The sequence below is a fragment of the Topomyia yanbarensis genome, chromosome 3 (assembly GCF_030247195.1).
Source record: "Topomyia yanbarensis strain Yona2022 chromosome 3, ASM3024719v1, whole genome shotgun sequence".
NCBI classification, from domain to species: Eukaryota; Metazoa; Arthropoda; class Insecta; order Diptera; family Culicidae; genus Topomyia; species Topomyia yanbarensis.
Genome location: NC_080672.1, coordinates 108519214 through 108648260, shown reverse-complemented (window position 1 = coordinate 108648260; position 129047 = coordinate 108519214). Strand labels below are relative to the sequence as shown.

The following is a 129047-nucleotide window of genomic DNA, read 5'->3' as shown; positions in this document are numbered from 1 at the left end:
GAATAATGTTGGATTTTTATAAGAAATGTTTTTAAATGGAGAATTTTGGTTTGAGTGTAAGAGCATTAACTTCAAAACGTAATTGTTTGATTTTAAGAAATCTCTACGGTGAGTCAGATTTTTTCTGTAGTTTCGCGAAAGAAATGGATATTATAAATTGGTTCAAGTCCCAAGCACTGTCAAGCGTATTTAAAGGGGCAACCTTAAAAATTTTACCGAGGCACGGAGGGCCTTAACTCATATACCAATCGACTCAATTCGACGAATTGGGACAATGTATAATATACATTGTATGTATGCGTGTGCATATGTATGTATGTCCACTAATGACACGTAATTATCTCAGTCATGACAGAACCGGTTTTAACGAAATTAGTTTCAAATGGGAACCCTAATATGGCCATTTTGCGTTATCATTTTGTTTTGGAGTATGGTTTGTAGTTTCTGAAATATGGATGATTTTATCAAAACACATACTTTTTGGTGATATAATATTCAAACAATGCAACTTTAGACTTCCGATATCGTTGTATGAAAACATAGCTGCGTAGCTCAGAGGAATTTGCATGAATAATTTGTGAATTTACCTTATACAAGTTTTGAGACATACTGAAGTCTTTTTGCGCAGTTTTTTACGCGGTTTTCTTTATACGAATTAACGCGGTTTTCAAATATCCCATACAAAAGCGCGTTGACCCAAAAATCCGCGCAAAACCGCACTAATTTAAAAATCCGCGCAAAAACTTTTGTCTTGTCTTTGCAATATTTAGGTTATACTGGGCTAGGCAAACAATTATTAGTTGCATGAATTGTTCTCTTAGTTTATAAAAGCAAAGTATACACCATTCGACTATGTTCGATAGCTTGTAAGCAATCGGGAATGTACAAGTAGGTATGTGCAGGGTACGGCCCGAATATTACAGGATGTAGGACCGTTTACATACTTCACAATGCCAAAAGCATAGCGTTCGAATAATAACTATAAGCTCTTTGGACAAGTTATGATTAAATATTTCTTCCAGAACCACAACGATCCACAATATTGAAAAAACGGTCTTTAATGTTCTCAAGAATCATCAAAGTACAGTGGGCAGCTTTTAAACGTACAAAGAACCTCCCTATAAATAAAATAATCCTTTACAAAATATAGTTAAATCGACTGAATTAAACTTTTACTGTCTCAAACAAACTTGTTTTCAGCACTTTAATGCTCCAGAAGTTGAAACAATATAAAAATTTTACAACAAACGTTTGCGGTTGAACTGAATATATAAATTATCTATTTCAAACAATCACTTTATTGAACCAATCAACGCATTTATTTCAATAAATCATTATTTTTACTTCAATTAAAAATTACTTTTGCACTATGCTATATTCCTCCCTAAGGAAGAAAAATTGGGTAAACGCCAAATTTGTTCCACAGGGGGAAAATTTTCGGTGAAACCACTCTTTGTAAGTAAAGGGCACAAATCCTAACTCAACCCATTCATGCTCATGTTGTTTGTGGACAACAACGTTTTTTAACACCTATAACTTTTGATTGAGACAAGATTTGCTCACAAAAACAAGTAAGGCTAATAAATGTGACTATTGGCTTTCATTTGAGTATTAACAGTTACAAGGATCAGCTCTAGAACTGAAGTTATTGCAATTAATCTGATGGAACTCCGATGGAGCAGTGCTGCCAGGGACCGTTTACGCTGACGACGGAAAATAACTTTTTCATATAACTTCGTTATGTTGTAATATTAGTGAAAACTGATACAACTTATCAATTCAGATTTTTGGGTACGTTTTCCACGCCGTTGGACTATTGTAAATATTCTAGAAAAAATGTAGTGAGCATTGGAAGGTAAAAATTGAGCAGCTTCTAGCACTGCAAGGAAAGCACCTACCTTTTTTGAGTTTCTTGACTCCACCGTTTTAACGGAAAAATAGTTTTGGAACCCTACATGCACTAGAAAAAAGTTGGGCATGAAAGGGTTAACAAAGTCATGGGTTCGCTTCGGCTTTGTCTCATCAGACATCACGTCGTTCGATTGAAATACAAAGTGTGTTTCCGTTTTAGGTATTTAGCGTCAAGCCGGCGCTAATCTATTCCGACAATAATTTTGTGTCGGTTTCTGATGAGGCGAAATCGAAACGCATCCATGTCTTTGTTAATTTTTTTTAAGATATCAAGAATGTTAAACTGATAAGCAAACTTGTTGTTGTTTAGCTCATACATAACATGAAAAAAATTTGCAATGAAATAAGAATTGTTAGCTGTACAACGTTTGTTTCTATACGTGTACTGTTATCTCTCCCTATATCTCCCTTTCTTTCTCTCCCTCTTTTCTCTCTGTTTTCTTTTCTCTTTTCCCTCTTCTTTTTCTCTCCCTTTCTTTCTCTCCCCCTCTTCCTGTTGTTGGTAACTGCAAGGTTCATACCTATTTTGCTATCTTAATTTGTTATAATATCTTCCATTAATCTACAATATTTCAATATCCCATCTAATTTGATGTGAGCTCCGTAATGAAACTTTTGTCTTAAACTATTTCCGTAAAATAATTTGGGCTTCGAAGCATAGGGCATAGGCGTTTGTGGAGACAAATTTAACATTCTCGCCAAATATCCATCATCGAAAAACAATCTTTTGATTCTAAACCAGATAGACGTTCCAGTTTTCTACTTTAATTCATTAACTTGATTTTATTAATTTGATTCACATTACTCATTTACCTATTAATATTCTTCATTTTTGCCTTTCTCAATAGAAAGGTATTGCAATTGCTCTGAAAACCGACTTTTTAACGGAGGCCCGGAGGGCCCAGTGACATATACCATTCGATTCAGTTCGTCGAGTTCGGCAAATGTCTGTGTGTGTAGTCTCTTTGGTCACATTGGCCACCATCATCGGTTCCGGAAGCCTCGGCGGAAGTATCCAAACTCAGAATAACAGTCACATCGGTTTCTAGGAGATGGCTAGAGCGAATCAACCAAACTTAGTCTCAAATGAAAGATGTTGCGTTCCCGTAAATGGTTATTAAATTTTATACCGAACCGACTTTTATTAATCGAGATTTTATGTTTCCTCGAAAATTTTTTTTTTAAGATCGACTTTTTGGGACCTTGTCGATTTCGCATTTTTTTTCAGTTCAATATTACCGTTGTTTTTTCTTTTACAAAGTTTTAGAACTCAAATAATGATTTCTTTTCTTGTATATTTGTCATTGCATGTATAATAATAAAATGTAATATTTGCATTTGAAAGCTTTTAATGAATATAAACAACGCAGACATTCTCGTGTTCATGATTGAGAAAGGCACAATTGCACCGCTAGGTGGATTAAAACAGTTTTTTTCGTTTGAATACTATCTTTGTCATTCATTCGGTTATTCGTTTTGTGCATTACATTAAATTTACTCGTTTGATTTATTTCATTTATTTAAATTACTTAAGAATTTTTCGAATTTTTTCTTTGCTTCAATCGTTAGAATTATTATCTGAGAACATGTTTTCGAAGCTTCAGGGTAAAGCTGATTAACTCACATGCCTGCAAGATTTCTTTAATTGGTATTTTTTTCATTCCAACATCTTTAAAGCCCATTTTATGAAAATCATCTTTTTCACAACTCCGTGCACGATTTCAAAAAAATCTATAAAGCTATGTATACAAATAATATACTGTTCATTGGAAAATTTATTTATACATAGACTAACTTAAAAATGTATTAAAAATCTAATTTTACAGTGCTTATATCGCACTTCCTATGAAAAAAATGCCGAAAAATCGAACACTTTTTTTTTTTTAAATGACTAAAATACCAGATATATTTTAACTTACAATCTATTGTGTGTAGTCTATCCAGTGCAGAAAAGTGTTCCGAATAAGGAAGTAATCCATTGTTTTGTTTGAGGTCAAAATTATGGGTTGAATCGCACACGGAGCCGCGGCGAGCGGCTGCAAGAGATGGTTTATAAATCCCCCTTTTTATTTGTTTTAACATTCAAAAAACTTTTTATGGTTGTAATATGTCCAAAAATACGCAATAGATAATTTGTTTCTTTTTGTTGTTCTCGGGTTCACAAAAAATCCTAAAAATCACCTCTTAAGGAGGAATAGGCATAGGGAAGTTACAATAGAAAAAATAGATGAAATGCGGTACCATGGATGGCGCTCGTACGTTTATGAACGAAATAGTGGGGTTTGAACAAAACAATTTTTTTTCTTTCAAGAATCATAAATAAAATACTTACAATTAAAATTTTCCAAAAAAGATGGATCAAAGACTAGATCAATTAAGAAGCTTTTAAACGAATAAAATGTAAGATGATTGCTTGAGCGGCTCTTGAGATAACCATGGTACCGACTTTGACGACATGGTTTCAAGATACTCACGATTAAATTATTCACGAGAGTTTAATCCAAAATTCAATTATTTCTTTAACTTCATGAGGGAGGTCTAGTTAAAGCAGGTTAAAAATGTGTTCCTAATATGTACATAAAAAAATCAAATTTCAAAATGTAAAAAAGATTCGATTTTTTTAGGAAAAGAAAACTCCTATTCCTCCTTAATATTTTTTTGGATATGAGGAGTTTCAATATTTTTTTTTCGTAGAATTCAAACTAATCGTTTCATGCATTCTTTGATATTTATTGATTTTCTTAATTTGATTTAATTAATTAATTCTATTAATTGATTCATCCATTGAGCACGGATTTTTTTTAATAACGCTGAGTAACGATTCAATATTTTATTCATTTAACTTATTTGATTATTGAATTTTATTCTTTTTGTTTTCATTTTATTTGTTAGTCATTTTATTCTGTTAATAAATTGGAATTATTTTATTACTTTTATTCGCATTTTAATGTTTCAATTCTTTCATCAGAATATTTTAATTTCTTATTATAATTTTATTAATTCTGTTCATTTTTTTTCTTTTATTTTTATATTTGATATATTGATTTTATTAGTTTGGTTTATAGTAAATTTTCTGCTGATTCCCAAAATATGATTTTTTTTTCTTTTCGCATGTATTCGCAATATGTATTTTAGTACATGCTGTGTAGAACCCACTTCAAATATATTGGATGTGTAAATCGGATATAAATATCATGCGTTATAATCGTACTGAGATCCTTCAGCATAAGAATCGGTTAAAAAATTCTCACCCGAAAAAGTTGGCAAAGATGAACCTCCAGTATAAAAATCGGTTATAGATAGATAATTCGTTCACATGAAAATTCAAGATTAAAAATCGGTTGAAGTAAAGTACTTTGTAAGAACCAGATATATTCTTTTGCGGTTTCTTTAAAAATCTCTTACATCGAAGAGCTTTCACCCGATTTTTATACTTGAAGTTTATGTCCAAATTTTACATTCTAGTATTTTTGGAGCATATTCTGTTCTTGCGATTTTTGGTTTCGGTCGCTAAGTTTATTTCCTGAATTTCATCTATTCTAAAGATTTTTTTTTCTAATTTATTAATTTTATTCAAGGTTTTATTTATGCAGTACTCGAAACTGCGTTCACTCCAACTCTAATGAGCAACCAGCTATATGTATAAGAAATGTATCATCTCACTGCCAGGGTTGGTTAATTCCACATTCGCAGCATTTCCGTAATGTCACAGATTAATTTAAGAGCCAGTTTTTCTAAATTTTGTCACTGGCCGTCACTGATGGCAGTGCATAATGGTTCAAAATCGCGTTTGGAGTCAAAACTGTCCATAGCGATTTCACATATTCTACAATGTTAGTATGTATAAAAACGCCATCTTTTGGCAATATTTTTTTTCAAATTGTTCATAGTAAACAACAGAAAATTTTACTTTTAAACGGAAAGAGATAGCGCTTGGCCGTCTTCGACAAAGTTGTAGAGGAGAGTATTTTTTATAATTTTTTTTTTTTTTTTTGATTTTCTAACGAGTGAAGTACAATTTTATCTCGGTCCGTTTTATCGCATGAATGTTAGCTTCAAAACAAAGAAGATGCTGCATAAAATTGCTGCATTCAGCACAGTATGAAATATTTGAAAATATTCTGCGGGTTAATGCAGTAATTATATGGAAAATGTGTATCTTTTCCTTCTTTTTTGATATCCTGAAACTAAAATTCATACAATAAACCAGACCGAGAAGAAATTGTACATCACCCGTTAGAAAATATTTAAATATCGATATTATCCTTCCGGCAAGCGCTCTAGTACACAGAGTGCGCACCACTCAGAAAATCAAGCGAAAGCGTCTTTGAACACCATCGCCTACTCGTCCAGTAAGCCATTCACACGACTTCAGGAGGGCCAGACATAGAACTTTCAACAGTGTATAACTACTGAACGGGCGCTTATGGACAAACAATTTAATTGATAGTATAATTACAAATTTTGCCGATAGTGAAGTTACACGGGTTCGAAAACTGGCCAAAATAAAATCAAAACCAGCCTTTATACAGCATTCACAGCTATTTGGTCTCAGATTTTCCACAAAATGTGTGACTATATTACATCAAATTGGGACAAAATTGTCTGAAAAGCTGCAAATGAATGTTGAATGAAAAATTGGTTGAAAAGAAACCCCGAGTAAAAATATAATTTTGAAAAAAAGAAGATTCTGAAACAGAACATCTCGTGAATATTAAGACACCCCAGAAAGTTATTACCACGAGCTTATAGTACCAAGTTTATTCTAAAATTTATCCTAACAAACCTACGCTGAATTAGGTTGTTGCAAAGAGCTATAATGTTCATAATATTGGTACTTTTTAAGGTAAAATATGAATGCTTTCCAATGTATCGATTACAAATCGAAAAAGTATCCTATTTTCAACTCTGCCTAAGGCCCTTTCACAAAATAAACAGCATTAGATTTTTTCAAGTTCAACCAGAGTTAGAGAGAATTTAAGATTTTGACTTATTTCTTTGGACAAATTTTCAATGCCCGTTTTACCCCGCTTCCTGTCAAAGTAGAAATCTAATATTTGATAGAAGTCCTTAATATGTATGCAAAAAGAAACGCTGCAATTCTCATCAAAATTGGAGCACAACAATAAGACTTCTTGTACAAAGGGGTGTCACCTTTTGAAAAGCTAGCTTTAAACAATTTTTGGTGAAGATTCTTTTTCACCGATTTGTGGCATGTTTAAGAAAATTTCACAGAATTCACAGACGATTTTTCAAAAGCTATTTAACTTGTCTTTCTGGGTACATTTACCAAACGTAAAACTGGTTTCAAATTTAGAATTGTTTGAAAGTAGTAGCTAGTGAGTGCAATGAAACAAAAAACTCATTTTGGTATAAAGTGGCCCCGACAGTATCCATTGACGACAACGCAGAATAACAAAATCAATCAGAAACTAAAGTTTTACAACCCTTATCTGAAAGATACTAGCTACTAGCCACTAAGTTTTTAGTGAGCTATACTAAGATGTACTAAATTTATATCTGCTTATTTCCATTTCGTCCAATAAAAAATTTGATTCGTGCTGTAGAAATTCTTGATGTTTTAGTATCATATCTGCAAACTAGCGTTTTGTATCACCACAGCCCATTACCGACAATATAAAATAATACCAACGTCGGTACAATACATCGTTCTATTACGAATAATACCGCGGTACCTAGTTCCTGTAGTACAATTCCGCATTAAACCATCAATGCCACTGCTAGCAGATCTCGCTCACCTAGTTTTTGTCTCTTATTTCCTATTCACCGGAAAATCGCTCGTCTCGTCTGGGCTGAGTTCATATTGCAAGCGACCTAGTTCATAATAGCAGTAGTAGCAGTATAAGTAGTACTCGACTGCGAAGCCACGCCCCCGATACGCTTGCGCTTACGCCTGCTGTGGGCCAGGCTATCGATTTCCATCTATTTACACGTGTACATAACAGCTGTGCCATTCGATGGCGCGAGAGAGCAAACGAACAGGAGAGATGCAGCGCACTCTCTCGCTCCGAGAAATCACCAACCAGCATGCAGCAGCAAACAAACGACATAGCGTAAGAGAGTACAGTTCAAATATGAACTCCACCGAACTGGTTTCTATCTACAGTGAACTTGTTCTCGTTGTCCACTGACACCAGACCCAGCCCTTATTTGCCATTGCGTTGTGCCTGCGGCGTTGGTCTCTCGCTCGCACCAACCTGCGCCCTGGCGTACTTGGTATCACCTTTCGAGGATTGATACCTTGCATCTGCGTTACAGCCTCAGTACATCTCAGGTGTCAGTAGCGGAAGGAAGTGATTGTCGTTTTTGCTTTCGTCGCCGCAGCCACCCGCCGTCGCGAGTTAGTTAATTGTGACGACACGACAACGAAAACGGTTCGTAGTATTTTTTTTCACCGCGAGTGTTGCTTCGAAACTACCCCGCCCCTTAACCACCCACCGTAAACCCCGTGCAACGATAGTAACTCCCATCAGTTGACCAGTTCGGGGTGTGAGTGAGTTTAGTGAACATTTTAAATGACTACCTTCGGAAAAGGTCCAGTGGACTGCCGAGTAGTGACTAGCATTAGATTTAGTTGCAGTACACACGCGAGCTAGTGATATCCCCAGGGATCTGTGGGAAGTGTGAGACCACCGTATCGAGTGAGAGTGTGTGATCTTTGACTAAGTGATCGCGGTGCAAAATTAGTCGAGCTTATAAGTGCTACCGTTTTAAGTCAATTATTAGATTTTTTCTGTGTTTTGAAAACTCAAATAAGTGCTAAAATAGTCGCGAAACTTGCATGATCGATTGTATAGTGACAAATAGTAGTGACGTTATGATAATTGTTGATCAACGTTGATGACACTGTGTACAGTTGTTCGTTTTAATTGTTAGTATTGTGCGGGGCGTAACTGACGGATTCATGCCATGGATAATCCTAGCTATGGAACATCTCATATGTCGTCGCCAGCACTAGTAGTGTTTTCCCAGGCCGCAAACGGATTAAGTGACGCACTGCGTATACAGCGGCCATTCCAAACACAAGTATGTTGCGCAGCAGCCGTGTCCATAGACTGCAGCGACGTTGAATGGTGCAAACGGGAGCGTATGGAGTGGTCTAAATAGAATTTTGATGAATGATAAAATTTACCCTTTATTGTTACCATCATCGGGGGTAACACTGTGTTATGGGGGTAACATTATGCCAAAATTGAATAATGTTGATTTTGTTTCTAGTTCAAATTTCTCGCTTTTTCATTATGCAAATGATGTGAATTTGTTGGTTAGTTTAGTTCGAATTCTCAAGCAGGCCGGTGGATGACATGGGTAGTACCCATTTGAAAATATCCGAGAGGGTATTTGTCCACTACAAATTTTAAAACAAACCTAAAATATATGAAGCATGTGTTTAACGCACACAATGCTCGCATATAAAATCATCGATGTACCCCGATTTCATTTGCACCGCGAGTGATTTTGTGTAGTAGTAATTCAAGTATGTGTATTGCGAAAATATGGCAAATCTCTAATAATAGACTCCTCACCCTATGCTTATCCCACTACCCACTCGGGCTAAAATTTTGACGCCAGTCCTGTTCTCAAGTCGAAAGCAAGATCTTAAAAATGAATATAAACAATCTTATGAGGTGATAAACCCGAGACTTATTATATGTGCGTTTCAATAATTAAATTATTCCGAAGAAGAGTGATACATTTTCTGAGCACCAGGAAATATAAAATATATAAAATTTAAATCATAGTTTATCTTCAAGTATCGTACCACACAATGATGGGAAGAGTTCATTGCCGCACCACTTATTTGACAATAATGAAAAGAATAGAAAATTTACTATCAAAAGTTGTTTTCTATTTCATATGAAAAACTTAAGATTCAGCGGGTCCACTGAGAGAATATACTCTACGTTTCCTACACTCTCGAAAAATAAAGGAAATTTTTCGAACATATGGTGAATCATTCGTAGTTCTACGGAAACGTTTACATTTTCATTGCGAGTTTTTCGTAAAAACCTCGAAACGACTTTCGTAAGGCTCATGCGAATCTGTTTCATTAATCAAACGACTTGTTTGATAAAATACACGAGAGTCTTTATAATATTTACGAGAATCTTTCGTAATGTGAACGATTTTTTCCGAAGAATCCCCAAGATAACTGCACAAAAAAATTGATATCGCTGAACGAATTTATTCGTAAATCTGCTAAAAGTAGCTTAGATCCTTTCATTTCGTGACTTGACTTGACAAACGAAAATTTTCATGATTTTAAAAACGAAAAATAGTTTCGTTTTGAACGATGAATTTCGTACAATGTACACTAAATATTTAAAATCACCAATATTTTCGTTCGTCAAGTCGCCATGTTTTTAGATCGTGAAATGAAATTAGTTACAATGCACGAAACTGCTTCGTTGCAGAAAACGACGGATGGATTCATGCATTGTATAATAATATTCGTTCTATTTACGAATTTATTTTATCAGTGTGCTTCCATACTAATTAGAGCGGAAATCGGTTGCGTAGCAAAAAATCCGTTTGTGAGGGGGAGGGGGGCGTTTGATGAAAATTGTAGATTTAAAAAAATGCTTATATTCAATGTAAGTTTGATAAATTAACAAAAGTTTAGAAACTTAAGCAGTCTAACAAAAGCCATTCCCGTCCACAAACAAAAGAAATCAATGCAGAACTGCTTTCAAACCTCTATAGATTATTTTCTTTTGTAATATGTTAATGAAGTCCAGGAATGTACACTTTTAAAGTAGAATAAATGTTCAAAAGCTTTTCTTACAATCAAGATCAGAAAATTTCGAAGGTTTAACAACTTCTAAGAAGTTTTCTAACATAAAGCAGCTCATATTTAGATATAATAATTTTAGTGATTATTTCTCCTAGAAGTAATTATTTATTTACTTATTTATGTATTCTTTTTTTTATCTGACCTGTTCTACATGAAACGCTGTAGAGTGGGAAAACCCCATTTCAGGATATACTTCAGAAGCAATCTTCAAATGGTCGCAAAAACCATAATCTCTTCTAATTTTTCACAATTGATTACAATGGTTTTACACTACTATTAAACATAATCCCATAATACACAAATTAAAGTATCAAATATTACAAAAATTGAGTCTAAAAATCTAAGTCAACCTTCTTAAACGACGGCACCGGTGGTTGAGTGGTAAGCGTGACCGCCACGCACCCTAGTTGGTTTAGGTTCAATCCCAACTGACGTTGTTGATATTTTTCTGAGGTGAAAAAAATCTGTGGTCACGCCTTCCTTCGGAAGGGAAGAAAAACCTTTGGTCCCCGGTCCATAAATTGATGAATCGATATCTAGTCCAGATGGTGGGAGTCACCTCTCTGGTGTCGGTGTTTGGCCTCGTAGCGGAGATAGGCTGTCGAAAAACAACTAGAACTAGAAGAACCTTCTTAGTCTATTTTTGAAAACATCAAAGGATACAGAAAAGTCAAAATGGTCGTAAACACTATTCAAAACAATACAACATTGTCCTAATGGGTTCGTTCTGACCATACTCGGTGTGCTGAAACTCGAGTCTTACCAAGATATACGATCTAAGATTTTTCGGGGGCACATTGATATCTATTTGTGGGAGCATACCCTAATAAACATCTTATCATTCAAGAGTCTAACGACCTGTTCAGGGTATCATCCAAACAATCGTTAGACTATATGGGTTAAAGCTCGTGTATAATATGTTTTATTGGGGTATCTTGTGCATTAATTTAGCCAGTTAACATCTTCCTAACAAATACTGCTCTGAATGTGTTTCACCTTTTGGTTAGGGTTTCCATACCGAGCCAATGACAGCGATCAACGTACGGTGGTAGCTCTGCTGGGTTACGCCACGGCAGAGTTCTAAGAGCAAATCGGAGAAATCTTGCCTGCACTGCTTCTATTCTGTTGATCCAAATGCTTGTGTAAAGACACCAAATGGGTGCTAAAGCTTCCGGGACAGATCAAACAAGTGAAAACTGAAGTGTCCGCAAAAAATATTGATCAGTGAACTGTTTGACGATTCAAACAAAGTCTCAAAGTTCTTATATAGGAAGCCAAGAAAAGACATGACAATAAGGAGGTTGTTTTTGTTCCAATTTTTCGTCAGCATGTTCCAGCTCATGATTGGTAGATTGTAACTTTTTGCACCGTACGCAATGTTACTGCAGAGGTAGCAAAATGTTTGGCATTGTTGCTATAATTATAGGAAAATATTGTCATTACTTTTGACAAATAAAATTATTATCGTTAAGAGTAAAATTTAATTAATTAAAATTGAACAGAAATTGTGCGCAAAGTAGAACAAGGATTTACCACACACGTGCCGTATACGTGATTGATTAACTTTAACAAAAATAAGACAGCAACCAAATCATATTCTAAAATTTTTCAGAAAATAGCTTCATCAAACCTTACTAAACACCCATGACATGGAAAACCCTTCATCAATATAGTGGATTCTAGATACAAAATGTTGCAGACTTATTGAATAAATAAACAAGAATCAATTTTCATTAATAAAAATAGCAACACTGTTCGGAAGAACTTGACAGGGTGAAAATGTGCGAAAAGAAGCATATCAAAGGAAAAATAAGCAGCCGTTCGTCACGTCTTCTCAGATAGGAAGGTCCTAGCGTGCATCAAAATAAAAATTCCTTCTGTACTCGTATGTGTGACAGTTTCTAAAGACGAATGGTAGCGTCTTACAACATTTTATAGATCAATACAACATTTTATAGAGTAGCTATAAGCTATAAGTGTTAGTTATATAATCAGTGGCTTTTTCCTCCACCTGTCACTATGTTCTGAAACAACTCGAAACTTGCTTTTCCGTCGATTATTTATTGTATGGAGCTTGAGTAACTAGTATTGTATGTCTCCGGAATGAGTTTTATAGCGGCACATCGTATTTCAACACAATTATAAATACTATAGGCCAGCTATTTCAAATATTAAATTGACCGACAGTTTTGCATATGACAGCTGGAGAAAAATAAACTCCCAAGTAGTGTGTGTGTGAAATAATTTGCCTAGAACTCCATAGGCTGTCTCTGTTCACTACCACCAATAGTTTGACACATGCTAGGACTTTGTTTAGATGGACTTTGGCACAATCTTTAAATTCGATCAGCAAAGTAATCCATGGTGGGATTCGTTGAAACTATTAGTTTATTAAATAATAGTTTCCGCTAAATGTCAGGCATTCATACATTGTATTGATATTGAGTACTCTTTTCATATACAGTCTTGGAAAAAAATCATATAAAAAATTAAATCTACTAGGATACACATAAAGGGAGCGGCCCGACAATGAAACCTCAATATAATACTTTACTTGAGATGATGTTAAAAAAACCTCTTTTAATCCACCTAGCGGTCCAATTGAGCCTTTCTCATTTCTTCAAACTATGACTCTATGACCATTCCATGTTCAATACAATTGTGGAAATGTCTATTACATTCTTAACACACTTTGCACCTACACACGCTCTTCTACCACGGACCTGGTGAGCTACGTGTGGGGGTCCTCCTTACTTCCATAGCTACGCTCCTGTAAAATCCATAAACCCTATGTCTGTCGAAAGAAAATTAGGTTGACGATTTTCAGAGTGATTTCATAACCTTTCTATATCAGAAAGGCGAAGGCAAAAATTCTCCAAAAATCCAAAAAAATTAATTTTTGACAATTTTTTTTCGAGATTTCATCACATTTCGACGTTTTATGCATTTTAAAGACATTTGGCATCAAAAATATAAATTGGATTTTTAAATTCTCTTGTTCAGTTACTACTTCCACGAACTCAGGAGCCGTCGTAGGTGCACACCAAAAAAATGTGAATTTTATCGTTGATGTAATTGCAAGCATGACAGAATTTAGCAAACCGTAATTCATGAAATGACGAAATATAACCGTGCTCCGTTTAATTTTACATGAAACATATATATTACATGCGCAATGACATAACATTACACTTACTGCCGCTATATATGGAGTAAAATTACGTGATTTGCGAAATTCAACGTCATGTAAAATTAAAATCAAACTTAAAAGTAAGTCATTTTGATGCTCGTATATGTCAGGGTCAGGAGACGTAAATTTACACGATTTTTTCTATGTGTGGCCAAAATCAAAGCGACTTTGTGATGTCATTAGTGTCTAGACTGTTGTGGTCTAGTGTGTGGTCGCACTCTTAACCCTCAAAGAGGCAAGCTATAATTGTGACATCAAGAAGCATCACTCCTAAGACCCAACGAAATCGTTAGCCTCTTTTTTGTCGTTTTATCAGTGAGAGAATCGAAGTCCCGAAAACATTCGATCATTTGTATTTCAAATTACAAGTTCATTGAAACTAGAGAACAGTAACTAGCCGGGCCTTTGAGATCCATTGCCTTTTTGAGGGTTAAACCCGAAACTCCGAAAACGGATTCAGATCGACATAAAATTCAATAGCATCCGAAATTCGTGGTTTTTGGGGCAATTGCATAACCTTTCTATATGAGAAAGGCAAAAATGACACAAATTTACGCTTCGAGATGTTGTCCTTGTAAATATAATGTTATATAATACCCGTTGCATTCTTTCATCGGAAAATTATCCAGAATGCATTGTACGGATTACACAACCCAGTTAATTCCAATTTGCACATCCCATGAAAACATCATCACCATGGTCCAAGATCCTAATTAAAATCCATATTTTGGTCTATTTATGGGTTTTTGAAACCAATTGTTGGTATTTTGATGGATGTTAAGTTTGGCACGGATCATATTCTTGGTATTTTTACAGGATTGTATGATGTTTGAACCCAATAGAATTTGTTCGGGTAGCGAAAGGCTTTCTGGTTCTACATTGAAGAAGCAAAAAAATCAACTTTGATTTGAATAGTACTGCATACTAAAGATTATTTAAAAATAATAACACAAATAATAAATGCAATCCATTGACGTTATTCAGGAAAGAGCATTTCGGAGCATTTTTCGGATTCCGATCATGTTTTTGACAGTAAAAATGTCTTACTCCACTATCTGCGATTAGATGTCATTCTAAAATTTAAAATATCCCTATGTAACAAAACTATGTAAGGTTTACACACTTATAACTCCGCTATTACTAGATGGATTTTTATCATTTATACACCAACGTATTCAGGAAGGCCTAACTTTAATATTGGTAATAATTTAATATCTTTGCAATAAAAGTAGTCTTTTGAAAATCGGTAAAATTGAAAAGTTCGCGGAAAAGGGTAAAATTGCCATTCCTAAGGCAGATTTCTCATCACAGTTTGCATCACTGTGGCACGGTTGAACTGGCTTTGCGCCTACTGAAAGACGAATGTTAGTTGGAAATTTTGGTGGGCGTGGTGATTGATTTTTGTTTCAAAAAGTTGCGAAGCTAATCTATAGCGATTCTTGGCAATTAATACAAAAGTAATGCCGTCTGATCAGAATAAAGCACGAATCGGTTTTTATTGTTCTGAAAGATTTTCAAGCATAAGTATTGTTCATCAATCAAATTCTTTAGGATATATTCAGCAGCGTTGTGTTTAATATAGAAGTTTAAAAGTGGAATTGTAACAGAAGCAATCATATCCCCAGCGGAGGATTTTGATTTATTATTACAAACAGTTTTGCTTCGATCTGTTGTACGCTGCCGTTGTCTTTGTTGCTTTCGAGTCAAGTAATAACCTGAGAACACGTTCCGGTGTGGGTCAATTTTAGATTCACAATTTTTTTACTGTTCTATTACATAAATAATCTATAATATAGAAGTGAAAGCTAGGATTTATTCTCCCCAGCAGTAGCCTGAGCGGGTTTTCTTTTAAGTTTTAAATTCATGCCGCGACATGTATGAAGCGTTACTGGATTCAAAACTATTTTTCTCCAGTTTATCCAGTCTGAGTATCTGCATATTTATCACAAAGTTACTAATTATAATAGAATTATGCCAAGAGGAAGAGATAATCGATTAATTGAAACAAGCGATTAGTTTAAAAGTATAGCATAACTCATGGTGAATAACACCGGTGGTTTTAGAGTTTTATTACAAAGAAAATTGTAACATATGGGAGCAGCAGAGGAAACTAAAACGTGTCGTTATATGTTTCAAGTAATTATTATATAGTCTCCAACCAGCCCTGAAATAAGTCGATAGTTTAGATGGATTGAAATTCATTCGGGAACTATATTGCACACTAGAGTGCCCAGAAAAATAAAGAATTTTTGAAAACTCGCTCGGCCCACCACTGAGTCAATTCCTAGTCCCACCAGGAGCACTAGCTCCAAATTTGAAGCAAATCGGACAAGTCTAGCTACCGGACCAACGTGCCTGAAGTTTGTATGGGATTTTTCGACAATTTACATGGAGAAAACCCACTAGCATTTTCACCGCTAGGTGGCACTGTATGCATCGTATTATCACTGTAAGTGAAAATAAGAAAGATAATTTAATTGTCTAGTCAATCCGGCTTTGTTGAAAGAAGTTATTAAGCTTTTAGCGAAGTGATGTCTGAGTCAGTTTTGCATGGGGCGTAGCAGTACATGGTAGTGTATCTGTACTAGGTTCTAACAAACTAAACATTTTTGTGGAATAATGGTTAGATTTAGCTGAATAGTATGTTCGGAAGAATTGCAGTACATAATACAAATTATGTTTTGGTTAGAAAATTTAGTTTATATTTTTAATGTCACCGTGCTCGTGTTTTTTGATTATCTACTTCAACACCACCTTAAATTATTTATTGTTAGCTCACACGAAACATCTGACGCGCTTTCCTTTCACACGAGCACGTAATGTTTCGAACGGAACCTTGAATTGTTTAGAGGCTGATCGAATACTGGCGCCATCTTTAACAGATGCAATTGCGTTCTTTATGTCTTCTTCGCTTAGTTTTGTTGTTTCTTGCACGAATTAATGTACTATTTTCCTGTCAAAATGTAGATGTAGATGTAGATGTAGATAGGGAATCCCATAGAACATGAGACTGACTTGCGATTATGGGCAGTATATTGCCCAAAACAGCATAAGAGTCCCATATGGATTTTTGTCGAAATTGAGTTATCTGTTGTATTGTTTTCTGTACCACCACTGAATCACAATGCACAAATAAGATTACCAGGTTATCAAAAAAATACCAAAACATGGTTGTCCCATTCATAAGACTCAATGAAAATGTAAATCTCGAACAGCGTTTTTCTCGGCTTTCTGTTGTCCAATATGGGACTCTTATGCTTTTATGGGCAGTATAGCGTCCCCAAACGGCTGACCTATCGTATGTATGCGTATGTTTCATATTGATGTATGTATTACTCAAAAACAAAAATATCGAAAAACCAACACAACACTCGTATCCAGCATTAATTTTTATGTTACAATGCCGTAACTAACACGGTAACAACCAAAACGACAGGCAGATAATGCCCTATACCTATTGCACCCCCATACCTATTTGACCCTATTCTTGTATATTATGGAAAAATACGGAGGAAAAATATATTACAGTAGGAATACGTTTTTGGCAACAATAGTTACGAAAACTGGAACCATGCCCAAAATTGAACCCTATTTGTAAAGTTTTTATTTTCAACTAGCTAATACCCATCGCGCGTTGCTGCGACACTCTGCGAAATAGGAGGAAAACACAATTTGTTCCAAAGCGCCATCTGGCGGGCAGATAATCTCCAACTAATAGCACACAAACACACCCCATACCAAATACCTACTGTGTGCAAATTTTTACGGAAATCGGTTAAGCCGTTTGGGAGTCTATAAATCATATACATACAAACTTTGACTTTTATATATATAGATAGATAGATTTGTGTCTTCAAAAATATTACAAGGTTTTTTATTATACAAGAATTTGTGAAATGGAATGAAATGATAGAAACAAATCAGCAAATTCAATTTTATTCCAGTTTTATTCAGGGCAGACAGCGTTTGTGGTAAATCGATTTCCTTGTACGCAGCTCACCTTGGTTCGAATCCCAACCCCGCACATAGAGATAGAGATTTTTCTAATCCGAAAAAGACGCGAATAACCATGAAGTTAAAACCGCTATAATCGAAATAAGAAGAAATTTTTATCAAATTTACTCGTAGTCCAGTTCAATTGGTGGTGTGAAATATCATTTAATTCGAATCGGTTTTGTTTGGCCCATTGAACAGCAAAACTGAAACAATTCACTGAATAGTGGTGTTTATTTCGCTCATAAGATTGTTCGATTTGCCATTTTAAAAGTTATGAACAATTTTGGTTAAAAAACAAAAATCTTTAAAAAAAATAAATCATTAAAAAAAACAAATAAATCGTTGATCTTTCAATTAGAATTGATAGATTGAAAATCGAATTTTAAGCCTTGAAGATATTTAGGTTTGAAGAAACCAATTTTTGTTGCGAAAATTATTTGCAGCTGTCCAAAAAAAGAGATTACGCATCGGGAAAAACGTGTGCAAATAAAAAATCCAAAAATTTGAAGAATGATGCATTTGCGAGAAATTAACACATGAAAAGATATTATAAGACAACCGATTATTCAGGAGCCATCTTTGAGAAATCATAACAAATGACCATTATAGATAGCCTTGTTTATTCAGCAAAGTGATTTCAAATTAATTATCTCAGAACATTGTAGAACATTGCGCAGGAAACATCACACATCTAAACATCTAATCTAAACTACAATAACCACTCTAATTCCATTCTTTCGAAAAAAAAACGCCAACAAAATACTAACAAAGTTTTCCAACGACATCGTACAGCTTAAACAAACTAATTGGGCGCCAGTAGTTTTGTATGCCTAAATACGGCATTGGGACCATAGTGAGCCGGCTTTGATATTTACTGGAAAATCAGTGCAAAGTTTCATACTGACGTCGTAATAATCGAAAGAGATGTTACCAACAATTTGCCGCTTTTCTGCAACGTATTCTATTTTGCATAATCTAGCTAAATCAATGCGATAAAAAATGAAAACTGGAAACACTGCTAACTAGCCCTGGGGTCCCCTATAGTGAATATGACTCTCATGATTGGAAATAAATTCAAATGGTGTGTCAATTAGGGACCATTCATAAATTACTTAACGCAAAAATTGCCCAAGATTGACTCCCCCTCCTCCCATATAAGAAATTGTCACATATTTCTCTAACCCCTTCTCCATTATTGCGCGACAAATTCTTTAAAACAAAGGTTTTCTTCAGTAAAAACATGTTACGTAAAGTTATAGCTTACTTCCCCTCCCCAAATGTCACAACACGTCACAATTTGTAATACCTCCTCCTCCCATAAAAACGTAACGTTGTTTATGGATGGTCCCTTATGTAATAAAATATGCATTGCACATTTTTTAAAAAATCGTAATTACAACAGCAATGTTGCCAAAAACGGAACCCATTTGTTGTGCGGCTGTTCGCCCATCTAAATATGGAAGCTGTTCTTCAATGTCAGCTTCTTTCACCGAACAGCCTAGATAAGCCGTGTAGTGTCGGTAGTGGTTGTTTCAACCGGCTAAGAATTACACTACGGACTACCTGTTTCAGTGGTAAAAATCTACCAAACAGGGAACCCCAATTCCATAGTGTCATGCGACCCGTGCTATGGGTAAAATTGTTGAGGGGGTTTAAAACATTCTCAATGGCGAACGGAGCCTGGGAAGAGTTGGGCGAACTCCCCAGTATGCTGCATTACGCAGCGGAACGTTCACTCTACACACCGATTTTTTTTCACCGATAATCCACTTAATTTTGCCGAATTTTTGTTGGCTGCGGGTTTGCTGAGACTCTCGGCTGATGGTAGTTCGGTGAAGTTTTGTTGAGTTTCGATTATCAAATTTCGATGTGTACAGATGAACCTGCCCAGAGGCCGTGTGGTATCCGGCCTAGAATTGAGCCACTGGAGTCCTGCTCCCATGTCGTAGGAGGCGACTGAAAGTAGGAGACCCTAAGTCAAGGTGTAGTTCCGTGCCGAGGACTTAATGACTGGAGGGTCTAAAATATGCCAGTCGCGCACGGAGCATTTTGGGTTTTGCCCTTACTGTGTTATGCGAATCTCTGACACAGTGGACCATTATTTTCTTCGCAAATCGTGGGAATCAAATGATCATGTCCCATTTAAACCTGATATGGCTCGCTATATGCGTTAACATCCCAACTCGCTTGGTGTCCTCTACTGCCGTTCTACGCATAATTGTCCCTTGTATATAGGGAATCCCATAGAACATGGGAGAAATATACTTATAACGGCAGTCTAGTTGTTGTGCAATTTGTGTTGGAGATGAAATGTACAGTTCTCTAATCAACAATGGTTAGAATAGCACAAATCAATCTCCAACATAAACGTACAGCAACTATGAATTTATCTCGACTCATGCAGGAAGGTAAAGCTTCCATAGCATTGGTTCAAGAACCGTATTTCCATAAAAGAAACTTCTATTTTGGAAAGTTACTTAACACTGCCATCATTGCTTACAACAACACAGGCATGACTAACCCACGTGAAATGCCTCGTGCTTGCATTCTTGCAAATAAGGCTGTTGACGCGTGTCTCATATCGGAGCTCACAACTCGCGATATCTGTGTTGTCACAGTTACACTGACTGTCGGAAACGTGGACAAAAAACATATATATATTGTTCAGCGTTATATAAAATATATATATTGTTCAAAAGCGTTGTATCATATTGTAGCAGAAATGGGCTTCCGCTCATTATCGGCAGTGATGCGAATGCTCATCACATCATTTGGGGCAGCTCAGACATCAATGTGAGAGGCTCTGAACTGATGGAGTACATAAGTAGTACAAATCTCCATATTCTGAATGTGGGAAACCGACCAACTTTTGCGAGGTCTGGGAGGGAGGAGGTGTTAGACATAACACTTTGCTCTGATAGAATTTTGAATGAACTGGAAAATTGGCAGGTTCCAAATGAAACTGAACCGTCTCTATCCGATCATAAATATATATATTTTTCGATCATTTTGATGTCACCTTCAATGTGGTGACATATCGTAATCCTAAATCTACAAACTGGGACCTCTTTTTGGAAAACTTGGCGACTAAATTTCATGGATATTTTCCAACAATTAGTCAACTAAACGATTTAGATGACGTCGTGGATACGAGTAACTCATTCATATTAGCATCCTACGAAGAAGCTTGTCCACTTCGTACTGTTAAATCGACCCTTGGTGGAAGGCTGAGCTTGAAAGAATGAAGAAAGTTATGAGAAGAGCTTGGAACCGGCGTCAGCGTGATGACTTCAGGGCTTTCAGGTCAGCTCGTAGTGCATATAAGAAATGTCTTAGATCAGCAGAACGGGCTGGCTGGCAAAGCCTATGCACTAATGTCTCTAGTCTGAACGAGGCTAGCAGATTAAATAAAATTCTAAATTTGCTCCATACAAATCACCCGGAAAAGATGGAATACTTCCCGTGCTACTGCAAAAGGGATTTGATATTCTTAAACATGTCTTGAAAAAGATTTTGCTTTCCAGTCTTGCTACCGGGTATATCCCGAAAGCATGGCGAGAAATAACTATTAGATTTATTCCCAAAGGGGGGCGCTCAAGCTATGAAGAAGCCAAGAGTTTTAGGCCTATCAGCTTAAGATCTTTTCTTCTGAAAGCTTTGGAACGGATAATCGATCATCACATCAGGAACGTTAGTTTTGTTGAATATCCACTGCACAAAATGCAACATGCATATCAGTGTGGGAAATACACGATCACTCTGCTTCACGATGTTGTTCACAACATTGAGAAAGCCTTCTCGCTCAAGCAATCTAGCTTGGGTGTATTCCTAGATATTGAGAGTGCTTTTGACAATGTGTCCTTCCAGTCTATTCTGGAAGCGACGCGCGGTCATGGGATACCTGCATGTATCTCAGGTTGGATAAACGCAATGCTTAGTAACCGCATACTTGGCTCGTCACTGCGACAGGCTGGGATACGGAAGTTGAGTATTTGCGGTTGTCCTCAGGGCGGCGTTCTGTCACCTTTGTTATGGAACTTAGTAGTTGACGGCTTGTTGAAGAAACTCAGTGAGCTTGGATTTCCAACCTACGGGTTTGCTGACGATTACCAAATACTAATTACTGGATTTTGCATCGGAACAATCTTTGACTTAATGCAACAGGCATTAAGAGCTGTCGAACAGTGGTGTCGACAAGTTAAACTATCAGTTAACCCAAGCAAAACTTCAATGGTTCTTTTCACGAAGAAGCGAATAACAACCGGGGTTCGTCCCTTGCAGTTCTTTGATTCAGAGCTACTGTGTGCAGATCAAGTCAAATACGTTGGAATCATATTGGATTCCAAACTGAATTGGTCTGCTCACATTGAGTTCAGAGTCAAGAAAGCGTGCATGGCCTTCGGGCAGTGCAGACGAGCTTTTGGAAAGACCTGGGGTCTCAAACCTAAATCCATCTATTGGATTTACACGACAATTGTACGTCCAATACTGTCATACGGATGCCTTGTGTGGTGGCAGAGGGGAGAGGTGGTGACAGTCCAGTCAAAGCTAAACCATCTGCAAAGAATGGCGCTCATGGCGTTGACTGGTGCTTTCACCACGACTCCGACTGCTGCTCTTGAGGCACTTCTAAATATCAAACCATTACACATACACTTAAAACAAAAAGCACTATCATGTGCATACAGACTGCAGGTTACTGGCCTTTGGAACAGTAATCATGTTGATCTTGCTACAGCCATACACGATTGTGGTCACAAATGGTTACATGGGGTGAAGATATTCTTGCTCCCAGCGATATTACACTCACTTGTAGTTTTCCTTACAGGACATTCCATGTGAAGATTCCCTCTCGAGAGGAGTGGTTGTCTGACTTTATGGAAAGACAACAACAAACGCAAGTGGTCTGTTACACTGACGATTCTCTGATGGAGGGACGTGCTGGTGTCTACTGTCGTGAAATGAGATTGGAACAATCTCACTCACTAGGTAGATACTGTACTGTATTCCAAGCAGAAATCTTTGCGATTATGTGCGGGGTGCAATCGGCCCTTCAACTGAGTTTGTCCGGCAGAGTTATAAACTTCTGCTCCGATAGTCAGGCTGCAATCAAGGCCCTTAGCTCAGACAAATCCCGGTCCAAGCTAGTGATCGCGTGCCGAACCCAAATCGAAGAACTAAGCATTGTCAACACTATCGGACATTGCGGTATTACTGGAAATGAATGGGCTGACGAATTGGCCAGGGCAGGTTCAGCGATTGACTTCGTTGGTCCTGAGCCCGCGCTGCCAATTTCGACAAGTTGGATAAGGGAAAAAATACGGTCCTGGGCTTCCTCCGAGCACCGTAATTATTGGAGAAATCTACAAACGTGTCGCCAAACAAAGGCGTTTCTAGAACAACCATGCCCAGTGGTTTCGAAAAATCTCTTACATTTTTCGAAGCTCCACTGCGGCATGCTGACCAGGGCTTTAACCGGCCACTGCAAACTCAATTATCACATGGCAACTATTCAGCGCGCTGAGTCTTTTTTATGTGATCTTTGTGAATCCGACTACGGAACCTCATATCATCTGATATGCAACTGTCCAGCGGTAGCGCAATTGCGATTTCGAGTCTTCAGCCGTCCTTATATAGACGAAACCATGTTTGGTCGACTGAAACTCAGAGACATACTAAAGTTTTTTATCAAATGTGGTAAAGAGCTTTAGGCTTATTCGCAGGCAAGTTGAACTACTTTTTTTTATTTTTTATTCATTTCGTTTATTTGATAGGCACAAATGCGTTAGCTTGGCGGTGTCAAATTCTTTTGTTTTTACATTTTGTATATTTTAAAACTAGGAGGTTACAATGTTGAAATATTTTTTTAAAAAAGAAAAATTTTACAGCTATCTTAAGACTAGAAATAAGATTCTATATACAAGAGAGGGGGCGAAAGATTTTTTTTATGAAAAAATTTTAAAACAAGGAATTCAATAGTAATAATTTTTAGGAAATATTTACACTTATCTTAAAACTAACAATATAGTTTGGTACACAAAAGGGGGAACAAATATTTATGAGAAAATTCGCATGTGTTTTAAGACTAGGGATACAATTCTATTTACAAGATGGGGGACAATAGTTTTAACAAAGAGGTAAAATTACAACTATCTTAAAACTAGGAATACAGAATACAAATTTGAACTTTTTTAGCGGAGACTTATGCTTGGTCAAGATATTCAGAGGGGGGCTGTAGAAGCAGTTGTATCAAGGACAGGGGAGAGAAAGCGTAGATGGTGACCGGGAGAGAAGAGCAAAACTTGCAACTTTCGCTCAAACGGGAGATCAGCGAAAGATTACCGCCTCAGTCTAGTAGGTCGGATTGGCGGATGGTATTCTTCGGACCCGCGGGGAGTCCTTCAAAAGTCATCGGACCTTGAGTCGCTCTCGCTTCAGTTTCCGTAGTGGTAAGTGCGACGGCGGTTACATAGTTGCAGTCTGGAGCTGATCGGTCCCACAAGGCAAGAGAAAGCTTCTAAAACGAGAAATAAAAAGAGAGGGGCTAAATTGGGATATTTGTCGTTTTTATGAAAGTATAAATAAGGGACATATAGGGGAAATCACGATCTACCTCGGGCCCGAAGGGAATCCTTTAACTGAGACCTGGCGTCCAAGTACCCGGCGCATACCCAGACAACGTGCTCGATGTCGTGATAGCCCTCGTCACAAGCGCACAGACTACTCTCCGCAAGCCCAATACGCCGCAGATGCGCATCCAAGGTGTAGTGGTTGGACATAAGTCGGGACATTACACGAATAAAATCCCGACCCACATCCATCCCCCTGAACCAAGGCTTCGTTGATACCTTTGGGATAATGGAATGTAGCCATCGTCCAAGTTCACCATTGCTCCACGAGGTTTGCCAACTGTTGAGTGTCCTCTGACGACAAATACTAAAAAATTCGTTGAAGCAGATTGGTCTTTCGTATATGTCACCATTTAATGCGCCCACCTTTGCTAATGAGTCGGCCTTTTCATTGCCCGGGATAGAACAATGAGAGGGGACCCAAACAAAGGTAATTTGATAAGATTTTTCAGATAACGTACACAAGGACTCCCGTATCTTCCCCAGGAAATATGGGAATTGCTTTTTGGGCTTCATCGCACGAAGAGCCTCGATGGAGCTGAGGCTGTCCGAAATGATGAAGTAGTGATCTGTGGGCAGAGTGTCGATGATCCCAAGGGTGTACTGAATTGCAGCTAACTCTGCGACGTAAACTGAAGCGGGATCATTGAGCTTGAATGAAGCGGTGATAGTATTGTTGAAGATACCGAAGCCAGTGGACCCATCGAGATTTGATCCGTCAGTGTAGAACATTTTGTCACAGTCGACTTCTCGGAATTTATTATAAAATATATTGGGGATCACTTGCGGGCGTATATGGTCCGGGATTCCACGAATCTCTTCCTTCATGGATGTGTCGAAGAATACAGTAGAATCAGAAGTATCTAGGAAACGAACACGGCTGGGAGTATATGAAGAAGGATTAATGCTCTGTGCCATGTAGTCGAAGTACAAGGCCATAAATCGGGTTTGAGAATTAAGCTCGACGAGCCTCTCGAAGTTTTCAATCACCAACGGGTTCAGAATGTCGCATCGGATGAGCAATCGATATGAGAGTTCCCAAAATCGATTTTTTAGCGGAAGAACGCCCGCCAGCACTTCGAGACTCATCGTATGGGTCGAGTGCATGCAACCCAAGGCAACGCGCAAGCAACGATACTGGATTCTCTCCAGTTTGATGAAGTGTATGTTCGCAGCGGAGCGGAAACAGAAACACCCGTACTCCATCACCGACAATATCGTTGTTTGGTATAACCTGATCAGGTCTCCTGGGTGAGCACCCCACCATGTTCCAGTTATTGTTCGGAGAAAATTGATCCTTTGTTGGCATTTCTGTTTCAGATACCTAATGTGACATCCCCAGGTACCTTTAGAGTCGAACCAGACCCCGAGATATTTAAATGTGAAAACCTGGTTGATCGTTGCACCCATTAATAGAAGCTGGAGTTGCGCCGGCTCACGCTTCCTAGAAAAAACAACCAACTCAGTTTTCTCCGTGGAGAACTCAATACCCAGCTGAAGAGCCCAAGCAGACAAATTGTCCAAGGTATTTTGTAATGGTCCTTGCAAGTCGGCAGCTTTGGGCCCTGTAACAGAGACCACCCCGTCGTCTGCAAGTTGCCTTAGCGTGCATGAATTGGCAAGACAATCGTCAATGTCATTCACGTAAAAATTGTAGAGCAGGGGACTTAGACATGAGCCCTGGGGAAGACCCATGTAGCTAAATCGCGATGTTGTTAAATCGCCATGCGAAAAGTGCATGTGCTTTTCAGACAACAGGTTTAGCAAAAAGTTATTTAAAATTGGCGAAAGACCATGCTGGTGCAGCTTCTCTGACAGAATGTTGATAGAAACTGAGTCAAAAGCCCCCTTAATATCCAAGAAGACTGATGCCATCTGCTCTTTGTTAGCATAGGCTATTTGGATTTCTGTAGAAAGCAACGCAAGGCAATCGTTCGTCCCTTTGCCTTTGCGGAAGCCAAATTGTGTATCTGACAGTAAGCCATTTGCTTCAACCCAATTGTCGAGGCGAAACAAGATCATTTTCTCGAACAACTTCCGAATACAGGACAGCATTGCAATCGGCCGATATGAGTTGTGGTCGGAGGCTGGTTTTCCTGGTTTTTGGATGGCGATGACCTTCACTTGCCTCCAGTCATGAGGGACAATGTTACCCTCAAGAAACTTGTTAAATAAATTCAACAAGCGCCTTTTTGCAGTGTCAGGTAGATTCTTCAGCAAGTTGAATTTGATTCTGTCTAACCCTGGGGCGTTATTGTTGCATGATAAGAGAGCAAGTGAAAACTCCACCATCGAAAACGGTGTTTCGTTCGCGGTATCGTGAGGAGACGCGGCGCGGTACGTTTTCTGTACCGGGACAGAGTCCGGACAGATCTTCTTGGCGAAAGCAAATATCCAACGGTTTGAATATTCCACGTTCTCGTTGGTACTATTACGGTTACGCATACGTCGAGCCGTACCCCAAAGAGTGCTCATCGCTGTTTCTCTCGTTAACCCGTCGACGAACCGGCGCCAATAACTACGTTTTTTGGCTTTCATTAGACTCTTCATTCGCCTTTCTAACGACGCGTACTGTAGATAGCTAGCGGGTAACCCGTCTTCCCGGAAGGCCTTATATGCAGTGGACTTTTCCGCGTACAGCTCTGAGCACTCTTTATCCCACCACAGGGTGGAAGACCGTCCATGGGTATTCGCGCTGGGTACTGGTTTAGTCTGAGCTTGATTCGCACTGTCGAGAATCAAGCCAGCCAAAAACCTGTACTCTTCCTCCGGAGGAAGTTCTTGAGTGGATTCGATTTTAACGGATATCGCGGTCGCGTAACTCTTCCAATCAATGTTCCGTGTGAGGTCATACGATACATTGATTGTTTCCGATGGTCTTGAACCGTTAGCAATTGAAATCACGATAGGCAAATGGTCGCTACCGTGGGGATCAGGGATCACCTTCCACATGCAATCTAACTGTAGCGAAGTCGAGCATAGAGATAAATCCAACGCGCTTGCGCGTGCTGGTGGTGTAGGAATCCGCGTCATTTCTCCCGTGTTTAAGATGGTCATGTTGAAATTATCGCAAAGATCTTGGATTAATGTTGATCTATTATCATCATGAAGGCAGCCCCATACCGTACCGTGCGAGTTAAAGTCTCCCAGAACTAGCCGCGGTGCCGGTAAGGATTCCGTGATATTACAAAGCGTTCGGTGCCCTATCGAGGCTCTAGGAGGAATGTAGATGGAAGCAATGCAAAGGTCTTTACCTTTGATTAAAACTTGACAAGCGACAATTTCAATGCCTGGTGTCGAAGGGAGGTTAATTCGGTTGAAAGAATAGCACTTTTTGATCCCCAAAAGTACTCCTCCATAAGGGTTTTCTCGATCCAGACGAATTATATTAAAGTCGTGGAAGTTGAGATTTATATCGGAAGTTAACCAAGTTTCACATAATGCGAAAGCATCACATTTTAAACTATTTAGTAAAAATTTAAAGGAATCGATTTTCGGGAGGATACTTCTGCTGTTCCACTGTAGAACAGTGATCGAATCGGTGACCTCGTTCGATGACTTAGCCATCGAAGGATACGATCGCTGCAAGGAGGGGCCATTTAGTAGTCAACTGCTTCAAAAATGTTTGCACTATAGGGAGAAAACGTATCAGAAGGCTTTTAAGAGGATCAGTAACATTGAAAGCTGTGAAAATTAAGTCCACTATGTCAGAAAATTTCATTAGTCCGCTACTGGACTGAGTATCTGTTTGAAAAAAGGGGACACTTGGGGTTTTTGGTGTCCCTGGAAGTGGTGGGTACTCCTTGTTAGAATTAATATTTCCAAGTCCTGGAGCAAATTGCTTCGGCTTTTGTGCATCACTTCCGTTGGATTTATTGATTGCGGTTGGCGCACTCTGAGTGGACGACACCTTGGCACCCTTACGAGGCAATGTAGGGGAGGCTGGATTTCTCCTCTTCCTGGATTCCCCTGGGTTAACCAATGATGTTCCCTCTTGTGGGTCGTCAGATTCTTGCTCAACGCCAGCCAAAAGAGCAAAGGAATTTTCGGAAGCGACAGATGGCGAAGCATTCTTTAGCATTTCTGCATAAGAGTGCCTCGAGCGATCCTTAAGGGAGCGCTTAATTTTATCCCCGCGCTGCTTGTACGCCGGGCATGACTTAAGAGCATGCGGAGGGCCCCCGCAGTAAATACACTTCTCAGTTTCTCCACCGCAAGCGTCATCCTCATGCTCTCCCTCGCATTTGCCGCACCGTTTTTTATTGCCACAATAAGTGGCTGTGTGGCCCAGTTGCTTGCAATTGCTGCAGTTCATTACCCGCGGTACAAATAGGCGAACAGGTAGGCGAACCTTATCCAGGAGGACATAGTTGGGAAGAGCAGATCCGGAGAAAGTCACCCGAATCGAGTCTGACGGAGAATAAGTTGTCTTATCATCTTCAGTTTTTGCGGAATACAATTGCTTGCATTCCAGAATTTTCACCTTTTGAAGTGAAGGGTCCTTAAAGCAGCCAACCCCGTACTTCAACAGGTCTTCGCACTTTAGACCCGGTTCGGCGACGACCCCATCGATCTCCACAACTCTACAAGGCACATACACTTTGAATTGCTTCGTAAAACGCTCGCTGCGAGCAATCTGGTTTGCCTGGTCGAGGTCATTTACTATAACGCGTATCTTATTAGCTCGAACACGTGTTATCTGAGCCACGGACGGGTAGTTGGCAGTCAGCTCCCGTGAGATTTCTAGAATATTGGGCGATTTCGTGTTGGGCCGGAAATACACCACCCAGGGTCCAGTCGAACTGGCTGGGTATGTTTTAATACGGGGAGGACTGGGGGAATCAGGGGAGGGAGTAATTTCGGGTTTATCCGGTATATCCATGGGAATATCATTCCCATCCAATGTTACTTCGCCCTCGGCCATTTAGGCACGAGGATAACACGTGGTGTAAACGAGAGATGAAACTTATATTCAGGGGAAAGGGCAGAAGTAGAGACCGATCGGGGAAAGGGAAATGAAAGAAAAAAAAATACTTAGCTTATATAGCGGCGATTCCGGCTATTCTGGTATTCACTTCACCAGCCTGGGCACCGGCGAACAAAGACTGCCTCGAACAATGGTTGACCTTCACTGACAATTTATTCTTGTTCACTTTATGCACAGCACCAGAAAACGAACTGCTTCGATCGAGAGCTCGGAGAGTTATGAAGTTGAACTACTTGTCAGTTTAACTTACCTGTTGTTTATTTTTGTTTTGTACTGTTATTTTTCCCACCCTTCCAATTCTACTTCCCCACACCTCCTTGTCCTTTCCTTCCGCTCAGGAAATGATGAAAACACACGACAAGGCACAAATCCCCGACTATGTACGGGGAACGTGCCATTTGAGCCAATATATTCTGATTCCTGATTACCTGCCTAACTCGAAGTGTGCCAAAAAACGGACTCCTACTGTACACTATGTTGTTGTACTATGTATGTTTTCATTTGCCGCAAAGCTTAACTATACCGATTTTGTTAACTATTTACGGTAAATTTAAGATTAATAGAAACGAAAGCTGTGCAATTGAAAGACGGATAGGTATTCTAAAGCAAATCGATTGTAAATTTGAAACAGAAAACTATAAATAGAATACCCGACCAACAGAAGGCAAAAGATCCATCATGATTTCGTTACTCTTAATTTTATATTTGCCAAAAAATTGCCAACAAAATCCATACAACATAACTTTGCGCGTAATTAAGGTTCAACTGAGAAAGCTTAGAAAAGCGGCCATCTTTGGAAACGAAAAAAGCTGTTTTTTCTACACCGTTGGAAGAATCTCCATGAAAATCAATCAATATTACTCTACCAATGCCCTGAACGCATTGATTCGTTGTCATATAGATTTTTCAACCGGTGTGAGAAAAAACTGCGTTCTCAGTTGAACCTTAAATTATAGTGAGAGCCAGACTTAGTGTCATTGGTAAATCAATTGCAGCTCACCTGAGTTCGATTCACAACCCCGCACATAGGGTTTAAGAATCTTCTAAAAGAAATTTTTCTAACCAGGGGCGAATAACCCTAAGGTTAAAACAGAGGCGAATGACCCTAAGATTAAAACATTTACAAACAAAATAAAAAATATAAAATAACATTAAATCTTACGGACTGTTTGTTTTGTTTTCTGCTGGTAGGAGTCAAGCTTATGTTTAATGACTTCAAAAGAAAAAACACAATGTCGCAAAACAATGAAAAATGTTTTTAAAACCTTTTGAATTTAAAATCACATTGCTTAGATTTGCAGGCCTCACTTTCTGATTTGACCTAGTTTACTGATGGCCTGAAAAATTTCATTGCTTTGTAACATTTCCTTCAACTGTAACTTCAATTACACCCCCAGATGAACTGAAACAGGTTTTTTTATGTAAATTGGAATTCAAAAAACGTTTTGTACAATATCCACTCATTCTCAAACTATTGCTAATTTAAACATAGTGATATCATTTTTATATCATTTCCTCCATACAACCTATCAGTTATTTGAATTAAAACAATAAACGACCACGATTCCATCGCTCCTTGTTGCACCGCAACAGCCACGACACTGCACGTTACTCACCCCAAATCGCCGATCTAACGAATCCATCATAACCCCTCCTTTAAGCTTCCGGACGCCAAAGACCTGCACCACCTTTCGCTTATGAGTGGCTACGGAGCCCATCTGCTGCACGGCTTCCAGCCCCATTTCCTCCACCCGCTGAATCCGGCCGTATCGACGGCCAGCGGGACCAGTCCCTTCGGCGGTGGGGGAGCTTTCGTGAAACCGTTTCCATCGAACCTGCCACTCCCGTCTGCCTTCACGCCGCCCAAATGTCTCGGATTTGGAATCGACCAAGTAAGAAGTTAAATAGATGATCCGACCTAGGGTGCAGATTGTGATAAGTGATGTTAGAATATCTTTTCAAAGGGACTTCTGTTCGGCGGTAGCAGCGGTTCGGAGTCCTTCCGGACGTCTGATTCTTCGAGTCCTGCCTGTACCTCACTGTCCCCACCCGCGAAAGATGAATCCATGGAGGGACACACAAGCGAAGAGGGAGATCGAGATCGAATATGCAGCCCGGAACGAAGTCCGGAGACACCTGGCTTCAGACGTGAGTACCGCTTTGCTTCCTTCAATTAGCTAAACACATTTACCGATCGATTAGGCCACAAACGGCGTGTGGGACTTGGTTCTAATGAGTCGGCATAAATCGCTTTAATGTTCTGGTTATCGGCGCAAAACAACGTCGCGTTGTATAGTGGGAAAAGAAAGTGATAATTAATTTTTATTACTATTGCCGAAGCGTGCCACATTTCACTGGAAATCTGTTAGCACCATTTTTCATCCGGTAGATTCCGAAAAGGTCACCGTCGTATGTGACGGTCTCATGTCGGCAATACTAGCGGAACACATTTCAGCACTTACCGGAAAAAATTCTCATGCTCTCTGACCTTCCACGCTGATGACGTTGGCGTTAGCTCATAATTCCCTGAGCGGCGTAAAAGAACCAATCTCGGGATAAGTTACGATTTTGGGTTCGAATTTCATGCCACCGGGGATCGAAAGAAGAATGGAGTACGAAGAATTTCCAAAAAGGGTTCCCCGCTACGGGTTGAGTTGTGGAATGGCAAATGGTTGAGCAGGTCGTAAATTTTGACCGGAGATGGATCTATTAGAACAGAGAACAACGGAAAATGAAATCGCGGCATTTAGTATGTTGGTTTGAAACTAAATTTTTAACCTACGCTATTACACCCATAGTTGGAAATATGACTTCAAGTGAAACTGAAACCTACCTTGAAATGTTCATCTAATATTAACGCTGTATTTTAACGTAGAAATACGTTTCTTTTTGAATCACTTTGAATAATAAAAGTCGTTAGGTTTTGAACGCTTATAATTCAGCCATTTTACTATAAGTTTTCCATATTTTTGCTCAGAAATACTTCTAAAAACAGTTTCCAATAGATAAAAAATTGATTTTTGATAGTATTTTCAAAAATCTAAAGCATTATCAAAATACTAAGCATTTCCACAGAGAAGCTTGCGCTTCGCTAGTCTGGAACCACAGTTTTGGTCACCCAGCACGCTACGCTTGTATGAATGACGGCATCCCCGACTATTTAAAGCAAACACTGGATGTTCTCAAATGTGGAAAGTGTTCGAGTGTTTTCAGCTTTGGTAAAAACTTTGAAACTTGCACGCGTATCTTAGCGACTGGTTTTACTCCCACTTGCTATGTGTAAAAGTAAATCACACCTGTTTGATTTGTACGTATCAAAAATATTAAGCTATAGTGAGCTCGATCCTTATCATAACCCTAACGAATTGACGCTGTTGTTTAAAATGGTCTGTGCTGTTTATGTTAATCGAAACATCAGAACGCTTTTGTTGAGCATTAAAATAAGCGCGCAAATATGGGGGAAACAAACAACTGGATTGTAGGCTGTATGAATAAATCTTTATAACTCTCATATACGTTCAACAACAAAAAATTGCCATTTGAAAATATTGACAAGAACGATGTAAAAGTGTTTGAAGGATTTCCAAAATATTTTTCATCCATTTCATATAGTCTGACTCTTGTGTGGTTGTGTTAGTGCGACGGTTATACACTAAACTGTTTATGACGGTTATACACTAAACTGTTTAAACGGAGACATGGATAAAATCGGGATATATATTTTTCTTTCTTTTTGAAAAACCGAAGCTCTTAAAATATTCTTCTTTAGTCCCTAGATATAGCCTCATAACCTTTCCTGATTATTTACTTAAATTTCCCTCATGGGAAATTTGCATATTTCGTATCTCAAAAATAAGAAAAATATGCTCAAGAAAGGATTTACTCGAATCAAACTAACAATTTCGGGTCAAAAAGCTGATAAAATCGGGGTAGGTAAAATCGGGTGCTGATAAAATCAGGTTATCACTGTATTACCACAATAGATCTAAATACTGGTCACAGCGGTTCGTCTCCAACAAAAAAAATACATGCAAATATATTAAAAGTTAATTATTGTTATAATCAAAATATTCTGTATTCTATAGTTCTACGTCAACAGTTCAACAGAAAAATTCTCTCCATCAAAGTTCTAAATGAGCTGTAATTATTTTTCACGAAGATATTAAGTTTGTCGTTGTTAAGGTTTTCGGGAGACCCCCATAAACACCTTTTCGACATAAGTACTCTTATGAAATTTTAAACGATTTCTGAAGTTTTAGAAAAATATTCAGTCTGCTGAAGTAGACAACTTCGTAGAATGCACTACCTTTCGATCGCTTGTATTTACGGTGTTTTGCAAATTTTTCGAAATAGTTCATTTTTCAATGTCAACAGCTCCTAAAGGATAAAAAATAGGCAGACCTTCCGGTAACAAACTGACAGTACAAGCAAAATGCTCTAAATGCAGTAAAAATCAAAGCGCACTAAGACCGAAACAAATACAGTAAAGATTGTCTGATTTCGCCAATAAAAGCACCCGAAAGCGTCCTTTTTCGGATTGAAAGAATATTAACATTCGGTTATGTATCAGCTACAACAGAAACGATTATAGACATATCAAACGTATGATTTAAAGGCCAATTTAGATGCAGTAGCTGATATTCTTATTGCTCAATAAATACAAACGATAGCAAAAGAGTGTCTTCAACAAACTTATCTATTTCAACAGTGTACAATGTAACTATAAAATGAGAAATCTCTTAAAACTTCATAAAGGAACTTATACCGAAAAAAACTGGTTTATGTGCCTTACACAAATTACACCATATATGTCGAAAACTATAACAATAACAAAGTTGATGTCTTCGTAAAAAATATTGGCAACAAGCTCCTCTACAACCTTATCGAAAAGAATTGAGATATCTGACGTTTAAAATACGCACACCGAGATCTCGCATTTTTATACTACCGCCCTCCCCTTAAGCCCACAAGCGGTTTGTTTTCCTCCCAATTCGCAGTGCAAATGATTTGTTTTCCTCCCAATTTAAACGTCAAAACGACACAATACTAACGCAGCTGAATAAGTCTATATAATTCTAACTAAATCAAAGGCTCGACGATACAAAAAAGGGAGGCCCTTTATAAGACAGTAATAACTATATTGCCACCTTTTCGTTTCGTTCATAACGCAGGAATATGAAGTGAGAAGTGTTCCAATCTTTTGAAATCTACTTGTTAGGAGTCTGGCAACCCTTCTTATTACTTTTTATTGATATACAGTGAAAAGTGTCAAATTGGTGGAGTTTTTGGGAAAATACCGCAATTTCCTTTTGAACAATAAAATTAGCTCGATTTTGAAAAAAATACTCTAGACCCTATAATTTTTTTCATTTCGAATATAGAGGTTTTAACCTTAAGGTCATTCGCCTGTTCGGGTTAGAAAAATATGTTATGAAAAATTTCCAACCCTATGTGCGGGGTCGGAACTCGAACCCAGGTGTGCTGCGTACAAGGCAATCGATTTACCAACTACGCTACGCCCACCTCAAACTAGACCCTATAAGTTGGTGATGCAATTTTGTAAAAACAACTATTTTTCATCGGAAAATTTGGTTTATGAGTAAAATGAATAAATGAACGTCTGTAATAATTTTTCAACTTATCCTCACAATCCAGGGGTTATTTACTTTTAATCAGGTAATAACCAGTAACCCACCTTAATTTCTTTCTGTATTTCTGATCCTGCTCGATTTGTCTTTATATTTGCTCCAATCTCGATGGAAATTACGAAGACTGACGTTTTCTGACGGGCGGTTGCAGGTATATTTGTAAATATATTCTAAACTAAATGAAAGAACCGTGTTCCTATTAATATAACATTCATTGATAGCCCCAAACTCTGGGCCTTATAAAGGGTTAAGTAAAGCCCAACAGAGAACAATTTTTCGCAAGTTTTAACGGACATTTATTTGTTTTAATAGGGACTGTCGCAGCATATGCGATGCCGCAGTCGCTGACATATGCGCAAATACACGGGGGATGGACCCCACGTCAAAAATTATTTTCGAACATGAGAGATTACGGCCCGTCAGTCTTGTTAATTACTCACACAATGTGCACAAAGAGCAAAATACACCGATGAAAAAAGGGCAGCACAAGAACACTGCGATGTGCAGATCACCCGAAAAAAGAGAAACTTGAAAACGAAAAAGAGAAAGAGCCGTGCACCAAGAGGTGCAGAATTTCGCCCAAAGAGGAGCTACTTTTTTGTGTCTCCTCTCACTAGCAAACAAGGGGGAAGGCGAATAAAACAACAATTCTAGAGAAAATTTTCAATAGGACGTAAGTAACAATGAAAGATTCTCTTTGAAGTCTTTCTCTTCTGTTCATTACTCGGCCATTTCAACATTTACTACTCTACTGTTTGCATAATATTGTAGTAAAAACCGTCGGCTTTCTATATGTACTGGAAAATTAGTACAAAGTGTTGTAATGACGTCGTAATAAACGAAAGAGAAAGTAAACAAAGAGAGGCTCTCAATGTTACTTACGTCCTATTGAAAATTTTCTCTAGAATTCAGATAGAGTTTGATCGGAAGAACGTTTTGGTTGCCTTCCCTGCTTCCGTGCGCGTAGGACCAAGATGCACACTAAAGAGCCTCTTTATTTATACTCTTTTTTGTGTGCAGCCTTGGAGTAGAATGCATACATGGGAGCAACACACATCGGAGGGAAGAGGTTTTTTTGTAAAAGAGAAGAGCGGTGACTCGCATGAAAAATGCAGAGAGCGTTTTTATTCTTCTCTTTATTTGCTCTGAGGCGCATTCTTTCACTGTGTCCCGCCCGTGTATAAAAAGTGCAGCTACTGTTTTGACAAAATGAGCCTAACGATATTGTTGAAGGAATCTCCTCATAGTGCTAATTTCTGTGCCTTGTGTGGCAGTATTCACTCATCCCTTCGTGTGGTAGGGCTTCTGTTGAAGAGTAAAAAGTGACTTACACAGAAAAATATATTGTAATTTTGAATTCATTTCCATGCACATATTTGGAGCATGAATATAAATGTAAAATTTAGTTCCGCCACAAATACACACAACTTGTCGTACTTTCTTCAACGAATTTTAATTACTTTTACACGTTGACTGAAAATTACAGCTTCATTGAACGGGATACCAATGCACTTAATTGTAATTTTACTGCAATATTGCTGTAAAATAAGTGACATGTAATATCACACGAACGAAAGTGTAAAATCATATGCTTTTTGATGCTCTCATTGAGTGCATCGAATTCAACTTAATTTTCAATCAAATTGTTGATTCAAGCTATGTATGTTTACATTCGTATTGATTTACATGTCGTTTAAATTTCATTATTTTGTTTGTGTAGTTTTGCGAAACCCCCATATTCAGCTGCACCATACAAAGATATCGTTCAAGGATTTGACAGAGGCACAACTTTGTCTTATGTGTAGCGTACAACACTACGTCGAGTTTAACAATATTTAGCCAGGATCCTATGGTATAGAGTTCTATGCAAATGATTTCACTCACACTGCTTGGGGGTTTGTTTTCCTCCAGCTGTCATATGTACAACTGTCAGTCAATTTAAAAGTTTGCAATCACTTGCCTAAAGTATTTACAGTTACAGATTGTCAAGTACTCTATATGTACGAAAACAATACCATTGTACATGATTGGGCATATTAGTTCAGTGGCTGAGACAAGAAGACTGAAAATGTTGATTTAAGCATTAAAATGGGTTAGCATTTGGTCACAATGTCACATAGAAATACCTCTTTTATCAAGCAATCTGTAAATGTGGTAATGGAAGCTCAATTTTAGTCACGCCATAAATATTGAAATTATCAAAATTAAATACATACAAAATGGCTTCAAACGTTTTTGGGCCAGCATAATGAAAAAACACCCCTACAAAAGCAGCCCCAAAAACATCCCCTACAAAAACGCCAAATACAACAGATTTAAGCGACTGAAAGTAGAAGTCGTAACATACTTCAAAAAACTCGCTTTAAATATATTAAAATGGAATTAAATTGGACACAAACTTAAAGCGTAAATATCGAACTGAGATCCTTAAGTATAAGAATAGCTTCAAAAGTTCTCACCAGAAAATGTCGGCTAGGATGAAACTCCAGTACAGAAATTAAAAATTCGTTCACAGCGGAAATCAGTATGTATATTGTAAAATTCAAGATTGAATGTTGGTCAAAGAACACTACTTTGGAAGAACAATGTATATTTTTTACAGTTTCGATACTGAAGGTTTTTAAGGCCAGGTTCCTCTTAAAAACGTGTTTTTTTAAAAACAATTCCATTTATTGTTCCAAAAATATTTCAAAATTAAACTTTTTGGAGATAAAAGAGCATATATTAAACTACTTTAAAACATTTTTTATTATGGCGTCTCTTAAAAAAGCTGCTCAAACTCGTTTGATTTGTTGGTGAGTGTCATCAGTTCGTGGAAACGAATCATTTGAAAGCAAAAAGCAAAACAGTTTCAAATTCTGTATCGAATTGGCTCTGGTCGTCACTAGAATGAAATATTACCACCGAGAAAAAACAAAATGATGAATTTTTATTTATTTGTTAAAGTTCAAAAAGGGGTCGAAAATTGGTCTTGCGAATGATTTTTCATGATCAATGTGACTAAAACATATTGATTTGCAAAAAATTAAAAATAATTCAAATACTTCTGATAGTTTTTCAGTAGATAGATTTCATGGCACTGGATTGTATAAGATTCAATGGTCCATATCTCCGGATTGGGAATTCTGAATAAAAGAATTCGCAAGTTCTAAGCATATCGACACTAAATTGGTCTGTGTTAAATCAGACCGGACGCTGCCAAGAAAAGAAGAACGGAACCAAAAAAGGTGAATACAGAAATCAAATGAAAAACTAAAGACTGCATTGTCTATTGATTAGCCATTGTTCAAATAATGGGATTTCCACAAACATTTCATAACTTTTTGAAACCATTGTTTCAAAATTATTCTTATATTCGTCTAATTTGCTTTAATAATTTTTTTTCATTTAAATTATTTTTGTCTGCAATTTCAATCCTTATACTTATTTTCTCAGATTATTAATTTTATGATTTTTAGTCGTTTTGTTGATTTTATGCGTTATTGAAATAATTTTAAGTATATCATCGTTTCATTTTAATCATTTATTTCATTCAGTATTCTTTTAATTCGTTTTGTTCGTTTGAGTTATTTTTTTTTTCATTTCATCTATTTTATTTGTTTTATTCTTTGGATCAGTTTATTTAATTAATACATTTAAATTTTTATTCAATTATTTTCCCCGTCGAACCTTTCGTTCATTTTCTTCAGTTTAGTATTCTTACTGTTTATGCATTAATTCATTTTAATCATTTAAAGCAAATTATTGATCTGACGCACTTCAATTTATTCTGATTCTTTTATCTTTTTATAAGAATTTTTCTATTCAATAATTCAATTCATTTCAATCTGTTTATTTCCTTTTTATTCATTTTATCATTTCTATTCATGTTATAATGTTTTTTTTTAAATTTGATTTATATTATTAATTATATTCATAATATTTATTTATTTCGTTTATTTTTTAAATCTTGTTTAATGTCATTCATTTAATTCATCTTATTCGTTTTATTCATATTGTTCGCTTTATTCGTTATATTCATCGTATTCATTTTATTCGGATTATTAATTTTATGGGGGGAGGGGGGCTAAGGGTTTTAGCGTGAAAAAAAGAACTTCTCCGCCGATTTTTTTAGAAATTTTGGGTGGAGTGAATTGATTAAAACTTTTGTACATTGTACATGTAATTTATCATTTCAATAACATTCTGTAATTTTGCTATGCAAAAATATTGACAAGCGACTCGGTGACGTAGTTTTTTGTAGAACGTCTCTGGAAAAACACGATTTGCGGTGTTAGCTTGCCATTCAAAAACTACTCAACCGATTTATTTCAAACTTTGCATACACATTCTTTGTAAAAAATACCTAACCCCTACGTTGCGTTTTCGAGATAATTTTTCAATTAAGGGTTTGCACGATTTATTACTTATTGTGCATACTCGAGAAAGAAAAAAAGAAAATTTAAACCTTTAGAAAGTATCTGGTCTACATATAGTTTTTAGTAGTAGTAAAAGATATCCCCACATGAGGATCGCCAGAGTCACAATCTTCTTGAGCCAAGAGAGCGTAATGATTTGTCGCTATAAGTGACGTGTTTCTTTTAGTATTTCTACAAAAAAGTGAGTAGAACGCGGTGCATATCACAATAGGAACATGATTTTCTGCGCATTTGTCACACCAAGTCTTATTATTACAATGGCCGATTTGCTCATATTTAGTGCAGTGCTGCAATACATGACGCGCGGTACAAAAAAAACCAAACAGGCTAATAATCCTTATCGAAGATAAGGATTAAATGAAGAAGCAGTTTCACCAAAGGTCACACAATATGAGTCTGAAGGGACACACAATTTTGTACCGTCCAGTGCGATTGCCATTCACCGAAGCAAGTGGTCCTTCAATAAGTCATCCCGTGTTTCGGTAGATCCACGCATGAAAAACTCTAATCGGGAACGACACCGTCGATCTCAACTTTACGAGTAGACATGCAGACGCGATAGTATTTCATAGAAGACTAGTCACCAGTGTTGCTTGCTGTAGACAGAATATCACAATTTGAAGCTTATCTGGACGAACTTTCGAGATATCACAGTTGTATATTTGTATCCAGTTATTTCAAAATCTTTAAAACACTTAGTTCAGAGATAAGATACGGCCCGATCGAGTTCAATGTGTTTGATTTGAAAAAGAAATCCATTTTATCATCTGCTGGATATTTACAGAAAAGTTTATTTTAGTTAAGTCCAGCGCAAGGTGAAAACATGCAGACTATGAAGACATAAATTACGGAAGATATAATAAATTCAATGACAAGTCCGAGCATAGTACAGCAAAAATGTGTTCACCTATCTTTACTCGATGTATGACTGGATGCATTCGATTTTCTCAGATATAGGCGCCGAAGCATGTGTAAAAACCTTTATCAATAACAGATCACAAAAGCGCATTTGTTTTAACTCGTATGTACGAGTGAATATACAATTCAAGATTTGCGGGTTGAATTTATATGTAATTTATAATAGCACTGAAACACGAACGAACTTCAGTTCAATCTTTTGGAAACCGGGGTTTTCCGTATTTTTACAAGTTTCATCGGAAATAAATATCACGGTTGACGAAAGGACCAATATGCAAATAAATTATTCGGATTGTTGTATGATAGAGGCGGGTTGAATTCCGTAATAAATTGTTAGTTCAGTGAACCGATATGCACGTAAGTTTACCGGAACAATCCTCCGTTCGTCGCATTTTAATACCTAGCCCAGCCAGAAATAGACTTCAAAAGTACGGTTTTCCGCGTCGCTTTCGGAAGATTTTCTCAAAATTTCAATTTTTCAATGAAAGTCATACGTGTACTGCAATTTAATGAAAATTGTTTAGAGTTTCTCAGACTCATTTTGAAATTCTGCTCAATTTTCCATCGGTGTATGTCACCCTCCATGCACATTGTTTGAGAATATAATAAGTCTAAGGATCTACCAAATGGAGTATTATTCAACAATTTAATTTCACCTGCGCAGAGGGGTAGCGTGCTGTTGGTCGAGTTGGATCTTGTCAAGAACGCCAGCCTTAGGAGAGTGTTGATAACAGGATAACAGTGTGTACATGCTAAATTATAATTCGAAAATCGAACTGCCAAAGAAAGTCAATATAAAAACCAAAAAGCGCAAAGCTGAGACTCCGCCAAAGACACCGGAACACCACGCAAGGGCCCCGAGTATATGCCTAATGAATGACATTTCCAATGAAAGCCGTTCGACTCTAGTCGGATTTTTCAGAGCTTAAGATTTAATATTTTAAACAAACCTCTTTTTAACCTGTTTACAAACATAAAAATATATTAAATTTTGAATTATTCAAAATAAAAGTTAAAAGTTTTGTCTAGCTCGGCGACGGGTATACCACAGAAAGTTCGAGATTTTATAGACAAAAGTATTACCATCGAAAGAACTTTCGCCATAATCTGAACATTGCACAAATAATTCAAACAAACTTTTCCCTGATGCATAGTTTTCCAATTTGATATGCTTTAGTTCAGTATTCTGGAAAGAAAAAAGCATATATCTGATCTGAAAATTATCCAAATTTGCTATATCGATCATTTTGGATGCATGAATCCAATAAATTGTAAAATAAATCATAATTTTGATTTTTTCTATATCTTTCTAGTGGCGGCATACCGTTTCTATCAATGCTTCACTAAACAAGGTAAACAATTTTTTCACCTGTATTTTAATATACAACTATTAAGCCTTCTCCTTATAAATATATGGATGTTCGATCATTACAAACACACTTTCTTTGTTACAAATCTACCAATGATGAACTGAAAGGCAAACATACCAACACAATACAGTTTGTTCTTTCTCCAAACGTTTTTCAAACAAACGCCCACCATATGGGACACCGTTTCCCATTTACTTCTGGCCTCGACAAAAGGGGTCCCGATGACTAGTATTGTTTAAATTAACATTCTCGACCTAATGGATTCTTAAGATTTTCCACCGCACATTTCAAAACAATTTCCATCCGGGTACGACACCACCAACGCTTCAAGCGGGTTTCGCCATGGTATTTTGGAAATCTCTGAGAGAAAAATTTACAACCTTACAAGGTGCCATATATCTTATTAGCTGTGTGTACACAGCATGCGTACAATGGCTTCAAAGTGGAAAAGTCTCGTCAAAGCAAAGAAAAGAAACTCGAGCAGGAGATCTATCATCGCGTGATCATCGAGATCGCACAGCCGACGAGCGGGAAGGCCATAAAGATTACTCAAATAGATCGCCTCGCCGGAAACCCCAGCTAAACTCTGGTCGATTATTTAAATAATTTTGTTAGACAAATGGTTGCATACCTCTTTCCTTTCGGCTGCTCACATTGCAAAGTGGTATCGTTTCCATCATGTTTCACACACCGATATGGACGGTGATGATGTTCAACTCAATCGGATTGGAAATTTCAAACAATCTAACCAAACCAAACAAGGTTGGCTGCTTTTATGCTATAGCAAAATGCTGGTCTGTGATCTTTGGCGGTTAAGCAAGCGGGGGAAAAGATGATGATTGTTACAAGACGGAGACCGCAAACAATAATAAAACTAAGCGGTTGACATAAATAGAAGATACACGTATGTTCAGCTCATTGTTGATACTTCTTACGATCGTGAATTTCTAAAAATAATCAGTTGAAAGAATCCCATCAAATACTTGTAATTAGAAATGATCGAGTTTGATCAGCTTAAATGAGTTGAGAGTTTCCCAAATTCATTGGGTTGAGTTATGGTTCTTCTATTTTGAAATTCTTGTGTTCGGGTCGGGTCGGGTCAGGTCGGTGGAGCAACGAATTTTCAAATTCGCGATCAAGACCAAATTAAACGAATATACGAATTGATAGAAAAATATCTGCTGAATTTAATTATGCTGACCAAAAATACTATTCACACCAAGACACACAAAAATCATTCCAGTTATTATTCCTGATTCGTCGCTTCAATTCTAATTGTGAAATGTTCGCAGACAGAAAGTCGAGCATCACTTCCATATATACACTATCCCGAACAAGCACTCTATGCCATAAATCAACCAATACAGCACTCATAAAATAATCGATGTCATCTTCTAACCCCTATGGTTATTACATTTTTACACATCCTACCCGACATCGGTTAGCAGCCGGCAGCCGACAAACCGGCACTCGCCAGCCCGTTGCCTGGAACAATTCTAGCAAACCCCCGAGGGAAAAATCAAAGAGACACTGTGTCCTTCCGAAATCACGCTGCTGCTCCGATGCTCGCTCAATTGCCATTGTACCGTATCGAGCCGTTTGATGACACCCAACGTACCTAGCAGTCGGTCGGATGAAAATTATTTATGAATTTGTTTTGTGCTAATTGAAATTGGAAAACCGCAGTCGCACGCTTGTTCATTTGTTATGTTGTGTGTACCGACGAAAGATCCATGGTTGAGTTGGACATGGGAAAACCTTTGCCGGCTATGGACTGACTCTCGCGTACATCGAAACAGTTTCCTACCCCTAGTAATTTGTCAATTAGACCATTGTTAAAAATCACTCCAAAATCAGTGCACACCGGTTGCGGCGCAGTGCAAAAAAAAACAAGGGGACAATCGACTCTTCAATAGCTGACTGCAAACGCAAAAGCGCAGCAACGGCAAGATCATAAAAACGGAAAATTGTCCTTTCATCTTCAACTCTCCCTCTCGTTGTCGTGCCAGGGAATCGAATAATGAATGACTTGTATTTTATTATATTTTTGTTGTTGATCAATTCATTCCGGTGAGCTCTCGTTTTTATTGCACTTATTATGTCGCTCGGGGACTGAAGTATCTTTACATCTTTGTACCCGTCTGTACTGTTGCCCCATGCACTGGTACATATACAAATACAGGATACATTGCAGGGCTCTTGAAAGTGAGAGTTAACACGCGTGCTACATTCAATGGGACAAATCCGAGTGTCTCGTTTTGAAAAGTTTTGAAAAGATCCTATGTCTGCCATTCAGCTAAACAATCAGAAAGGTAGCATCAAAGCAAAATCTCCATGTTTCCACTCTCTTCAACTGACTTCAACTTAATTTGTATGAAAAGACCATCACTAAAAGGAACTTTATTTACAGATTTGCTTAAAGCTCTTATTATGAAACAACATGTTTCAAACTTGTAGAACACTGTTAATCACTGGTATTAGCCACGTAAGGGAGATAGATATATTAAGATCGAAACTAATTCAAAAGTATGCCATAAATATTTATACACAATCCTCTAAAAGCTACTGAAATGAGCTGCTCATATATTTCGATAGTTTTTAGAGACATTCTGTTTTATAAATTACTGAAAAAATGGAAACATTCCGTTTTGGTAATTATACCATTAATTGTTCCTGTTATGACAAAAGTGCGTGGTAAAAAAATACGTTCATTAATTCATAAACAAAAAATCACGATCACGTGAACTGAGCGATTTACGAAAATTGTGACCAGGTTCCTGAAATTATGAATAATAATCCTCGTATTCATGAAACTATGTGCATTTTTAAAGAACTAGTTCGCGCAAAAAAGGTACATGGCAGCAAACTGCAATTTTTGGTTGGGTTACTGTAGTTGTTCCCTGGACATGTTTTGTTATTGTTATGATTCTCATTCATACTTTGGAGATACACTGGTTTGTAGTATATCAACTAAATCGATGGTCATGATTTCAGGAACCTAGTCGTGATTTTCGTAATTTGACATCACGCTACTGTGATATTTTATTCATGAGTTAAATATCAGATTTTTTCTGGCAGAGTTGCACGATTTACGTTCATGATGTCAGGATTTTAGTCACAATATCCGTAATTTATATTCACGCTTTCATGATATTTTATTATCGAGTTTCGCGTTGAATTGTTCTGGCAGAGTAGTGCGACTTATGTTCATGATTTCAGGATCACAGTCACAGAATCCGTAATTTCTATTTACTTTATCGTGATATTTTAGTCACACGTAGAGCGATTTGTGTTCATGATTTCAGGATTATAGTCACGATTTTTGATATTTTAATTATGAGTTATGAGCAATTCATGATATTAGAATCTAAGTCACGTTTGTCGTAATTCATATACACGTTATCGTGATATTTTATTCTTGAACTCACGTTCGAATTTGACCCGTGAATGATATTAGAATCTAAGTCACGTTTTTCGTAATTCATATGCACGTTATCGTGATATTTTATTCTTGAACTCACGTTCGAATTTGACCCGTGAAGTAATGTAACTACTGTTCATGTATAATTATTATCGGATTTTCAACTCGGAGTAACGTGACAATATTATTATGTTCATAAAATCGTAACTGATTCACAGATTCTTGTTGTGCGAACAACATCGCGAACAAGATTCGTTGCTCTATAATATATTATTGATGCTCAGCGCAGTTTTCGTTTTCTTTCCAGACATTACATTGAACCTTATCGAATGAATAATGATGTTCGATGTCCTAATAGTTTTCTTATATCTACTACTCGTACCTATTACTAATCGCTATAGGCTGTACATAACTATATGCTATTTCACAACAAACCCCAAATTTTGTGAAATAGTTCACATGAAAATTTCAAGACCATGGGCAGATCTGTATGAAACAGAAAATGATTACGGATGTCTACTAAACATCACAAGCACTCAAGATATATCGTGAATCAAGTACTACGAACCAGTTCACAAACAGGGATGCCATTATGTCAGATTTATCTGGCACAGCCAGAGTTTTTTGCAGCTTCCAGATAAAAAACCTCTCATTCTGCCAGATTTTTGAATTATAGAAGTGTTTGCACACACATTTTGGAAATTTGGGGCATATTTTCCCAAATTTATCAAAAATCGATTGATAAATTTCGATAACTTTGAGGTCGCTGTTAAGTGACAGATTTTGCCAGACATTTTTAGATGATCTGTCAGATATTCTTTTAAAAGTAGTGGCAACCTTGTTCACAAATCCACACAGATACAAAATTTCATGTAAAATTATGCTAACAGTATGCACATAAAAAGAACGCGACCAATAGTGAAAAATTATGCGTGTGATTAATATTACATTGGCCACAGATCGTGCTATAAATAACTTACGTATGTTTTGGTGACCATACTGGCATAAAAAAATTCCCGATGGATAAAACCAGGACTTGAACCGATAATCATTGACTCACCAAAGGCACCCCCATACTGACTGAGCTGAAGCGACACATAATAACATGATTGCAAATTGGCGCATAAAAGTTTCGCTTGAACGTGAACAATCCAACTGCATTGAACTGCGGCTCGTGCATGTATGCGTATAACAAAGTTAGTTTTTCTCAGCTCAAGACCGTTTCGTATAAAATCGTGTAAAAATAAGATATTTTGGCTGAAAGTTGAATGAATACCGCATAAGTCTCAAGCAGAATAATGTAAATTTGCATGATTTTCAGGGTTCATTTTATCTGCATGATATGTAGCGTAAATTTATTCGTGAAACATAATTACACGAATTGCTTTCCTGCTATATTATGAAATACGCTTTTGTTTATTTTTATATTTTTTGCTGTGCATGAATAATATTTTATGATTTTGTGAACTTTTTAATGAGCACGAATTGTTAGTCGTGAAAACTTCTAGAAATCATGAACTAGTTCACGAAGACATGAACGATATTTTTTTGATTTTGTGAACTATTTCACGGCCACACGGTCCTGTGTGACTATTATATTAGAAATCAGTTCGCGTTTCCATGAATAAGATTTCATGATTTTGTGAACTATTTCAAGAGCATGAATGGTCAGTCGCTGGGAATCATAAATTAGTTCACGAATACATGAACAATGTTTTTCGATTTTGTAAATTATTGCTCGAGCTTGAGCGGTAGGTCGTGACTAATCTACTAGGAATCATGAATATAGTTCACGAATATATAAAAATTATTTCATGTTTTTGTGAACTATATGAATCATGAATGGTGAGTTGTAACTAATTCTCTAGAAATCAGGAATCAGTTCACGTTTACATGAATAACATTGTGTGATTTTGTGAACTATTTCACGAGTACGTATATTAAATGATGACTATTATAGTTGGTTTACCACAATAGATCTAAATACTGGTCGCAGTGGTTCGTCTCCAACAAAAAATATATTTGGAATCATGAACTAGTTCACGATGATTGAAAGGGTCTATGAAAAATATTTCGGGTTTTGTGAAATAGTTCACGAGTAAATATGTTTTCCACAAGCTATGAACAAAATCACGAATTAACCTTTGGTTTTATGAATAAAGTTCATAAAGTTGTGAACTAACTCACGTGCAGAAAATCGATTTAGTAATGGTAGGGTGGAATCTGTGACTGAAGTTCACAAAATAAAAACAAGTATCACCACTAATAAAAACATTTTATAAGCGTTACTGGCTGAAAATAGAACATAATTAGAAAACACATGATTTTTGTTCATGGTTCGGTTTTTGTAACTTAAAATGTGATTATTCCAGAATTCAAGGCACTTTGACGAATTTCGCGCCAACTCGAACAAATGTTGGCTGCACCTTCTCAGATGTTATTGAAACTTTCTGTACATGACTTCCGACCCACCGCGGGTGGCAGATACAATAATTTTTCTCGAATTTTCACAAGCTTACAATGTTCCACGAATGTGTTCAGTAGAAGAATCCCTCTAGAAATATATAATGTTCTCATTAATTGAATAATGAGGTAATTTCTTAATATATTTTCAATGTTAACCGATTTTCCATACTTCCAACTTTGAAATTTTTGGAGGGTCCGTAGACACAATCGATCGGTACCAAAATTTGCACAATTACTAAGAGCCATAAAAGGAATTAGTAGAGTCTGGTCCAGTCTACTATGCACATACTCTGGGCAAACGCCCTCATGTCAATTCTGTAACCAGACGACACACTACGGTAAGCCATGGGCCAAAGCAAGAAAGGAAAATTTATTTAGTACAACCAACTCTAACAAACGACCTTCGATATCTTGTGATACACAAGAACTGACCAAAAAATAACTGCCGGAAAATCAATATTCCACGGAATCCCCAAAATCATAGCTAACATACGTAGTAAAGGTTGAAAAAATGCAGGAGATGGCTGTATGAGAGTCACTAGAAAACACAAAAATCATCGTCTAACAGTGATAAACAAAGCTGCTATCGCGACGACCACATGGCAAGGGGTCCCAGAGGCCCGGCTATTTATAATTCTCTAGTTGCAATGAATTAGTAATTTGAAATACAAATGAACGATCGTTTTCGGGCTCTCGATTCTCTCACTGATTAAACAACAAAAAAGAAGCTTTCATTAAGTCTTAGGAGCGATACTTCTTGAAGTCACATGTTTAGCTTGCATTTTTGAGGGTTAAACAACAAACAAAGCCGTGTGATTTTTACATATTTCCATTATGCAAACAGTAAAAATAATAAAACTAGTTTTAATGGTTGCTCGGCAGATTTTGCGCAAGCGCTTAGCCGTTGCACTTGGAAATCTGTTTACGAGGCGAGGAAATATTTTTCCTCGCCAACTGCGTCTTGGGGGTCGTTCACGTCTATCTTTCTATTGTACACTTCCGTGTCATCTTCGTGGTTGCTGCCTTTATGCTCGCGAACATCTGTTTTTCCCTGCTTTTTGCGCATGCGAGTGTGAACTTCCTCGATGATGGTAGTGGCTGTAGATGTTGAGGTGCTTGGCGCAGCTTCTGCCGCTGCCAATATTACCTTAGCGGCTTCTGAGCAAGGCAGTGATGTGCCGTTTTTTGACAGAACTGGCATGTTAGTTTGTGCTTGACATTTACAAAGAATTCTCTGTGTAACACTGCTATCGCATTATGTTTTGTACTGCAGTTCCAGGTAGAAGGAAATTGATCGGCCCAACGGCATTCGAACAACAAAAATACTCTTTTTTATTCAGTTCGTTTATTTAATAGGAACAAATGCGTTAGCTTGGCGGTGCCAAATTATTTTCTTTAACATTTTAAATATCTTAAAACTAAAAGGTTGCAATGCACAAATATTTTTTAATATAGAGAGGAACATTTTTGCAAAAATACTATTTGAATTACCTAGAAGTAGTTCATACATGTGTCCTTCGGAATCGATTCCATTTCTCTCTGTCATGAATCTTCAAGTAGTTTGTGTACGATCTTGTAGGCGAACATTGTTTTGAATTATTCAAAATAATTGGTTCCACTGGACCGCTTTGATGTACGCTATCAGCGCTGAATGCCTGACATGGTAGAACATCTAAAAAAGATGACTTTCGTAATTCTAACCTCCCTTTTCACCATCAGAGAAGATTCCACATCATAAACGCTCGGTCTAATGCGAGTCATCAATAATCACCGTATTTGGCCGGATCGCCACTTCTTGATTCTGCGATTCACTCATCTCGACAGATTACTAAACTAGAGTTATAGTAACAGTTTCTTTTGTTATTCAGACAAGATACATAATATAAATGCAACTATTTTTGTCGTTCGCTTCGGATTGGCTCGGGCAGAAGTATAAGCCACACTGAGTTTCGTGACCATTGACTTTCGTGGTCTTTTTCTCAATCATTTATTCAAATCATTCAAATTAAACGTTTTTATCGCGTATTACACGACTATTAAAAAATATCACGGTTGTCCGATTAACAGCGCTTTTAGTGCGGAACACATTTCTCACACAATAATGAAATAAAGTGTTAATACACCCTGAACAAATCTTCTGGAACGAAGATACATCCGTCTTTACGCTTTCGAATTGTCTCATTTTATGTAACCTCCACCCGCTAATCTTGAATTGAATGTTTGCGAAATCAGTTGTAGTATTGGGCGATTTCCCAATAATTATCAATACTATTGAACCAATATTTGAATAACTAACACATCGATACATTTGAAGCACCAGGTGTTTTATATCGACAAATTCCTTATTGATTTTAGAGGGGCGGAACCCAGGGCAGGGTCCTAGGGGTCCGGAATTTGAACCATTAATAAAAAAATCAACAAATTGGATCAAATCCTGTTCTCAAATCCTACTTCTCGTAACGCATGGTTATGAAGTATCAACTTTACCTATACTCAGCAAAACGATTGATCAGAAGATCTGAGAATACGTTGTCGATTCTGGTCCGCAAAGCAAAACTGTTGAAGTCAACAACCAACCTAATATTTGCAAATATATCTCCAATTGTGCGCTTTAGTGCGAGCACTGCTCCTAAGCTTGTTTATTGCTCCAAACCACAACGATAAAACTAATAAAACTTCAACCGACTGTAAATTGTTCCATCTAACCCTTTCAACCGGACTGCAGCAGGGCAGCAATCGTAATAGTTTGCATTATTGCGCCTCAATTAACGCTAATTAATTGCTTATTAAATTAGAAATTGCAGCACTGCTACGGTTCCTGTCCTAGGGTTTGAATATTAGCATTGCATCGAATTAGCCGCCATGTACAAAACGGCACTAACCTCACGTAGACCTAGTTGCGAGAGAAGCGATGTTTGGAATTGATATGCACACTTTCGCCAGGGCTCATTAGTGCTGAACGGTTGTAAAGTTTTATTGTTTGATTTGCAGACCGCTCTTCGGCTTTGCGGCGCGCAACTATCGGAAATTTCTCAACGGAAGGCATTTCGGAAGAGGTTCAAACAAAGGAAGAAATTAACTTCCACTTTGCTGTGGAAAAATATGAACCTTCGTCTAAAAATAAATCGCTTGTAGATATTCTTCCGAAATATATCTGAACCGCTTTGTTCGTAGATAGTATCGTTTAAATCAACAAAAATGTAAACACTTAGCATGAAACCATGCATTGCTTCGGACTTAGCTGCAATTTCCATTCCGAGAGCGTAAACAATGGTTGAATCTAAACAAATATCTCGTGGAATTCACAGCTGCAACCATATGGTGGTTGGCTATGGCGTTAATCGTTGTGTCATATTTATGTTTACGTGAGTACCGATTATAAGTGCAATCTAATTTACGAAGTTTTGTTCTTTCACCCGAAGTTATGGAATAGATCTATAGTTGAAATGGAGCGATGGAATGGGTATAAATAAGATATTAGCTTCCCTACCCTACCAGTTCAATAAACTGCTGCTGGACGAGTTTGTGTTGACTCATTGAATGGATTGAGATTTTTTGCAGCGTATTACAGACGGAGTTGAGCTACTGGTATTCCGAGAGTACCTCAATATCATATTTACTTTTTAAATGTGCTATATTATGCAATTCTATTTTGTATCATAATAAAGGACATTGCATACTAATTACAAATCGATGGCAATCGTGTTTAGAAACTATATAACGCTTTTGTTTCGGTACGTTATAACGATCAGAAAGACATAACAGAAAGCTATCAAATTTATATCTCATGTTGATATTTATTACTCACTGTGTTATCTTTGTGATATCTCAATCAGCAAGGCAAGAAAACATATATCAAGATTATATCTTCCGGTGATATCATTGGACTGCTAATATGATATTAATGTACGCATATAACGATGATGTTATAATAAGTTATACATATGTTCTTTCACAATTATCTTTGAACGCTAACGGTAAACTGTAAAGCGGGCAAATGACCATATGGTTAAAGCTCCAATAAACAAATCAAACAATCAACTGTGAATGATTATTACATTACACAAATAACCGTCATTTACTATTACGCTGAAGTCTCTTTTCATGCGTCGTTATTCAACTTTTTAAAGCAAATTGTCGAAGTTTTAGACGTAACTTGTCAGTAAGGTGTTTGACTTACTTGGTTGCATTTTGATTATAAGATTATGTACTTTCTGAGACACTCGTATGACACACAATTTCGAATATGGTTTCAATCCCCCTATTCAAATTTTTTTGGAATCGTAAAGTTATCAACAAGATATTTTAAAGTTTATAATTTTCATATAAAAGTTATTTTGAAAAAGATGCAGGAAGTATCAAGCACTCCAGATTAAATAATAAAACGCGAATTGAAATAAAAAAGCATTTTAAAACTATTTGTTATGATTTAGTCAAATGGTTATATGATTAATTTTCTTTTAATCGATTGTGCATATTACGAAAACGAATTTTCAGAGCTTAAAAACTTTCTGATGTATACTGATTTCTACAATATCGTTATGTATTTTGAGGATCTTCGAGGATCTTCAGTCCGATTTCTCCAATTTATGCGGGTTTTTCATGAACAATTAAAATTGGCCAGTTTGTGCGTTCTCCGAACTACCAAAGCGTTGCATTTTTTTTAAACTTCGCATAAAAATGTTTGAGTTACTTGTTATTGTGTTATTATTGATTGTTATATCTTTTCATTCCACGTAAGATAAGTTTGACATTTTACGGTTGAACTGACAATTACTTTGAATGCGCAATGTTCTAATGTTTCTGCTGTATTCGATGGTTTTCGTTCCTCTTAAAAAAATCATCGAGCTAGCAAATTTTCGTAATAGTCAAGATACTTGATTCATTTTGTAGAAAGTTAAAACAAAATAAGGCGACCTGTTCAAATTGTTGAAATATTAATATTTGTTAGTATGCTGCATAAAGCTGGCCTAGAAAGCTGGTATTATCGTTCGCTGTTACAATTTAAATGAATTTTAAATAATGCTTGAAGTAGCTTTAATGTAAAAATATTGAATAATTCCCCTTAAAATAAAATAAAATTTAGAATGGAAAATATATTTTAGAAAAACATGAAATATTCTAGAATTCGTCACACCGAAGAATCCTCAACAATTTCTCAAATTTTCTGATTATCTGTTATAATATCCGCAGTTGATAGATTGCATTTGTATTTCTAGGAATTATTAGGTTGCGATCTTCCCCATATTAAAAGTGCTAATAACAAAACCTCTTGAAATTTCAAAAAGCAATCCTCAAAACTATGGTATTTGTTTATTTGAATCTATTCGGAATCATAAATAACATTTGCCGTATTCTCCGTTAAATAATGTACGTAAATTATCCACTCAATGTTACCACATCGCATCGACATTATTACTAGAAATCGTGTAAAACATGTTAACGTACAAGAGAAGCGCCGATGTGCACTATTCAGAATCTAAAAATAGCCACTTTCCTAATCTGCAAAGATACCATAAAGCTATTCAGTCTATCGTAATATAGACAGCTGTAGTAGTGAGTAAAACTGCATGAAAACAAAGCGTATGACATAAGGAAAACAAACAGTCCTTAGGCTTTGGCAAAGTTCAATGTGTGCGTTCTGGAAACAAGATGCATCTATAATCGTTTTGGTCTTGACGGATGCGAGGAATATTATGCTAAAATTAAACATCAGTCGAAAGCAACGTCTTTGGTTCATGCAGGAAACATCCACATAAAACTCAGAATACCCAGGTTCAAATCGCTATAATCCACAAATAACCATCAGCGTGTCATATATTCGTAATAACCAATCAGCCAGCAGGTATGCAATCATTTGACCAAACTATAAAAAGCTTTTGCTACATGAAGCTTTTTGCTGCCAAACGAAAACGCCTTAATGTATGCTATATTTTTCTATTCTATTCTATTTTTAGATCTGCACGCTAAATTTGTTGATGCTATATAATAGGTAATACAAGCTATATTGGCCGTGGGAGAACCTAACAAAATTTGTTATAATTCTGATAGAAGACTATCACAGGTTGTCATATTTTTGATATATACTAGAAGAATTTCTGTTATGTTTTCTGTTATTTTACCAACTAACGAGACCAGAGTTATTACACAACTTGTTATCATAACAAAGTAACACAGTCTGTAATAATTTTGCTATTTCTTTCTGATCGGGTTGCTCCTGAAAAACGTTAAAATTTGTGTCGGTCGGTACTGTTATATGCTGGAAAATATAAACTACAATCATTGTAGTGAATAAAATCACCCATATGCTAATTATAAATCCTACAACCATGATGGTCCCGAAACAATGACAAAAACCCATAATGCCCACAAGCTCATGGTCCAAATTCACATAATGTTTTCATAGTTTTGAAAAGGGATCAACCTATAAAAACGTAATTATTGTGGTCCTGTTGATCCCACATAAAAACCATATTTAGGTGTATTCATGAGACCATTTGATCATGTTTTAATGGTTATGAAATTTGACACGAACACAATTCTTACGGCCTTTTTAAGTAGAATTCCAGTAGAATTAGCTCGGGTTTTCAGCTAGAAGCCAAGATAGCTAAATATGATCCAAGCCTCAGGTTCGGAGTCCGCAAAGAAACTAAAAGCGAAATACTTCCATTTTATTTATTTTAGTTTTTTTATACTACTCAATGCGTGAGGTTCACAGAGCCACGAGTCTTAAAGTTTTTATAATATCCAAAAAAATAAAAAAAAACGCTATAAAATTAATATATGTTCGAATCTAATTGAAGCCATTTCCTGCTGCGTATTGAGATTCATTTCCTGGCGGTGAAGTTTTAGCCACTTGGTCCACTGCAATTTAGAGGTCAATCAATATGCCGTTATTTTTGTTATTAAAGTGACAACATTGGAATAAAAACACAGGTGTATATTAGAGTGACAGAAAAAATTTACCCCCATCGGCCCGCCCCTGAGTCGATTCCTAGTCCCACCAGGAGTGTCTGCTCCGAATTTGAGCCAAATCGAACAAGTCTAGCTACCGGACCAACGTGCTTGAAGTTTGTATGGGATTTTTCGACAATTTACAAGGAGAAAACCCACTTGCGAACATTTTCACCGCTAGGGGGCACTGTATACATCAGATTATCACCAAAAGTGAAACTTAAGAAGATAATTCTATTATCTACAACTTTGTTGAAGACTGCAAAGCGATCTGACTCGAACAAGAAAAGTTATTAAACTTATAACGAAGTGATGTCTGAGTCAGTTTTGCATGGGGCCTAGCAGTGCATGGTAGTGTATCAGTATTAGGTTCTAACAAACTAAACATTTTTATGGAATAATTGTTAGATTTAGCTCAATAGTGTTTTCGGAAGAATTGTAGTACATAATACGAGTTATGTTTTGGTTAGAAAACTTTAGTTCCAGCTGTAACCGCATAGATGGCGCCAACACTAACTTTTCAACGGAGAGAGATAGAAATTAGGTGTCTTCTACAAAGTTGTAGAACAAGATTTTTTCAGTAATTTTGCCAAACATCTCGATATTCTATCTCTCTCCGTTAAAAAGTTAGTGTTGGCGCCATCTATGCGGTCACAGGTGGAACTAAAATTTTCTAACCAAAACATAACTCGTGTTATGTACTGCAATTCTTTCGAACATACTATTCAGCTAAATCTAACCGTTATTCCACAAAAATGTTTAGTTTGCTAGAACTTAGTACTGATATACTACCACGTACTGCTAGGCCCCATGCAAAACTGACTCAGACATCACTTCACTAAAAGTTTAATAACTTCTTTCAACAAAGCCGGATTGACTAGCAGTCTTCGGCAAAGTTGTAGACAATTAAATTATCTTTCTTATTTTCACTTACAGTGATAATACGATGCATACAGTGCCACCTAGCGGTGAAAATGCGAGCTAGTGGGTTTTCTCCATGTAAATCGTCGAAAAATCCCATACAAACTTCAGGCACCTTGGTCCGGTAGCTAGACTTGTCCGATTTGCTTCAAATTTGGAGCAAGTACTCCTGGTGGGACTAGGAATCGACTCAGGGGTGGGCCAAGTGAGTTTTCAAAAATTCATTATTTTTCTGGGCACTCTAGTGTATATGGATAATGATAGAATAGAGGTAAGACTACGGGCCCTATTCTCGCCGTCACCTCAGCGAGAAAAACGATCACCGTAGTCACTTAGGTGATTACAGTCACCCAAGATGACAGAAGTCACCTGACAAAGCGATTAAAAGAGTCATTTTCAGTGACGCAGGTCCCCTTGAGATGGTATAAAGTGACTAAATCCGCACCCAAAAAATGTAGGTGACTAGAACGAAAAAGCGTTGCGATTTTTTCTGGAATTTCTTTTTGAAATTTTCGGGCAACGTTTCCTTTTGGATAATGGCAATTGCGAAGTTTTTGAACGATGAAAATTGAAGATTGACGTCAGTTCGAAATCCAAGATGGCGGCTTCCGGTTACCACAAAACACTTAAAACTACCATCGATATGAATGTCATCTGAAAGTTTGTGATTAGTAGAAGATGAAAATTGATTATTAGCGCAATTTTGAAATCCAAAATGGCTGCTTCTGGTTAAAAAACACTGAAAACAACCGTCAATATGGGTGTCACTTGGAGGCTAGTGTTCAGTAGAAAACGAAAATTGGAGATCGGCGCCATTTTCATAACCAAGATGGCGCTTTCCGGTTATCACAAAACACTGAGAAACGCCATTAATATGGGTGTCATTTGAAATGTTGTGACTATTAGAAGACAACTAAACTGACTTTGCTACTATGCCTTAATTGCCGCAAAGTTCTACTATGTAAATTTAGTTGGCTATTTTCGACAAATTTAAGACTACAAGAAACGAAAGCAATGAAAGGGAAAGACGAATGGATATTGCAAAGTGACGTCGGCAATAAAACATGATGAGTTATGTTTTATAAACCAACATGCGGTAGACTTGAGTGCTACGCCTAACTCCCACCAGCACAAGGCAAAAGATTCTTCACATTTCCTTCGCTCATTTCCAATTGAGCTTGCCTAGTCCTAGTTTTCCATTCTAAGTTTTATAATTGATTCGCTCTAGACTACCTATCCCCCTTTAAATTTCATAGCTTTCGTTTCTTTTAGTTTTATTTTCCTAAAATAGCGAACAAAATCAATTCAGTAAACTCACTTTGTCACTTTGTCTAGATAGAGCTGTGTAAATGGGCGAGCTTGACAGAATATTTTCTAATAGAGCTCAGCGAATGGGCGCATAGAAACCCAATACAGTGGCAGATCCAGGGGAGGGTCCGGACCCCCTCCGAAATTTTTGAACTTGTTAGGAAATTTTAAATTAGTTTCTATCTTAAATACATTCTAAACTCAAAATTATTCAAAACCAAATTTAACCTCCAAAACTGATTTAATTAAATGAGGTTATTACATATAGCGTATTGTACAATTAGTAAATTTAAAAATCAAAATTTCAGACCCCCTCCGAAAAAATTTTCTGAATCCGCCCCTGACCCAATGCAAACAAAAAGGCCCGCATATCTTTTCTTCAAATTTCATGAAGTCATCGTAATTTTCGAATGTTTGTGTGCAACAACCACCGATTAGACAGGATCACAGTAGATCAGGCATTGCATTTATCGCTCATATGAGTAAATGCGCCTGGATAGTTTGCTACTGCGACAATAAAAACTCACATTTTCACACGAAAAGTTATTGGCACTCACACAACTTCTCCGGATAAATACAACGTGTTATTTCTCCGGATAAATAAAACAACCGATAAAATTGGACATCAGATAAGCTACTTCTGGCGTGAGTGAGAGAGAATTACAATCCCTGCAGTAGATATTATGTATCATTTATATAATAGAACTGTCATTTACAGAAATTTTTAAAGAATAATAACCATCTGCCCATTATGTTTCACTGTATTATTTTCTTTGATTATAAACCCAACTAAAATGCATTTCAACTAAGTCTATCTTATAGTATTTTAGTCACATAATGTCAAAATAACAAAAACTCAGTTTGTATACATTTTCTATTTAGGCTCTTATAAACGATATATCGTCGCTGTTGTGCTATCTTATGACAAACGCCATTTTGGGGTAAACTGAGTTAGATATGCCACATTACTTGTTTGAAAAATCTCTACAAAGTGGCGTTTTCAGAATTTTGAAATTCTGCTTGGTTACTTAGATATAGCTAGAAACATGATAAGAAATTGTGAGTTTTTTGCTTCAAATCACTATATCTAGGGATTGGCTCAAGTTATATTGAAGTTTTAGACGGTTTTATGTGTGAAAATGTCTGAGGAACACAATGGCATAAACATTTTTGAAAGAAAATTATACGAGTTGTGAGAAAAACACAGTTTTACTTTTGAACTGGAAATAAAATATATTTGGCAACACTGTAATCGAGAATAACCATTTTTTCTAGATTCCCTGACTCATTTCCTTTAAAATGCATTTCACCGAATGTTTATAGACCATATGAACCCAAAGATATGAATAAAAGTTAAAAAGTGATGATTTTTTTCTATGGAAAATTTTCCATGCACGATTATGACACGTCATACAAATTTTGTCATCAATACACGCCTATGACACGTGTGAGTGCGACTTTTGTTTACATTCATAGTAAAAACTCGCAACATAGTCAACCGATCTTCGTAATATTTGAGAGATTAATGCAGAACAGATTGAAGCATCAATTGTCTTCTTTGGATTGTTTATACCATTTATAAGTTTCAAGATATTCAATCTCAAACTTTAAAAATCGTTTTTCTCGAAATGTGCTAAATGGCGCTTGTCATAAGATAGCACAACAGCGACGATATGTCGAAATCTCTTTCAATCCTTCTCAAACGACAGCATTGACAGTTGACGCGTGATCCATTAGTATCACTCTGACAGATAAATGGCAAATAATAGACAATAGAGCCCGACTTCTCACTAGACTAATCCACGTGCAATTGTGTTAATGCAAGATTGAGGTTAAATCAGAGGGATTTTTTGACGAATGAGGCCAAATCAGGTGGGACAACTTGCGGGTAAGATGTTATGGAGAATGCATCACAATCTATAGCCAACTCATCTTAGGCAAACCAATCTAAAAACAAACTTCAATTCCACCACTTCAACCACAAACGCTTTCCAAATTTGAGGCAGTTGCTCAGGCTACAATGATGACTGAAAAAGCAGCATCCAGTACCTCAAAATCAATAGCCAGCGCCACCGACGAGGAAGCAAATATCAGGGACGGGACAGCCGATGTAGATTTTCTTTTTCTCCTTCTCGATGTTGTAGTTTTGTTTTGTGTAGTCATCCTTGCTTTTTCTGATTTGTTTCTATGTGGATCCATCGTTCATAGGAAAAAAGTGAAAAATAATTCGTTCTAAAGCACCTTGGATATAGCCAGCATATAACAAAACTACACACGCGAAAAGAGTTGTTCACATGCAATAGAATGCGAAGTACGCGAGATCCGACAGATAATCAATATCAATGGAAATGTCAATTATCCTACAACTTTCATTATAATGACGAATCATTCTATTGACGGCGCTATTTTAGCATAGTTTGTCCTAAAAAATTATTCTTAGAATAAATTACGAGTTCTTAGTTGACGACTAGGTACATGAAATTTTAGTTGCGAAATTAATGATGCGGATTGTACACGTTCAAAAATCATGTTGTTGATAAAACAAAGCATGGCAAATTCGCAGCGTTCTTTGAGTGTTTGTATATTATTGAGCATGCAACATGCTTTATACGATGGAAGAGGAAATGTCGTCCAGTTTAGTTTACGAAGTGCGTGCAAAAGAAATTATTTTTTTCGAATACGACAGTGTATGGGTTCCATACTACGCCACAACATTCCCAAATTAGACAGATGTATTGTATAATAATTTTATTGTATAAGGATCTTCAAAATTGTAGCTGAAACGTTTCATAAAGCCCATCATACTATTTGTATCATTTATTGTTGTATTGTAATGTTCCACAAATGTGAGATGGGAGTCTAAGATTACGTCTAAATCTTTTACAATTTCGCATTTTTCTACAAGTTGGTTGCCTAAGTGTATGTCTATGGGAATATTTGAAGTTTTTCTGCTGAAGGTTATTGATTTACATTTATTTACGTTAAGTTGGAGTAGACTGTTGCTACACCATGTGTGGAATAGATTGATTTTGTTTTGAAATACTTCAGCGTCTTTGATATTTCTTATTTCCATGAAAAGTTTCATGTCGTCTGCATATATAGCACTTTAAGAGGCTTGAGTATAAAGGTAGTGTCATTTATGTACAAAATAAAAACAAGAGGACCTAAGTGGGAACCCTGGGATCTGCCAGCGGCGACAGCAATTGGTTCCAAGAGTATATTCTGAACTGTTTGCTTACGTTTCGTTGAATATGATTGGAGCCATATCAAGAGTTTATTTTCTATGCCATATTTTTGCAGTTTGAAAAGTAATACGGTCGAATGCTTTACTAAAGTCTGTGTAGAGAGTTGGTTGCCGTTGTACATTGCATTTACAGTAAATGGTACAAATTCTAAAAGGATTGATACTGTTGAACGGCCTTTATAAAAACCATGCTGCTTACTTCTTATTTGATTTTTGATTTGCTGAAATATTTTGACATCTACTAGTTTTTCGAATAATTTTGGAATGCATGAGATAATGCCAATCTCGCAATAGTTTTGGATGTCCGATTTAGTACCTGAATTAAACATTAGCACTAAAAAGATTGTTTCCGTATTTCTGAGAATGTTCCATTTTTCAGTGTCATGTTAAAAATATGTAGTAATGGTAGAGTGAATTCTTCTGCTAGATTTTTTTTTAAATATTGGTGAAATTCCGTCAAGTCCAGGCCCTTTTGATGCATCTAGGTTTTTAATGCAGTGGAAATTTCGTGTTCATATGGTTCGAGGACGGAAACGTATCATTTCCTTAAAGGTAGCTTCGACGATTGACAAAAAATGCCTTCTTCAGCATAATCGAAATTTATTCGTCGGGGGTAATTTGATACCAACACCGGCCGGCGCTAGTACATCAGCCGGTGTGTAAAGGAAAGAGGAAAAGATTCTAGTGAGTAATTGTTTACATGGTTGCAATTTAGTACGCTGTCTTCTGAGCGGGCGAATGATCTGTTTACTTTGATTTGTGTTCGGTGAATGTACATACGGTACATAATTTTCACCAACCAAAGCATTCGTTTGTGATAAGTGGGTAAATTAAAGGCTGAAGTTGGCATTTTTTACATTTTCGAGAATAAGTGTACTGCGTAATCCATGTGGTACATTTTTTCTTGACATTCTCATTCAGAGCAAGCATAGAACCAAAATTATGTTTGCAACTGACATAAAATGAAATTCGCTACACTTTTAAGCTCTCTACAAACAACATTTGAGATTATGTTTGAAGTACTGTTGAACATTCTGATTGGAAAGAAAATTATTAAAAATGCGTCAAACATTTTGAATTGTGTTTTGAATCCAGTACCTCGATTCATTATCTGAGAATATGACTTTAAAATATATGAGAGTTGAAAATTCACCATAGCTAACTTATCAACTGTTCAGGATAAATGTTTTGGGTTTTCTCGTTCTTCCAGCTTAATGTTGATTATTGGTTCCCAATCCTCATCACCCTAGAATAAAAGATCAATAATAGCATAATTTATTCCATTAAATATTATGCATTGCATGCCCAGTGGATTAGACTTTAGTACCTGCGGCGTCTTTTTCATTTATAGTTGCACTTTATTATGCGATTTTTATAAACCTTTTCAACAAGCGACTGAAACAACGATAAGCATCAGGGTGCTGCGTGTAACATTTCTACCTTTAAAAGCTTTTGGACTTTGAGAGAATTGACAGAAAAATATCCACAGCAACAAAACAGTCAAACACTCACATTTTGCGACAACAAAAAAGTCAACTATGTACATTAAATCAACTTAATATAACTTAGAAACACCTAGTCATACCAAAACTTCACCATCAAATTTCCATCCAAACCATCAAACCACCCTGATGATAAACATGCGATGTTCTGGAAGCGGTCACTTTATGGCACTCATTCGCGTAGCTCATTGAATGCACTTCCTTTCTCTCAATAAATTCTTTCCACTACCAGTAAAATCCCGCATTCGCAGCCCGAAGACAATCGCCACTGAATCTCGAACCGATCATCGTCTTCATTACTGCTTTCGGAGGGCTACTTACCGACGCAACGCTGGTCTGGTCACCACGGCCAGTCAGTCTCGAGGCACTACTGCAGAGTGAATATGCATTCATGGGCGAAGCCGTATATGCTGTTTTATGATCATTTAGTACATTGTAAAAGTTTATTTTTACAGCCCTTTCGGAAAAGGTTTTGAGCATGGCGGTGCGTTTTAAACCATATGAAAGGACGAGGTTCTATTCAAACTGACGGATATGCGGAGAGTATCTTAAGAATGTTAAAAGCTTTTAGAACTTTTCATCGAAAAACTCAGAGGTAAATATTCCGAAAACCGTTCCTAATATATTTTGTTATAATAAAAATCAGACAACGACTAGACCGTCATCCCTTGCAGGTCCGAGCGCTGACCACTAATAAATTGATAAAATATTTGTGTCACGTACGATTGAATTTTAACTGGTGACAAAATTTCGCGTACGTGATTTCAAAACTGGCGCGATTTGTGCCATTCAAAACGTAACTGCAGCTTCTGTTTGCAATATGTGCTGCCACATGGGATAAAGCTACTGCGAGAATTCCCTGGAGGGGTTGAGTTATTGATATTCGAACTCAACGAGTTCACCACTCTTCTCTACGCCGCCGTAAGCAATAGGACTCGACTAGACTAGGCACCAGTCTGTATGAATCGCCCGCCGTGCACAAATAGCGCTGGGTTAACATCGTCAATCGTCAGTGGCATCAACTAGCACACATTGCCATCGATCAATCGCGTGGTGTGGCTCGATTCGCATATGCATCACGGAAAAATTAGATTCATTTTACCACTGATTGAAAACCGAAATTGGAAATCTTCCAAACATGCAAACAGACTTCGCCTCGTTCCGTTCTTGGCAACGAACACCACATCTCGTATAGTCCCCTCCCGCTACCTTCCTTAGCTAATGACCTTTGGACGGAAGTTGGCTTCCAACGTATGACCAATGACAATCAACTAAGCAGCTGGGACGAAAACATTTTTATAGGGAAAATACTCGAACTATTCTATCGTTACCGTTGACATTGGTTGGAAAATCATAGTAGATGTTAGTAAACTACATCGATATACGGTTGAGGCAACCAATTGATAACACGCTCTCATTATAGGTATTTCAAATACAAGAATGCACTTCTAGTACCAAATATGGTAACGGGTACAGATTTGATTCAATGCGAGAGCTCAGTTATAAAATTATGTTAAAAGTTTTTGTCAGGGAAATATTTTTATTGATACCTCCAAAATGCAAATACACTAAAAATAATATTTTTCGTGCTTAAAAAAAATAAATATTTGATTTTTGATAGTTGTCGAAGGAGACGCGTTAATAACTTATAAAAGGAGCATAATTTAAAGTAATTGTAAATTGTTTTTGTTGAAATAAATATACAAATATCTCCAAAGTTATCACAGTTTAGAAGATTTTAGTTAAGTTCGAAATTGAGCTTTTTTGGAGAATAAATTGCAAGGTATCTACTGAACAGTTTTGGAATTTCTATTTTTTATGTTGATGCTACATGTTTCGACTTTTTAATTTTAATTTTGAAGACTAGAAAAAAAAAACATTGGCGACCTTGAAACATCATTCATTATATTGATGTTGCATTGGTCCCGCTTAAGTAAAGTTGTGGCTAGTTGGGTTATTTGTGATCCTAAATTTCTTATTTTGCATAATCATAGTTAAGTTGGCTATGTTTTCCCGTAACAGTTTTTTATGCATGTTGTAAAGTTCTTTTGTGCAAAATATAGAAATCGAACGATTTTTTTTAAATACTGCATGCAAAACCTTCAACGTCCTTTTAAAAGACTGCCCTTGATTCAAAATGGTCTGATTGACTGTGGAAAATGTTTAGTCTTCCATGCCAGCGAAAAGTGTAACGTGTTTCATCGGATTCGAAGAAAGTCGGTCACGATTTGAAAAGTGAAAATTCGGGCAATTCCGGCAAAATTCTGCCCGGAATTTCGCGCGGAATTTCAAACGGAATTTCACTGGGAATTGTGCATGGAATTTGGCACGGAATTTTACACGAAATGTCACGTGGACTTTCAAGCGGAATATTTCGCGCGGAATTTCACACTGACTATCTCGCGGAATTTCGCACGGAATTCGCACAGCATTCCGCACAGAATTTCGTAGGGAATTTCGTACGGAATTTCACAAGGAATCTCGCGCGGAATTTCGCACGGACTTTCGCGCGGGATTTCGCACGGACTTTCGCACGGAATTTTTCATGGAATTTCGCACGGAATTTCACGCGGAATATTTCACGGAATTTCAAGCGTAATTTCGCAGAGAATTTGGATCGGAATTTCACACGAAATTTAAAATGGGCTTTCATGCGGAATTTCACTTCGAATTTCGCTCCGAATTTCGCACAGAATTTCACACGGAATTTCACTTAGAATTTCGTGCGAATTTAGCCCGAAATTTCACACGAAATTTGGCACGAAATTTCACACTAAATTTCACGCGGAATTTCAAACGGACTTTACTGTGGAATATCGCTCAGAATTTCACTGGGAATTTCGCACGGCATTTTACATGGAATTTTGCACGGAATGTCACGCGGACTTTCACGCGAAATCCCGTGCGAAATTTCACTCGAAGTTCTCGAAGAATCTCGCGCGGAATTTCGCACGGACTTTCGCGCGGGATTTCGCACGGACTTTCGCACGGAATTTTTCATGGAATTTCGCACGGAATTTCACGCGGAATATTAAAATTTAAAATGGGCTTTCATGCGGAATTTCACTTCGAATTTCGCTCCGAATTTCGCACAGAATTTCACACGGAATTTCACTTAGAATTTCGGGCGAATTTAGCCCGAAATTTCACACGAAATTTGGCACGAAATTTCACACTAAATTTCACGCGGAATTTCAAACGGACTTTACTGCGGAATATCGCTCAGAATTTCACTGGGAATTTCGCACGGCATTTTACATGGAATTTTGCACGGAATGTCACGCGGACTTTCACGCGAAATCCCGTGCGAAATTTCACTCGAAGTTTCGGGCGAAATGCTAGCAATTCCGGGACTAAATTTCGCTAGGAATTTCGCGCGGAATTTCACTTAGAGTTTCGCGCGGAATTTCGCACGGACTGCAGCGGAGAATTTTACACGGAATGTCACGCGTACGTACACGCGGGATTTCGCAAGGAATTCTCACGCAATTCCGCATGGAATTTGGCACGAAATTTCACGCGAGATTCCACACGGACTTTCGCACGGAGTTTCGATCGGAATTTTGCACAGGATTTGGAGCGGAAATTCGCGCGGAATTTCACACATAATTTCAAACGGGATTTCACTCCGAATGCCGCACAAAATTCCACACGGAATTTCACTCAGAGTTTCAAGCTGATTTTCGCACGTAATTTCGAGCGGAGTATCGCACGGAATTTCACGCTGACTTTCGTGCGGAATTTCGTACGGAATCTCACTCGAAATTTCGCACGAATTTCACACGGAATTTCGCAAGGAATTTCTCATTGAATTTGGCACAAAATTTCACATGAAATTTCACGCGGAATTTCAAGCGGACTTTGATGCGGAATATCACTCAGAATTTAACTGAGAATTTTGCGCGGTATTTTACATGAAATTTTGCACGGAATTTCACACGGAATGTCACGCGTAGTTTCACGCAAAATCCCGTGCGAAATTTCGCTCGAAATTTTGGGCAAAATGCTAGCGATTCCATGCCTAAATTTCGCTCGGAATTTCGCGCGGAATTTCAGGCGGAATTTCACTCGGAATTTCGCACAGACTTTCCACGGATTTTACACGGAATTTCGATCGGAGTTTCGATCGGAATTTTAAACAGAATTTGGAGCGGAAATTCGCGCGGAATTTCACACATAATTTCAAGTGGGATTTCATAGAAATTTCACTCCGAATGCCGCACGAAGTTCCACACGGAATTTCACTCAGAATTTCGCGCGGAATTTCGTACGGAATCTCACTCGAAATTTCGCACGAATTTCACACGGAATTTCTCACAGAATTTCGCGCGGAACTTCGCAAGAAATTTCACACGAACTTTCGCACGAAATTTCTTACGGAATTACGCACGGAAGTTCGCGCGGAATGTCTCACCAAATTTCGCGCGGTGTTTCGAGCGGAATTTCAAATTAAATTTCAAGTGGAATATCGCATGGATTTTCGCATGGAATTTCGCACGGAATTCCGCTCGGAACCTCGCGCGAAATTTCGCTCCGAGTTTCATACGGAATAATTCACACGGAATTTCGCACGAAATTTCGCAAGCAATTTCACACGAAATGTAGACCTTATCGAACTTAATGAAGAATATGGAAAACATTGCTCAATCCTCCTATAGACAGATATAAATGAAATTCATAAAAAGAACAACTCATGTTAAAAAGAAGGAAAATATCCACAGAATGCTTAGACCAAATATTGTAAAATACAAGATCAAATAAATAATACTCAATTCAAGACAAACATATCACTTTCGTTACTAATTAGGTCGCAACTATGTATTTCTCTCTTCCACGGTTATTCAGTCAAATAGGCATTTTTGTAAATATTACTTTTGGCCAAATAACTCTTGAACCAAAGCTATTAATTTGGGATATGACTTTCACATAATTAATTTTTCAGATTTTCTGTCAACCAAAATATTAGTACACTTATTTTTGAGCAATGTCATTGTAGGTTCATTGATGGTTACATGAACTGAGCGAAAAGTTAGTCCAAATATATTTCACTTTGTTTTTGTCTGTTTTTAATTAAAATGGCTGTACACTGTACGTCCGTACCCTCTTCAACTCACGTGACAAATGGATCCTAATTTAAAGTAACATGACAAAATCAATCAATCAATCAACTCTTCAGCTCATGTGCTGGTGACATTGAGTTTTACACGCAAATTGCACAAGCTGTAACATAAACCTAAGAATACAAGTTATTTGGCATTGAGTTGCAGAAACAAATTGCAATACCGATTACATTGATCTGCAGGTGCAACATATTTCTGTTTCTGATTTGTTACCCATCTGTTATAAACGTTCCAAAGAAAAGCTGCATCATCCCACAAAATATAAATATTTTTGTGAAATTTATTAGAATGCTTTTGCAGCGTAGCAATATTTCAGTTTCACAAATGATAATGGGAGAAATAAATCTGGTTACTATGGGGTTTTTCTCGGACTTATTGTGCAGATCAACAGCGATATGTTGCACAATCAACGCTTAAAATTATTTTTCAAGCATATCAATTAGGAAAATGTATAGTATGTATTGTAATTGTAGAGCTTCTTAAACTTTCAGCAAGTTACAATTGCTACTGGGGCTCTAATGTTGGTAATTGTTTCCTCGCTCATGGTACTGGTTGTTGATTTGGAGGTACTGGACGCAGCTACTACAGTTGTAATTCTTGCCTAAACAGCCGATAAAGAGGAATGAGTCAGTGGTTATCTAAGCTTCTCAAGCACATAATGCGCAGGTTATCTTCCCGTAACTAACCAGTAGCAATTTTTAGTGAATAGAATTTGGGAAGCCGGGGCTATTCGGATCTACCTAAGCAAATCGCCCTTTAAGGTGGATAGATGTAAAATAATTAATCGATCAAAGGTCTTAATTGTTAGTTTGGAACCTCTGCTACATTTGGGTGCCATAAAAGTTCATTTACAGCACTCCGCGGCAGCGCTAGGCGACGATTTGCAAAACTACGTTTTTCCATCCTTCTACAATATGGGGATAATTCGGACCTCCCTACGAGGCAATTCAGACCGTAATTTTTTTACAATGGATTTATGTTTACCCATGAAATATTTATTGAAAAAAATTCGTTGAGGACCAAAAATAATAAATTGCGTCACAAAAAACTTAATCTGGTTAGTCACAGCTATGGATTGCAACCGTGTGCGTAACTGCAAGCCGTTGAACGGTTGTGGATGGAATAGGGTTGTCCGAATAGCCCCGCACGCTCATTTCGCACAAAAGTAGTGAGCGTCTTGAAGATATCTGTGTGTTCACCCAAACAAAAATCATTCCATAAAATAGAAACCTCAAGCATCCCAAAACACATAACTTTTATTTTTTAACTTTTATTTGATGCGGTTTTACCATTATAATAATTTGTGTTTTGAGGATGCCAAAAAAATGAAACACGTTGTATATCCTTTCTAGAAAAAAACAAAGAATTACATTCAGCTGTCAAAATTAATGTTTTAGAATAGCGGTTCCACTAATATGTACGACGGTCAGAAAGTCTTACGATTTTCTGACAAATCGAGGGGTCAGAATTACCCTCACGGTCTTAATAGCCCCGGGTCCCCCTATCGCTAAATTTTTCAATGTCAGCGGTTCGTCTTCTTTAAGATCTATTGGTCACCAATACACAGATATCACTAATAAAATACATCGCGAGAAGTCTACTTTTCAATCCCTGCATTATATACAAGAAGGCTTATTGTATTATGCCACATTGCCAGAGCCCTTGCAGTATTAGCAAGGAGACTTGCATTAACGTCAGTGATGCTGACTGGGGTTAGGGTGCAAAATACAGTCTGCAGGGCCGGCTGATGATGTGAATGGTATGGGTAGTGCTACCCATTCAAAAATTTGGAACAAACCTAAAATTTGAAATCTGATACGCATGAGTCTCGGGCACATAAAGCGCACATATAAATTTTTCGATGCACCACGATTCTTATTCTCCCAAACTCATAGAAAATGCGTTATATCCCTTGTAAAAGACACCTTATCCTAGACTTATCTGTTACCCACTCTGGCTAAAAATGTGACGTCAGCTCAGACAGTCTGAGTCTATGGCACCACCTGACTAAAAAGGCATTCCTCTCGACCTGCCAAATCTTAAAAATTCCAATTTTTTAGGAAAATTACCATTTTAATTCTATTGCATACACTGCAATATGATTGAAATCATTATTAAAACAAGATATTCCAGCTCTAAATCTTAGTAGCTCTAACGCGCGAACAGATCATTTATGAACGATGGTAATGGAACTGTTCATTTTGACTTGTGCCCTAAAATTTGAGAATTGCAATAAGTCCTAGCAGAAACTGACTTTTTCTATCATTTCTCCTATAGATATGATAAATGATATAATGACACATTGATCCCAAAACTGAATATTGACATCGATGTCATCGTTGTACTCCTTCCACATAGGAATCAGAATTTTCACCCTTCGTCAATTCTTACACCAAAAAAATCAATTACCCCCAATATACGAAGGTACACTTTAAAGTGAGGGTGCAAATATTTTCAATCTATCGAACAGGAAAATGATAAACGCTAAAAACGAGATTGATCGTTACATTCACAACACACTTTACCGCGGAGTCAAGCTGTCATATGTGATGTCACCCAATCGTACATTCCAGCCTTACCCTCCTCACACGCAACAACCACATCAAACAAAGTCACGGTGAGGGAATGCAACCGTCACTTATTGGCACTGGATGCTGGGACTGTCTGCCGGCGGTTTCGCAAAGCACGATACACACTGCCTTCCACCTCCCCAGATTCCGCAGCATGCCGAGAGTGTGAAAATCAGTGCTGTAAAATTGTTGTACGTCCTCACCTAGCCGGAAAATGAGATGAGAAAATTACAAATTCGTTTGGCGTACGGCGAAGGGGTCGAGGTAACGCACAAATTATATTCCAACGCACAAGCAATCCCAGGTTGAGCTAGTTATCATCGTCATCCTTCGTGATTATCAACATTGAGTACATGACAGTCAGATCCCTTTCGGCCTTTCGGTGTGGAAATGCGGTGACCGGGAATTCGAGTAAATTTCCTCTTCCAGTTTACAAGTTCACAAGCCATACACACAACGGTGATTGAAGGCACGTATGTACACTGGACCGAGCCAAACGAACTCACTTGGACTGGACGGGTCGTTGAAAACCGGAATCCACATCAGTCCGGTTCAGTGGTGGTTTGAATCTTCAATCACACAGTTTCGATTGCCGATCACCTGATAGGATGGTCGTCCTCCCGGGCAAATGCAACTCGGTCGATGGTGATTATGACACGATTATGGGAGTAATAAATACAATTGTCCTGCATTACTGGTGACCGTTTACCGCAACGGAGGATAAATATCCACTTCGAGTTCCGAAATTTAATTTGGAGATACTCGACTTCTTCTGAATAATAAATTTCAACTAGAAGTTGGCTCCTATTGCATTGTAGTTTTATTTTCGAAGATCATTTGATGGCGTGTCAAATGTATGGCTATTACGGCAAGCACAACCAAACGTGTTAAAACTTATTGTCCTCCGATGCTCATGAATAAGTATCATGCAAGCTATTCGATATTACACGATTCAAGGATTTGCTTTCGATAAGTTTGCATACCAGCTCATACTTGTGTATTTTTTATTTCATTTTAATTCCGGTGGAAAATAAATATGTATTATATTGTAATTTTTCGTACGTGATACACGCTATGACAATTACTCCAAACCTTCATATCATCAAGTGAAATCTGCAGAAAAACTAACCAGACCAAATCAGTTACAGAGTGCCCGCCTGCCAGCACAGCCTGTCAACGCAGCTGGAAGTTGCAGTAAAACAGTTTTCACATCGGAGGCTATCAGATGTAGCATTGTACCATTCATGCAGCACACTCTGAGCTCTAATATGCAGAGTGGCAGTCAAGTGATAAACAAACAGGGAAGTTCTGAATGAAAATACTGAAATTTACATTGAATGGTGAATCGTTGGCACAAGCTCAGCAGTTAGCAGTAGCTTCTGAAACGACCAGCTACATGAACGAACCGAGAAATAAGAGTATGTATTGTAATCAATGAACGACTTGCATGAATGAAATGTATCACTCTGGCAACAGTACCCACTGGGAGGGCTATTTATTCCTGTAGAAAGGATGCTGGTGCAACCCAAAAACTTTTATCCAAACTTCTCACCTCATAAATCACATTTATTACAAAAATCTCTCACTAGCTAACCACACCGAACACAACTTTCACTGCTCCTTCCAATACACAAATTTCAACTCATTCGTAAAAACGAACCCTTTCATCCCGTCCAGCCGCAGGCGACAGTGGCCCTGCTCGAAGTGAGAGATTAAGCCATGTGGCCAGTACGATGGAGCAGAAAAAAAGTTTATTACTTTCGGCCTAGTGGGTTGCCATAATCCGGTACGCACAATTGCTGCTCACTTGAACCGGAAGACCTCGAACACCATTGCACTGGCCGGGGCCACTTTGTACCCGAACGCGCCTTCAAGTGTCGTACCAACGAAAAATCCCATTTAACGCTTAACGCATCACTTTTTATTCAATTTCAAACTTCCGAATTGTGTGGGATTCAAACTCAACCTACCAGGTCCCCAACTCCACCCATGACCGGCGTAGAAGGGTGACAACTGGAGGAACCCATTTGGCTATTCCTTTGCGAGAAAAAAAATGCTAAAATAAGACCGAGGGTGATTTTTTTTCCTGCTTGCTTCTTATAAGGATTATGTTCGGCAAAAGAAAAAAAACGAAGATTGTCGAGAGGGACTTAAAAGATCACAGGAAAGTTGATGCTTGACTTAAGTTGTAATATCCTTTCACTGCTGTCGATCCTCCTGGCACTACCGAATCAGCAGGCAATGCAATGGTGGGTGAAAATTGTTATTCTGTCGCACTGCTGATCCGAAAGGTGAAGGCGATTTTCCACCGGATGGAAAGAAATATAGCCGTTTGGCGGGAAAATAAAAAAAGAATTTAATTAAGTGAAGATGTGCTGGCGAAAAAAAAAGATTAAAATCAGAATTAAATTAGATTCCGTTTGTGCGTGTTTGGTGTCATCTGCCGTGTTTTTTTACTGTTTGCTACAGGATGTGCGTTACGGATGTGAAATTGTTTGGAACTTTCTACTTTCAGAAAAAGTGGAGATTTTGCTGCTTTTGGTGTATATGATATTGGAATAAGTGCATAAATGATTGTATTGATTTAAAACGAAACTATTCCATTTCGTCTAAACATAAATATCTATCCAAATGATTGTATTAAAAAATATTTGTGTGGACAGAAAAAATAAAGTCTGTTGAGAAAAAAAGGTGGGTGGGTAATGTCAGAGATCAGTTTTCAAAAATATTGCAACATAACGAAGGTATATGAAAAATTCATTTTTCGTCGTCAACTTAAACTGACCCTGGCAGCACTGCTCCATTGGAATCCAATCAGACTAACTGCAATAACTTCAGTACTAGAACCGATCGTTGTAACTGTTAGTACTCAAATGAAAGGCAATAGTCACATTTATAAGCGTTACTTGGTTTTGTGAGCAAATCTTGCCTCAATCAAAAGTTATAGCTGTTCAAAAACATTGTTGTCCACAAACAACAAACAACATGGGCATTAGAGTGGCTCGCGGTTGGATGGGAAAACTTCAAAATGATTTAAACTAGCGGGCACAGCACTTTTTGAGTTCCTTTTGTGGTCCCAAATGCCTGTGCAAAATTTGGTAACGGTTGGCTGCTTCCCGGGTTTGCGCATTGCGTTTAAAGTTTGCATGGGATTTTATATGGGGAAATCAATTATTTTGCATTTTAATTAATAAAGATCCCTATTTCACTGATAATGAAAAACCAGCTACATAAAACTATAGTTCAAACCTTGGTTAGCAACTTTGTCGAAGACCGTAACTAGCTACGAGTTTTCAAAAAATAGTTATAACGATTTTAAAACTTATGGTAAAATCCAAATGCAGAAATTGATTAGTTTTTCCAACACTGCCGGTGCACCACCGACATCGACATTAAAAACTTAGATAAATGAGAATATATTCATCGCAGAGACTTGGTATCTTTGAATGAAATGTTCAGAATGATTTGCTGAATAAAATAGACGTAGTCAGAAAATGAAAAGAAGCGGAGATGGGGGGGGGGGGTCTTGTGTACTCCCCAGTCCCTTTTTAGATTGTTTTGTATAAGACAAAGAATCATTACGTCCTTGTAAAAGTCATCGACTGAACTTTCTTAATATTTTGATAGACCCAAATATGAATCATACTACAATCTTTGTTGTGGGAAAAAACATTTACAATATTTAGGATTTACACCTACAAATTTATGTTATTTTTGCTTGATGCAAAAACTAACTCAGGTCTGGAAATCGCGTTGGGTTCTAACCTGAAGTATATTGCTGGTCCACCAAGATCACCTCTGTTTTGCGTGAACCTAACTCAATTTCATCAAAAAACACTTGTTTGAAGTAACTATCCTGGTTTCGTTCCTAGATTCTCAAACGAAAACTTCAATAAAAACAATTCCGAGACTTCAAGGAATCTAAGGATATGCATTTTTTTAAATTCTGACTCTGATCGGCTAAGAAATAGGGTTTTAAAATATGTAAAACTTATAAACCGTTGTACCATTTTAAATGATATAACAGTAGAGCCATTAAATAGTAGCACTCAAACACGTAAGATTAATTTTTAATTCGACGGTACAAACCTGCGTTGAAGATGTGCTCCTTATGTTATACTAAACTATCTAAAAAGGGAACTGGGGAGTACAAAAGCCTCCCCCTCTCTCTTTTTTTCATTTTCTGACTACGTCTGTGTTATTCAGCAATTCATTCTGAACATTTCATTCAAAGGTACCAAGTCTCTGCGATGAATATATTCTCATTTGTTCAAGTTTAAAGTATCGGTGTCGTGGTGTACTGACAGTGTTAGAAGAAATAATTAATTTCTGCATTTGGATTGAACCATAAGTTTTAAAATCGTTATAACTATTTTTGAAAACTCGTAGCTAGTTACCGGTTTCGACAAAGTTTATAACCAAGGTTTGAATTATCGTTTTATAAACCTGGTTTTTCATATTGAGTGAAATAGCGATCTTTATTAACGTAAATGCAAAATAATTGATTTCCCCATATAAAATCCCATACAAACTTTAAACGCAATGCGCAAACCCGGGAAGCAACCGACTGCTCCAAAACTTTTCACAGGCATTTGGGACCACAAAAGGAACTCAAAAAGTGCTGTGCTGAAAAATGTCATTTTCGAGCCACTCTAATGGGTTAAGAAACACGAAAAGCCTTTTTCCATAAAGATAAGTGCTTCTTAATTTTGACCTTCCAATGCATAATATTAATGTCCTAAATTATTTACAATAGTCCAATTGCGTGAAAAACGTAGCCAAAAACAGTCTAAATTGATATGTTTTATCAGTTTTCAATAATATTGCAACATAACGAAGATATATGAAAAATTCATTTTCCGTCGACAACGTAAACTGTACCTGTCAGCACTGCTCCATCGGAATCCAATCAGACTAATTGCAATAACTTCAGTTCTAGTTCCCTGTAACTGTTAGTACTCAAATGAAAGGCAATAGTCACATTTATTAGTCTTACTTGTTTACTTGAGCAAATCTTACCTCAATCAAAAGTTATAGCTGTTTAAAAACATTGTTTTCCACAAACACCATGGGCATGAAGGGGTTGATATGAATGCTGCAATTTCTACTATCTTCTGAAAGGTTTTATTAAAACCACTGATTCTTTCGGTATTGCTAAAAGTAATACCGAAATACCGGTACACGTACATCGAATTTTCTTCTGTTGCCAAGTGAATTCTGCCTTTTTCAGAGTTACTATATGAGAATCCATATGTTCAAATATGAATTTTATATTTTAAATTTCGATGTACGTGTACCGATATTTCGGTATTTCCATTATAGATACCAAAATAACTGATTTCATTACAATCTTTCAGAAGATAGTAAAAATTGCAGCATTCTTATTAACAGCCTGAAGTGTATTCTACTTCACTTCGGTTATGTTTCTGACATTACCCATCTTTGTCGTTGTCATGCCTATTTTTTGATTTTCAGTGTTGTTTTTGGCAAACTGAAATATTGAAACATATTCTTTATTTCATGCTATAGCTGTGAATAGAGCTGAGATAAATGAAATAATAATTCACTACACAAGAGGTAGATTTGTTAACGAGCACGGTACAAGCAAATAATTCGGCAGCAGCTTTCCATCATTAACCCGCACGGAGCAAACAGTAGCTTCTGTGTTAACCCATCGACAAAGAACATGCTGATTAAGCTGCCAAAAATCGATAGAGGTTGCTTCTTACTATCGGTATTGATGTGCAATTTGCAGCCATACACTGCTGGTACAGTGGGCGATAAACGAATGACAGCACAGGAAGGATAGTGACTTATATTTATAACTATCCCGCTGTCTTGTATATATTAGTTTTATCCAACCAAAGAACACTGCAGAATTATTTTAATAAAAATCCGTTCGCATTCATTTCACACACTGAAAATATAAATTTGTAAATATAATGAAATTGATCGTGCAATGCACGAGTTCATTCGTCATTTTCTGCAACGAAGTGTTTTCGTGAATTGTAAACAGTCTTCCCAGATAAACATCGTGCACAATGTTCGTTCTGGTTCTGCGCTCATATTAAACCCACATTTTGTGTATGAACTCAAAATTCACAACTTCGTATCAAAACACGTGCACATGTTCACCTGCACAACCGAACTCCCTGTACGTACACCTCGTGAATATGTTTCAATATTTCAATAGTTATTTCATTGAGTACAATAAAAGTTATTAGCTTTCAAAAACTGACGCGCTTGTCAATGCTGATATTTCAAAGCGAGCCCCAATATCTTAAAGTCGCCAAAAAAGATAATAAAATAAAATAATAAATAGTAATAAAAATCATTACTTAACGAATTCTGACATCTAAAATAAACATTTACGGCGTATATAGATACATATTGATGTGAGATTACCATTTTTATTATATTGCTATCTAATATCGTTGCTGTTGTGCTATCTTATGCCGAACGCCATTTTGCACATTTCGAGAAAAACGATTTTTAAAGTTTGGCATTGAATATCTTGAAACTTGTAAATGGTAGAAAAAAATCAATGAAGACAATTAATGCTTCTATCTATTCTGTATTAACTCACAAATATTACGAAGATCGGTTGACTATGTTGCGAATATTTACTATAAATGTAAACAAAAGTCACACTCACACGTGTCATAGATGTGTATTGATGACAAAATTTGTATGGCGTGTCATAATCGTGCATGGAAAATTTTACATAGAAAAAAGCATCAATTATTAACTTTCATTCATATCTTAGGCTTTATTTGGTCCATAAACAATCGGTGAGATGCATTTTGAAGGAAATTAGTCATTGAATCTAGAAAAAATAGCTGTTTTTGGTTACGTTGCCAAATATGCTATATTTCCAGTGTAAAACTAAAACTCCATTTTTCTCACACTTCGTGTATTTTTGTTTTGAAAATGATTATGCCATTGTGCTTCTCAGATAGTTTTATACATCAAAACATCTTATGCATCACGATAATTTGAGCTAATCCTTAAACACAATCATTTGAAGCAAAAAATTGAGAATTTCTCAGCGCGTTTCTCGTTATGTCTCAATAAGCAAACAGAATGTCAAAATTCTGAAAACGCCACTTTGTAGAGATTTTTTCGACAAATAATGTTGCATATCTAACTCAGTTTACCCCAAAATCGCGTTTGTCATAAAATAGCACAACATCGACGACATATTATTATATCTTTCTTTACTATACTGGCTGTCTTTTCAATATTTTCAAAACGAAGCGTTATGTACATTTTGAAACTAAATAACTTTGTTGTAGCCGTCAAATTACATATAGCAAATATTTTGGTAGATGGCTTTTTAAATAATATAATCGGGACCGTATACGCATATGCAATACGTCATGACGTCACTGATATAAACGCAAATATACCGACTACTGAAAATTGTTTCCGTTCCTGTGGTATAAAAAATTTATTCTTGCCATCATAACGAAAGTCATGAGTTGACGAGTTTTCGTGAAATGGTTGAAGGTTATCTATTTTCAGTATCCTTTTCTTCGTGATGCAGTATTGATATCATTCAACACGTTAACCAAAGCCGAACGTTTCGTTGTGCAGAACAACTTAAAGCACGTGGCTGAAAGTGATAAAGTTTAAATTAAGATTCCCGTGTATATATAAAAAGACTGTACAGAGGTAATGCTCCATAACCTATCACCCCGTACCCCTCCTGAGCGAACTGCATAATGCATGTATCAATACGGAGAAGTAGAATCCGTTACACCTGATACGTGGAGAAATTTCTTCCCGGGTACACCTAACGGTGTTCTTATAGCGAGGATGCGAATCGAAAGACCTATCCCCTTCCACTTGACTATAAAACTCAAAACCCACGAAAGTACTATTAAACAAACTACATTATGCACCCATGAGTGGCAATCTCCTACGTGCAAGTGTTGTAATCAGACAGCGCACCACGGATAACCTTGCGCGGAAGATAAAGAAGAGAATGCATCCCTACCGATTGTCATCCACAGCAAACCAACCCAAAACAGAGTTGCCAATTTGCCAATTTGTGAACCACAAACGGTTGCCACCTTTTGTGGCATTTGTTCAAGCCATAAACCTTAAAGGCGTAAATCTTTTTTTTTTAAATTTTGAGAAAATAGTCTCACAGATCTAGTACGTTACTACGATAAATTAGAAACGATTTTCACAATGTTGTTTAAAAACAACATTGCTCATTTAAGGGAAAATGACAATCGCAAAAACAGCATCCAACACCACAAAAACAACTGTAAGCAACATCGTCGAAGAAATTATTAATAATGACGAAATCGCGAGCACCAAGACACTTTTAATAATGATAACCTTGATGTGAAGGACAGGAGAGAATTAAATGATCCCCATGGCGCAGTGGGTGAACAGACAAATGTTTTCCCGCCGCGAAAGAAGGTCTCCGCGCGCCATAAAAAGTTGCGCGCACGAGATCCAACATATAATCAATCAATGTTTTTTTTTATTTTTTATTTTTATATATTGTTGTATATATAACACATGAAAGATCCACGGCTCCGTTAAGCTACCGCTATGAGTCGTGTCAAATAAACGAATTCAAAACATGGGGGCGGACCAACGCACAGAGGAGTAACTGGGGTTAAATCCTGGCCAAAATTATTTGTTGTTGCTATTACTTTTATTATGCCTTAATATGAACAAAAAATAGACAATAACAAGTTTTTGGAATAATTTTGCATCCATCCACCTACCAGTGTAGAGATCAATTTTCTAAATCCTTTCGAATACTAGTAATTTCGAGATGATCTTTGTGAATACATTTGTTTTTCCAGTTGCACAAACAGTTGATAAGTGGAAAAGGGGGAAGAAAAGGGACGCTTGAACATATTTTCATAGAAATACATTTTGAAAAAACTAGTATTTGGCCCTACAGCATTTCGGTGTACCTCAAATTACTAAAAATTTCAATATTTTCAAATCGCTTCGAATTTGTGGATCGGACAAGATCGGAAGACTTCTTATGTTTTTCGGATAGCTAGAATCTGGTTTTGTAATACTGCTTCAGCAACTTTGCCGGATCTTGCCGTATAATGTAACTTTTTTTATCATACAAGTTTGAAATAAAATGTTTAGAAATCGTATTTTTTAAAGTTGGTGCAATGCACAGCAACACTAATACTTTCAGTTAGTTTTAGGCTGAAGTTATACAAATGTTTGTGTTCAACTACGCTTGCAATAATATTGAGTTACTTAATACAGTCATCATCACTAGAAAGCGATATTGCTGGATATATAATTAAAATGATTAAAAAACCCCTTAAAATATCACCATTTTACATCCATGCAAAAAATCTTTAACAATTTTTTACATACTCCTAATTTTGCCACGTTATTCAGCAGGCTTTTAGGTATGTAAAAAATATAACGAAATAGAATATCAAAAAAAAAATATTTTGGTTATCGGTCAGGAATTTGTTCTAGTTACTCCTCTGTGAAACAAACGAACGAAATGCGATAAACATAAAAAGGACGAACCTTCGTTTCGCTACGGTGAGATATAGAAGATAGGTACAGTGTTTTCTACCCTCAGTTCGTTTACAACGTGTGCACCGAGCAGTAGTGGCAGTAGCTGCAGTAGTGCTTCGTCACCATGGCGGCTCAAGCCAGCGAAAGAACTGTAGAAAAATTCCTACGTCAACACCGCTGTTATGTCCAGAACATTACCCACCCCTAGTTTCATTGACATTTTTAATACAAAATAACAAATAAAAATTATTTAACCCATTATAACCCAGGGGTTTCAAAAAGTGAGCCAAATGCAGTGATATCTTCAATTCCACCAAAAAATGCATCAAAGATTATGGGAAAAATAAAATCACCGCTTAAAATGGTTTTGAAAATGAAAATATCTCGTGCAAAAAATTTCGTACGCTTAAATAAAAACAACAAATTTTAAGTTGTTTGACATAGTTCTTCGGATTTTCTGATAGACAACACTTCTTTTACACCTGTAGGAACGTTTTGTCACATAATGGAATTATTAACACGAATTCCAACAATAAAATTCTATTAAATGTATTGCTTACTTTTCAGCCGCCATTTGCCCTAACTATACACGGTTCAAAAATGTAAACAAAATTATAAAAAATGGCGGCTGTCTTGTTTCACAATGAAATATGAGGTGCAATGATCCCATTAGTGCAATAATAAAGCAGTTAGATGCCAAAATTCTGCAGTAAATACGCGTTAACCGATGGATAGTTCTGCGTATGAAATTTCATACGATAGGATATAATGGGTTAATAAAATCATGTAAATTTCCCTAATGCAAATAATGCATTACTTCGTTTCATGCATATTCTGTATTAGAATCATGGCTTCTTTGCATTGTAGACCAAATATAGCTTCGGCATTAGTCTGTTTTGCTTGCGTTGCTTTTGCCCGACAAGATGTATTCTACACAAATATGACTCATTGGATTATGAACGAACTTCTAGCATCACATCCAGTGACGCTGTTTTGCCTGCAAACAACTCAATCTCATACATGCCCTGATGCACATTTAATCTGTTCACGGTAGAGATGGCCAGGCTTCAATTTTTTCGAACCCGAACAAAGTCCGATAGCTTGAAAATTGAAAACTCCGCACCCGACCCAAGCCCGAAATTATATAAATTGAAAAACCCGAACGGCTTCGAGCCGAAAATTTAAAAAATGAAAAACCCGAGAATGAAAATTTAGTAAAATACGTCACTCAGCCGAGAATTATAAAATTTGAAAACACGAACACGATCCGAACCCGAAAATTCGAAATTTAACAAACCTGATCTGAAAATCAACAAAACATCCGGAATATTTTGAATTTCAAGCGCCAGTGCTGGATCCTAAGCTCAACTAATAATGATATAATCAGTCGAAACTGATATATCATGACACATTAAATGCTACACTACAAAAACACAAGATTATCTAAAATTGCGTGGACAAATGGATGGCTGGCGTCCACATTTTTTCCAAAAATTACATTTTCCATTTTTAAAATAGTTCTACGTTGTTAAAATAGTAATCCACGTGGACTGTCATTTGAGAAATTTTAAAATAATTGTTAGATTTTTTGCTATTAGTAGTCATCCAAAATAACAATTGCTATAAAACTAATGTTAATTGGAAAAGTTGACCATGGAGATAACTAGCTCGCGTCCAACAGGGGTTTTCCCACACTGTGCCTTATGGAAATTCGAGTTTTCCCGTTCGTTTTCCGAGGTTTAAAGAAAAAGTAGGCCAACGATTCAGTAAATGTTATATTGTAGCTCACATCGTTGACGTTTCGGCCCAAATAGTCGTTCCTGGAGGTAAGTGCCGCTCACATACTTGCTAAATATGGCTATTTTCTATCTAATATACACTCAAGTTTTTTTTACGCGGTTTTTTTTTGCGCGGTATTTTTTTACGCGGATTTTTTTTACGCGGATTTTGAAATTTACGCGGTTTTCATTTACGCGGATTTTGAAATTTACGCGGTTTTCATTTACGCGGTTTTTGAAATTTACGCGGTTTTCATTTACGCGGTTTTTGAAATTTACGCGATTTTCATTTACGCGGATTTTGAAATTTACGCGGTTTTCATTTACGCGGATTTTGAAATTTACGCGGTATCCATCAATGAGGTTCCCTTTATCGCGGATTCTTAAATTTAAGTGGTCTTCATTTACGCGGATTTTGAAATTTACGCGGTTTTCATTTACGCGGATTTTGAAATTTACGCGGTTTTCATTTACGCGGATTTTGAAATTTACGCGGTTTTCATTTACGCGGATTTTGAAATTTACGCGGTTTTCATTTACGCGGATTTTGAAATTTACGCGGTTTTCATTTACGCGGTTTTCATTTACGCGGCTCGTATCCCCCGCGTAAAAAAAAACCTGAGTGTACATTTCTTGCACGAATGTATATTGTTGAGCGTAATTTTTCGAAAACTCAAGTGAAAGTGTCATGTCAGACATTGAAAGTTGACCGTGCAATAAGGAATCAAAAGTAAAACGGTACATTGTGGTCGGAAATTTTTAAAATTGTGGAATCAATTATTATCTTTCGTTGTAGATTTATGGTGTCTTCGAAAAATTTGCACCTAGCACTTTATTTGGTTGAAGCATACTAGTTCGGAATTCAGTCGCCAGGTTGGCACTGTTATCAACTTTTTAATAAAGCTGGATAGAAATGTAATGTCTTCAAGAAAGTTGTAGTTTCTATCATTTTAAATATATCTTCTGAAGATGCAAACTTTGTAGGCCCCGTATCTTTCGGGATAGAGCATGTTTTGGTTACTAATTCCATATCAACATTTGAATAGGGCTAATAAGATTTGTAAACAAACTTTTGTTTTGCTGATTTCTCCTAATTTGTTATCATTTCAACACAGAAAATATTTGAAAATGATTCTACCAAGGGTAAAGATGTTGATTCATGGGTATTTTTCATGAAATTCAACTCGGTGGCGGAATAATGAGCGAAATAAGTTTGTTTACAAAAGTCTCAATCGCCCTTTTGAAGAATTACTATTGAATTTTACTTACAGATTACGTTTCCAAAAATTTGCCTTATTTAAAAACTACAAAGTTGGTAAATTAAAAAAATATGAACCCGGGGCAATTAAGACAGTGGGGGTAATTCGGACCCCCTCGATTTCTCAGAAAATAACAAGACTTTCTAACTATCGTACATATTCGTAGACCCGCTATCCTGAATCATTAATTTTGAAAGCTGAAGTTGATTCTTTGTTCTTTTTAGAAAGGAGATACAACGTGTTTCGTTGTTTTGCGTGTTTCGTTGGTTTTGGACTTTTGACCGGTAACTTTTTTCACATCTATCCACCTAAAAGGGCGATTTGCTCAAGTAGGTCCGAATAGCCCCGGGTTACCCTACTTATAATTACATGACATACAACTTTATCGTAGACACCAATCTTTCTATCTCGTTCCAATAAAAAGTTGATAACAGCGCCACACTAGTGACTGAATTCCAAACTAGTATGAAATGATCAAATATAGCGCTAGATGCCATGCCACAATTTTGCCCAGGACACAATTACTCTAAAATGAAAAATATGGAATGGACGCGTAAATTGTGGGTTACCCCCTTTTGGACGCTATGTACCCCCGGGACTACCCCCTCGAACTACAGAAATGCTCGTGAATTTAAAAGTAGGACATGTAATGATCATATTTTTTTCTAGCCAAAATGGGTCAATGAACATTAAAAATTCGTGTATTTTAACAATCACCAATGTTAATGTGGAAATGCGGAAGTTTTTTCCATATTCTGTAAAAAATGCAAAATGTGTGCCCCTTTGGACGCCAGCCATTCCAATGTCTTTGAACCAATATTGGTATTTTGGGTTGTTTTATGTTGAATATGAAAACATTATGAATATATAAAAACGCACGGCTCGGTTAAGCTACTGCCGCGAGTTGTGTCAAATCAACGATTGAAGATTTACAGAAAATATCTTCACTACGCTCCAATTGAGGATGCAAATACACTAGAACCGGTAAATCCTCTTCCAACTACTCCACTCCCCCGTTATTTATTGCAGTTATCTTTTCCCTATCATCATCCTGCGGCTTATAAGATGATAAATACCTATCAGATTGTATTATTTTTCTAAAATATTACAAATTGTTTGCGACCCAGATGTTATACAATGATCTCATTCAACGTCACTATCCTCCTTTACGCTTTTTTCGCTCTCTGTCGTCCCTATTACAGGCTCAACAGTAAAAGTTATCCAGCCTCGCATGAATCGCTCTTTTTTCGCAATCTTTGTCAGCTTCACAACAAATGACGGGCAGTTGAAAAGGGATGAATGGCATTTTTTTCCTCCTGCTACAACAGGAATTCCCTTCCTGGACCAACACGCTGCTGCTGAGATTTCGTTCGAAGGAACCAGAGTTTTTGTGTATCTATTTAATAAAAAGTTGTTGACTTTTTTTATTGCCTTGTCTTGTATCTTGTCTGTTTTCCCCCCTCCATCCACCCGTTCACTCTGGCTAGGTGCCGATGTTGGTTTTGAGGATTAGCCCTGGTGCTGCAACAAGGGGGAAACGCTAATAAAATCAGCGCGAAAAAGGGACCGATTTGAGCGTTTAATCCCTGGAAGTCATTCACACTCTGTTTAGAGCCTCTTCCCGATTCGGTCAGGCTCCGTGAATTCAATCAATTGAAATGATTTTCCAATGGAAGAGATTATAAAATTTGTCAGCAAAAATAAAAATAAAAGAATTGAAAATGTTCTGGGCTGCGAACAACAAAAAAAATCGTCGAAAGGGGAAAACCTGGCCGAGATTGAATTTTTATTTCATTGCCATCAAAGCATAAACTTAATTTAATATATCGCCCCAGCTGTAGCGCTAAATTGTGGCAAAGTGTTAACTCCTCGGAGACCGCATTCGTTGAGCTCCTTCACACTTGGCTGATGGCGTTGAAAAGCGGTTCCGACGGGTACGGCTGGTAGTTGATTAAATTTGAAGATTTTAATCGGGTTTCAGGTGAGCAATTCACATCGAAATCAAGCTCAGCTTGCGCGGAAGCTTTCAGCCGGTCGTCGTCATCGAGAGGATCAAGCAGTTGCTGCTGCCACGCATCTGGCACAATCGAGGATCCAAGGTCGGAGCCTCTTATGCTGTCATTAGAAGATTAACTACTGGTTTTGATACCGATGGATGGCCGTTGCTGAATCGGCAACCGAGTGCGGATTAAATTCGTTCTGCCTTGTCAGAACGATGAACGTCTCGTCGGTGTCAAGGTGTCCGACCGACTGGGTGAAGGTCTGATGAGAACTGATTTCGGAATCGAAACGTCTGAGCAGCGCTTATTCCGGAGGTTATTTTATGGATATATGGCCTGGGATAACATTTGATATACTTGCCACGGTGTCGGTTCACACTTTTGCGGTATTTTAAGCCGTTTTGCCTTGTACGATTCGGTGGGACTCTATACTTCATAAGCTGTGGTCACGGATTAGCCACTGTAATAGAGAACTACAAATGTTACTCGTTAGTTTGTTTTTATTTTAATATAAGAATAAGTCACATAATTAGTCTGCGGGTAGTAAACGTAAATAACAGTCCTTTCTCCTACAGAATACTTGTATTGTTACAAGTGTTTATTTGGGATACGACCTATCAACAAAAATGTAAGATACCACGGGTACACATAGAAAAAAGATGTTTAATTTACCAAATTTTCATCCAGTTGAAGCACCTTCACAAAATCCGAATATTACATCCTCGAAAATGTAACAAATGTGCGATCCTTTTAACTTTCTTTCTTTATTAATCTCCTAGATAGCGTGAAACATCTCAGAGCATTAAACTTTTCTCACAACTCCACCAACATTCCTTCCTTCGCCAGTCACATTCACTACCAACACCAACTACAATCAAAACTAGTTGCTACTTGACATTTCCTATCACCTCCGATCGACAACAGTTATGCATCAACCATTCCAAACACTTATCGCAGCTGGCACACATCTTTCCCCCGTTTCATCCCAGGAAAAATCGCTCAATAATAACTTCATCGGCATTGGATTGCAACTAGTCTAGTCGCTAGTTTGTAATAATCCGCTTTTACAACTGGATGCCATGTAACATGTAGCTTATTACCACACTGACTGCCCGGCTGCCGGTAATTAGAACATATTTTTATGTTAATAAATCGAGCGTTTTTCTGTTTGCCCAACAGATTAAGCTCCTGAACAAGCCAACCGGAATACGACGGATGTGGCATTTGTTCGAACTCCAGGCTAGTCTACATAGTGCCGCAGCATTGTAGCAGCAGCGTTCAGTATAAAGTTTATAAATGCATTACTGCTCTCAATCATCACCCGGTAACAGTTGTCGGTTTGAAACATGGACAAGCGACGCAAACTGCCCTGAGAGAATAATTGTCGGCAATAAATTAGAGGAGATTATTATTTGTAGTAATTTATTTATTTACTTTTTGTATTTATCGTATTATGATAGTGTGGTGCGACCATGCCGGGGTTAAAAATATAGATCTCTTAGCACGCAGCAACCGCGAATGACTCAATTTAGCTACAAGGATGAAACAAACTCGTAACGTTCACGGCGATTTAACATTTCCTTTTCGGCAGGGAAGGTTGACGGTGTACGATTAAAATCCTACTGTTTGGCTGATTTTCTGTTCCTAAATCGAACTCGTACTAATTGCCATTTAAAGTACACATGGCCGTTCGCGGCCGGGCGAAAGGAAAAATCGCTCCACTTGCAGTAATGATCCAATTAAGCAGGACAGTAACAGATAAATCAACTTAAGGAATGAGCCGAACGTCGTCGTCGCCCAGTCCAGCGCACTGATAGTGCGAGACTGTATCACAAATCAACCCACCAGACCTCGGGGCTCCCCCTCTCCAAATGTCATACCGTTTTAGTAATGAAACTGTCTGCGCTCTGGCGTGGTGTTATGAAAAGCTTACTGCCACTTTGGACGGGTCGTCTGACAACTGCCGGTAGGGCAAATCATTCCATGCCGTACTACAGGCCGAAAAAGTCCCTTTCGACGGGTTAGTAGGGCTGTATTATCATCAGCTCGGTCAAGTCCGTCAGTCAGCGAGGCGTAAAATGAGAACCACATCCAATAAACTTTCATAACTTGTTAAATGTGATTTCTTTATTATTGAATTACACATTTTCCTTTTCGGGTTGGATGCTGACTCCGGCGTTGTCGGTGCCGGCGATTAAGATGCAGAACTACACTGCCAAACCGTCGAACCGTTTCACTTTGCTGCTTTCTTGGTTATCTTGGGTTTAGGCCGGGTTTGCCGTTAAATCACGTAGTGATCGTTCTAGCCAGCTCTAATGGTGCTAATGTTCTGTTGATATTCATTATAAAACGTCACGTGTCGAAACTTTTCAGTAATTATAAATATTTCGTTTTTTACGTGCAAAATCTATATGTTGTAACCACCGTTTGAGTTTTTAGAAAAAAGCATTAAAATGGTGCATTGCTAATTAGTTATCGAAGATAATTGTTATTTTTAATTAATAGTTTAAATGGGAGCAGCGACAAGTCCTGGGACTTAAAATACTTATACATCATTCGATCATCTTAAATTTTTTCCAAGGTTCCTGGAACGGATGACAGTGGACCACGAAAGTCAAGAGCTGTATAAAAAGCAGGAACAACGCGTAAAAAACCGACAGAGCATTGATTGCTCATTTCAAGCGAAATCCAAATACTTCTACACAGGACGGGATATGTGCGCCTATGTATTTTCGATCAGCGGCGAAGTCAGCGACCTTTTTGGCCAGTGGCGGCGGTGTTGATGGCGTCACGCCATTGCTACTTATCGGCAGCGGCGCGCCGGTGTATGTCGGCGTGAAAAATATCGACACCAATCAAAAGAAGCTTTGGCAGTACAATACCTCACCAGAATTATCGGTTTCTATTGTAACGAACTTTGCAGTATACCAGGCTGGTTGTACGTATATTAAAATTGATTTCTTGGTGGGGCTCAACCACACGACGAATAATTTATGTGAGTGGAAACATATCCCCTCTGCCGCCACATCACAGTCACAACTTCATGAATAATAAATGAACCTCGTATTGATAAAAAATTTCACAAAACAAGTTCATGCAAAAAATACATGGCGTTGTACTCGAACGTTAAAACAGTTACTATGGTAGTATCCGTGTGGCCGCTTCTCACCCCAGTGGGTCTTGGTTCAATCCCATCCGAGGTCGTTGAGATTCTCTGAGGTGAAAAATCTGTGCTCACGGCTTCCTTTGGAAGAGAAGTTAAGCCATTGCTCCCGATCCATGGGTAGATGGTTCGATATCTAGGAATCAGATGGTGGAGTCACCTCTCTGGCATCGAAGACAGGCACTCAGTGCGGACAGAGCCCGACAAAAATTTTATCATCAAAAAAGCCGAGAAATCAACGATATGCTATTTCGTAAATTCTCTTCGTGTCATCGTAATAATTTATTCATGAATTGATTCTTGGATTTTTCGCGTGGAATAATGCGATTCATGTCAATACGTCATGAAAATGTATCTGATCAGCAGTATCTTATAGTTTTATTAACTATTTCACGAACATGAATTGTGACTATGTAATGTATTTTTGTTGCTAAGCGCAGTTTCATTTCATTCCAGACATTACACTGAACCTTATAAAAAGAATAACAAGTTTGCGGGCCTTAGTAGTTCAACATTAATTCTTCTAAAGGTCTAAGATATTTTTGTAAACAAACTAATTTCGCTCATTATTCCGCTTATATCAAATGCTGGTACCTATGACTGGTTGCTAGCAGCTGCAAACAATAGTCCACATAAAAAAATCAAGACCAGACAGCAGAATGGTATGAAATCACACATGATTAGTAATATCTTTTAAATTTGTAAACTTATTCAAAAGCGCACAAGATACAGTTCATGAATGCATAAATAATATGTAGTCCGAATTCCGTGAAATCGTTTAGGTAAAGATCATACAGAAAATTGTATACTTCATGAACTGTTTCACGAGCACGACTGGTGAATCGTGACAAGCGCACTAGGAATCACGAACCGGTTCAAAAATCCGTGAATAATGCAATGAGTTCCGTGAAATTGATCACGTTCGAATGTTAAGAACATGCACAAAATCGCAAATTTCATTAACTAAATCTTGACAGTGGAAACATAGTTTATGAATTTGTGAACTATTTCACGCGCACAAATGGTGAATCTTACTTAAAATGCACGAGGCAAAAATGGTCCGATGAATAAAATTTCAAGTTTGCAATAGTTTGTCTTGTTTAGGCTTCAACGGCGCGCCACCGGTGTACCATTTGGCGTCGGCGGATGTTAAAAATCACTGGTGGTGGCGGCGTGGCGCGGCTACGCACATGTTTACACGGGAATTGGTCAGAAAACTAGATGTTTCGCAAAGTTTCGTCTAGTGGGCCAAAAAATTATCTTGATTGAAAACGTTGAAGAGGCAGAGCTTCCCAAATCGGGACAAACACCAGCTAAGTCTTACCTGTACACGACGCTACTAACAAAATACAGGTACTGCGTCAATGATCTTCAAGCTATCAAGCAAGTACCGAGAAAGGAATATTTCATGGGTAATAATTGCTGTAGATGACTGTTTCAAACGGAAGAAACTGTCGATGTTCTCTTCGAAGTACCTGATTTGGCAGGCCACATGCATTTGTGGAAAACGTAGTGGACCATTCGTGACTGTATATCTCCAAAACGGCTTTTGCCGGTATGAAGACAACATGATCACAAAACATCAGTTTTGTCCTAATTTGGCGTCATGCCACTATTGCAAAAGCCGCACAGGAGTGGTATGCGGACAATTTGGTGGATTTTGTGCCATAAACCCACCAAACTGTCCTGAACTCCATTTTATCAAAACCTATTAGTCATGATTAAGTGCGAACTTCGAAAGGATTGACGAAGGACGAAAAGAAAATGTTAAGGTAGTGGAAACTGAGAAAATGTACCGGCAACGACTGTACAGGAACTGATACAGGGCGTCAATTACAAATGTCGTGCATTCTACTCATTCTAAAGTTCAACAGACGTATATAAATATATACTGAATTAATGTGAAATTTTGGTTTCATTTCGACAACTATAGCCGATTTCCAATCAATCTAAAATGTCGCAATAATTAACGATTCACCAAGGGGTGAGTCGCTTAACACAAATCGAATTGTGCTCACAAACAAACAGCGTGGTAGCTTGTTCCGCAATGTGCCACGATGTGCCACGGTGTTCAGTAAAACAAAAGCAATGGTTGATATGATTATTTAACTACACTTTGTTGACAGTTTTTGGGTTGTCAGAAGTGTGCCACACATTGTGGTAACAAGTGAAATGATCGTGTATTACTGTGAATCGTAATTTTTTATCGTGTTATCGTAAGTAATACAGTGCGTATGGCACATTGTTCTAAGCGACTCACCCTTTATGAGTGGCTGTCCTTCAAAATGCGCGACTTCACGTTCCCATTAGAAACCTTCTTGCGCCGTTGCCATATACGTCCATATCGTCGTCGTTATTGCTACCTTGATGCTTGCGATCAGATGGTGTTAATTGTATCTTACCCTTACGGGGTACGAGTGTGAACCTGTCGAGTTTCACAAATGATCCATCGTTTATGAGGCGTGCTATTGATTTTGAGGTGCTGGATGCGATTTTTGCGGCAATCATGGTCTGAACGAGTTTTTCTTCGCGATGTCTAAAAATGGTTTTCTGTAATGTGCCTTCTGATACGAAAATTGGTACTTACGTAATAAATTACCCTTTAAATGTGCAAAGAGTTGTCTGTTTAATGATACCGCATTGTGTTTTGTTTTCCTGGGTCACTTAGGAAGGAATATAATCGAGAATAATTTTGCCGAAAACATTAACTTGCTAGGATTTTTCTGATAAATATGCTATTACAATTTTAAGTTGAAAGGGTTAAATATATTGCGGAAAAGTATTGTTTATGTCGATACTGCAAATGTACAAAGAACACCAATCCTAAAAATCACAGTGATGAGTATGTTCATCGCAAAGACTTTTAATCTACTAAAGAACTTTTCAGAATGAAATTTTGAATTACCTAAACGTAGTTGGGAAGCCAAAAAACTCATATACTTCACCTAATAGTGAGATCTAATCATTCTGATACTATTCATCACATATGTCCATTTGATCAATCAATTGTTCATACAAGTGCCATATATCGAGCTCTGTTTAAAAATTGTTCTCAGTATCTGTAGAAACGATGCATTGTATTAACCTCGTGGTGGCTCAAAGTTCGTTTTAAATCATTATCGGAAGTAAAAAAGTTATCCGCAAAATGACCTTACAAAAAAAGTTAGGAAGGAACCTAAAACAATTAATAGGCTAATCATTTTTATGCAAACTTTAAATGCTAATACTTAAAATGCTTTCTTATCGAGATTCAGCTTCTTTATGTGTCTTGTATCACCAGCCAATTGATTAAGCAAATGCAGAAAAACCACTTATAATAGATTATACCAGAACGATTCAACCACACTGTTAGGTGAATTTAATCGATTTTTTGGACGTCCAATAGATTCAGAAAATTATTCTGGAAAATTCCTTCGAAGGCATTAAGTCACTGCGATGAACATAGTTCATTTTTACCAAAAATTGGGGCTCGGACCAAACTTCCTTTTACTTCAGGACTCTTCGCTCTGAGTACTTGAGACGTGTTACATTTACTAATGGTGAAAATGAAGCTTATGTTAACGGAAGTCGGCTTTACCAAGTTCCAACATATTAACCATTGAGTGTTGTGATTAAAAATTAGCCCAGGTAAAAAGATTCTATCTACACAAAAACCTGAATCACGTAATTGTACGGTTACACTATCTTTCATCGGGCGCTTATGATATTGCCACAAAACATTCTTGTCTCAACATGTAGAAGGGGAACCAACTACGGAAGCTGTTCGGCTATCTATGGAAGCTGTACTCCAATGTCAGCTTCTTTCTCCGAATAGCCCAGATGGGTCGTGTAGTGGTAGTTTCAACCGACTAAGAATTGTACTAAAGGGCGAACACGAAATTATTGCGACACCGAAAATGTCATGCCAATTTTCTTCTAATGTTTAAAATCAAACCAAAATTTTAGGGTAGTTTTATACATATATTTACTTCAAAAATCAAAAGAAAAGTTAATCGATGGAGCCTTGAGTATAAAATTGATCGCATTTTCGCTTGATGACCTCCATCAATGTCTTTACAGTGTCATTCGGTACCAGTTTCTCAGTTTTTTTCCATTTTCTTAACATGTCCTTCTCGTCTTTGACTGTCTTCTTGCTCTTCCGAAGTTCCTGCTTCATCATTGCCCAGTACTGCTCCACCGGGCGCAGCTCCGGACAGTTTGGCGGATTCATGTCCTTTGGAACAAAATGGACAGAATTGGCCACATACCACTCCAGGACACTTTTAGAATAGTGGCATGATGCCAAATCTGGCCAAAATAGCGGAGCTTCGTCGTGCTGCTGCAAGAACGGCAAAAGGCGCTTCTCGAGGCACTCAGATTTGCCCTTTGTCACGAAGGCTCACTCCTCAGTCCGCAAGAGCAGATGGCCTGCCAAATGAGATATTTGGAGGCGAACTTCGAAATTTTCTTCTTCTTAAATTTGTCGTCCACATAGAACTTGCTCTTGCCGATGAAAAACTCCAACCCCGGAATTTGCTTAAAATCGGCTTTTATATACGTTTCGTCGTCCATCACACAGCAGCTATATTTTGTCAGCATCTTCTCGTAGAGCTTCCGTGCCCGAGTTTTAGCCGTCGATTGTTGCCGCTCATCGCGGTTTGGGAAGTTCTGTACCTTGTATGTATGTAGTCCAGCTCTCTTCTTTGCATTCTGGACGTAGCTCTGCGACATGCCGATCTTTTTAGCCAAATCACGGCTTGAGACGTTGGGATTTGCTTTAATCATACGCTTCACCTTTCCCTCCGTTTTTTTGTTCTCCGGTCCCGGTTTTCTTCCAGCTCCTTTGCCGTGGTCCAACGTCAACCGCTCCTGGAACCGCTTCAACACTCTGGAGACGGTTCAATGGTGAATGTTCAACATTTTTCCCAACTACCGGTGCGACAGGTCAGGAAATTCCAGGTGTTTGGAAAGAATTTGTTCTCTCGACTCGCTTTGGTTCACCTCCATTTTCGTTGAATCGAAAAACACGACTTCGAGTTTGACAGCATGTAAACAATACACATCAATGAGAAAGTGTGCAAAATTTGGTTGATTTTTACCCAATGGTAAAAAAGTTATGCCCTGTTGAATGTGTCGCAATAATTTCGTGTCCGCCCTTTACGAAGTACCTGTTGCGCTGGTAAAAAACTCTCCAAACAGGGAACCCCAATTCCATAGTGTCATGCGACCCGTGCTATGGTGTTGAGGTGGTTTAAAATATTCTCAATGGCGAACGGAGCTTGGGAAGCGTCGGGCGAACTACTCGGTAAACTGCACTACGCAGCGAAACGTTCGCTCTACACAGATTTTTTTTCGCCAACGATCCGCATTATTTTGCCGGCTTTTTGTTGGATATGGCTTGGTGAGATTTTCGACTGATGGTAATTCGGTGAAGTTTTGGTGGATTTCGTTTATCAAATTTTGATGTGTACAGACGAAGCTGCCCATAGGCCGTGTGGTGTTCGGCCAAGAATTGAGCCACTGAATTCCTGCCCCCGTGTCGTAGGAGCCGACTGAAAACAGGAGGTGGTACGATGTAGTTCCGTGCCGAGGATTTAAAGGCTGGAGGGTCTCACATATGCCAGTCGCGAAGCATGCGAAATTCTGACACAGTAGACCGTTATTTTTGAATTCGAAGATCGTGGGAATCAAATTATGATCGTGTCCCATTTACATGTTCGGTGTCTTCTAGTTGTTGTGCAATATATGTTGGAAATTAAATGTACAGTTTTCTTATCAACAATGGTTAGAATAGCACAAATCAATCTCCAGCACAAACGTACAGCAATTATGAATCTCGAGTTATGCAGGAAGGTAAAGCTTCCATAGCAAAGGTTCAAGAACCGTACTTCCATAAAGAAAACTTCTATATTGAAAAGTTACTTGACACTACCTTCAAAAAAGGCATGACTAATCCACGTGAAATGCCTTGTACATGCATTCTTGCAAATAAGGCTATTGATGCGTGTCTCATATCAGAACTCACAACTCGTAGTATCTGTGGCGTCACCGTTACTCTGGCTATCGGTAGTATACACGAAAAGAATATATATATATATATATATATATATATATATATATATATATATATATATATATATATATATATATATATATATATATATATATATATATATATATATATATATATATATATATATATATATATATATATATATATATATATATATATATATATATATATATATATATATATATATATATATATATATATATATATATATATATCATCTTATATGCAACTGCCCAGCAGTAGTGTAATTGCTATTTCGCATTTTCGGCCATCCTTACATAGACGACACCATGTTTGGACGAGTGAAACTCAGAGACATACTAAAGTTCCTTTTCCGATGTGGTAAGAAGCTTTAGGTTTTCTCGCGGGCAATTTGAACTACTTGTGAGTTCAACTTACCTGTTTGTTTTTGTGCTGTCATGTTTCACATATTTCCAATTCTATTTCCGTTCTCCTGCTCCTCTTTTTCTTCCGATAAGAGAAATTATGAGAAGACACGGCAAGACGCAATTCGCCGTGTGTAGCGGAAAACGCGTCTTTTGAGCCAATATATTCTGATTCCTGATAGAAAGAGAATTCAATTCCCAGGCATTCCTATTGGTATTTTGTTACTAGAATGCGTAAACGAATTTTGCGCCTCGAAAATTCGCATCTCTGTCACCGTGAGATTAGCAAGAAGCTGGGAGTGACTCAGTCTATGGTAAGCCGTGTTTTGAAATGGTACATTGGACGTTTAATCGTTTTTTTATTCATTTCGTTTATTTGATAGGCACAAATGCGTTAGCTTGGCGGTGCCAAATGCTTATGTTTTTACATTTTGGATATCTTAAAACTAGGAGGTTACAATGTTGAAATATTCTTTTTACAAAGGAAAAAAAAAGTTTACAGCTATCTTAAGACTAGAAATAATATTCAATATACAAGAGAGGGCCAAAAGATTTTTTTATGAAAAAATTTAAAACAAGGGATTCACTTTGATATACAAGAGGGGGAGTAATAGTATTTTACGAAATATTTTACGGTTATCTTAAAACTAACAATATAGTTTAGTACACAAAAGGGGGAACAAATATTTATGAGAAACTTCACAGAAATCTTAAAACTAGGGATTCAATTCTATTTACAAGATGGAGGACAAGAGTTTCAATAAAGAGTAAAAATTATAGCTATCTTAAAACTAGGAATACAGAATACTAATTTGAATTTTTAACTAAAACTTATGCTTGGTCAAGATATTCAGAGGGTTGCTTATTTCCGCATTACTGTAGCAGCAGTTGTATCAAGGACAGGGGAGAGACAGGGAAAGAAGAGCAAAACTTGCAACTTTCGCTCGAACGGGGGGGGGGGGGTAAGGGGGATCCGCGAAACAAATTTGCGCCTCAGTCTAGTAAGTCGTCGAGTACCGGATTGGCGGATGGTATTCTTCGGACCCGCGGGGAATCCTTCAAAAGTCATCGGACCTCGAGTCGCTCTCGCTTCAGTTTCCTTCTATGCAGGCGTAGTGGTAAGGGCGACGGCGGTTACATAGTGGCACTCTGGAGCAGATCGGTTCCACAAGGCAGGAGGAAACTCTAAAAACGAGAAATAAAAGAGAGGGGCTAAATTGGGATATTTATCGTTTTTATGAAGGTATAAATAAGGGACATATAGGGGAAATCACGAGTTGCCAGCATATCTCGGACTGGTACATTGGGTGATCTACCTCGGGCCCGAAGGGATTCCTTTAACTGAGACCTGGCGTCACAATACCCGGCGCATACCCAGACAACGTGTTCGATGTCGTGATAGCCCTCGTCACAAGCGTACAGACTACTCTCCGCAAGCCCAATACGCCACAAATGCGCATCCATGGTGTAGTGATTGGACATAAGTCGGGACATTACGCGAATAAAATCCCGACCCACATCCATCCCCCCGAACCAAGGCTTCGTTGATACCTTTGGGATAATCGAATGTAGCCATCGTCCAAGTTCCCCGTTGCTCCACGAGGTTTGCCAACTGTTGAGCGTCCTCTGACGACAAATACTGAAAAATTCGTTGAAGCAGATTGGTCTTTCGTATATGTCACCATTTAATGCGCCCGCCTTTGCTAATGAGTCGGCCTTTTCATTGCCCGGGATAGAACAATGAGAGGGGACCCAAACAAAGGTAATCTGATAAGATTTTTCAGATAACGTACACAAGGACTCCTGTATCATCCCCAGAAAATACGGGAGTTGCTTTTTAGGCTTCACCGCACAAAGAGCCTCGATAGAGCTGAGGCTGTCCGAAACGATGAAGTAGTGATCTGTGGGCAGAGTGTCGATGATCCCAAGGGTGTACTGAATTGCAGCTAACTCTGCGACGTAAACTGAAGCGGGATCATTGAGCTTGAATGAAGCGGTGATAGTATTGTTGAAGATACCGAAGCCAGTGGACCCATCGAGATTTGATCCGTCAGTGTAAAACATTTTGTCGCAGTCGACTTCTCGGAATTTATTATAAAATATATTGGGGATCACCTGCGGGCGTATATGGTCCGGGATTCCACGAATCTCTTCCTTCATGGATGTGTCGAAGAATACAGTAGAATCAGAAGTATCTAGGAAACGGACACGGTTGGGATTGTACGAAGAAGGATTGATGCTCTGTGCCATGTAGTCGAAGTACAAGGACATAAAACGGGTTTGAGAATTAAGCTCGACGAGCCTCTCGAAATTTTGAATTACCAACGGGTTCAGAATGTCGCATCGGATGAGCAATCGATATGAGAGTTCCCAAAATCGATTTTTTAGCGGAAGAACGCCCGCCAGCACTTCGAGACTCATCGTATGGGTCGAGTGCATGCAACCCAAGGCAATGCGCAAGCAACGATACTGGATTCTCTCCAGTTTGATGAAGTGTATGTTCGCAGCGGAGCGGAAACAGAAACACCCGTACTCCATCACCGACAATATCGTTGTTTGGTACAACCTGATCAGGTCTCCTGGGTGAGCACCCCACCATGTTCCAGTTATTGTTCGGAGAAAATTGATCCTTTGTTGGCATTTCTGTTTCAGATACCTAATGTGACATCCCCAGGTACCTTTAGAGTCGAACCAGACCCCGAGATATTTAAATGTGAAAACCTGGTTGATCGTTGCACCCATTAATAAAAGCTGGAGTTGCGTCGGCTCACGCTTCCTAGAAAAAACAACCAACTCAGTTTTCTCCGTGGAGAACTCAATACCCAGCTGAAGAGCCCAAGCAGACAAATTGTCCAAGGTATTTTGTAATGGTCCTTGCAAGTCGGCAGCTTTGGGCCCTGTAACAGAGACCACCCCGTCATCTGCAAGTTGCCTTAGCGTGCATGAATTGGCAAGACAATCGTCAATGTCATTCACGTAGAAATTGTAGAGCAGGGGACTTAGACATGAGCCCTGGGGAAGACCCATGTAGCTAAATCGCGATGTTGTTAAATCGCCATGCGAAAAGTGCATGTGCTTTTCAGACAACAGGTTTAGCAAAAAGTTATTTAAAATTGGCGAAAGACCATGCTGGTGCAGCTTCTCTGACAGAATGTTGATAGAAACTGAGTCAAAAGCCCCCTTAATATCCAAGAAGACTGATGCCATCTGCGCTTTGTTAGCATAGGCCATTTGGATTTCTGTAGAAAGCAACGCAAGGCAATCGTTCGTCCCTTTGCCTTTGCGGAAGCCAAATTGTGTATCTGACAGTAAGCCATTTACTTCAACCCAATTGTCGAGGCGAAACAAGATCATTTTCTCGAATAACTTCCGAATACAGGACAGCATTGCAATCGGCCGATACGAGTTGTGGTCGGAGGCTGGTTTTCCTGGTTTTTGGATGGCGATGACCTTCACTTGCCTCCATTCATAAGGGACAATGTTACCCTCAAGAAACTTGTTAAATAAATTCAACAAGCGCCTTTTTGCAGTGTCAGGCAGATTCTTCAGCAAGTTGAGTTTGATTCTGTCTAACCCTGGGGCGTTATTGTTGCACGATAAGAGAGCAAGTGAGAACGCCACCATCGAAAACGGTGTTTCGTTCGCGGCATCGTGAGGATACGCGGCGCGGCACGTTTTCTGTACCGGGACAGACTCCGGACAGATCTTCTTGGCGAAAGCGAATATCCAACGGTTTGAATATTCCACGTTCTCGTTGGTACTATTACGGTTACGCATACGTCGAGCCGTACCCCAAAGAGTGCTCATCGCTGTTTCTCTCGTTAACCCGTCGACGAACCGGCGCCAATAACTGCGTTTTTTGGCTTTCATTAGACTCTTCATTCGCCTTTCTAACAACGCGTACTGTTGATAGCTAGCGGGTAACCCGTCTTCCCGGAAGGCCTTATATGCAGTGGACTTTTCCGCGTACAGCTCTGAGCACTCTTTATCCCACCACAGGGTGGGAGACCGTCCATGGGTATTCGCGCTGGGTACTGGTTTAGTCTGAGCTTGATTCGCACTGTCGAGAATCAAGCCAGCCAAAAGCCTGTACTCTTCCTCCGGAGGAAGTTCTTGAGTGGATTCGATTTTAACGGATATCGCGGTCGCGTAACTCTTCCAATCAATGTTCCGTGTGAGGTCATATGAGACATTGATTGTTTCCGATGGTCTTGAACCGTTAGCAATTGAAATCACGATAGGCAAATGATCGCTACCGTGGGGATCAGGGATCACCTTCCACATGCAATCTAACTGTAGCGATGTCGAGCAAAGCGACAAATCCAACGCGCTTGCGCGTGCTGGTGGTGTAGGAATCCGCGTCATTTCTCCCGTGTTTAAGATGGTCATGTTGAAATTATCGCAAAGATCTTGGATTAATGTTGATCTATTATCATCATGAAGACAGCCCCATACCGTACCATGCGAGTTAAAGTCTCCCAGAACTAGCCGCGGTGCCGGTAAGGATTCCGTGATATTACAAAACGTTCGGTGCCCTACCGAGGCTCTAGGAGGAATGTAGATGGAAGCAATGCAAAGGTCTTTACCTTTGATTAAAACTTGACAAGCGACAATTTCAATGCCTGGTGTCGAAGGGAGGTTAATTCGGTTGAAAGAATAGCATTTTTTATCCCCAAAAGTACTCCTCCATAGGGGTTTTCTCGATCCAGACGAATTATATTAAAGTCGTGGAAGTTGAGATTTATATCGGAAGTTAACCAAGTTTCACATAATGCGAAAGCATCACATTTTAAATTATTTAGTAAAAATTTAAAGGAATCGATTTTCGGGAGGATGCTTCTGCTGTTCCACTGTAGAACAGTGATCGAATCGGTGACCTCGTTCGATGACTTAGCCATCGAAGGATACGATCGCTGCAAGGAGGGGCCATTTAGTAGTCAACTGCTTCAAAAATATTGGCACTATAGGGAGAAAACGTATCAGAAGGCTTTTAAGAGGATCAGTAACATTGAAAGCTGTGAAAATTAAGTCCACTATGTCAGAAAATTTCATTAGTCCGCTACTGGACTGAGTATCTGTTTGAAAAAAGGGGACACTTGGGGTTTTGGATGTCCCTGGAAGTGGTGGGTACTCCTTGTTAGAATTAATATTTCCAAGTCCTGGAGCAAATTGCTTCGGCTTTAGTGCATCACTTCCGTTGGATTTATTGGTTGTAGATGGCGCACTCTGAGTGGACGACACCTTGGCACCCTTACGAGGCAATGTAGGGGAGGCTGGATTTCTCCTCTTCCTGGATTCCCCTGGGTTAACCAAAGATGTTCCCTCTCGTGGGTCGTCAGATTCTTGCTCAACGTTAGCCAAACCAGCATAGGGATTTTCGGACAGGACAGATGACGAAGCATTCTTTAGCATTTCTGCATAAGAACGCCTTGAGCGTTCCTTAAGGGAGCGCTTAATTTTATCCCCGCGCTGCTTGTACGCAGGACATGATTTAAGAGCATGTGAAGGGCCCCCGCAGCAAATACACTTTTCAGTTTCTTTGTCGCAAGAGTCATCCTCATGCTCTCCTTCGCATTTGCCGCATCGTTTCTTATTTCCACAATATGTGGCTGTGTGGCCCAACTGCTTGCAATTGCTGCAGTTCATGACCCGCGGTACGAACAGGCGAACTGGTAGGCGAACCTTGTCAAGGAGGATGCAGTTGGGAAGAGAGGACCCGGCGAATGTCACCCGAATCGAGCCTGATAGAGAGTAGGTAGTCTTACCTCCCTCGGTGTTTGCGGTATACAATTGTTTGCATTCCAAGATCTTAATCTGTTCAAGTGAGGGGTCCTTAAAGCAGCCAACCCCGTGCTCCAACAGTTCTTCGCATTTCAGGCCCGGTTCGGACACTACCCCATCGATTTCACAGGCCACACAAGGCACGTACGCTTTAAATTCCCGCGTAAAGCGCTCACAGCAAGCAATCGCGTTTGCCTGGCCGAGATCACTCACTAGAACACGTATCTTGTTTGCCCGAACACGTGTTATCTGAGTTACGGCCGGGTAATTAGCAGTCAGATCTCGAGAAAGTTTTAATATATTAACCGGTTTCTCTCCGGTCCGAAAATATACCACCCATGGCCCAGAGGAACCTTCTGGGTACTGCTTTATACGGGGAGCAATGCGAGTATTAGGGGGATCAGGGTATTTCGCCCTCGGCCATTTAAGCACGAGGGCAGAGCGTTATATAAACGGGAATGTGTCTTATTATTTGATTACAAAGTAGAGTAAAAGTAGGGAAAAGGAAAGAAAGCAAACGAGGAAAAAAATAAAGCAAAACTTATCTGCAAACAACGTCGATTATTCCGCACCAGCGAAAACAATGTACTGGATTTACTGCCGGCACCAGCAGAATGGCAGCTAACGAACGAACAAAGGATGACCTTGAATCACTGAAATTTACACACCGAACACCACTGTGAAATATAACGATCCGTTCCGTTCAAAGGTTGGGAGACGTATATGACGTTTAATCGTTGATTGGAAGGGAAAAGTGGCCAAAATGGATCTTCGCATAGCGTGAAGGATAACAAAACGGTTGTCAAATCCCGAGAAAGAGAGAGAGAGAGAGAGAGAGAGAGAGAGAGAAAGAGTCGTTGCAAAAACTGCTTTTTAGAAAACTTTTTCGCAAAATGCTAAAAAATTAGTACTGCACACTTGTAAAGTTCAAGAAGAACCGAATTCTGGATCCTCGCCAATACTGTGGGACAGAGGTTCTATCTAGGTTACAGCATTAGACATTAGACACAGCGAAATCGAATGAAGCTGTTTATTACCATCAGGCTCAATACCTTCTCAGTAGTGGAAATTTGCGTTAATACCAAACGAGTAACATAAAGTCTCAGAAAAACGGGATATTCATATCTAGAAAAAATTCTCCATCGATGATCTCTCCGTCGTAGTACGGTAAATTCGATGTCGGGAACTATCTGAGTTGACCGCGACGAAGTTAGTAGCTAAAGGCTTCAACGTACGCAGAAGAATTTAATCACTGATACTAGGGGGAGTTCAATCACGCCATGACTTATCGAGCTCTATCGACAGTAACCTGCGTAACGAGAGTATGGTAGTTTCGGCGGTATTCAAGTTCGGTTTGACCATCGTAAAAAACAGTGGACAATACTAGTGAAGAGCTAAATAGCTCACGAGAAAAAACTGAATATCGGATGCTGCCGGACAGCTTTACAATGATGGACATCGATTTCGGGAGAGGAAATCAACAATAAAAGATTTCTGGAGAAGAACTACTCCCGGATAAATACACGAGCAGCACTTCTAATGTCGTTTTTCATTGAAAAACACCGTCTAGTGGCCTGCTCTTCTGCTAGAAAATGCAACACCAGTGCAATCCACCGCCCCGGGGTTTTTCAATAAAAAACTCCATAAGTCGGGAAAGGAACTCATCAAGGGTGGCTGTGGAGGAATGCCTATTTGGGTTGCTTTTTCGGATCTGTTTACGATTGGACAAATCAATTATACCGCGAAGGTTGAACAGTGAGCAAGAAATCCAAAATTCAAAAGCACAATCCCTCCTATAACGTGATGTGAAGATATTGAGAAACAAAACGTTGAGGCTTAGTCGATACACAAACTACTGTAGTAAGAATCCGCTACTATCACAATCCAACAGCCAGTGGGGTCTTTGAAGATTTGATTTGATGAAAATACAGACATTAATCCAATTTGTCGATCTGAGTCGATTGGTATGCAAAACTCGGAAAAATTCTGAAAAATTTTGGCAGCGCCTACACCTTTATTTCAAAAGAATGGTAGACTGTCCAGTAAATGGTATCCGAAATCCATTTAGTAAAAAAACTGAAAGGAGTCACCTGTGGATAGTACTTACGGCCTTGGAACCATTGTATCGAATCTGTCTCGTTCGAATAAAATAAAGAACAAGTCCAAATTTCGAAAGCATTCTGAATTTTTCAAGAATTGGAATGCCTAAATACAGGGCCCTTTAAGCTTCCTAACGGAATATTTTACAATTCTTACCGAATTATTTTAACCCCAATTACATCAGAATATTCTAAATAGGTTTTTCGTACCAAATAGTCATGATTTTTAATCGAACTCATACCTGTAGGGTGCCCGCTGCTAAATCGATCAAGCAATTAACTTCTCAGCTGGAGTAACGCAAATCCGTATGCAAGAAACCTAATTTTTCAATCAAAAAGTAATTTGTTTTTAATAATCGATTATCACAATCGCACACAACCATGACCGCAGTCAGTACCGGTTCAATTTCCTCTCAAACAGCAGTTGAAAAATTAACAAACAGGCAATGCATCAAATAAAGTAAAATCAAATGAACCACCATACATGGGAGGCATCCGAGTAAAAAATCATAAACACGGCAGCAAATCACATCCCGCAATCCGGTATTTTAACCGAATGACTAAAACACGCCAATTACATGGGACCACAAAAACTGTTCCTCTACCCCGCGTGATTTTTTCCACCCGACCGATGCAAAGTGACAGCATTCTGCGGTTGATTTTTCCACTCCATCCCCCCAAAACAGCCGGCCGACATCAGCATCCCTGGGCTGCCGAAAGGTGTGAATCCAATTCAAACTGGAATGCTGTTACTGGCACCGAATGTAATGAGAATCCTTTCCCATCTTCCAGTTACCATCGTTCGGGCAATTTCGAGAATGGTGAAGAGTGCATACCACATGTAGATCTAAATCAGAATTGTAACCAGCAATTATACTAATCGGCTTGCTGATGCCTTTTCCCTCCTCATGACCGGAAAAAGGCGAATTGGAGAGGAAATACACAATTCTTCCGGATTTGGATTGCTGAAAATAAATCTATCGTGAAAGTGTTTTATGCTCTACCCATTTGAATTTAGTCATGGGGCGTTCCATGTTCTGAGCAACTCAAGGGTATGCAGAGAACAGACTAATATGTCGTTTTGTAGAACCACTGTAACCACTATAGATTTTCTAATTTTTCAGTCCGCAAATGCTACTCTCAGTTGTTGCCCAGATCATACCTATTCCATTTCGTTTTCATATTCGGGACCATCCGAAAGAAGTAAACATCAATTGCATGATTTCACTTCCGGAAATTTTTCCGGACCTCGTTCTGGTTTGTCATTTCGATGTGGATTTACCACCAGCTGTTGCAAAGTCATTCTGCAACTAAACCAAACTAAACACGCTTTCTCTCGGAAATAGATGGTAACAAACACCACATCGTTTATGGCATCATTTGGAATGCTTTTTCATGTTTCGGAATCGAGTTACAAGAGCATAGTACAAACTGCTAACCGTTTCACATTTACGAATGTTATCCTCAAATTATGTATACCTACTTTTTGAACAGATGAGCACATAAAGCTACCGTCGGCGTGGTAGTCTTGCGAAATAGCAATTTAGATTTAGAATATAATTCGACAAATCACGATTCACTCTGACTTCCATCGATTTCCAAACTCTATATGGCATTGAATGCGCTCACCCCCCGGCATACAATAAAAGAACGATCATGCTAAAGGCATGGAATAAGCGGGTGCACGAATTTATGTAGAAAATCTCGAGAGAAAGATTGTACAATAAAATTCCCATTTAACATTGGTGAAAGACATTTGTATGTACATTATACCGCCCCATCCACTCGGCCATTTGAGTCTACCGAGCGGGGTACAAGTCGGAACGAAAATAAACAATTCTCTGCGAGTCGGATTAAAGGCTGTTATAAGCTGACGATGCTCAAACCCGTGGATCGGCAATTGGTGGTAAAGTTTTTCAATCCATGCGTTAGCGGCACGCTGTAAATTCGATGAATGCCGCCGGTTCTCTCCACTTGTTTGGTAACTTGTAGTAGTTTTGGTACCTACTGGCCAAAAAAGCAGCGATGATATTTTCAAAATACGGACGGAATCCGTTGATAAATTCATGAAAATCAACGGAAAAAATCCGTTGATAAATTCATGAACAAAAGACCACGATTTCGTGAACTGAGCAATTTACGAAAACTGTGACCAGGTTCCTGAAATTATGAATAATAAAACTCGTATTTATGAAACTGTTGTGTTTTCAAAAAACTAGTTCGCCCCGAATATATATACGGCGATGCATTGGAATGTTTGGTTGGGTTTCTGTTGTTGTTCCCTGGGCATAGTTATTTGCAGTCAAAATTACACTTGTCTTATTAAATATGATTTTAAATTTCGTTTCAAATTAAAAAGCTCATAACAAAGAATTTCGAAAATGTTGAAATGAATTAGTTTTCGAGATATTTTAAATGTTATTTTACCAAATCAGTTATTTTTTTAAAGTGGGGTACAGTGGGGACATTAAATTGCAGAACGGGGAAAAACGCTGTAGAAAATTACCTAGTGCACCGATCCTTTTGAAACTTTCAAACAAAATAAAACCCATTAGTACGGTTTTGGCATACTTATTTCATTCAAGTTAAATACCATAACCACACGCTTACACCTTACGCTTAACTCCACTCATCAGGGTCTGTACAATATCTGGTGCAGCTTCTTCTATACGGGAACCCATTTTTTCTTCATGCCTTCCTCAGATTTAACCTCCTTGGGATGCTTCCGAAGTGCCTGTTTCATAATTACCCAATATTTTTCGATGAACCTTAGTTTCGGTGCGTTGGGGTGGCTCATGTCCTTGAGCACGAAAGTGATCGCGTTGGCTTCATACCACTCCAGAACAACATTTGAATGGTGGCGCGAAGCTAGATCCGGTCAGAAGATCGTGGGGCTTCAACAGAGGAAACAGACGCTTCTGTAGACATTTCTTGAGGTAAAACTCTCCTTTTACAATCCCGGTAGTCACGAATGGCGCACTCCGTTTGCCACGCGAGCAGATCGTTTTGCCAAATCATGTAGGATAGACGAACTCTTATTCATCTCATTGGTCAGGATGTGACACTATTTCTATTGATAACTCGACTTAGAGTGACTGGATAGCGCTTAAATAGGTATCATCATCTTTGCATCGTTCCTAGGAAGCAGTACAGGTAAAAAGTCGAGTACAACGTACCCTTAATCATCCTACCACTTGAGCTAATGCGTTGAATAGAGATAGCAGACACTACACTAACTAATGTCAAATCGGTGGGATTAATAAAGGAGCTAAGATGAATTAGGGCGCAGTAACCCTATTTAGTAACAAATTTTGCAAGTTTCTGCTTCCTTACTTCCCCCGGAACATCAATCTTGAAAATCCGGCATGACGTAAGTCTCATCATCCATGATGATGCTTCGTCAGTATGTGGGTGTACAGTTTCCGGGCCTGAGACTTTCGCACCGTATTTTGCCGTTCATCACGATTTGGAGCCTCCTGCCCTTTATACGTATGCAGTCGCTTCCGGTCCTTGGCTCTCTGAACGAAAGACTTGGACAGATTCAACTTTTACGTCATATCCCTGACCGAAGCATTGGGATTCCGTTTGTGAGCCTGATCACTAGTAGAACTTCCATTCTTACCGCATTTCTCCTTCGGTTCGATGCCCAGATTTTGGTGGTAACGTTTAATCGCAAGACTTTACCATTGACAGAACGATTCCGAGTTGTTTTCCAATGTGCTGATCAGATAGTTTCCAGGTGCTTGCACAAAATCAATTCGCGAAGTTGCTTTTCGGGCGACGCCATTTTTTCCAATTTTCGAAAAACTGACAGCAATAAAAATACCTAATGCGTGGCTGTTTAAAACAACAAAAAAATCAGTGTGGCCACCGAGATTGTGGGAGACCATTCTAGAGGTTCAATACTAACAATTAAGCGGATAAAAAGAAGTCAATTTTTTTCACGCTGCATACTGTAGACCATTTAAAAGCCACTTAAAAAAATAAAAATACGATTTAACTCCTACAGTTCAATCATCGACCTTATGGTTAAATCACGTTTTAATTCATGTTTTCATGAAACTTTCAAACGAAAATTTGATGATCATCTTAATATTGTTCTTGATGAAGAAACACGAAAAACTTATGAAAAGTTCGTAATAAAAAAATATAATCGTTTTTATTAAAACCAAAATTTAAAATATCTCGAAAACTAACACATATTCGATTTTTTTTATTATAAGCATTTTGATTTAAATGAAATTCAAAAACATATTCAATGAATAAATTTTCTTTTTTGACTGCAAATAATATGAATTTTGAAAATATGTTAAAATTTATTGTTAGGAGAACTTTTCAATTTAAAGCTTCTCCATAATCCAAATACACTAAAAATCACTAAGAATCTTTAAAACGATAAACATTTGATTATTGCTCGTTTGTGATGGAGAAGCGCGAATAACTTACAAAAAGGGCACAATAACACGAATCATGTGTTTTTTTTGGAGTAAAATTTCAAATATCTCGGTAACTATCGCATTTTGGAGGATTTTTGTTAAATGCATTTTGATTTGAAATGACATGTAGAATCATATTCTGTAATAAAATAACAGTTTTTCTTTCGTTTAGTATGACATTTAAATAAAATTATTGCTAAAAACTTACTTATGCAATTACGTTTAATTTTTTGTCTTGCCTTTATATTTTCGTAGACATACAATAAAAATTTTAAAAAACTTTTTTGTAATATAAATTATTCACATACATTTTTGTGCAGAATGACACAACGTTTTTCCAGTGTGTATATTTTTTCACAGAAGTGTTCATTTCCTGCTACTTTTCTTAGGTAGTTTCCTATATAAAATAAGGTAATCGAAAAAAAACTTCTGTTGAAAGTAATACACGCAAAAGCGTCTACATCCTTTTGCAAAATTGCTCTTGTACCAAAATGTTGCAACTAGCAGATAAATTCATGGAAATTCATAAACCGAACACAACTGAAAAGTTTTATTTGAATCGGCGACGGTCATATTTTATCGAATCAGTTATATACTTAACACGGAAAACTAGGACCAGGCAGGCTCATATGAACATGATCAAAAATATATGTGAAGAATCCTTTGCCTTCTGCTGGTAGGATTTGGGCATTCAACCCAAGTCTATCGCATGGTCGTTGATAGAACATAACTCATCATCATGTTTTACCGCCGGCGTTGGCAAAAAATTCCTCACAAATCCTCGCCTAGAACGACCATTCTTTCCCCTTCTGCTAGCACTAAGCCGTGACGTATGCATGCAATCGATACCAAGCTATCGGTGCCTTGCCGATATTATTATGATTGAACTACTTATTGATTTTTTCGTTCCACACACACGGTTGGCTGAGAGCAACTAATGAAACAGCTCAGCTAGCAGAAATCGAATTGTTGCTACTTTTTACCAATTTTTTTGTATGTTACTATGTTTCAATTGCCGCAAGTTTCAACTGTATCGATTTTGTTGGCTATTTTCAGCATATTTAAGGGGGAGGGGTAAAGGCTTCAGCGCGAAAAAAACAATTTTTCGTGTATTTTTGTTATAAATTTGAGCTAGGCGAATAGATCCAAGTACTACGTTATAATGTATCATTGCAATAACATTCTGTAACATTTCTATGCAAAAATATCGACAAGCGACTCGGTGACGATGCTTTTCGTAGAACGTCTCTGGAAAAACACGACTTGCGATGTTAAATGTTATTCAAAAGCTACTTAACCGATTTTTTTCAAACTTTTCATACACATTCTATGTAAAAAATTACCTAACCCCTACGTGAGCTTTTGAAAACAAAATTTCCAATTAAGAGAGTTTTTACTCATTATATGGCGGAATTTTTCGTGAAAAATAGAAATTTTTATTTTATATGAGTAAAAACAACCCTTAATTGAAAAATTATTTCGAAAACTCAACGTAGAGGTTAGGTATTTTTATATAGAATGTGTATGCAAAGTTTGAACTACAATACTCCATGGCTTATCTTTACTTTTTCAGCCGAAAATAAGAGTAAGAACTTTGTACTTTGTCCACATTAAAGGATTGAATCAATCACATACCTAAAGCAACACGAATCGACATTTATGTACATTTTTTTATTTTCCTCAAAACCAACAGGAATCGGTCCACCGAAGAAAAGCTTCGTCGGTACTCCACCACCCAACTCCTGTCCCATCTGTGGCATCCAGCTTGCACCAAGTGACCTAGAGACCCATTTCTCCGCCGAGCTTACTCGACTTAGCAAGATGAGTTCCGCTGCCGAACGATTGGAACTTCGGCGAACGCTGGGCGTTGACATGCACGCGATGCAAAGCACCCTTCAGGGCCGAACCAGTCGATGGGAGGTAAGCACGCTTCCACAAACGATTTGAGAATGTCTAAATTGAATCTCCACGTTTCCAATCTCCACCGTTACAGACGTTTAAAAATATACGCAACAAGCGACAGGACCGCCTCCGGGGTAAATTGAGGAAGCGAAAATTTGATGGCGAAGATGGATTCGGCATGCAGTTAGGGAATGTTAACTGTCAATCTTGCCCGGTGTGCCATGGAAGGCTACAACGGACGCAGGAGGAAATCGCTCAGCATATCGAGGACTGTGTGAGGAAGGTCAGTTTCACCCCTCGAGTTTACAACCGAGCTTCCATCGAGTCGAAACCTCATTTTGTGATTGAAATTGATTTTTTTCAACTGCAGCAACATCACCATCAGCAGCAACAGCAACAACAGCAGCAAAGCAGTCAATCTTCTACCCAGGATGAAGATGAAACAGTGGATGTGGAGAGTTACGGGGATGAAACATCCAACGGGGCGATCAATATGACTTCGAATGTAATTCATCATACTAACGGTAGTCTCCATAACAATAATAATAACAACAACAATGTGCCATTGAAGCCAGACCCGATGACAAAAATTCCTCCAATGGAGGAAAGTGCCATCACTTCGCTTAGCTCAATTGTTCCGCACTGGGACAGAAAAACTACTAGACTTAACCTGCCACTTAACTGTAAGTATTCTAGCCGAGTTCAAGTACAAAATGATCATCGAAATAAAGCTTGAATTTTTTCTCTGCTTCTTCCTTCCGGCGATCGCCATCTTCCTAGGCACAGCCACCTCCGATAACTCTATTACTCGAGTGACTCCGACCAGTAGCGATCAACGTATCGATGTCGATTACGAGCAGGATCATGATCACAGTCAGGATATGGTCACCGATAATGACGAGGAAGTAATCGTGGATAACACGGACGACGAGGACTGCCTCAAACGACACCGGTCCACGTTGACTGCGCTGGGTGGGCATCTCGGCAACGGTGGTCCCAATAATAGTATTCTGCGTGACGAAAAGAACAGGTACACGTTCAAAATTCATTGACCATTTCCAAAAAATTTCAAATGTTGAATATCCTTTTATAGCACTGAAGAAGCGACCTCATCTGTCGAAATCGACTCCGTAACGGATTCCATGTCGATCCGAACGGCTGGCAATACTCCCAACTCCGACTCATACGTGAGCACCTCGGAGCCAGCAGAACCTTCCTCAAAGGCGCAAGTATTGGAAGAACTCAAAGCACGAATACGAGAACTGGAGGGATCACCTCACTACAAATGTTTCATATGTAAGGTTAGCTTGTGTTGCGAGTTTTAAAACAAACATATATTTTATTAACCTGTTTTTATCGTTTACGTTTCGTTTATTTTTCATGCAGGAAAAATGTAAGACTTTGATTATATCAAAAATTTGCGGACACTACTTGTGTGAGGAATGCTGGATCACAGAATCGGTAAGTGCAATTCGTAGTTATATGTTTACCAACATTTGGTTCCTATTCTGAAAGATGTAAGGAAACTTTCTTCGTGGCACAGAGCACAACAACAGATATTAAGATAATCAATCATTCATTTCGTTACAGGACTCCTCCAAGATTTGCCCACGTTGTAGAATTGTCACTGCAAATTCTGACTTTAGAAAAATTCATGCATAGATCTGAATCGTAAAATAAATATTTATTACATTATTTCCCTATTTATTTTCTTCATTTGTAGAAATATGTGAATAAATTGCATTTTGCGCGACATTAAGAAATAAACTTTTAGATTCAGACTCTAAAGCTATCTGGAGCTAATATATTTGAAATATTTGCTAGTTGAAAACTACTTGTTTATCTTTAAACAAGCAAAACTATTTCGAAAACAATGTGCAATAAATGTCCAGTTTTGTTCAATTTTGAAAATCAATCACTGAAAACTAGAAGCTATCCAACATGTTAAACGATATGAAATCATCCCCAGTGATAGAAGCCAACTGAAGCAAGCGATAAGGCAGAACACATTATCAATCTTTCTAAAAGTAAACAAACATTGTATGTAAAAATTACTTGTTATGCCAATATATACTTGAATAGATAATAATCGAGAAAAGCTTTTAGTTAAACAACAAAATCTAAATTTAACCTGTTGTGTAAATAGCCAATGATACAAGATAAGATAAATTATTGAAAATAGTAAAATGACACTCTTTTCACACTTCTTCTTATTTCACAAGCTTTCTCCTGCCCTCGATGAGACTAGATGGAATAAATTACTATAAATGAAAAAAGCAAATTTCAAACTGTTTTTATGCCAATTTCTTATAGTCGCAAAGTCAATATTTCTCTAAAGAAGGTCAATAAAATATGTGATGGAAAATCTAACAAATATAAGGCGTTTCTTTGGTAGATTCGAAAAATCACGGAAAAATTCAAAGCAAATTTGAAATGACATCGTTGGTAAAGTTCAAAACTCCTCCGTTTCGTTTCAAATGAAATATAAAACAGAAACAGATCGGTTATAAAAAGCATACTACCTCAATATCGTGATATCCGGTATATTAAACAACCGCAACTCAGGTAGCAAATATTACTTGTTTTAGCCTTCCGAATCGGATCTGAACACTATTGTTATAACAATACAATCCAATCCATCGTGAACCATGGAACCAAGAGACTGATAGTCCAACAGAGAAGCTAGCGCAAAAATGCCGCCCTGGTCTCTTGACTACACATCCGTTGACTCCCGGAATTGGGCAATAGAAAACATGAGAAAATAGTTGGTGAGATGAAACGGACGGAGTGGAGACGCGGTACCATAAATTGAATATATATACTTAAGGTAAGTAATACATAATGGACATTAGAACGTTTTTTGGCCTTTTGGCCCTTAAGCAAAAATAGCTATATTTAAACGTTGGATACTATGACCTTCGTAGCAACTGCTCTCATTTATTGCTATATTAGTTAGAAATTAGTTCGTACTCAACTCTTTGTTAAAACAAATAAATAAATAGTTACTGTATAAATAGTTACTTTGCAGCTGTGCTAATAATGGGGCATATCATCCAGAAATTAGTGGAGCTTTTTTGGCCGATGACAAGCTGTTGTACTTGTGAAAATATGAGTACTTCTTCACGCACACATAGGTTTTAGTAGAGTTTGAAATTTTCGTGTTCGTGAACAGAAATAGGTGATATTTCACCTACTTCGACCAGCAATAGAAAAACAAACATGTGATGTAACATTGTTTGCTCTCCAAATTTTCGCGACAATATAGACCCCGACCTCATCTTTTCGCGGTATAATGTGACATGATAATTTCGCGCCTAATATAAAACTGTCGAAAAAAGCAAAACTTCACAAAACTGAGTAGATACTGATCCGTAAAGTTAAAATACTGCAATAATGTGGATTTTCTATAATGTAATATATGAACGGTTTTTCTTGAACTTAATTTATCACGAGGTTCGATGCTGCGAAATTATCCCGCTTCCCTACTGCAACCTTTCGCAATTTCTTGAAAGGTGAAAAGTAGGCAGGTACTAAGGATGTGTAATAAACTGCTTGTCGTGAAAATGAGCACATATTTCAACCTCTGATTTTTAGCCATTTCAAAAATTAAGATAGGAACTTATGTATTCTAATAAGTTGCTCGCATTGGTTCCAACAAATCCGACTCTTTTCAATTTGTTGGAATGCTTATAGAAAAACCTGTTTTTATACACCTAGCGGTTCAATTGTGCCTTTTTCATTTCTCCATACTATGACTAATAAGCAATATAATTGTGGAAATGTCTATTACATTCTTAGTACACTTTGCACCTATACACAATGGCTCGCCAGCCACGAACCCGACGAGCTGCGGGTCGACGGTGACGCACTTGAAACAAAATAAAATATCATACTTAGTTAGCTTAATCAGCATTAGTTCAATGTTGTCTTCCTGCTAACTAATTTTGACATGCGGTGGTGGGTGTGTGAGGAGGGAGAAAAACCGACGAACGATCCACCCCCAGCTTAATTTGGTATGCCTTGTGATATAGTGGTGCCATAAAGATGATGTGGTTCAGTGGGGAGGATAGGGGGACGGATGGGATGGTGGTCTGGGGGGGTGGTTATTACACCACCCCTGTTGGGTGTTCTAAGAGGGGTTTAAACGGGAGAGGGTTATCAACGAAAGGGGAGTGGAGGTAAACCCCATCCGTACATTCCTAGCTACGCCCCTGTTAAACTCCAAATACCCCATGCCAATCGAAAAAAATTTTTTAGCCGGGACTAGGTTGTCGATTTTCAGAGTGATTGCATAACCTTTCTATATGAAAAAGGTAAAAATGTGCTAAAATACAAAAGATTGCATAAAATATCGATAATTTTAATTTTGTTTCGATTTTTAAAAGAAATGACACTCGGCTCTCCGGGTCGGGATTAGATTAACGATTTTCAGAGTGATTGCATAAACTTTCTACATGAGAAAGGCAAAATAATGGGAAAAAACATCGAAATGGCTCTTTTGAAACTTTTGTGTATATTGTTAGTCATGGGTGCGTTTCGACTTCGTCTCATCAGAAATCGACACTAACTTTTTGTCGGAATAGATTAGCGCCGGCTTGACGCTAAATCCCTAAAACTAAAACACTCCCTCATTATTACGAAATTAAAGAATAGGCCTTAATCGATCTCACCTTTTCCTTTATTTGGGCACCATCTCGATTCTTTGCACCCCTTCCGAATATCTTTCGCTGGTCATGTGCCGTCGGCAGACTTCCCCTGAACATCGATGAGTTTGTACCTGTGTACATCATTTCGTGCACACATTCAACCTCAAACAAGTTTTGATTAGCCTCGAACATCGAACCCAGGCGAACAATGTACAATCAGAATATATTGGCTCGATCGGCACGTTCCCCATGTTATTCGGAGATTTGTGCCTTGCCATGTCGTTTCATCATTTTTCTGATGTTAAAAGAAAGGGAGGTGAAAAAAGGTGGTGTAATGGAAAATAACAACACAACACAAAACAATAAACAGCATGGAATTTTCACTCCTGAAGGCATAATGACGCTACTGATAAAGCCTTTAGCTCTTTACCACTCTGGGTTAGAAACAATAGCACATCCTTAAGTTTCAGCTCCCTGTACATAGCTTCATCTATGTATGGAGAACCAAAAATCCTGATACGCCATTGCATTAATTCAGTTATGATATGAAGTTCCGTAATCGGATTCACAAAGATCACACGAATATTACTCAGCACGCTGAATAGCAGCCCTGTGATAAGTGAGTTTGCATTATCAAATCAGTGCACTGGTTAGAATTCTGCAATTATGCAATTATGCACCGGCTCGGTCATAGGAAAAGTTTGTTGTATTGTACGATGAGCATATTCTTTAAATTTTTGATTTATCGTTTCAAAGCCAACAAAGCAAAAACTAAATAAGTTTGTTTTCGTAATAAAGCGTGGCAGTCGAGTAGTGGTAATGGGATTAAATAGAGAAGAACGGGGGCGTCTTTAATTATTTTACATACTGTATATGTCGGAAACTCAAGCTCATCAAGTTTCCTCAACAAATCATCGGCGACAAGGTTCCATATAAGTGGTGACGACACACCACCTTGTGGACTTCCGCAGATACTCAGTTTCCTCATCTCTATTTGACTTAACGATGAGTACAGATGTTGGTTACTAAGCATTGCGTGTGTCCACTTCGTGATATACAATAACAAATTCTTTTTAAAAACTTCCTGTATATGCATGTTACGTAACGTTCTACCTCACTCCTTCTTCGCCATATGTCGCAACATGTCACATTTTGTCGTACGCCCTCCCACCTCTAAAGGTGTGCGCAATTGATGAATATTCTCTAATCGATTTCATCTTTTCCTCTGCTTGGGCACCATCTCGGTTACTTTAATCCCTTCCGAATATCTTTCGTTAGTCATGTGCCACCAGTAGACTTCCCATGAACATCGACAAGTTTGTACCTAAGTACATCATTTCGTGCACACGTTCAACCTCAAACATGCTTTATCTCGATGGACAGGTTAGCCTCGAACATCGAACCGAAGCGAACGATGTACAAACTCTAGCTCAAACATCTAGTGATGATGAGTGAGAGAAAGATAAAACTGGTGCCACGAACCTGTGGGTGCGCAAGGTGTACGCACACCATGTACTTACATGAGATTCATGAATATGTGCACGCGATTTTGATGAACATGTGCACGTGATTTTGTACTAAGTAGCGTATTCGAATTTGTAGGTACACGAAATTTGGATTGAATATGAGCATACTTTTGTCGGTAAAGATGGACTAGACCGGCAACAATTTTGACTTTTTTCGGAACAATGTTTAATCCAACGGTAATTGGCTTCACATACGATTTATCAAATATGAGCTTTTTCCGAAAACTTTAGTTCGCTAACAAGAATTTTCAGCTTTGTGAAAATATATGAAAAACAACTATAAATTCAGTAAAAATGCCAGTATCATCTTGTGCATCCCGTAGTTGGCAGACATATAGCTTAAGGTGTAAGAATCAAAATTGCCGAAGAATGCAAATTGATCCGATTTTACAGTAAAAAGATATTCTCATATAAAGTTATATGTTGCCTGTCTTTCTCGTACATGCTTAGAATAGGAAATTCCAACAAAATCGGTGGGTCTTCAAAGTTAAATAACTTTGTTGGAGAACCCTTAATCAATATACAATTGTTGAATGCAAAATTCAACAAAGCTGTTCGTTATAAAATAAGCTGCGCGACCATTAGTTTTGAGATATGCAGAGATACTGCGGAATTTTTTATGGGATTTAAAGCTTTTATTTTCGTGTTTCCTTATATATTACTATAGAAGCTTGAAACCTCTTGTGGGAAAACTAGAGCTATCGGAAAAACCCATATTTTGCATATGATTTGAGCATTCAATTATCATTTGAATTAGCAACGTTGCGAAGAAATAAGTTAAAATTGTTGCCGGTCTTGGACATAGGACAAGCGAAAGTGAGACGAGAGGCATCTCGACTAATCATTTTTTTCGTTAGCGTAGGGAAATTGTGCCTAAGACGGACACCCTCGGGTTAAATAGCAAGTTCGACTCATCCATTGATGCATTGCTCGCTAAATGTACGCAAACCGTTAATTGAAATCACATCCCATCAGTAGAGTAACTTATACTAACAAAATTTCAAGCAGGAAGATGTTTAAAATTGTTGTGAAAAATATGCACAAAACCGTCATTTCAAAACTGAGATGGGAACGACAAACACCTGGCATGGCTAAGATGAACATTAGACTGCCCAAAAAAATAATGATTTTTTGAAAACTTAATCGGCCCACCCCTGAATCGATTCCTAGTCCAGCCAGGAGTACTTGCACCAAATTTGAAGCAAATCGGACAAGTCTAGCTATCGGACCAACGTGCCTGAAGTTTTTTCGATAATTTACATGGAAAAAATCCATTAGCTCTCATTTTCGCCGCTAGATGGCATTGTACGCATCGTATTATCACTGTAAGTGAAAATAAGAAAGACAATTCAATTATCTACAACTGTGTCGAAGACTGCTAGTCAATCCGGCTTTGTTAAAAGGAGTTATTGAAATTTTAACGAAGTGATGTGGCCTAGCAGTGTATGGTTGTGTATCAGTACTCGATTCTCAAGAACTATATATTTTTGTGAAATAATGGTTAGAATTAGCTAAATTGTATGTTCAGAAGATTTGTAATACATAATGAAATATTTTGGTTAGAAAATTTTAGTTCCACTTGTGGCCACTAGAGGGCACCTAGACTAACTTTTCTTAGAAGAGAGATAGAGTATCGAAATGTTCCGAAGAATTACTACAAAATGCCTGTTCTACAACTTTGTGGAAAATACCTATTTTCTATCTCTTTCCGTTGAAAAGTTAGTGTTGGCGCCATCTATGCGGTAATATGTGGAACTAAAACTTTATAACCAGAACATAACTTGTGTTATGTGCTATAATTTTTCTGAACATACTATTCAGCTGATTCTAACCATTATTTCACAAAAATGTATAGTTCGTGAGAATCGAGTGCTGATACCACGGTGTGTCTAATACCATTATTAACAAAAGATAATCATAAATTTGGCATACGGCATTCGAAAGATACAGTATTCAAGCATCTTCTCAGTGAATTTCAAAATGATCCATCGAGAGATTTGAGAGATATGGCGATTTGAAGTTTTATGACTCGTTTCATAAGGCTACCAGCAAACACCCACGAATTTGGTTCTATCTTTATAAACAAAAAATATTTGTCTACTTATTTGGTACTTGGCATTCGAAAGATATAGTAATCAAGTGAATCCGCTGCTAGTTTGAAAATATTTCATTGACGGAATCGAAAGTTATAACGATTTGAATGCGGTATGCGGTCATACATGAAATCTACAACATTTCAAGCATGAAGCCATGTTTGTCAATTGACTATTTAGATCATTTATACGCATCGCTGTTTTAAAGAAAAACTTTACCATTTAATTACATAAATATAATTTACGAAAGGTGTTATTTATATGCTGCGCTGAAAAAATATGAAAATAGAGTTGTCTACCTAACGTTAACTATAACGTGTAAATTAAAAAAATTAAATAAAAGTTGGAATATTTACCTAAAAAGGTCATATCTCGCTGGTTTGTTGACTGAGTCTAATTATTTTTTCATTACTTGTAGACGTTTTCTCGACAATTTTCCGTCAGAAGAATATAAATAGAGTTGTCTACCTCAAATAATAGACAATATAATTGATCTCAACTATATGGGTCATTCCACGCGAAGTGATCAAGGCAGGTGTAATCGACCTTAACGGATTTGAACCAAATTTGGTGGAATTGTTCATCTAGGGCCAATATATAAAAACCCAAATTTTTGTGTCCATTGAACCATCCGTCGGGTCATGAGAGCACCCCCCGTTTTGACAAATTGCCAAAACTCTTGATTTTCTTTTGATGCATCTCTGGTTTTATTTACTTTAGAATCAAACCGCAAGATGGCTTTTGAAAAAAAATTATTCAAGGAGTCTAGAAAAAATATTAATTTTTGGCGGCAGTGCTGCCAACTTGGGATTTTTTCAGTAAAATATTAGAAATTTATTTTGTCTCCCAATACATATATTTTAATTTTGAAAATTCTAATGCCATCGTGTTCCTCAGACATTTTTACATAAGAAACACTTATAATCTCAATATAATTTGAGCGGATCCTGAGATACACCGTTTTGAAGGGAAAAAATCGCAATTTCCCATATAACGTCGCAAGCGCACAATACTAAAAAACCGACTTGAGAATTCTGAGTTCAGATATGATTTTTCGTAGACGAGTAATGATGAAAAACTACATTTTTGGTTTGCTTCTAGCAGATCAAGGTCGATTTTTATGACCGTTTGAAGATTTTCTCAATTTCTACCAATAAAAATGGATTTTTATATGAGATTGTTGTTTGTTTAAAATCATTTTGCGCATGAAGCGCACAAAACCTCTAACTATATTAGTTTCGACTTCGTCTCATCTTATCGCTCAGCTTAAAATGAGCATCTTTTCTTGCGCGACATCCCTTGCTCAGGAACACAAATTGTGTCACGTGACGAATGAAACTTTATATAAAGTCACGTAAAAAACAAACGAAAAAGCAAATTGTGTATACGTTTTTCGGAGCTAACATCAAACCGACGCTAACTTAGTCCTGTCACTAAGTTAGTGTAGGATTCTGATGAGACGGTGTCGAAACGCAAATTCCAACCCCAATAAATTATATTCTAGTAAGAGTTTTTAACTGGGGTGAGTGATATCTATGACATAACGGGAGGGTCGTGACTCAGTTCAAGTGACACTTGTTTCGCTGAAACTCGCTAAATATAACGTTGAAAACCAATAATTTATTGTCGCCTTATTGAGATATCAGTTCTCAGCAAAGAGACAATAATTTATTGGTTTTCAACGTTATATTTTGCGAGTTTCAGCAAAACAAATGCCACTTGAACTGAGATTTCGACAAAAGCTTTATTTGCTGAGTGTTCGACTGTGTAGGACTCGGTAAAACACGCGAAAAAAGATAAGATTCGGCAAAAAGAAATTAGCGTGTGAAGTGTTTACCATTTGACCCAAGGCATTGAACAAAGATGACAGCTCTGCTCTAACCATTGGCCTAATATGGATAGGGTGATGATAGAACCAAAATGAAAATATGGTCATTGCCCTATGTGCCGGTTGAGTAGCAAAATTGAAGTCTCGGTCATTCTGCCGTCTTCACGTATTCTTATTGAATATACAAATACAGATGAATTCATCAAAAGAGCTAGCATCATTCCGGCGCTAGCTTGGTCCGGCCACTAAGTTAGTGCCGGATTCTGATGAGACGACGTCGAAACGCAAATTAGGTTGTGGTTTCAAACAATATTCTCCTTAATGGAGAAAAGATAATTTTTACCCAAATTGTTCTCCACTAAAGCGGGCCCTACACGATCATAACTATTGACAATAAGTCATATATTGATCAATATATTAATGGTGTAAGGTTATCTTGAAAATATTTATACTGTAGAGTTGAAATGGGATTGATAGAATGAAGTAATCTTATCAATATATTTATTGGCAATATTTCTTTCCAGTGTAGGGGCCGCTTAAGAAGAGATACAGCATGATAAATAAATTCGGAGTTTAATTCCAGATCCAAAAAACTACCGTGGAAACTGCATCCTGAAACATACCAAATATGTACAACGACAAAATTCCTTTGCATAGAAATACATTTGTTCGACAACTTAAAAAAAATAATAGCTATTACAAACTATACTTCCGAATTTTTTTTCCCCAAAATTGTTTATTTAGTGTTACGTACATGGTGCTCTGTACGAGAACTTAACTGAACGCCAATATTTTCCAGGAATTTTCCGAATCAATTTTCAATAATCTATCTCTAACCAAGAACGTGAAATGTGAGATATATATATATATATATATATATATATATATATATATATATATATATATATATATATATATATATATATATATATATATATATATATATATATATATATATATATATATATATATATATATATATATATATATATATATATATTTGCTTTGGTAACAAATTGAATTCTCAAAAATTAGTAGATGTGCGTGTTTCTAGTGCAAATTGTTAGTTGAGCACTTGAATACCACAGGAAACTTCACACAAAAACTGTTAAATAAATAAAAATTAATCCATTTCCTTCATGCAGTAAACTATGAAGCCCACAATTTTCCGACTACCTTAATAGTGCCAAGCTGCAGTCCTACAAATGACACCACTTTTAACATCTTAATCCATTTCACAACTTAAATATTTGCTCCTTGTCTGTCGGACATCAATTCCCCGCTGCGTTAAGTGGTACTGATTGTTGACCGAAGCAACCACACTTCCTCCCGTCCCATCCGTTCCACCCAGTCAATGATAAACTTCCAAGGAGAAGTAGAGGAAACCGACTTGACGACAGGCGGGCGATTTGTATTTATTGTTGTTATTAGGATAGACGGTAGGAATTGAATGAACCGAAAGAGAACCAAAACCAGTTGCACCCAGCTTGATGTAAACCCATCAAGAGCTATTAACTAAAAGCTCATAAACTGAGGTGTTAATTTTTTAATAAATTCTATTCAGACTATTTAGCACCGGTTAATGGTTTAGTGCCGCACATCTACTGAGCAAAGTGCATTCTGGGGTTATTCGGAACGTATGCTGGCAAGGAACAATCAAATCGACTATACTGATTTGATTTGATGATTTGACAAAGGAAATATTTAATGATAATAAGAAGTAGGTAGATATTTCAATATTGTTCACCATTTTGTTAATTATTACAAATTATTCGAAGTTAGTTCAAAAGCTAGACGCATTCACAATCAGATCATTGTTGGGTATTACCCAACATGGAACAGGGTATGAACGAACAATATCCCAGCAATAAATCTTTCACGTTTACGCGTAATGAATCGACATTAACTATCTTCCCGAAGATGGTGTACTAAATCTCAATCGAAGTGCAAACAACCAGACAAGAAAACTTGAAGAGACGAATACAACATTCACCATAATTCAGTTAGCGTCCCCTTTCTGTTCCGAACACAAAATCAAAGAACAATCTTACATAGGAGCACAGGCTCACTCGAGAAAGACCGTAGCTAAATAATCTGTAACATTATCTGCCCTTCTATCACCCTCCCATTACGAAAAGCGATTTCCCGGGTGCAATCGATGTTATTCCAATAGGATAATCATTTTAAATAATCAATAAATTATTTCCAAATTAGACTCAATGAATATTTTAGCAAGAAAGGTTATTTATTGCTGACACTAGCTATCCAACTTACCGTTGCAGCTGCGTGCTATCGATTCTGTGGAGTCAAGGATCTGCTCACACCCGCCAACAAAGTAAGCTAATTTCCCAGTTTCCAAAGCCTGTACTTTATTGAAACACTCGCGAAATTCGTTCAATTTGAGATATTTATTTACTGCCCGACTCATCTTTACGTGTTTTTAGAAGAGCAAGTAGCATGATGAGCAAATTCTAGTTCGACCGTAAATAAAGGTGTTATCCCATGCAACTGCGAAGCCAAGGTTGTCGCAATAAAAGTAAAGAGAAGGCGCGAAAAATACCACTATAAATCACTCTATTTGTTCAATTACATGCAATTATCGGTTTCTATAGAACACTGGTTGCCGTGCCGACTACCAGTCGTAATCTAAATGATACAGCAGGTCGATTTCGTAACAGAATCGCTGCTGGAAGTCACCTACTGAGGAAAACAAGATTTATGGCTGAAATTAGCGTAAATTAAATCAATGAACACATTCATTAGTTTGGATGTGTATTGTGTAATTCAAATATACTTTTCTTGCATTGGTTTTGTGGTTTTATAAGAAAGCACGCTTGTTCTAGACGTTGTGGCCTAACGTTTGTTTTGTTTTATTTCATTATATAGTTCTGTACCTGATTAGTTGAGCATCATAATCGTTAATAATAGAATAAATATCCAAAATTACAAAACCTTCAAATACTTAACACATGCCTTTACTTGAAATCATTCAATCATCATACTTTCACTTGAACGTAATTACCCGATTAATCACCATTACATCTTCAATATCTCTTGAAATTTAATAAGTCCCGAAGATCCGCTATTGTTCCGAAGCGCGACAATATAAAACCCAATAGCATCCGTATAAGGAAAATTATCTTTAAATATTATTGCCACCGTCGTACCTTTCCAATATCAGCAAACAATTCCGGAAACGTGCTCCTACCTTATTGCCAAACAATATAGCTTATACGAAACATGACGGGAATCTGCACCCATTTATGGTGGATGCTGTCTTCAGCAACCTCCAGCAAGCCGAAGGTATCCAAAACACTTAGACTCAACTTCTTATCACGACCAGTTCCACCACACACTTCGCCGCTCGAAGTTCAAAAACTCTTCGAAATGCCACACGCTGCTATTCACAAACAATAAAACCAGCGAAATTTTAATATTCAATTTATTCATTGCTTTCATTGTACACGCTACCGCACTCGTCCCGTCTCAACGGAACCCGTTCTTTGCGGCCGCCGAGGGACCAGCACATGGTCGGGGTCCCCGCTGTGAAAGTTCGAACCCCGTTCTCCAAAATGCGTTTACCTGCCAGGAGCATTTTTCTCGGATGCTTGCCTCCTCTCGCATTTCGAGCGCAACCGGCACGGGATTTCCCTTCCACTAGCCAACTTGCCATTATTTGTATATGGTCTAGATTAAAGAAGACAAATACTCTTCACACCATACGATGCGCGGTTCCAAACTGGCTGGTCGAAAATCCGAAATCTTCCAAGCATATTCCACGGCTATAGACCGACGAATAGCGGGAGTTCAGGACTTGTTTTCCTTCCCGTTGCTGCTACTTACGCGTTGCATTGTTGGTGTGTTCCCCCCTTACCTTTAAATGGGAAGCATACCATGCCTAGTCACCATGTCGTTGGTGGAGAATGGTGCACCAGGAAGATTACAAGTTCCGGCAATGATACTGACTGGTGAATGCAACGGAGTTTTCTCGCGACTACGTTCCTGAAGATACGGAGCATACTGGTGAAGCGGCAGACAGCAGAAGCATCAATATATTGGCAAAACGGTACACATGTTTGTCAACACGTTTAACTGCGTCGGTACCAAACAGTAGCATAATCACGTTGTAAATGGTGTCTTCAGAGTGGAACTCAGGAAGTAAAATAGTGGTAAATGAGAAGTTTTTTCATTACTTATATCCAATTATATTCATTACACCATGATTGCCGCTCTACGCATAACTGTTCCATGTTCTATGGGAATCCCTATGCAGAAGGGACAATTATATGTAGACGGCAGATGAACTGTCTGCAAAGTTTGGAAGGGATTCAAGGATTGCTGAAAGGTAACCCGAACTATCAACATTGTTGTACTCTTATATTAACAGGAGTGCATTTGAACGACCTAGAGTTAAAAGTATAAATTATAGAACATGACAGTTTTCCAACCAAAAAGTCGGCAAGAATGAACAATGTAAAACCGAAAAAAGGAATAATCCGTGCGCAGAAAAATCCGTAGGATAAAGGAGGGTCTAGTAGGTCAATTTTGTTTGGCGAGCTGCGACGGTATTTTTGCACTGATTTTGACAAACAAACACTCGTTAGAAAGGTTATACATCTGGCAATGTTTTGGCGATAATGACATTTTTCATGGCTAAATATTTTCCAAGCTAAATCCAATAAGGCGAAGGTACTTTTTTAAATCTGAAGGTACGATAGGTCAGTATATTCGAGGTTAAATAAAACGATGTACACGTTACGCTGGTGTCTTCGTCGTTGCCAGAGTGTGGAATTAAAGTTGTGCATACTGGCTAACCTGGTTGCGTAGCTGTGCGACCATCACGTTTGCGCTTCGGAAGGTTTTTTGAATTCCTTTGAATTCTCTTTTTCGATCAGGTCTTTTTCGATTATCTACTTCAACAACACCTTAAGGGGGGTTAGGGTTTCAGCGAGAAAAAAGCCCTTTTTTGTGATTTTTTTTAGAAATTTTGATGAAGCCAATTGATTAAAACTTCTGTAGACTATAATGTATCATTTGAATTACATTCTGTGATTTTTCTATGCAAATATATTGACAAGCGACTCGGTGAGGAAGCTTTTTGTAGAACGTATCTTTAAAAAAATACGATTTGCGGTGTTATCTGCCATTCAAAATCTACACCCAAAATCCGACGGTTATGTTTCTATTACTTTTGGGTAAGATTCTAATTTCTGGCCGGTTTCTGCCCAAATTGGAATCTACCCCAACATTGGGATAAACTAGCCCGAATAAGGGATTTTTTTACTGGGTAGGTTGAATAGTGAAATAAAAATTATAGGCAGTTTCCGGATCCGGTACAGTTCTCGGATTCGGACCATTCCCTAAACCCGGACTTCCCGGATCCGGCCTGTTCCAGGATCCGGACCAGCACCCGGATCCGGACTAGTACCCGGATCATGACCAGTACCCGGATCCGTACCAGTCGCTGGATCCAGCCCAACCCCTTTTCCCCTTACCAGGTCTGGACCTGAACCAGTCCCAGACTTGGCGCTTAGATCCAGACAAGTGTCTGGATCCGGACCCTCGGTTCGGATGCGTGGGTCCAAACCATAGGTCTTGCTTCCCGTACATAACGGGAAGAACTGTGCATGATTTGTGCAGTCGCTAGATTGCTATTGACTTCCGTGATAGAAAAGAAACTTTAATTTAATACCGACCGCCCACCACTATTCCGAGTCTGTATTTTCTGACTGTGCTTTGGAGCTAACCGAGTGTGAGCCGATCTTCAAATACGGAATACGTCGTGTAGAGAAAATCGAAACTCGTCTTTATCCACATAGTGTTTGCTTCACTTGATGCGCAATACAATGACAAGCGAAGTGCTACACACTTCCAGACAAACCGACGCGTTAATATTTATTGTATAAGAATTAATGAAACATGAGTGCGACGCAGAAATGATTTGAATGTGTTGATATTGCCGTTTGGGGAATTTTTTAGTATTAGACGTCTTGCTATTAGAGCATTTTTTTCTTATTACCGTAAAAGTATTACGGGCGAGTTTTGGGTGGGCTCAGTGGGATTCTATAAAATCTAGCTTGACGAGTACACACCAGAAATCGATGTCTGAGGCCATTTGGATGAAATTGAAAATATTACTAAAACAAGATGACCACTTCGGTAAAATTGTAAGAATTTTTGGAATAGCGTTAATGAATGAATGCTGGATGTCAATTCCGGAAGTCATGTTTTAATTCAAAATGGTGATTTCCAATTTAGTGATGTAATACAGCAAAGACCCGATTTTATTATTTCCCCTTGATTTTGTCAGCTTTTTGATTTGATATTGAATCTCGCAGGAAAATCCGTGCGATAAGCTCTAGCAGACGAACCAACTCAGTTTCGAGCACAAATATATAAAAATAAATGTATCTTTTTGTTTTACACTGGGTATTTATAGTAAATAATTAGAACCATCTTGGGCGTTAAAATGGCGTCAGACCTCTGGCAGCTGCATATTTGTCAATCAAGTTCCAAAACACTCCACGTTGTCTGAGTTATACAGAATATCGCTAAGCCGATAGTCGCCATTTTGTATTTCAAAATGGCTTCAGACATTGATTTCTGTCATGCGCTCAAGGTAATGGGAACAAAATCGGCTTTCATTTGGAAAGAAATAGTAGAGAAACAGAATTTTGAAGCCCCTTGTATATGAAAACACCGATCCTAAATACATCTCTTAGTTCGCTTATAGCTACATCTCTTACTTCTCCATACGAACACAAACCGTTTCACAAGACTTGTCATGCAACAAAACCAATATTCCAACCCGACATCGATGACATTCCTCCCTCCGTTTCCTCGCATCGTTCCGCTAGTGTAATATTTATATATTGTCAAATGAATGAATCCATTCAATGCAAATTATATTGTTATAGAAAACGCTTCCCCTCTTCCATATCGTTCTGCGGCGATCCTTCCCTATCCTGCTCAAGGAACGTTTCCTTCTGGCTTCCACGTCATCTTTCGCAGTCACCTCGTCTGTGTTTGAGTCGACCTTCGAATGCAGTAAAACTTTTCCGATTGCTTCTTTTCTGGTGGATAAATTTTTTGCCATTTTTATCGGGACGTTTCCTTTGTCGTAAAACAGCAGCATTTTTTTTGCACCAACATGTGCCGGCTTTTCTCCTGCCCAAATCGCACATTCTTTGGCGTTCTTTTTTAACGAAACGCTTACAGATGAATTCTTACTCCTTAAAGACAAGGGGCATTTTAAGCGAAGGGTTATTTGATCAGTGTGTCAATAACTTAATAAAGCAACAGATAAAGTTATCAAATTTTAGGAACGCCATCCGATGTATTAGTGGCGTTAAAACTATTCGAATATGCAGTTTTTATAGAGAGGGATTTCGGGTGATACATTGGGTGAATGCAAAATTCGTGAAACAGTAGCACACGTTGATGCAGTGATCGGTTCGAATCTGGTTTAGTGCCAGATATTTTCAAGTATCCTGCCCGACCTGAAATAGACCAACACTATATTTTATCGGCTAAACATTCGAAAAAGTGTTTTCAAGTTTTGAATAATTTCAGTGTGTAGAATTCAGTTCAGAGAAGATTTTGAGCACCATATTTAAAAAGCATCGAAGACATGCATTTTTATTATTACATGCCGTTTACACCGAATTTTATTAAAGTTGTTTAGACTTTCCAGTTGATTCACTCGAATAGAAATAGTAGCTCTTGTTGCATATATACTTTTCTAAGTAGAATACTAAGCAGCGATTTAAATTTGTTTTCTATCGAAACTAAATTGTACAATACTATACTTGCTCAAAATTCATCACTTGTTTTATATGTAACCAATTTTATAACTTCCGACGCAGGTTCAAATATTTACACAATAGAGCCGGAAGCAATCTACAAACAAAAAATCAGATAGTCTATCCCGCCTGAAAGCCAATACCTGCTAATGGATAGCAGTTCCTCAATTTATTGCCTTCATCCAGAAAGCCAACATCGCTTCACTCTAACTGCCGCCCATTGAGCATCGGATGCAACCGTCTCGCCGAAAAGTTCAAATACGGACAAACAAGGAAAAAATCAGCCACCTACAAAGCCCTTACTCTCGATATAAGTTGCGGAAGTATTTTTATTGTATTTATTATCTTTAATCTCTAGAAACAAAAATGCAAAACGAGAGAGAATACTGGAAAGAAAAATAAATCTCGATTCCTCCGGTGGACTAAAGAGTCCCTTCGTCTTTGAAATAGTTTCATGTATCGCTGAAATGTGATCTGACCTCTTTCGTTCCTAACTCATTCGCTGACTAAATGCACCATATGGTGCCACTTTCCAAAGGGCAAAGATGGCACACGACGCAAACGAGTTAAGTGATTTGTTTGATATGATCGCTGTGAAAATAAACATTCCACCAACAGCCAAACAGGGATTCTCCCCGTTTCATGACTTGAGGTACGGCTGCCTACGATGCACGGTACGGTAGACAGTAACAAAGTTAAACAGAATAACAACATTGTCTCCGGGATAAACGGAACATGAAAAGCGTTCTAGAACGTCATCACCCTCCTCAAATTCCTTCAAACAACGATAACTAAACTAATTTAAATTTCTCCACCCGCGCTTCCCCACTTTGTCGCACTAGATTTAGATGAAAAGTTCCTTCCTAAATCGCTGCAGATAAGCTTTAACTCGGTGTTGAGAGTAAAATTAGAAGAAAATTGAATTAATTAGTTGAATTAATAATCCTCGTTGGCCAGGCCCGCCCGCGCCCAAAATAGCAGGATCACTAAACCATTTTAGTGGTCGAGTCGGTAGTTAGAAATTTGCCTACAACAATCCCCTCCCACACACGAACCGGCGGGTGGTGCTTTACGATGTTTGCATAGGTACTATAGACGACACGGCAGTCGGAAAACACAACTGACTGACGGGATAATTAAGTGTCCCATATAAATCAAGTGGGATTTACAAATCGTCATCATCATGACTTTGCAAAATCGTGGAATGTGTGAAACGTGCATGGGGTTGGAAGCCCTCTAACCTATTTAGATCCGGTAATTTACGGCCAACCTGGGAGAAATACTGGCATGCTTTTCTTCTTTAGCCGGAGGTGAACTGTGGTACATTTGCAAATTGCAATGGCAAATTGTCTTGATAACATTTTATTCGGAACCAAATTTTGTGCATGGTAATCTAATCCAATGATTTTTACTAGCGTCACCGTCAGGGAAATTAAACAATACTCTTGCGATACTGTATTTACAAAAATTACAAAGTTAAAAAGTTTTCCGATTTAATTAGACTACTCAACACTTCAATGTGTTTCAAACTAGGGAAGAGAGAGTAACGGTGGAACAGCAGAAACTATGAAACATTCGCAATAAAATCATAATACATGAAAAGAATCTCATTCTCTCATACTTCATGTCTTCCAATTCCTGCACGTGCTATGTTTTGGAAGACTCAATAACACTATCTTTTTTAATGGCAATCGATTGCAATAAATTTCTGCATCATGTTTTCGAAAAAATTAACGAAAGTCACGGTAGTGAGGAAAAGAAGTAAATTGTGAGCCCGATTTTCAATCGAGGAATAACTACCATGAACGGTGGATTGTCAATGTTTGAACTAACATTCACAGAAGTTCACTTATGTCGTGAGAGAAGTTTAAAGAAGTAACTTCGTATTGTTGAAATTGCTGATCAACTGAAAGGTACTAAATTGGCCCTATAGCAAGTAGTCGGCAACTATTGCAAAATGGGAGTGAGGCAGGGGCGGATCCAAAAAAAAAATTCGGGAGGGGTTCCAAACTTCGATTTCAAAATGAACATTGTACGTTATGTAATACTTGAAACCCTCATTTAATAAAAATCGGTATTGGTGTTCCAATTTGGTTTGAGAAGATTTTGAGTTTGAAGCTAATATAAAATTCAAACTAATTTAAAATTTCTAAACAAGTTGAAAATTTTGGGGATGAGTCCGGCTACTAGGACCCTCCCCCTGGATCCGCCACTGAAGAGGGAGCATTTTACTTTTTTAGACTTTATTTATTTATTTTTATTTTTTAGACCTTATTTATAAAAATTTCACAAATATTTGATGTATATAACTCCACAATACAATCTGTTAATGTGATTCATTCCTAATAGATTTACTTTTCCAGTTGTGAAAATAATTAAATTAATGTACCATTTGTGCAAAGCCTGGTAAAATTATTATTTTGCCACTTGTTGCATAAATAACTATTTGCATTTTCTTACCATTGTTGCATAAACTCCAAATTGCCAACATTAAAAAAAAAACAACATTCTTGTAAGTAAATATTCCAAGATTGTGTCTTCGGCAATGCTATAGAGCGTATTTTTGCAAAAAGTCTTTATCTTTAATACCTTCAACATTAGCGTTTTTTGTTTGTGGTTGGCTTTTTAAAAATCAAATTTTTAATACGTCCTGACGAGCTCCAGATGCACCGTAAAAAGGTATGTATTATATCATGTATTAAAATTAACAACTTTCTATAGTACAACTTTGGCTTGTCTCATGTATGTTTGAAGTAATTTGACATATTTTGAATAAATATCAAAACAAATAGTGAATATTTGTTCACCTTCAAACGATAGTATTAAAGACAATAATGTCTTCAGGATAACTTATCAAAATGTCAAGGTCTGTATTTGGTGCTATGGTTTTAGTGCATAAACTTCATAGAAGTGAGATTTTTCAATTGCACTTTTTTTCAAGGCATGAAATGTGGAGATTACTTTCGAGAAAAAGCTTAATACACTAAGGGATGACTTCTTCACCCTTCACCCTTAGCTTTTAAACCAGGTTCACTAGTACATTTAAACCTGGCTTGAACGTTAAACGATGGTGAAGAAATCGGCCCAAAGTCCGTTCTTCAAATACTTACTAATACTCGCTAATACTAAGCTCGTCATATTTAGATGCCCAATAAAACGTCGTGTTTTAGAATCTGTTCTAATAATATTCCTGTGAGTTTGAAATATTTGATGAAGTTGGTCCAATCATCAAAATACATAACATTAATTAACACCTATATTTTCTTATCTCGAGTATTGTCCAAGATATTGGTTATTTAAAAAAAATTCAGCTATTCCTATAACTCTACTAAAGTCAAAAGGATAAAATAAAGGAAATGTATTTAGTTTTACTTTATTCATAAGAT

General features: G+C 37.8%; 1 protein-coding gene across 4 annotated transcripts; it reads left to right on the top strand.

The window, feature by feature from the left end:
• The first annotated feature begins 7830 nt into the window (after positions 1–7830).
• On the top strand, positions 7831–110119 carry LOC131690188 (protein Teyrha-meyrha). Of its 4 annotated transcripts, none has more exons than XM_058975763.1 (11): positions 7831–8958; positions 31190–31420; positions 31493–31676; positions 41826–41864; positions 107558–107784; positions 107858–108049; positions 108137–108449; positions 108547–108796; positions 108860–109067; positions 109153–109227; positions 109357–110119. In XM_058975763.1, exons 1-11 carry the CDS (start codon positions 8842–8844, stop codon positions 109426–109428), a joined length of 1908 nt encoding a protein of 635 aa, XP_058831746.1. In that variant the 5' UTR covers positions 7831–8841; the 3' UTR covers positions 109429–110119. The 4 variants fall into 4 exon arrangements, 3 of the variants coding, with proteins under 3 accessions (XP_058831746.1, XP_058831745.1, XP_058831747.1); XM_058975762.1 differs by having other exon boundaries at positions 8015–8958; positions 31478–31676; XR_009305527.1 differs by having other exon boundaries at positions 8016–8958; positions 31478–31676; positions 108860–109062; positions 109357–109407.
• Positions 110120–129047: the final 18928 nt, after the last annotated feature.

Coding starts and splice junctions, on each gene's coding strand:
- LOC131690188 (XM_058975762.1), top strand. CDS start 8,842: ATGGATAATCCTAGCTATGGAACATCTCATATGTCGTCGCCAGCACTA. Junction 31,421..31,477: donor TCGGATTTGGAATCGACCAA/GTAAGAAGTTAA, acceptor AAGTGATGTTAG/AATATCTTTTCAAAGGGACT. Junction 107,785..107,857: donor GCCGAACCAGTCGATGGGAG/GTAAGCACGCTT, acceptor CCACCGTTACAG/ACGTTTAAAAATATACGCAA.